General features: G+C 31.4%; 9 protein-coding genes and 2 pseudogenes across 45 annotated transcripts; 4 read left to right on the forward strand and 7 right to left on the reverse strand.

The window, feature by feature from the left end:
- Positions 1-10,384: 10,384 nt before the first annotated feature.
- On the forward strand, positions 10,385-11,797 carry LOC111285486 (putative E3 ubiquitin-protein ligase RHY1A). 2 transcript variants are annotated; one of them, XM_022874968.2, is made up of 4 exons: positions 10,385-10,627; positions 10,761-11,033; positions 11,131-11,246; positions 11,380-11,797. In XM_022874968.2, the coding sequence occupies exons 2-4, from the start codon at positions 10,866-10,868 to the stop codon at positions 11,669-11,671; spliced, it is 576 nt and encodes a 191-aa protein (XP_022730703.1). In that variant the 5' UTR covers positions 10,385-10,627; positions 10,761-10,865; the 3' UTR covers positions 11,672-11,797. The 2 variants fall into 2 exon arrangements, with proteins under 2 accessions (XP_022730703.1, XP_022730705.1); XM_022874970.2 differs by lacking the exon at positions 10,385-10,627 and having other exon boundaries at positions 10,683-11,033.
- A 1,084-nt stretch (positions 11,798-12,881) lies between these two features.
- On the forward strand, positions 12,882-15,745 carry LOC111285650 (uncharacterized). Its single transcript, XM_022875201.2, has 5 exons — positions 12,882-13,374; positions 13,656-14,474; positions 14,570-14,649; positions 14,775-14,846; positions 15,238-15,745. Exons 1-5 carry the CDS (start codon positions 13,042-13,044, stop codon positions 15,623-15,625), a joined length of 1,692 nt encoding a protein of 563 aa, XP_022730936.2. The 5' UTR covers positions 12,882-13,041; the 3' UTR covers positions 15,626-15,745.
- Positions 15,746-16,019: 274 nt separating this feature from the next.
- On the reverse strand, positions 16,020-21,020 carry LOC111284920 (uncharacterized). Of its 8 annotated transcripts, XM_089762476.1 has the most exons (8): positions 20,575-21,020; positions 19,108-19,231; positions 17,928-18,920; positions 17,395-17,568; positions 16,763-16,905; positions 16,514-16,624; positions 16,334-16,424; positions 16,020-16,192 (listed from the first exon to the last, which is right to left on the reverse strand). In XM_089762476.1, exons 3-7 carry the CDS (start codon positions 18,918-18,920, stop codon positions 16,349-16,351), a joined length of 1,497 nt encoding a protein of 498 aa, XP_089618602.1. In that variant the 5' UTR covers positions 19,108-19,231; positions 20,575-21,020; the 3' UTR covers positions 16,020-16,192; positions 16,334-16,348. The 8 variants fall into 8 exon arrangements, with proteins under 8 accessions (XP_089618602.1, XP_089618599.1, XP_022729757.2 ...); XM_089762473.1 differs by lacking the exon at positions 19,108-19,231; XM_022874022.2 differs by lacking the exon at positions 16,020-16,192 and having other exon boundaries at positions 16,224-16,424; positions 19,075-19,225.
- A 2,983-nt stretch (positions 21,021-24,003) lies between these two features.
- Positions 24,004-28,339, reverse strand: LOC111284397 (uncharacterized; annotated as a pseudogene). The gene is made up of 8 exons (XR_016342974.1): positions 28,092-28,339; positions 27,229-27,378; positions 26,225-26,401; positions 25,706-25,794; positions 25,518-25,582; positions 25,145-25,247; positions 24,350-24,460; positions 24,004-24,262 (listed from the first exon to the last, which is right to left on the reverse strand). The product of XR_016342974.1 is annotated as an uncharacterized LOC111284397 (transcript).
- A 614-nt stretch (positions 28,340-28,953) lies between these two features.
- On the reverse strand, positions 28,954-33,585 carry LOC111284966 (protein PLASTID TRANSCRIPTIONALLY ACTIVE 14). The gene is made up of 12 exons (XM_022874122.2): positions 33,214-33,585; positions 32,966-33,103; positions 32,599-32,724; positions 32,311-32,439; positions 31,866-31,955; positions 31,596-31,746; positions 31,168-31,277; positions 30,527-30,598; positions 30,222-30,327; positions 29,947-30,129; positions 29,316-29,358; positions 28,954-29,220 (listed from the first exon to the last, which is right to left on the reverse strand). Exons 1-12 carry the CDS (start codon positions 33,421-33,423, stop codon positions 29,142-29,144), a joined length of 1,437 nt encoding a protein of 478 aa, XP_022729857.1. The 5' UTR covers positions 33,424-33,585; the 3' UTR covers positions 28,954-29,141.
- A 16,713-nt stretch (positions 33,586-50,298) lies between these two features.
- LOC149518521 (protein PLASTID TRANSCRIPTIONALLY ACTIVE 14-like) lies at positions 50,299-52,254 on the reverse strand. Its single transcript, XM_089763356.1, has 5 exons — positions 51,719-52,254; positions 51,467-51,608; positions 51,095-51,217; positions 50,807-50,935; positions 50,299-50,451 (listed from the first exon to the last, which is right to left on the reverse strand). The coding sequence occupies exons 1-5, from the start codon at positions 51,784-51,786 to the stop codon at positions 50,347-50,349; spliced, it is 567 nt and encodes a 188-aa protein (XP_089619482.1). The 5' UTR covers positions 51,787-52,254; the 3' UTR covers positions 50,299-50,346.
- A 9,300-nt stretch (positions 52,255-61,554) lies between these two features.
- Positions 61,555-63,288, forward strand: LOC111285043 (small ribosomal subunit protein uS17). Its single transcript, XM_022874262.2, has 6 exons — positions 61,555-61,680; positions 61,762-61,802; positions 61,907-62,007; positions 62,492-62,636; positions 62,734-62,823; positions 62,944-63,288. The coding sequence occupies exons 1-6, from the start codon at positions 61,669-61,671 to the stop codon at positions 63,032-63,034; spliced, it is 480 nt and encodes a 159-aa protein (XP_022729997.1). The 5' UTR covers positions 61,555-61,668; the 3' UTR covers positions 63,035-63,288.
- A 2,949-nt stretch (positions 63,289-66,237) lies between these two features.
- LOC111285456 (putative protein phosphatase 2C 27) lies at positions 66,238-70,141 on the forward strand. Its single transcript, XM_022874928.2, has 4 exons — positions 66,238-66,564; positions 67,711-67,911; positions 68,758-68,954; positions 69,256-70,141. Exons 1-4 carry the CDS (start codon positions 66,397-66,399, stop codon positions 69,815-69,817), a joined length of 1,128 nt encoding a protein of 375 aa, XP_022730663.2. The 5' UTR covers positions 66,238-66,396; the 3' UTR covers positions 69,818-70,141.
- A 796-nt stretch (positions 70,142-70,937) lies between these two features.
- On the reverse strand, positions 70,938-74,154 carry LOC149518522 (putative glycerol-3-phosphate transporter 5 pseudogene; annotated as a pseudogene). Its single transcript, XR_016342585.1, has 3 exons — positions 74,079-74,154; positions 71,993-72,897; positions 70,938-71,635 (listed from the first exon to the last, which is right to left on the reverse strand). The product of XR_016342585.1 is annotated as a putative glycerol-3-phosphate transporter 5 pseudogene (transcript).
- On the reverse strand, positions 74,016-86,725 carry LOC111286494 (ubiquitin-like domain-containing protein CIP73). 27 transcript variants are annotated; one of them, XM_089762487.1, is made up of 20 exons: positions 86,490-86,725; positions 85,300-85,380; positions 85,043-85,155; positions 84,101-84,309; positions 83,402-83,546; positions 82,062-82,728; positions 81,692-81,772; positions 78,969-79,084; positions 78,796-78,867; positions 78,268-78,426; positions 78,053-78,122; positions 77,775-77,953; positions 77,408-77,572; positions 77,248-77,319; positions 77,034-77,163; positions 76,533-76,952; positions 76,155-76,190; positions 75,467-75,846; positions 75,184-75,261; positions 74,016-74,318 (listed from the first exon to the last, which is right to left on the reverse strand). In XM_089762487.1, the coding sequence occupies exons 6-20, from the start codon at positions 82,177-82,179 to the stop codon at positions 74,217-74,219; spliced, it is 2,178 nt and encodes a 725-aa protein (XP_089618613.1). In that variant the 5' UTR covers positions 82,180-82,728; positions 83,402-83,546; positions 84,101-84,309; positions 85,043-85,155; positions 85,300-85,380; positions 86,490-86,725; the 3' UTR covers positions 74,016-74,216. The 27 variants fall into 27 exon arrangements, with proteins under 27 accessions (XP_089618613.1, XP_089618623.1, XP_089618621.1 ...); XM_089762497.1 differs by lacking the exons at positions 85,043-85,155; positions 85,300-85,380 and adding an exon at positions 80,552-80,603 and having other exon boundaries at positions 82,062-82,179; XM_089762495.1 differs by lacking the exons at positions 84,101-84,309; positions 85,043-85,155 and adding an exon at positions 80,552-80,603 and having other exon boundaries at positions 82,062-82,179.
- An 18,335-nt stretch (positions 86,726-105,060) lies between these two features.
- Positions 105,061-106,572, reverse strand: LOC111286581 (uncharacterized). Its single transcript, XM_089763357.1, has 5 exons — positions 106,358-106,572; positions 106,210-106,259; positions 106,050-106,122; positions 105,536-105,591; positions 105,061-105,426 (listed from the first exon to the last, which is right to left on the reverse strand). The coding sequence occupies exons 1-5, from the start codon at positions 106,419-106,421 to the stop codon at positions 105,220-105,222; spliced, it is 450 nt and encodes a 149-aa protein (XP_089619483.1). The 5' UTR covers positions 106,422-106,572; the 3' UTR covers positions 105,061-105,219.
- Positions 106,573-116,087: the final 9,515 nt, after the last annotated feature.

Raw genomic sequence — 116,087 nt, forward strand, 5'->3', positions numbered from 1 at the left:
AGTTTTTTTTTTATCCTTTTTTTTTTTTGGCTGCTTTCATGTTTTGATTAGTTGGCATGAATGTACCGAAAGAATAATTGTTTACAGTGATAAATACTTGTCATTAAATATCACAAGGTTGAGTTAAATATTGATTAATCCAATTGTTGAAGGACCATGGAAAGTAATTGTCTTCCATGAGTTATTTCTTCGTAGTTGCTTCTCACATTCAATATTCTTCCTAGTTAATTAAATATTGACATTTGTGGCAATTGATTGAATTTATATTGCTAGCGGTTCTACGTAGGATCAAATATCAATGTTGAATTTTCCTCCCTTATGATTTCCTTTGATAATATAATTAAGTTTGCCAAAGTGATCATCACACGTAGAAGATAAAACCCAATGACAGTGTCATAATATCTTAATTTGCCATTATGATGACTTTCATAGTAAACATATGATTACTTTTCGTAATTCCAAAGCCAATCTCATCAATGGTGAATCATGAATATCTGAAACCGAAAGATCTTCTATCCTTCCAAATTTTCACCCCAAGAAAATTTGAAATCGTTTTACATTAGAAAAATATCTTCTAAATAAGCCACGGATATATGTAAAAATCATCTTACCTAATTGGGTTCCCGAGAAACGTCTTTGCAACAACCAACGACTTGACCAGTTGTTGTTAAAACCTATTTTTGTGGGACATAAAGTGTTTCCTATTCCTAGAGAATTTGCTAAAATCGGTAACGGTATGAAACACTAGACGTTCGATTTCTGTCATCTTTTCGGTTGAAACAACTAGATAAGACACTTTGTGATAGATATTGATGATGCTCATTTACTGGGTAATGGGTCAGCCTACAATATCCATTTCCTACTTGGCTACGTCACCTTGGTCCCTGGAGCAAGCTTTACTTAATTACCGTATATACATCAGTCCAGATGTTTTGTTTTTTTTTTTTTAATTTGAATCGTAATAGTTGCTGGATGGACATCAAAGCAAACTAAAAATAAAAAAGGTGATGTGATGAGACGATTAATATATAGTTGCGTGAGGTACATAGATTGGGCGAACTGATGAACTAAAACGGTGAATCCACAAGGGGTTAGTGACAAAATTACAGCACACTTTTTGAACAATATGGGGAGAATCTTCAAATGAGGCCTCATGAACTGCTTGGGCTTCATTGCTTTTAAGCTTAATTAGGCTTTTCCTAAAATCCAGATGGGCCTAAAGGCAAATGCCGCTAATCGAATTCCCTATTTTTTATATCTGGGAAAGATGAGTTCTAGGCCCTGCTGATCTCTAATTTGGCCATTGGTTTGTGTTTAATCTAACGATCAGGAGATGATCAACGTTTCTCGGTAATTAAATTAATCATTTACTATAAGCACCTCCTTTCACTCTCGTTCTTTTTTTTAAAAAACTTTCATCCATTGCTTTCTTTCCTATTTCTACTTGATATATGAATATACTTGATATATGAATATCATTCAAATATTTCGTTTCTTCATCATATCTACTAGTTCATATAATTTCTTTTTTCTTGTTTTACTTTTTTTTTTTTTAAAGTTGAGTTCACGAGTAAGAAAAGCTGGTTTAAATCAAATGTAACCCACGCTATTATTGGCTTGGATCGAATGACTTTCTGGCTCTAACAACAGTCCCATTTGCATATTCTTCCTGACAGACTAAACATGGTTCCAATTCTTGTTAGGATTCTGTTGTAGTGGACGAATATTTCTGATGCTTGATCAACTTAAGAATGATTTTATCCTTCAGTCTAGCGCTCACAAATAACATCTCCTATGCGTTCTTTTAATGCCAACAATTATTATTATTATTATCATCATCATCATTGAATATGGTTCTTACAATAAGAAAAAATTTTTGGCCAAAATGGTTCTTACAAAAATAAACCCCTATATCCCTTATTTTCTAAAATTCATTTTTCTAATGCATTAGTGCAACTTATACTATCTTTTTATTATTTTTTTGATAAATCTAATGGCAACTTCGATGAATAAATGGTGAAATCATTCTATTTATTGCTTTTATATTGGATGAAATAATAACGACTATATATGATTTGCTTCATCAATTTTCTAATCTTTTTATCAATGACAAGGAACAAGAAACTAATGTATGATTCTTGTAGCAACACAAATATGTTCATAAACTTTTTATCAAATGAAAGATACATAAACGAAAACTAAAGGAAAAAAATCTTTATTTTGTTGAAGAAAGAGATAAAGAAACAAAGAAATTTTAAAATGTGGTAAGAAATCTAAATGATAACTTTATCAACTATTAAATTAAATAAAGATTAAAAGTCAAAATAAGTATAAAACTATTTAGTTTTACATTTATATAAATAGATCCATCATATATATTTTTTGTACCAAAAAAACCATAGTCTAAGAATATGAAATTATTTTTTAAAAGTGATTATATGAACTAATTAAAAGTAAATTTCATATGTATCCATTACGTATATTTATTAACTTAATTAAACACATCTGCCTTTTTAATAAATATTTTATGCAATTACATTCCAAGTAAAAATTAAAATCAAAATAAGAATCAAACTATTTTTAACAAACATTATGAGATTCTTATTTTTTATACAAGAAAAAATTTTAATTAAATTAATAAAAACCATCGTAAAATTGAATCCAATTAACTTATAATGAAATTCGAATTTAAAACTTCAAAAGTTTCAAAAGTTTTGTACTTATTACCGGCCGAGACTTGAACTCATCTATTATTAATTTCCCTTTGTTCATATTAGATTAAACTGATAAACTAGATGAAAATCCAAAAGAAAATATTATAGAAAAAAATTATATATAATTCCAAGCAATTTTTTTAAACAAAGATTTGTCTGTATATATCCTTACTCGGCCATCATTTTCCGATGCAAATTAATTGCAAAAACACAATAAACCCATTAAAGCACCAAACTCTTTTGTTTTTAATTATTAGCCGTGATTTTCTTAGAAGAAGTAGGAGATGGTGGCAACCTAGCAGAAAAGTTTCTGAAAGGGAACCCATCAAGTTGGCTATCGTCGCTCCCTTCATCAAAATTCAACGCATAACTCGACGGATCATATCGAAAATCCGCAGAGTGCCGTCTCCCGTGGCCGTGGTTGTAGCCTTGATAACCATGACCATTGCTGTGGCTGAGGCTGCGGCTATGACGGTGACCAGGACCATGTCCAATGCGGTTAATCAAATTACGGCACTTGTCTTTAAACTCCGGGGACTTAAGCCACGTAGAGGACGATGTCCTGCTCAGCCCTGGCTTGTTATGGTTGTTACCCTGAGGGCTTGTACTAGGGGTCGGAAGAGGAGTTGTTGACGCACTTACGGCTACGCGTTGGTGGTGATGATGGCGGTGGCTGTGGTTGCGGAGCCATGGAAGGCGCAGAGAAGATTTCAGCTTTTGTTTTAGAGATGACGGAGAAGCTGGAGGGGTTGGTTCTATTTCGCTGCTCATAGTTAACCTTTTTTTTTTTTTTTACCTTTGAGGAATAATGTTTTTTTTTTTTTTTTTTTTTTTTGCAAATGAGAAAAAAAAAGGTGTGGAATATAAAGTGTGCATCAGGTGAAATTACCAAAAAGGATGCGAATGGTTCGGAAACGATGGAACGTTATTATTCGAACGAGACTTGAACCCCCGGATTGAGGGGAGGGGTGTCTCCGGTAATTTTAGAAATTAAAAATCAATGGAGATTAATGATTTTACAGTTTCTTTATTTTAGAAATTTGTTGGGGCCTGGATTTATGCTCATGTATCTTTCTTTTCTTGTTACATTTTTTATTTAGATTAAAATTTGATTTCTATAGTTAACATGATTTTTGTAGTTAAACAATCATGTGATTGATTAGAAATAGTAAACCAATTAGATTTGGTTATTACTTTTATGATTTACTTTTTATTTTAAAAATAAAACAAAGTGTTTTTATAGTCCAAGTTAATAAAAACTTTTAAATAATATGTCGCTTAAATAAAATCTAAAGAATCATTTTTTTTTATATTAAGAGAGCAAAATCTTAATATAAGTAACAGAAATGAGAGATTTGATTCGAAACCAAATCATTGATATCTCTTCAAGTGTCTTTAACTATTAAATTAAAAGCTTTAGGATAAATAATTACTGTTACAACTAGTTCTTGATGACCTTTTTTACTTATTCTTTAGTTTTCGGGTAAAAATATCGTATGCCTAACTCGAAAAATGATTTGTACAAAACAAACTTTAGTAATATGAAGACATACCCTTTCAAAGGTAGGTATATCTGACTTTATATACCATGCTAAATTTGAAGACATATAGCATTGATGAAAAAAAAAAAAGATATTAAAGCCTTAACATGTATTTTATTTTTATTTTCTCTTTCATATTTGTTTGCAAATTTCTTCAATCACTCCAACAAAAATATAGATAAAATTTCATTAAAAGTTAAAATGTTTTAAGATTTTGTTGATATATATTGATAGAAAATTGCCTTCATTAGGTTATTATATTTTGTAGTTTCTTATCACATGAAAGACAATATTAGTCCAATGGTTTAGTTCTAGAAATGGATATTTATTGTTGTTGTTGTTTTTTTTTTAATTTAGTACATTTAAACTATATAAGCTTCAATTAGGTAAAATTTTTAGTTTGCCACTAGGTCTAACATATGCATTTTGATATAAAATATAAAAGTTAATTATACTTTTGATATTTGAATTTTGAGAAAATATATAAATTAATAGCTAAAAAATAAAATATACAATTTACACCTTAAATTTTCAAATAATATATTATTTTAATTGAAATTCTAATAATATTAACTTAACTCACTTGTATTATATGCATGTTATTTGTTGAATAAAAATATTAAATATTTTATAAAAACTTTCATATTTGATATTTGTTGAATAAAAATATTAAATATTTTATAATTAACAGAATTAGAGTTTGAGTTTGAAGACGTAAATTATACTTTATTTGAAAGTTTTGGGTGCAAATTGTATATTTTATTTTTTTAGATATTAATTTATACATTTTCTCAATGTTTGAGTATCAAAAATATAATTAACTCAAAATATAAAACATATCTTGAAAATGCATGATTTTACTTTTATACATGTAAAATAAGTTAATTACACTTTTGGACTGGTAAGTGAACTTTGAGAAAATATATAAATTAGTAGTTAAAATTTTAAAATATATAATTTGTACTGGACTTTTAAATTATGTATTACTTTAACTCAAACTTTACTCTTACTAATTATATTAGTTTAATATTTGAAGTTTTATAAATATTATCAAATCATGTGATCACTACACAAAATATCAATATTTTTAATATAAATTAAAAATCTCTATTTTTTTTGCCTAAATGTTAAAATTTATCTAAAATTGGTCAATTATTATTTATCATATAAAATTCACTTGACATTGACATGAAGTTTTTTTATAATTTAATAATTTTATTTAACAAATAATATACATATAATAAAATTATATTGATTAGATACTATATAAGCAAGTTAACAATGTTATAATTTGGATTAAAATGATACATTGTTTAAAAATTTAGGATGTAAATTATACATTTTAATTATTTAGGCACCAATTTGTACAATTTTTTGAAAATTTAAATATAAAAAATATAATTAACTCATGTAAAATAAATGTAGTAAGATTTAGAATCATTTTGGAATTTAGACTTTGTCATTATATTCATTTTCACCCAAAAAAAAGTCATTATATATTCATCAATAATAAAATTAAGACAAAGTCTTTTAACCCTTTACCAAAGCAATATATGTGTGTGTGTGTGGATAGATTAATTTACACTAATGTAAAACTTTAAAATTAAAAGTTTTATACATTTTTTATCATTAATTTCAATAGATTCAAAGGTAAGAGATATAAATGAAAAAGAAAAAAAATTTTAATTTTATCATTTGATTTATTAAAATCAAGAATTAAAAAAATAGAATTTTTTATGTAAATTAATCTCTTATATTTTTATATTTTTCATACACATTTTATTAAAATTATATAAAAACTAATTATATAATAATAAAATATAATCATGGAACTTGATAGTTAATCTCAATGAACAGATCTAATTTATTATATGAAGAGAGAAGAGAATAATGAATTAATTTTTCAATAAAATGGTTATTTAAAGCATGCTTGGTTACAACTTATAATTGAAAATTTCAGCTAAAAACCCGGACTTAGTTTGATTCTATGCTTTTTTGTCAGTGCCTATGTCCAAAGTAATACAGCTGGGATCACCAGGGACAGGGATTATAATTTATTTATAACATGATTCTTTTTAGGCAGGGGAGGCTTTGTACCTGAAAAATGATATGTACAAAGAAAACTATGTAGTATTCTTTATGACCTGCTCAGCTTCTGAATAAAGTTAAAAAAAAAAAAAGAAGCCAAATTACTTTTATTAATTTTTTAAAATACCCCTAAAAATTTGAATGAAAGAGGGGAAAAAGGGAGGACGGGTCAGATCTGTGTAGACCCGACGTCGTCAGGACGAATTCGGCCTCTTAAGGCCTAATCCGGCCATGATGGCGCCCGTAATAGTATGTCGGCGTCCAGTAACCTGCTTTATCGGCGTTGAGATACTGAAAACTTTGAAGGATTGGAAGGGGAGAAGAGAAGAGGAGAAAATGGGAAAGGGAATGGGAGGTCGGAATCTGCAGATCCCACGTCAGCAATTGTCTGAATCAAATCAAAATTTTTTATCAAGTTGAAGTTCTTTTATGATGAATTATTAAAAGTGCAAGGGTGATATATATCGGACACTAGTGAATATGTGATTACTTTAAAAGAGATAGAAGAGAAAGACAGTTAACATAAAGATAGAGAATATTTTTTTATATTTGTATTTTGATGCGTTAATTAAAATAAATGAGATTAAATAAAAATAAAAAAATTAAAAATAATTTAATTAAATAATTATAAAAATATAATCAATTGATGTGATATTGAATATGTATATTAAATCGATATAAATATCAAAATTATCTTTAATTATATGTTGAAGATTTTTAATATAAAAAAATTATTATATATTTTTTTATCATTAAATACTTATAATAATATATGTTAAAATTAGTTAATTTTTAATTTTTTATTTAATAATATTCTCTTCAAATTTCGAAAAGAAATACGGATTATAAAAATTCTTTTATGAATATGATTTTATTTGTATATTTGTATTATAATTGATCATTAGTTATTAAAATTAAAAGTTTAATACTAGTTATAAATATTTTTTAATATTTTCATTAAAATTTTAAAATTTATGTATATTTGATTTTTGAATTAGTTGACCCTTCTCTAGATCTCTATCTTCAGATTAAGTTCGTGTACTAATTTGTCTTAGCATCACGGGTAAAGCCTTGAAATAGATAACATCTAAAACTTATTTCTTAATATATTCATATATAAAGATTTTATATTTAATATTTTCTTGGTTTGCTTTGATCAAGTCAATTCAACTTTGCAATCGAAATAAATATTTGAAAATGTTGCATATGTTATAATATATTAATCTTGCTTATAAAATTAACTTTTTAGACGGTATATAAAACAATACTTAGTAATAAATTAAATATTATACATTATATTGATCAGTTAAACTAAGGATCCGATTGATATTTGAAAAGATTTAAATAAAGATATGAAATGTGATAAATAGATATAAAAAAAAAAAATCCATTTAAAAAACAATCAAGCTTTGAGTCCAACATTCAAGGTTCGGACCAACACGACTCGACTCATTTTTTCAAGGCCAAAATATATTAAGAAAAAAAAGCGTTCTTGAATTATTATTATTTTTTTAGATAATTTTTTTTATATTTTTATTGTATTCAAATAACTTTTTATATTTTAATTTTTATTCAAATAAGCATTATTTTAAATAAAATAATTATTTAAGTTAAGAGTTTATTTAAATAAAAACTAAAAAGTTTAAGAATTTATTTAGATACAAATTAAAAAATAAAGATTTATTTAAGTGCAAATTAAAGATTAATAGTTTATTTAAATGCAATAAAAGTATAAAAATTTATTTAAGTAAAGTTATAAAGTTTAAGGATTTTTTTTATTATTTTAGCTTTTTTTCAATTATATAATATATATCATTATTATATTTTTATCTATTATTTAATTTATATTATATAAAAGATAAAATATATGATATTGCATTGTAAATATTAAAAATTATATAATGTTATCCATATTTTAAAACTAAATAAAAAAATTACTAAGTTTAAATAAAAAAATAACATGTATTTATTTTTTTAATTTTTTTAAGAAATAAATAATTTGAACAAGCTTAAGCTATATCATTAATAAATCATGATGGATATGAGTAAAATTAAAAATTCGAATTATCGGGTTGAGCCATATTTTGACAAAAGTGTACACTTCTAACACTCAGGGCACTATGTGGATAAAAATAGAAAAAAAAATTAATTGAAAAAATATATTTTGTTTAAAAAAAAAAGTGATTTTATGTCTAAATTTTAAAAATAAAAGATATAAATACTTTAATTTTATTTTATTATTATAATTTTAACTTAACTTTTAAGTTTTAATGATGTCTTAGTTTAATGATAAAGAGCACACTTTAAAATTCGGATACCTTAAATATAAGTTTTATTGTACATGAATTTGATTATTTAATTATATTTTAATTAATTAATTAATTGATTATTTTATTAATTAAGTGATATAATATTTAATTGACTATGATTGTAAATTTACCAAACTCATAGATTTTAATATTAATAATGCATACGAGTAAAGAAAACTACTTGTTGGCCAAAAGGGAAAAGAAGGAAAATTATTCTATATAAATAAAAGAAGATAGAGGGAATTTGGTTAGTCAGGTTGCTCACCCTTGCACGCAAGTGCGTGGTTTCTGGTGGGGGGCCGGTAAACGTGCAAGTAACCAGGGGAGAATGCTAGGGGCAATCTTTTCCTCAGGACCTAAGTCCATTAAAAAAAACTCGGCTAATTAAAAGGTCACGTCATCTCAATCGACAAATCCCAGACCTAACTGAGCTTCGGGTAAACTCTTTCCTATTGACTGTAGCCGTGAAGTTCTTGGCTTTTCTCTCACTACTGCCAAAGAAATTTCGGCATACTTTCGAAATCATATGCAGTGTTTTTTTTTTTTTTTTTCAAGACCATGTTTTTAGTACTACCATTTTAAAATATAATTAATCTGTATCATGATTAATTTTACCTCAATTAGTTTAAAATCTAAAATTTCGAGGAATCTATATAAAATTTTTTTGTTTAGATAGATAAAATATTTTTAAATAAAATTATATAAATATAATACAAATATATAGAGTTAAAATATATATTTTAAAATTTGACTTCTGATTTCTTTTATATAGCAAAAGAAAGAAAAAAATATATCGAGTTTATGTGATTATATGTCTATTATCTTTCTTCTTTGAATTAATATCCAAAATTTTATTTTTTTAGAAAATAAATTTTTGTATTTAATCAATGAGTAATAGATTGAATTGCACCAAAAAAATAATAAATTGAATGAGAGTTAGTTTTATGTTGATAGATGTATGGTAATACTATTAGATTTTTAAAACTTATGAGATGACATTTTTTAATATATTCCTAAAAAATTCACGTTTAAAAATCATCCTAATATAATTTAAATTTATATCTCTAATAAAGTTTACACTAAAAATGTGTATTTAAATAAGAAAAAAATAAAGTTGAGATTAAATATTTAAAAATTATATATTAAAATAATATTTGTTATTTGGCATTCAATTATATAAGAAAAAAGAAAAAGAAATTGCAATGAATTGTCAAATGAAAAAAAAAAAAAAAGATGAGATATATTTATTTAAACTTTCCTTATATATAAAAAAGATTTTATTAGTAAGTGGTTAGTTTAATCGATTAAAGTTATTTTTTTCGATAAAAAAATTTTAGATTTGAATATTATCGGTAATAATTTGTTGTAATTATCTTAAATATACGATTTGCAGTTATTTATTTTAAATTATCAAAATATATCTTATTTTAATTTAAGAGACTGAACAACTTACTTACTTTGAATTTTGTTCTTACAAAAAAAAAAGAAGAAGATTTCTCTTTTATTTATACCGTCCAAATCCTTTTTTTTTTTTTTCCTTTTAGTTTATGTTGACAGGATTGAGTTTAAAATATTTTGACAATTTTGACCTTACATAACCAAAGCCCATAGTTAATCAAATTTTTGTATGATAACTTGCTGTAGGAAGTTGATATCTTCAATCCGTGAGATAACGTGGCTTTTTGAGAGATTGGCGATTAAATTAAGGTGACCGTTTGTCAATCGGAATTCCAGGTTACCACGAACTTTCCTTGCCTCCTTCCTTTCCCTTCCCTTCTTAATTTACTTTCTCTCAAGTCTTGTCCTCCCAATTTTCTATTAATGTCAGTTAATATTCACAATAACATTGCATAACTTCTTCTTCTTCTATCTTCAAATTTCAATGGGTGAAAGTCGAAAATGATAGAGAAAGATACTTTCCTTAATAAATCAATAGCATGGCCCCGCTGTTGTCTCCCACTATAATCTCTATTAGGTGCCAACAGTTCTCCCTTTGTTTTTATAGATTCAATCACTTTTCAATCATTCCCCCACCCCATTTTTTTATATCCTTTATTGTATCAAATTCTTTACAGTTCACCTCCTCTTTAATTTCCTTCTTGTTTCAGGAATAGCTAGCTTCAAACAGGCAGACAAAATCAATTCAGAGGAGACCCTGAATCCTGAACATAACATTTAATAGTTACTAGATCTCAATTGTATTTATTTTATCAATGGCTGGTATGCTTCCTGGTGTTGAATGTGCTAGAAGAAGACGTTTCCATCAAAGTGGAGGGTCATCTGATTCACCAAGCGTTGCAGCAATTGGGTCGACAAGGAGGTCCTCTTTTTGTTTGTATACAAGCAACCATGACACTCATCATAGCTCTGTTTCTTCACAGGTATTTCTGCTTTAGTTTCCTGATAATTTATGTTTCCATATTTAGGAGATTGTAATTGGGACTGACTTGGGTTTCATTTGGAAAAAAAAAAATGAAGCAAAGGAGCATATTATTTCAGGCCTATCAGGATGAGAAGCTAGGAGGGGTAGCAAGAGAAGCTAAGGAAAGATTAGATGAGAGGCTGAGATCACAAAGAAAATCAGAACCCAAAAGGTCCAAAATGGCAAGAGTATTTTATTTATATTAGGCTCATGTTAGCAAAACTGTTATGCTACTTGCTAACATGAACCAGAATTAGTTTTTTAGTCTTTGCACTTATTCTTCTTATGTTTTTGGGCATTGAAAGGCAAAATAACAAAGAAAGTTTGAAGGGCGTGGATGGGAGAAGTTTGATTCAGAGGGAGTTGCATACAGAAGTGGTTGGATCAAGGAAGAGTGGTCAGAAGAGGTTCAGTTGGGCCAAGTTGAGTTGGAAGTCCTCGGATCAGGATGAGTGTGCCATTTGCTTGGAACGGTTCAAGGCTGGTGAGACCCTGGTTTATCCCCCGTGTGCACATAGGTTTCACTCAAGGTGCCTGGTCCCATGGGTAGAGAATAATGCTCACTGCCCATGTTGTAGAATGGGAATCCTACGTTGAATAAATCATTGTTCTTCCCATATTGTAGAATGAGAGAATAAGGATGTTGATCATAAGATACCAAGTTAGTAATCACCAGAATTTTCTGTTCTTTCAAGATATAAAATCTTTTGTCATTTTCACTTAGATTTAAGTCACCTCACTCAAATCACAATTCCCGTGAAAATTACAACGAAATAAAACAAAAGAAGAATTAAAATTTCTAGTTTTAATCTCATTCATTTTAGCGCATTGTTTATGTAGTAAAAAGTTAGAAAATAGCAGACTCTTGACTGGACCTTTTTCACAATTAGTAGTTCACATCTTTAGCAACATCTTTTCCCTCAAATGCTGTTAAGAAGTTTTATTATACCGTCAAGTTAATGTAAAGAAAGTATAGTGTTAAAACCAAATATAGTGTTAATTCTAGTAATCAAAGTTTAGTATTTGATATTTAAAACATAGTGATAATTTCAATGATCAGAGCTTAATATTTGATAGCTTTAAATAAAAAATTTTTATTTTTGATTCAACCATGACTTTGTTTTCACGTAGTCAGCTAGCTAACTCCCATTTTCAATTAGTGGAATGGTGTTATCTCATCTAAGTTGCAAAACCTAGAAATTTTATTTGAAGATTTTGGATTTAAAATTTAAAACAAAACCAAACAAAACAGCATGAGATTTATGAAATGAAAGAGATTTTTATACATAAAAATAAATAAATATGTGAAATGGAAGAATTTGTTACATTTAAAAATAAATAAGTTGGATTTAAAATTAATTGGTCATTACTTTTGGTGAGACTTATGGTTATATGTTGATTCTTCGAGAGAAAGAGAGGTTATTGTTAGTGATGAGCATTATTTGAAAAAGACTTGCAATTTCCCAAAAACCACACTTGCCTGATTAATTTAATTTGGACCACTCTAAACTATAAACCAAAAGAAAGAAAAAAACCATACAGCTTTCACACAATCCAACAACAATGGAAGTGATAGTTTTTTGGTTTCTATTATTCTGACAATTTCATTGCAATACTAATCATTTACGGATCAGTGTTTCCCAAAAAAAAAATTATTTATGGATCATACTTCTAATGTGACCATGATATATATTAATCGGATACAAAACTTAAGTTTGGCTTTTTAAAAATGGATGGATCCCGCTAAACAGTAAACATTGAGGAAAACGACACCGTTTCATCAACTAATAATCGGCGTCGGTCTTTCAACCCTCAGGTCTCAACGGCTAGTTTCAAGTGACCGTTTTAAGCTCTCCCCACACCTTATTCAAATAAAATACCCGAAAATTTTCCTTAAAAAAAAATCAAAGCTCTGGCAACTAAAATCTTGCTTCAACCCATTTTCAAGCTCTCATCAGCAAGCCAAAATGTCAAAAATGGTGTACAGTTATACGCCCACATACTACTCCACTCTCCATGACTCCATCACTTCTCTTTGCAAGACAATCCTCCCTTTTTCATTCAAGAAAAGGCGGTTACCGGCCACCGAACACAGGCTTTACAAGCTGCAATCCGACAACCTGAAATGGCAGCAGGATTCCTTTCACCAGATATTGAACTTGATGGGCCTACACAAAGAAGGGATTTTGGGTGAAGCTGAGGTTGCAGCTTTTAGAACTCATTTGCTTCAGACCCTTACTACTTCCCCACCTGAATTTGAGCAGCCTGTTGTTTTGAGGGATAAATTGGTCTTCTTGCAGGTAAATAGTTAACAGCCACTTTATTTATCTTTTTTTTTTCTGTTTATTTATGTGATTTTTTCAGGTTGGGTATTTGATTAGAAATAGAAAATTAAGTTGTACTTTTCATGAATAATCTCAGTCAATTGAGCTTAATTCAGCTGATTTTTACATCTTAGCGTATAAGAAAAACAAAGCAAGAGAGTGAGTGAAATCAGGTTTAAGATTTAATTAGCCTGCATTAGATTGCATAGAGTTAAAATGGATTTGCTGAGATTCTACTTTGGTTTCCTCTCTTCTAGGAACTGCTTTATGCAAAATGCATATCACAGGAGGAGTATCATTTTTCAAAGAGGCCTTTGTTGCAACGGTTAGCAGTACAAGGAGCTGAAATTGAGTCCAGAGAAGTAATTGTTGCGAGCCCCAAAGACTCGAAAGAGAATCAAGAAGAAGAATGGTCTGTCATTGACTTGAAGGATGAAAACTGCATCAGTAATAGAGACAATGTCTTGCATTCCAAGAATAAATCAAAGAACAACTCCACAATGATGCAGATAAAAGGAGCAGCCTCAGTTTTTGGCTTCGGATCGTCTCCGAAGCCAAGTAAAAGCAGATCGGAAAAGAGTATATTCGATGCAGATTCGAGAATATCAGCCTTTATGGTGGCTTCTAAAGAAAACCCTTTTTGGGATAGCCATTTGAAAGGTAAGGAAAGCGACACAAAATCAATTCTCATGCAAGAAGAAACATGGCCAACGGAATCCATGAAGGAAAGTGGTGGTGTTACTGATAAGGCAAAGAGAAAACCATTTAGAACTCTGTTTCATATAGAGCAAAGAGAGGGAGATGTTGGTGGAGGTGGTGATTATGGCCCTGGTTCAGAGGAGAAAGCATCAAAATCTGCTAAGAAGCAATGGGGTTTTGATGGTTTCAAGAAATGGAAGAGAGACGATCCAGAGGATGAGACTGCTCCTTTGCCTCTCAATGAAAGATCAGATAGTGAAGCTTTCCTGGGGTCATGCCACCTTGTTGCAAGTCCTATTGGAGACGGGTCGGACACGAAACAGATTAAGAGGAAGCTGCATGCAAATGGAGTTCAATCGGATTTCTTCATTGATAAGGTTCATTTCAATGTTGCAGAAAAGTTTTATTAATTGTATATTAGTCTTAGCTTATATTGTTGAACCTGGAGCTCATATCTTAGTTGCACTTGAAGGTTTTAGGAGACGAAATAAAGGAGGAGCTGTCACGCATTCAAACGGAGCTCTCCGGTACCAATCCGAATCTTAAATTCTCGTAAGCAAATTCATTCCATCAAATCTTTATTTGGAGTAATATTTTGAGGATAACAGATAAATGTATGCTTCACAAGAGCTATTTTATACACTTGCCTAAGTTTTTGTTTGCTGTAATTCCACTAGGAACGATCAAATTGAAGCGATTTCCACAACCCTTCCTGCAGATAAGGCAGATCTCAAAAAGTTCTTCCCCAAGTAAGGATGATAAAAATCTTGATTTCATTACCATATGGTATTCTCTTGCGTTTGTGGGCGTGGAGAACGCTATTGCATTATTGCTGCTTACAAATTCTGAGATGTTAGCTATTATGAATCACCTAATTCAGTAATATTTTGTTTGGTAAGAAGGCAAACTGATTTTCAGGGTGACATTAAAAGCCTATAATTCTGTATAATTAGGTAATTATATCATCCTTGCACGAATCAGATCACTTCAGAAGATCGTAGTACAGTATCAGCCATTAGCTTATCCAAACTACAAGGCCTTGAATCTTTTTTACATTATTTTGAATTATAAAGATTTGGTAGAGTTCAAGCCAGATCATCAGCTTTTCTACTTCTAACTGCCTCTTTGCCAATTTTTAAGATCATGGTGTGATCGAAATAGAGATGTTGTACTGGATGTGGTGAAGAAAGAATTCAAGGACCATGTAGGAGAGATGGAGAACATGAGATATGCAACCAGAGAGATGAATAACTCAATGCGATGGACAACTTTTGAAGATGATGAGAACTGTCACCCAAATCTCTTTGCTAATAACCACACTAGTGGCACTACTAAGGACTTGAGAAATAACGCCTTCTCCTGTGATCACACTGACAACAAGCTGAGACCTGAATCAGCTCTCTTCCAAGAACCAGAATCCCTTTTGGAACCCAAGGCATGGCTCTTCTTTGCTGGGTTAGGTGAAAAGCAAGTTTATACTATTTATTTGTATCATATTTTGGTATCAGACATTTGCAAGTACTTTTGAAGTATTGTCTTGGTTGTTGTGCATTTAAGATGTATCCCATGAAAGAAGAGGTCTGTTCTTCTGACTAACCTGTATTTTTGGTTCTTCAGTTAAAGCAACAGCCTATATTGGGCTTTGGGTAGATTTTTGTCCATGACCCTGAGGCTTTCTTTATGTGTCTTGACAAAAACATTATCAACATTGGGATCCTTTAAGATCAACCTTTTGTTACTATATATATATATATATATATAAATATAGAAAGAAAGACAAAAGCGGTTTTCCCCCTCTAATTGTCATACATAGCACAAAATTGCACACTTAGGCAGCATATTTTTCAAAATCTCCATTTAATAACTCTCCATAAGCGCTTGCACCTAAAAAGCTACTCCAAACAATTCCAAAACCAGCGATATCAAAGAATTCTTCTCCTAATATCCGTACAAGAATAAAACAAATAACCAGCTTCATCCTTCAGGCAAGGTGTGGGCATAAGTTTCGATGAATTAATCCGCCATGTTGAATATACTAAAGATGTAGCCATCAGAGTAAAATGCAAGGCTAGAAAGACCCCATTTCCTCCATTTGCTATACATAATAATTCCACATAGCCACATCATGAGGAAAAGATGCCACAACATAGTATATAGGAAATACGATGTGATAAAATACTGTTAATACAACATTTAACATTTGTATAGGAATCCATTACTATTTAGTAGTACTTACATATGTACAGTTTTATCAAAGAGAGGGAATCTCAGAATTTGAGACGGGCTCCACACCCTGACGAACATCACCTCTACAAAGTGGGCACACCCTGTAAACCACAGAGAGAGGGAGGTCAGTTCCCTAAAGAGAGAAAAAGAGAGAGTGTGCAGGGGAAGTATAGGGTGGTAGTAATGATACCCGTGTATCTCTTTAAGCCATTTATCCACGCAACACATATGAAACTCATGCTGGCAAGGTAGAACTCTTATTTCGTCCCCTTCCTCATATTCAGCCAGGCATATATAACACCTACATATAAGATTAGTAGTAGGATATTCTTTATACAATAAGTAAAGAAACACAAAATATTAAGGCATGGGGAAACTAAAAAAAATTGACTCCTTTCCCTATGAAAGAGTAATCTACAAGTATTAAGAAAGAACTTACTGTTCAACAGCATCTCCAACCTTAGCTGCATCCACTTTTTTGTGACTTCTGAGAGGGAATGAATCAACTACAGACTCGGGGGCTGGGAGTGACACCATAGATAGGGAAAGTGATACTGGTTGACGATGAATTTCATCCAAAACCTACAAATTTCATTTTGACAGAACGAAGAAATGAGGTGAACTTGTGGAGCTCCATAGGTGTTTTATCAATATCTAATGCACCCAGAGCAGAAAAGTTAATCATCACAACATTCCATTTTACTAGCACAAAGTTAATCACATACACACTCACCCCATTATACTAGAAATGCTACCTAAAATCTTCTTCAATAAGAGAAAGATCAACATCTCAAATGCAAAGGTATTGCAAAGGTATACTAGAAATGCGGAAGACAAAGCATTTTTAACACCCAAAATCCAACTACAACATCATCAGAGTCCTTATATTTATTCATTCTTCAGTAGGACAAAATGTACCATGACCATTATTAACAAGTAACTTTATAATTTGGTCAAATATGCAATACAAGATCTTCTCATAAAACAAGGGACAGTAAAAGAAACAATGACATAAACAAGATGAGTTGACATTATACAGGTAGAACATGCAAGTTGATAAACGAAAACTACCTCAAAGAGAGCCTCAGCAAGCATAACTATTCGTGATATGCTTGCACGAGCACTAGACTCATCGGTCATCAAGAGAGAATCACATGAGCATGTGCCATCAGGGTGGAGTCCAGATGGACAAAATGTAGTTCGCCGACTATTTTCATCATGGCCACCACGCAGCCTCTCCCAGATCTGAAAACAGTCAAATGGGATAGTTCATTAAAGTTACCTAATTGCACAGAAAGACAAATTGAACATATATATCTATCGCCTTCAACACCAAAATGGTAAAGAGAACTTGATAAATGCTGTCACATGATTAGAATGATTAAATTCTTCATGCATGCATAATCAGATACAAAAGATGTACTAACAAAAATTGGACATTGCTCAAAGATACCTAAGACCATAACCCCCAACACCCAGATATAATGGAGTCAAAATAATTTTCAAAATAAATCAAGTTACTTAAAGAAAGTTTTTACACATCTCTATCTACTAAAAGCAAGTTGGATAAACTTCTAAATTCAAAGTGCTTCGCAATTAAATACCTCTGATCTTGAGTGTCGTCTTCGTTCATTCAAGCTTTGAATTCTACTGCCGAGGTAACCAGAATCACCTTCAGCTCCGTCATAAAAGAAATCACCACTGAAATCAAGGAGCCACCTGTCATGAAATCCTGTATCATCAGTATCACCCGTTGAGAGAAAGATGGACGGGGAATCATTAAGTCTTCTAGAACTGCGTCTCGAAAATGCATCCCAAAACAATCTTCTACTATTCCTCCTGGCTTCACGATTACTTGAATCACCACTACCACCAGATAAAATATTGGAAGAGATACTCACAACATCAACGTGAAGCACGCTTCCATCTCCCCGGCTCATTTCCCTATTGGATACAAGAAATCCTAAACCTGAAGGTATCGCCTCTCGAATGGATTCGACTCCTGGTGAGTCAAAAGTCACCGGTTCCGAGGTATGAGGAGCAGAACCAGAACCCGAACCCGAGTTATGGACTGTTGTAACTTCGCCCAACTGATTCTCAAGAGATATTCCATGCAAATGTGAATCTTCAAGCCCTTGAGGAGACAAAACACTTGGCTCAGGACAGATCTGAGAGGCACCCTTGTTTGCATTTTCAAAGCCACTGACTGCATCCTCATTAGTCGAAAGATTTACTGAGACAGGGTCTGAAGATTGTTGTCCTTTAAAGGAAGTGCTAGCTGAAGTACTATTATCCCTATGAGATTCACCATGACTATAATCAGCACTTACCTGAGGAGCAACTAACTCTGTACTTTCAGTCAAACATTTCCTACAATTACTAGTTTCTACATCTCTTGAACCACCTTCGATAGATGGATCCCCACTGGCTGAAGTACTGCTTTCAGCTGGAATTCCAGTTTCAGTACCTGTGCTGCTGAACCTTGTTTCCATACTGCAGATCGAAGTAGATTCCTCCAGGGGACTTTGGAGCATGCTGGCAACTGGGTCACAATTTTCTGCAGACTTCACCAGAATTTCAGCAGGATAATCTTCCATCTACATCAAAAGAATGTATTGCATCATTCCCTGTGGCATATTCTAGAGCTTCCACGTGAGATGATTAGGTTACAATCTAAATAGAAAGAAAGAAAAAAAAGATAACTTCCAAGACATAAACTTGTTCATGAACATGCAATCACAAGACATTTACTGGCGCTAACAGAATTCAGAATTCAGAATTCACTTGACTCTTGCATCCTCAATGAAGACTTCATGGACTTCGCTTGGTGGACCAGGTTTGGAGCAACAATTATGAGATGCTCAACCCAATGCCAGAGAGAAGATTCTGTACTGCCTCCTGTCTACATCTTGGAACCGAGAGGAAAGCTAAAAAGTTAAGCTACTTCATGGAATTTTAACTAAAAATGAACTTATTCAAGTACAAAAGTTGTATTGTTAAAAGAAAAGGTAAAAAATCAACTGAAAAACAATCTAACCAAGTAAACTTGCTAAACTAATGCCTATCTCCAAGACTTGGTGTTGCTAATTTAAGCCAAGAGTGGTCTTGATTTACAAACGTACCAACTAATCAACATAACATACTGCAAAAGAACATTGCACTTCTTTTTCAATTCTTCCCTCCAAATAAAAATACACTGACAACTGAGCAAGCATCGATAAGTGAAACTGAAATTTCTCTTTTGAAAGAGTAAAATTCAGAGAAAAACATACTTCAGAAATTTAAACACAGTCCACCAGTAATTTTAAAATTTGCAAGCAAAAGGGACAGTTTGTCTTTTAGGCCAAAAGCGAAGGGGGCAGCTGAATGTGCACATTTCGTTCAACAAGACAAGTTTTTTATTTGGTACAAGGGGGCTGCAAGAATTAGTAAATATTCTTTAGTCGAAACTAAAGTCTGACACAGCATGAGAACCAAATCCCGTAAGGAACCAGATTCCTCATTTTTCGTTGATAGCATTTCCCATGATGAAGCTGTGGGTGCATACATGATTGAAAAAACTGGTGGGGCAGTAAACAGGTTCAAAATGCCAAAAAAGAAAGGCAGACACTCTCAAACTTCTATGTATAAAACCTTCTTCCAGACCAGTATTATAGAAACATAATTTCTTGTCTTTCAGAAGGATCGCTACATCATCAAGTAAAGCACTATTTAAAAAGATGCAACCATTAAAGTTTGGAATTCTTAAAAGGAAAAAAACGAGAAATTTCAGCCAGTAAAATGATAAAAATGATCAAGGGGAAAAAGTCAATAGAGGAACCCCTAACGTGGTCAATTGAAAAACATAAAAATCAATAATTTGCAAATAATATATAAGCAAAGACCTTAAAAGCTTTTCCCTATCCAGACTTTAATTGAACCAAAGAACTTGAGAGGAAAAATAAAATCAAATAATATGTAACTTCAAACCTGTTTTGGAGCAAACAAAAAAATGGAGAAATAATTTTTTTTTATAAACAAAAATACCCAAATTTACCTGAAAGAAGTGATTTTGGTTTGAATTAAGCAAAAACCAGATCGCCAAAAAGTTTATTGAGCATAAAAAATTAAGAAAAAGCACGAAATGGGGTATTGATTTTATTATCAAAAAGTCCAAAATTAATAATATTTGTATATAATTCAGCAACGGAATAACCAAACTCAAATCATCCAATAAAAAAAAAAGGGCTAAACTTTTTTATAGTCAATTACCTCAAGAGGAGCATGAGAGGAAGAGCTACCGCAGAAGAAAAGAGAAGAGAGTCTGGAAAACCGTTTGGATCGGCGGTTAAGTCTCCCACCTGATGGGTCCGACCCCAGTCGACTGCTACTCGACCCCATTTCAACCCCCTCTTTTTTAAGCCTTCTTCTTTTCAAAAGCTTTTGAGAGAAAATAAGAGTTTTCTACTGACTGGTAGGTTTTTTCTCTTTTTCAAACTCTTATGAAATTGATAATTGAAGATGGAAGGAGAAGAGACCCAATTCAAAACTTTTTTTTTTAATAAAAAAATAGTTTTTGAAAATGAATTATTTCTGTGGGCTTACGTATGATTGGGGTTGGAGGAAGAAAAAGCGAAACTTGGTTCAGACAAAAAGACAGAAAAGACAGAAAAGAGCGTTGTGCGTTGGACTCTGTTTTATACCCTGAATTTGCACCCATTTGAATTGCTATGAGCTCTGTTTATATAACAGAGTGAGAAGCATGAAGGATCAAGTTACCCTAAAATTAATAATTATATATATATATTTGTAAAAGTAATTTTCAATAAATCAACCGTTAAATTTAATTAAATTTTCAAATCAATAATATGCATATTATATTATATTGATAATAAACAATATAATACAATATATATTTCATTGTTAAAATTTTTATATCGATAAAATATAATATTATTTTTAATTAATTGAAATTTTATTATATACTATTTGTATAAATAAAAAAATTAATAATTAAATTAAAGATATAAAATAATATTAAAATATATTAAAATGTATAAATTACACTAATATAAATAAAATTTTTTATTTAAATCAATAAATAATTTCATATGATTATCTAAGTTTAAATCATGTCCGAATAATTTCATCTGATATTTTGAAGGTTTCGCTGAGTTGTCATCTTATGGTTAGTACAAAAATCCAAGTAGAAACGACTTCCATTAATTTTAGTTTCACTTTATTGGTTAAATCATGTATTGATTTTGATTAATACAAAAATAAATGTGATAATTAAATATATTTTCATTGATAATAATTCAAATTTTTAGTTTTATTTTATTATAGGTATAACCAATATTTTCACCATTTTTAGTAGAATACTAGGGTTAATGATATGAATAACTTTTAAATTATAATAAAATATTTAATATAATATTTTAATTTTAAAAATTTTAATTTAATACTTAAATTATAAATTTATTAATTAATATGATATTTATTTTTAATATGATTAACTTTAAATAATAACACATGATGTAAAAATAATTTTTAAAATATTATATTATTTAATAAATTTAAAATTTAAATATTATATTAAAAATTTTTAAAATTTAAATATTATATTAAATATTTTATTATAATTCAAAAATTATTCATAAAATTAATTCTTTTTTAATATTGTTTTATTATAAATGAAAACAACACCATTTATTCATAAATACTGCCACTAAATTTACTAAAAAGAAAAAAAAAGTACTTCTTAATGTTTGCATCATAATTATCATTTTTTTATTTTCGTTTTATTTTTTAAACTTTCTATCCTTATAATTTATTTAATTGAAAAAAAATATTATGTGTAAACTTAATAATAAAAAATATGATATGAGGATATAACATGAATATCATATAAAAAAAATATAAAAATGATATAATTTAAAAATTTAATAATAATTAATATATATTTAATAAAATAAAAAAATATTTTATATTTTTATGTGAATATGAATTATTTTTTATATAAAATATGATATAAATATATAAATTTTAATATTTTAAAAAATATAAATATAAAATTTATCAAATCTAATTACATATATAAATTTCTTTAAATTTATTATTTCTAAACGCTGACTCTAGTATAATATCACCAGATAATCCTTATCTTGTTTTGAAAATAACAATGAGAGAATTTAAGTGTTTTATATATATATATATATTCACTTTTTGTGCAGGACGTGCATCACTTAAAAGCACTTTGGGGCAATCCATGTGAGTGATGGAGTCGGCTTGAAAGTGGTGGACACAAATCAAAAGGCCAAAAAACAAAACCATTAATTTTGCAGTTGTGCACAAATTTGTCGTCACTTCATTTTGATTTGACAATGGATTAACATTTTCAAGATCTATTGAGATTAGCGAAGGAGGCCAGCCAGGGGAGACTTGGTTAATCCGTCAACTAGTAAATTTTGGGTAGGTTGATTGGGTTTTTCCGACTTTAGTTTGGTTTGGTGATGATGTTACTACTTCAACTTTTTATTATTACAAACTTGATTTCAATGTCATTTCTTTTCTTGGTTTCACTTCAAACAAGTTAGCCAATTGTTTTCTCATGATTTTTTTTTTATATAAAAAAATTATAATTAAAATATATAAAAAATTATAAATGTTAAAATTTTTTAATACAAAAAAATTATGATTCGAGTATAGAAAAAGAGTTGATAATTATTTAATACTATCTTTTAAAATAATGAGGTAAATAAAATAAATTAAAATTTTAATTGTGTTGAAATTTAAAATTAAAATATAAGGTTTTTCCAATGGGAAGTTTTAGTAGTTAATGCCTAGCCTGACTTAATCGTGTATAAATGTTGAGACCCCACTATAAATAATCAAAGCTAAGCTTAAAGTTAATGTTTCATTATTCTTGGATTAATGGAAATTTGTAGCTTATCAGCCTTGCCTAGGTAACTCCCCAACAAGTTCCTACGAAACTCCTTGTTGGATAGAGAGAAACTAGTGAAAACCCCTTTGCCTTCCTCCACCGTTGTTTTTTTTTATATAATATTTTTTTCTTTATACAAAATGCTAAAAAGAGACAGCCACGAGTATATATATAAACCAAGTCCGTTTTTGAAGACCAAACCACATGAAAATGATGGGTTTGTATCACTCGACCAAACCTTTCGGTTGCCCATTTATTCCCCTGATGTTGTTCCTGCTGCTGATGGCTGCTCTTTTGGTTATTCACTCACTACACAATAGTGTGATATCATCTAGCAAGGTTGTTTCTTTTTCATGGGCTTAGTTGAAGATTTATTGAAATGCATGAACAGGCCTGATTTTGGCACAGGAATAAATAAATAAATAAAAAGCCTGATTTGAGAATTACGTTCATTCACATTTAACCAAGCTAATAATATGTGAAATTATTTGGAATTAATTATACTTGGTAGAAATATGGAGTAATAAGATTTGTACAACAAGTAACTTAAAATTTCAGTTATTATTTAATTGATAAATATAAAAAATAGATTATTTGTATTTATTATCTTTAAAATTTCAAATATAAATGTTTGGTTTTATTAAGATGCATCTTAAGATCCAATTTGAAGATACTTGACCATATTAAAAAAAAAAATACAAAAACCATATGTATTAAAGAGCCGCTTCAACTGGTTATTAAAATATTTGAGCTTAACTCGAATTATTACCAACATTAAAGTCATATAAATTATTTCGTTTTAGTAGAAAAAAAAAAAACATATTAATAATAACACGTAGATCATGAGACTGAAGGGTTGTAGAGGAGAAAGTCAAAGATAATGTTCAGCATTCAAGCTGCTGCTTCTGCAGCAGAGGAGACTTTCTGGAGGACAAAAATGGGATCTCCCACTTTAACCATTTTTCCCTTTCCTTGAGTAAGATTTTCCTTGCAAACCAAGTTTTGCCCAAAGTAGATCTGCCATACCATCCAATCTTATTAGGTATCATTTGCATGGACAGCACACAGAATGATACAGCTGAAAACTCTGAATTTTCATCTTACCTTCCCCTGCTGTTTCTGGTCGGGTAGCAAAACCTTACCCTACCTGACTTTCATGAGAGTTTCATTTGGCTCCGGGCCAGCAATCGCGGTATCTTGCTTGATTGTAGGTACCTATTAAATGCACAATTGTCTTTTTTAACTGTTTGAGAATAGAATATGCTTAAGCATATGGAATGCACAGCTCCAATTCATGACTTTATAATTATAGCACACTGCAAAAGCTAAATAGTGAAAACAGTGGAAGCGTTCTTGTAATCACCCATCTGTAAGTTTGTATACCTCTAAATAAGATATCAGAATCAACGTATTAATGAACCCAGCTAAGATATCAATATGGAAACAAGTCCTCACCCAAAAAGAAAAAAAAAACCTCAGAGATGCTCAAATATCTGGCCAGTTTATTTTCTCATATATGTAAGTGGAAATTTTGAAAGGAAATATGAATGATTTTTACAGAATTGCAAGTTTGATGACAAATGTCAACAGCAATCCTCGAGCAGGACATTCTAATGGATTTTTCAACAGTAAACCTATTGTAACCTATTGTAACCTATTGAAAGCACCCCTATTTTGCCTTCAACTCAAACCACAAGATATAGCCCTTACTGTTAGTCTTCAACATATGGTCCCCTAAGGGGGCTTAATAAATTGCACAGAAAGGGTGACCTCAAATAGCAATCTTGTACTTGCAGTTGCATTTGACAAGTTGACATGACCAACTTATACACTCAACTGACTCAAGATAAATTTATTCTCGTAAGAGAGTCTGAAAATGCAGAAAGGATATCTTCTTACCTTGCAGCGGGAGCATAGTTTCACACCTCGAAATGAAAATTGGGTTATTTTAATCTCTGTCCACAAGTCTTCAGAAAAAGGCTCACAACCATCAACAAGGATGCGGTCACAAGCAAGTAACCATGTAATAAAGTAATACATAATGGCCAAAAAAGTCATAAATAATACAGAAAATATAAAAACATGGGTAATCAAACTTAGAGTCAGACTCGTGCTTTCCGTTTGAAAAATCATGAGAGGAATTTACAAAGATTTGAATTTGAAGCAGTAAGTGGATCCCAGAGGAAATTTGTTTATGGCAGCAGTATACAGATGAAGCACATGCTAAATAAAACCCATGATACATGGCATAAGCCTGAAAAAGAAAAAACACTTGGGTCTGAAACGATTAACTGGTACAGGCTCCTTCAGAAGCTTGTTCAGTGCATCCAATGATTCCTGCAAAAGTTTCTACTTATAACATCAGGTTTGGGCTTTGTTAATAATAATACTATTATTATTATTATTATTATCATTATTATTTAGAAAAGAAACTAAACATCATTTCCAAAGCATACTAACCTGAGATAATAACATGAATGGGTACTGGTCAGAAAACATTATAATATGCCCATGAGCATACACAGGATCCACAGGCCTAGTTTCCGATGCTGCATTTATTAAATAATAATGTAACCGAATTATTGGCCATATAATTTGAGACTAAATGTAAATGTATCTTAATATGCTCACTATGCCAACTTGTTAGCAGTATCTATATTTTTTCTGCTCTTCAAGGCTAATAATTTTATTTTAGTAATGCCTACCAAGAATATCGTTCGTTTTCCTTTTTCTTATTTCTGATCTATTAATTGGAATAACTGTGATAGGGGATCTTTAGATCTTTGAGGAGAGGTTTGGCTACCATGAGCTACCCTCCACCCAAATTCTTTGCTTCCCCTCAATATCCTTATTTCTGCGCTTAATGTCCAAGAGCTACAAAGTAATCAACTCTCCACCCACATCGTTTGCTTTCCCTTGATAAACCAAAGAAATGCACTTAATGTCCTATTCATTGAAATGTAACAGAATCAAACCAACCTGCATTAAAACGAACTAGCCTACTGGGCTTCCCAAGATAATTTGTAAACCATTTTGAAGCCTCATCACCCTCATCCAATGCAGAGCCAGACCACTCCCTAACTGAAACACCATCTGCTATTTCTGGTGGTTTACTAAGTGGAACCTTGAGCAAATCCATTCCAGGTGCTTTTATTACTGCAAATGAAAGTGAATAATGGTCATGACAGAAAATCTCATGCAAAGTCAAAGGAAATCATGATTTGCCTGTATGAGACAAACAATGGTAAAATAAAGATAAAACTTCTGAGCATCCCCACACTGCTAAGGAGAAGAGACTTAGTATTTCAAGATAGAACCAAACTACTAAAAAGAATCAGCATATGACATTAAGAATATCAAATAATTAATCACACCTAATATAGTGAAACTGAGTTTCCATGAAAGTGTCATCACTGCAAAATCCTCAATACAAACACGGTGACCACAACTTGACAATCCAATGGGAAAATCAAAAGAAAATGGTGGTTTTTATTCTTTTGTAAAATTTGCCAAAGTTAAGAAATTATTGCATTGATTTTTTTAAATGGTGAACTTTGAAACATAATGATGATACCAACTTGATCATACCAAAATTTCTACAATTAGGGATCAGATTGTTTGGCCTTGTGCAACATATGGTCTGAGATGTTTCGGCACAGAAAAGCGATGTAGTTCAAGTATGGGAAAGGATTGGGCATCTTTAAATCTTTCATTGACTATAACATCGTACTTAGCAAAAGGGAGAGAAAAGTGCATGTAAGAAACCCGAGATAGTTAAGGATTAGGGGTAAGTTTAACTTGTAATTAAAAAAAGGGGTAAGTTTGTTTGAGTTGGTTTGCCAGGAAAAATAGATGAAGCCAGTATTTGAAACATCTAATCACAACACAATTCTGCTTAAAATGAGCATCATATGATACAATATCTGCAATAACTAAGCTGTGTTATAGATTAATGGGGCATAGACCATAATAAGTTGACTTACCCATATATGAGGTCTTGGTTGGTTCCCAACCCTCAGAAAAGGCCTCATTTGGCAGGTCTACCTCGACTAGAGCAAGCTTTGGTTCAACCCTTTGAGTATATGCCCTCCCTTTCTGATTCACAACAAGCCATTGCCGATCCCATTGAAATCCTGTACATCCATCATCAAATGAATATAAGAAAATTTCCTTGCTTGCAGGTCGGCCACAAAGAATAAATTGAACAGATTGACAGCTTGCAGGTCAGTCACAAAGATTCTACTGTTTTTTTTTTATAATTTGTTCAAGAGTTTTGCTTCCACTCTGAGTTTTTGGAAAAGAGACATATTCGGCATGTGTAAAAAGTTGAAAGAAATCAAAGCGATAGTGAGAAAAATGGCAAATAATCCCCAAAATCACAGAAAAGGTGATTCTTAATAATCACCACTATAGTTGTCCAATATTTCTTAGTTCAACGTCATTTGGATTAGCTCAAAAAATCATCCAGAAAACTCTGAGTCAGAATGGTATAAAGATTGGGTTTAGCACCACAAACAAAAAGCAAAACGAAAGCTGAAACTAATCATAGGAGTTGCAGAGTGATACATTAGTTTGTGTTAGAAAATGAAGGCAAGTGTCTCACCGTAATCTAAGAACAAAGTGGCTAATTATTGATAGTATAAAGAATTGAAATCAAAGGGAGAATCTAAAAATAGCATAGAGTCTTCTTTTTTTTGGTATTTGAAGGGGGGGTGAGGAAGAAAAGGCAAGCAAACAGAATAAACCCAGCATCGGACGCAGGGGAGAAACATACAGACAAGAAGAAAGAGAAACAAACGCACACTTGAAGTTGAAGAAATAGAGAAGCCAAGTGGTGAAAAAGTACCAGTAGGAGTGAGGGGTACATGAAGAACAGAAATTCCACGGCATGATTTTATAGGATAGATAAAGATTGATGATATCTTAGCATCAGCAGCAGCAGCAGTAGTCTTGTCCATATCTTCTTCTAATTCTTCTATCCACAATTCAGACAACGATAATCTTCAGTTCCCAAACATAGACACACGGTCTGTCAGTTTGCTTCTTTCTTTCTTTTGTTTTAGAGCAGGCGCCGAGTGAGTCTGCTTCCCCACCAAAGACAAAAGTGAGCCGAAATGCATGAATTCCGCTTCTTGTAATGCCAAGCTGATTCGGATTTTTACACATTGGAGTAGAAAAGTAGGCCACAGAGTGGCCCCAACACCTTTCCGCCTTTCGTAACCAAATATCAACAATAAAATGTACAAGTTGCAGTTTCAGTCTTTTGCTTCTTTCTAGCCTACTTTGTGTAATGAGAATTGCGAAGATACCAAGTACAAATGTCAAAATACAACCATTTGTATATCAGTTTCATTTGGCAATTAATACAAATAATTTGGGATTCTTTTTTTGTCATTGGAGGTTAAAGAATGTATGCTCCTAGTTCAATGATGTCAAGCACCGGAACTAACATGAACGCTAAACAGGTAGGGGTGGTGGAAAGATGATTAATACTTCTTCGCTAGAGGCTAATTGCCTTTTTCATCATCCCACTTTTTGAAAATCCTGTTGGAAGTCAATATTCTATACCAACTATTCACTGCAACAAACTCAATTAAGAAGTCCAGATGAAACTATAAATATCCAGTTATGCTTCCATCTACTGCTTCATTCAGCTATCCTAGTATGAGAAGAGAGAGACAGAACGTAAGATGCAGTGAACATGAACAAACCGAAAAATGGAGACATGATATTTTCTGCATTCATAAAATTTTCCACATACTGATGGTTCTTTTTTTCCTTCTTTTCTTCTTCTTCTTCTTTTCTTTTTTTTTTTTTTTAATAAGCATCCTTAATGGCTTTTTGACATCAGCTATTGAACAAAACTATCTGCGATCCTAGCAAGTTGAAAACTAATTTAAAACAATATACGCTCTCGATAGATTTCCAATGCCTGGATGACCTTCTCTATGAATAATTTCCGGTGCAATCTGTACCTGCATATGTAAAGATTAGAGTGACTTCAAGTCTCTATAATTACATATTAAAACCAGATGCATGAGAAAAAGTATGTTATGTCAGAATCACATACTTGATTGCAGTTTCAAGTGTCTTCCTTGGTTCAGGAATGGAATCTGTTGGCAGAAAATTAACGGGTCAAGAAGACAGCATTATATATCCAAACAAATAAAATTAGACGTGTTCATTATGATCAACATCATTTGTAGTGTTAAAAAACTTTGTAAGTTAGAGAGGCCAGTTTCAAGCCCCACCCTCTCCAACAAGTTTTCACTTAGTTCAACAACCCATATAAAATCCTCAGAGCCAGTGAAAAATGGCATGAAAATAATATATAGAAAGTGAAAAGGGAAAAGAATTAGAGCTTCTTTGGAGTAATAATTCAGATTTCCAATCCAAAGTACTGTGTGGAGGGTTCTTTTTATAGGGGTAATTAAATTTAACAGAAGTTACATAGCAGATCTTAAAATTCTTATGGTAATAAACTATTAACAGAAGTTTTTCATAGTGCCAGCTTAAACCATGCTTCAACCATGAAAACTTTAACACATTATGTTCAAAGAATTAGGACTCTGCAAACTTTCTGAGAAAAAGCCAAGTGGTCCAAATCAGTCAGAGCCCTTTATTATGATTGTGAGCATTCTAATATGGATCAAGTAGAAAAGGATGTTAATTCCATACATCTAAGATAGAAATATGTTCACCTAGTAATTTCTGGTCTTGCTCAGAAGTTGTAGGAAATTGTGCAAGCATCTGCTGACATTCTTCCCGTAACTCCTTCACAGCTTTCCTTTCCATGCTAGGGATTGCAGGGACATCACCATCTGACCATGTGGGCAATGTTCTTGCAGCTGCTATGACTGCCCCATTAACAAAATTATCTCCACCTGATAAAAATTTGTAAAGTTAAGGTACTGAATGATAAGTAAATAAATACCATTCACATTCAAAAGTTATGGAAAGTTAAAATAAGTCATACTGTTATAATGATACTCATCAGGAAGACCAGCTATATTGAAGACTGACAAGAAAGAGTCCAAGTGAATATGTGCGTTGCCAGAAAATGCTATTAAATCCCAAGGATTCTGCAATGTTCAAGCCCCATGAGTTAATTTTTAGGACAAATAACTTAAAAATATGATTACAAGATCAACATGGTTTTATTTTAAAATTTTATTTGCAAGGACATCAGATATTACCCTGATTCCATTATATCAGGCTAACATAAAACATATTTAAATATTCAGATTGAGGAATTGAGGATTAAATATTGTAGCTAATTACCACAGATGAAGAGAAGCCATATCGTTGCATGAACATATGATTCTGCTGTCCACTCAAATAATTGATAGTCATCTGTCAAAATTTATGGATTTGTGGAAACAAACCCCGTAATGTAAAAAAATAGCATCTTTAGTATCTAATTTGGCTGATTGCTTTAAATGTTGAATAGAAATAACAACACAAAGACAGCTAACATTTTTTGGCCCAAAAAAGAAGGGTAATAAATCTAAGTCAAATTTTCAAGCCAAACTTTATCACATACTAAGAGCTACAATCTATGCAAAGAAACATTTCAAGATATTTGATTAAATTTTACACGGTGCCCACATAATCAGGTTTTAAATTCAAATCTGTAGAGAAGAAAGCCCAGGATATTTGAGACAGACTGCTATTGACAAAGACCACTTTCAATAGAGAAGAAAGGAATGTGAATAATCCCGAAAAGATAGAAACAAATTATTCATTTCATTGAGCACAAACTCGGATTAATTGAGCAGGTACTGATAAAAGACTCCACTAGGATCTGCACAGGTGTGTTCTACTTGGACCTCCCTTGTTGAAGAATTCCACTTGGACCAAGAACATTCATTCCAATAATTGAACAAAATTGGAATATAAAAGAGAACATGAAATAACAATACCTCATCTCCTTTTTTAATCCTCTGTCCAGCATTTATCATCACCTCAACCATGCGATCCTTAAAACGCCAGTGGAGAAAACAATTTGGCTGAAATGAATGATTTAGCATGTCTGCGATGACAAATAAATACATCATAAGCATATTAAAGAATAATATAGTTAAGAGAAACACAATTTAAAGGAAATATGATGGCAGTCAAATTTTAGAAAAGGCAGGGCAGTATTCTGATGTTAAAACAGGCCAAAGACAGTGTACAAAGGAGAGGACAATAAATGAAGGAATAACAGATCATGGAATGGTCTGTAAGGGAAAAAAAAAAGGATAAATAAATTTTTATCAAGCCCTGCATTAATTTAACTTTATGATAGACTATTACAGACAAGAAAATATTGACAATAAAATAGAAGAGCATCGTGCAGCAAGATTACCAGCATAAGGAATTAGCATATTTGCATCTTGAACTAGAGCACCAATTCTAATTTGCATGTTAATGCAGCGTGACTGTGCCATGCTAACAGCCCAAATGAATCTCTCTGGATCACGAGCAAGGCGCTTTATTTTCAGGGGAACACCTGAATGCTGAGCAAGGTTAAGCACACAAACAATTAATCATAGTGAGAAAGAACTTCTTGAGACAAATGAGAGGATGGTGGAAGGTAAAAATTTAGTGCCATATATGATAGGCAGGTTGCATTTACCCAATTCTTTTCCCAAAATTCTAAGGCTCTTAGTTGTTGTTTTCTCATAGTTGAAGCAAGATCAAGATCCTGCAGCTGTGAGAGGTCATCCTGCATGGATTGAGCAAGTTGTGAGTACAGCGAGTTGCTTCCTAAAAATTGAATCTCATAATTATGCAAAGCAAGACTAAGGAAAACGTTGTCCAAAATTAAAGTTCTCCTCAACATTATGGAATAAGGAGTGCATGTGTGTATAAGTGTATTTGGCATCCAAAAATGCAAATCCCTGCCAATCAACAACCAAATCCAATGTATCAATGCCATCATTAAGTTATATAACTCTCTCTCCCATCAATTCATTGAAGGCCAAAAGTGTAATTTAGCAAAAAATAAAAGGGAACTCAAAATAAAGTAAAAGCAAGAAAATTAACATTGAAAATGCTTCAAAATTTCAAATTTTACACACCTCTGTAGCAAAAAGCAAGCTAGTGCACTCATCTGTATTAGGTAAGAAGTCTCCATATAGTTGCCAAAAGTTATCATCCCTATCAAACGCATACAGAAGAAGGCATGCCAATCTCAGATCCCAATCCGTCTGCCAAGAAAGATACCCATAAATTACAGCAAAGAACAGAAGGATGAGTGTTGTTGTACAAGTTAAGTAGCGTACTAGTGCATTCACCAAATTGAATAATAAATGAATAAATACTTATATGATAATTAAGTGTTTGATATAAAGGAAAATTTCAATTACCTCAGGATTGGTTGAGTTTATGATATCAAATATGGGATGACCTATTGGAACTATATCAGGGAAGAACATCCATGGCAGCTTCTGCCTTACTGTCAACATCAATTCTAAAGGTATTTCCATGATAATCTGTTCAGTCAAGTGCAGAAGCATAGTCACCAACACACACATATGTATATGTATATATTCATAGCAAGTATAACTAGTACAACATTTGTTAGGATGCAAATACATAATAATAATAATAATAATGCAGGAAAGTGGCGAAGCAGGCAGGAAGGGAGAAGCATGAGAATGGAAAAAGTTACTTTGACTTATCTAAATTGGGAAAATAAGTGAGAAATAATAAGGTAGAAAGGTAGAAACAGACTCTGGCACGACGAAGAGGCTCAACATCTTTGGAGGCATAGACTCCAAAACCGTCTGGTCCTTCCTTAAACTCAATTCCATAAGCTCTCATACTTCGAACATAACCTATCTTGTAGAAATCAGGGTCTGCAGGCTCCAACTGTGAGGAAAAGGGTAAAAGTAGCAAAGGGAGGGGAAGGTGTTAAACACCCAAAAAACAAAAGTAATAAAAGCATAGGGGTAGGGGATTGAAAACCCATAAGCATTTACCTGAGAGGGAGATTCTTGAAGTGGGGGAGGCTGAAAGAGTGGAAAAGGAGGAGTTTCCACGGAAGCATTAATGGGTTTCAAACGATACGTGGATCTTGGTGTCGGTGACCACTCATGACCACGACTATAACCATGATGATATTCCCTTTCCCGGCGAGAATAGCTGAAGTGCCCAATGATATGATGAAGGGGAACAGTTGAGATCGCCATTGGTCATTGAAGACAACGGGAGAGCGAGTCTATTGGAGTTCAAAACGGAACCATGGTGGCAAGACTGGCGGTGGACTACTCCGGTGTTGCCGTTCTCTTTAGTTAGGATAAGAAGCTCGACTCAAGTCTAAACTCAAAACTCGAAAAACATTATCCGATCGCAATCAGGGACCAGACTGCATAGCAGGGTGCAAAACGTGTGAGGCAACCGGCAGTCCCGCCCAGCCCATGTTAGCTAGCCTTTCTCACCGATGGCCCAACTATCTGTTAACTTCGACCTCCAAGGCCTGATTTTCTTTTTTTGTTTTTTACAAGCTTTTTCAATTTAAAAAATTGAGATTGTTTATATTTGTCACCACCACAAAATTCTTACAAATTATTTATACCAGAAATTATTTATGAGAGAGAAAGAAAAGAAGCTATATGAACATGATAAAAAAAATAAAAAATAATATGATTTAAAATTTTAATAAAAATTTAAAATTATATTTTATATTTTATATTAATATAAATTATAATAAGTATTTTTTTATAAAATATGAATTAATAAAATCCTTAATATTATATAAATACACAAATTACGGTTTAGCTGAAATAAAAACTTGTAATTTGGGCTAAAAGGGGAGAAATTATTTATGGGAGCTGCGCCATTACTAAGATGCTAATGGGCTGATGATGAGCTTTGGTCACAGTCCAAGGCGATCGCACTCATTTGCTACCAACTAACTGTGATTTTCCCATCCCTCCACTTCAAGAGCTGCACTAGATGAAGATAATGCTGACGATAAATGTAACACAGACATATGTCATCAGAGTATTGCATCTTACATAAAAGTATAACACTATAGAATTTAAATCATTTCAAATGTTTCCATATTCTAATTAAGAAAAAATTAATGATCTAATTTGTATTTTTTTAATAATAAATTTCGACTCTTACGAATTTAGATTGGGTTGATATCAAATTGAAGCTTATAACGTTATAGTTAATTCGAATTTAGTCGAAATTGAGTTAAAATTTCTTTTAATGGTCTTCGAATTCAATAAATTTTTTTGTTTTATTTTTTTTGTCTATATATATATTTTTTGAAATATTTTAAAATTATATTATTTTTTAATATTTTAAATTATTTTTATATTTTTTTAATTTTTTTACATTAAAAATTATAAAATTTTAATTTCCAAAAATTGATTTTAATATATAAAAATATATTAAATCAAAATTTTAAAAATTAATAAATAACAAATATTTTAAGATAAAAAGAATATTATTTTATCATCTCTAATCGTACAACATCAAATATATTGGTGTAACTGATAACCAAGTGGCTTAGGAATTCTTCTTTAATTTTTTTTTCCTTAGCACAGTCATCCATAAGAAATTTCTGCATAGCACTTTATCATCCAGAGAACTCCATGAAATTTTAGGTAGAAACCTACCAGCAAACGAACGCGGTTCTGACTTGTAGTTGTATAAGATAAAACAAAAATAATCATTTTTGCTTTAAGTAAAATGAGTGATGATAATGGGGCACCGACAGTGTAAATTGGCAGGCTTTCTACGCCAGACCACACAATGTAATAATTGATTGCTTCATAAAATTAGTCTATTCCTATAATTAAAAATACTCCTACTTTTTAAATTTTACACTAAGCAATCGACTGCCTTGGGACAGATGTTCATTGGAACCTTCGATTGAAGGGACACTAAGGGTTTTGATGATTGGATCCCCTACTGAGCTGCAGGATGTTATCTTTCGGTGCATTTGACCCGGTAGAATCCAAGTTAAACCTAAAACATAGGAGAAAACTGAAAAGGAAAAGATGCATAACCCTCCACCACCAGACCCCCATCATCCACACCACCCACCACCCTGTGCACCACCTCCTAGTTCCCAAGCGCCACCACTAGACCGTCCTGAGCCACGCAAATCGCATCCATATATAATTCCCACTGCTAATCATATATATGGCTTGGAGGCATTGCATATTATGTAGCAATGATTCATAGTTTGTGGTTCTTTACTGATGTACTCTTCTAACCATTAGTTGGACACAGGTTCATATTTTCGTAGCTTGTTTTTTACTTAATTTGCAAGCAGAGATGGATTTACACTGGGGGCAGTGGGGGCAACCGCCTCCATTGAAATCCTAAAATCCTTTTTAAGCATATTAAAATACTTGACAAATATATTTACATTTCTCTCTTTCTATTTGCAGACTTTATTTTTTAGCTTATGTGAAATATTATTGTAAAAATGTCCAAATCAAACATAAAATGATAAAATATTTGTAAAAAAAAAAAATACAATTAAAGCTAAAATAATCTTGTATAGTAAAATATAGATAATGGCTAAAATAAAACTACAACAAAACACTCATAATATAAAAAATTATTTTTAACATATCAAAGTACTTTCTTCTCTTGTTGTTTTTCTTTTATATTGATAATGTGGTAAGGTATTTATTTAATATTATTTAAAATTTTTAATAATATATATTTGATGTAAAATAATGTTGTATAGATGTATTCTAACAAAGTTGTAGAGATGTAATCTAACAATCTAAAATTTAGAAAAAAAAAAAAAAACTAGCATCAATTTTAAAATTATTCAAAAAGTTAAAATATCTATAAAACTATATATCATGTTGTTGGTCTTATTTTGTATTTTCATATCTTATCTTATGTCTTATAAACTATAGAGAAATTAAATTAGTATTTGATTTAAATTAGTTAAGGACAAACATCATTAGCAAGAGAAAGTAAATTTTAAAGAAAATATTGAAATCGAATAAATATATATATATATACATTAATATTGATAATGAAAAAAAGAATCTTACATTTTTTATCTATGAAAACTATTTAACTCAATCATATAGTGCTATTTTCATTTGAAAAATAATAATATTACGTGTTTATGTTTATTTGATATTTAAATATTCGATGCATTTAATATTATAAAATTTTGTTATATTTATGTTAATTTTTATTAAACTTTTTATATATTTGATATTGTAAGAAATATTTTAAATTTTTTTTATTAAAAGTTCATTTTACATTTAAAAAATATTATCTTTACATTAAAAAAATTTAAGTAAATATATTACATAATAAATTTACTCCCACCGAAAAAATATCTTGAATCCGTCCCTGTTTTCAAGTGACAAAGTATGATGTAACACAAAGTAGCACATTTCCTTCTATCTATTGCTGTCTGGTCTGTACATCATGGGCATATATATATATATATATATATATATACATATATATATCTTTTTTGTTTCTTTGATGTTGTTCATTATCTGCTTGCAATTATTAATTTTGGTTTCTTTTACTATCCTTTTATGGCTAAATAATTGAATATATATTATTTTAATTTTGGTCTCTGGAATTGGGAATGCTTAATTATTTGAGCAAAGGCATGGGAGATGTGTAATATGCCTCACTAACCATTTATACTATTTACTTGATTTGATATCATATATAACTCGAGCATTTACTTCAAATGTATTTTATATAATTGGTTATGATTGGACAAAAACAAAAACGGTAGATAAACATTGGACTGGGATTGAAGACACGGATTCAGCTTATATATATGATACCAATTGATTAGTTTTTAAATAAATCAAAGTTGAGGGTAAACGTTTTGTTAATAAACTTTTAGATAAGAAAATATATATTTCATACAGAAAAGAAAGAGAATCTAATTTTTATTCATGATCTTTATATGAATTAAAAAATTTCTTGACCTCATCGTGTGAATGGAGAATAATAACCACAAAAAAGCTCGTAGCACTAGAAATAAAATATCTCAAACAAAAGAACATGCCGACAACGTGCAACTATGCATTAACGGGCCTCCGAGTAAAGTTCTTATCGTAACCTTATCTTGAAATCTAGTACTCAAGCGCTATAAATTCAATACTATTGTTAAAGAGTTTCACCACACCAAGAAGCTAAGAAGAATACCAGCAACAAAAGTAGAGAAGAGAAGATGCATCAACCTCACGGACCTCCTCAGCATCAGGGTCCGCCTCCTCCCGGTTCCGAAGGACCTCCACCGGGAGGTCCGGGTCATCATGGACCTCCACCAGGTGGTCCGGGTCACCATGGACCTCCAACAGGAGGTCCGGGTCACCAAGGACCTCCACCGGGTGGTCCAGGTCACCAAGGACCTGCACCAGGACACCATGGACCTCCATCGGGTGGGCCAGGTCACCATGGTGGCCCCGGCGGCCATGGCGGGCACTGCTAAACAGGTGCATGGTTTGCTCGGGTTATATAAAATGTTAGTTTGCTGTAACAAAAGGTCTTAGAGAGGAATAAGGATCATTAAGTGATTGATCAGATAAGAACTATGCCCTTACATTACTTGTATCATGTGTGTTTTGAGGTATGCCGTGAAAAGTGGGAAGCCTGACTTGATCTTTGTACTGATGTTTTTGTAAGTTCTATCTTGTATGTGTGTTAATCAAATAAATTATATATGGGAGTAGTTTCATATCTATGGCAAGGAATCAAATAGCGGTTCGATACAACGATAGTAAAATTAGGGTAGCATCGATATCCGCTATCGTTATTGAATAAAACACGATTGATATTTTATTCATAGTAAAAACAAAAAATAACGATTGTAAAATAATAACGTAATTATGAATAACGATAATAACGGATCATTATTGCTGTTATTTTATTTTTTTTTTTACGAATTTAATAATTCAAAAAAATAAAATTTTAAATCTGAAGGTAGCACGAAGAAGATGAACAGAAGAGAGTAAGTGCATTTTTAGAAGGGTATGCTAGAAAGAATTAAACAATTTGGGGATATTGGGCACGTGGGGAGAGATTGGATGGGGTGAGGAGGGATTGAGTGTGGTGGGGCGTTAGGGGGAAGGTGGGGAGAGATTGGGTGTGGTGGGGTGTTAGGAGGGTATGATTGAATTTTTTATTTAATTTTGTAATTAATTTTTAAAAGTTTTTTACATAAAATTTAATTAGTGGTTTTGAAATTTTATAATTAAAAAAAAGAGATTAATAATTTAATATAATATAAATAGAGATTTTAGATGAAAATTTTTGATAAATTTTTTTGTATAAATTAGATGAAAAATAATTAAAATTAAATATTATATTTTGATTGCGTTATATATTAATTTATAATTTTGTATCTGAATTTTAATTTTTTTTTTGTTGTTTTGATATTTATATTATTGTCAATTCTTTTGATATTAGATTAATTCTTGTTATTTTTGTGTAATTATTGAAGATTGTGTTTATTATATAATTATTGAAAGTTATTTGTGATAAAAAAATTTATATCAATTAGTGTATCAAAAAGATTAAATTACTTAATAAATTTAGCATTTTATGATCTATTACTCTTATTAAGATTAAAAACTAAAAAATAAAAAATATAGGTTTGAAAATTTTATTAAAATATAAGTTTAAAATTTTTTAATTTTTGAATTTTTTTTAAGATAAAATCTAATTAGAGGGATTGAAGATTTATAATTAAAAAAATTAAGAGATTAATAATTTAATATGATATATATAGAGATTTTAGATAAATTTTTTTGTATAAGTTAGACGAAAATTAATTAAAATTAAATATTATATTTTGATTGTATTAGATATTAATTTATAATTTTGTATATAAAATTTAATAATTTTTTTATTGTTTTGATATTTATATTGTTGTCAATTCTTTTGATATTAGATTAATTCTTGTTATTTTTGTGTAATTATTGAAGATTGTATTTATTATATAATTATTGAAAGTTATTTGTGATAAAAATTTTATATCAATTAGTATATAAAAAAGATTAAGTTATTTAATAATATTCTTAAGATTAAAAACTAAAAATTAAAAAATTTAGTGTAAAATCGGTTTTTAATGATGTAATAAGTAATATTAATATTTTTAAATATAAGTTTATTTTGTTTTTATACAAAATAGCAAGTATGCCACCATGTGAAGAGTTTTCGAGTACATGAGTAGAGGGCGTGCCAAGTGATGATATAGGTTGGTATTTTGGAACACCTGTGCCAAATACAAGAATGAATGTTTCATGTAAATTTTGTGGTAAAATTGTAAAATGAGGAATAACATGTTTCAAAGAATACATTGCTCATAAAACTGACAATGTTGCACCATGCCCTAACGTTACTGGTATATTATGTTTTTTTAATTCCTTTGAAAATATTATTGTTAATTTCTTAATAAAAATTATAAAATTACATAAGCATGTGTAACTAATTTTTTCTCTTTTTTTAAACTATATTATTAATAGATATAGTAAGAGAAAGTATGATGAAATTTCTTCAAGAAAGTAAATAAAAAAAAGCTGACAACAAAAGGAGAAAAAATGAATTTTTATCACAGTTAAGAGGGGAAGATGATTATGAAAGATTTATTGATGAAGACATCGCTATTAGACAAGCCATGCGAGATAGCATCCAATCACAACATGAGTGGCATAGAAGATAAAAATTCAGACAAAGGACTAGTGGTTGGAGTAACATATATGAAGAGGGACGAAGCTCTCATGGCTCAGTTACTGAATATTTTGAAGAAAAAACAAAGAAATCAACTATAAATGAGTCTGAATTTTCATTAAGGGGAGCTATACCTGAATTGGTTAGAAGTAAGAGTTCAAGGTAACCAATAGTAAGTGATTCATTTTTAAAGACATTAAAAAGAAAGATGGGTGAATCAGTATCAAAATTTTTTATATATGATTGATTTTCTTTTCGGTTAGCAAATTTTTCATGGTTGCATAAATTGATTTCTGTGACAGCAGAAGTTGGCCAACATATAAAACTTCAAATACTTTATGAGGTCTCAGATGTGTATTTAGAGTCTGAGTACACCTTATGAGATCTCAGATATGTATTTAGAGTCTGAGTATCAACAAGTTTATAAATGAGTTAATGGATTAAAAGCTTATTGGAATGAATTGGATGTCACTTTGATGTGTGATGGTTGGACCAATAGTTTGAATCAAATGCATATCATTAATTTCCTTGTTTATTGTAGTAAAGTGACCATTTTTTGAAAATCTGTATATGTCTTAAGTGTTCGTAGTAGAGATACAAACTTTTACTACAGATTATTAGATGAAGTTGTAGAAGAAATTAAAGAAAAATACATTGTTCAAATAGTCGCTGATAACGAGGCAACACTTAAGGCTGCAGGAAAAAGACTAATGAAGAAGAGAAAACATTTATATTGGACAGCATGTTCAACTTATTGTTTGGACTTGTGCCTTGAAGATATTGAAAGGAAAAAAATGTGGCAAAGGTTTTGGATGATGCAAAGAAAGTGACTTGTTTTATATATAATCACATTTAGACTGTTAATTTAATGAAAAAATATGCATAAGAGAAGCAATACTTCATCTTGCTCTTACCCGATTTACCATTCATTTCATATAGTTAGAAGAAATAATGAAGTAAAAGCAAAGTTTGAGAGAGATGTTCAATTCAAAAGCTAGTACTTAGTAATTAGTACAACTATTTAAATCTAACATCTTTTTATGATATGATTGTTTAAAATATTTGTAGACACCCAATTGGGTCCAGGCCCAGACCAATTGGGCCTGGCCCAAAGGGGGTAAGCCCGATGCAATTTTTTCTTGTATTATTATTATTTTCTTTTTTCTTTTTCTTTTCTTCTTTTGTGTTTTATTTATTTTATTATTATCATTATTATGTACTAACATATGTATATATTGATTTATTTAGTTATTTATTTTTTTTGTTAATATTTATATGTAATTTATTTATATAGTTATATATGTATTATTATTATATTATTATTATTATTATTTTATAATATATTTTTAGGTTTATCTTATTTTATTTTTTAAATTATCTGTTAATTTTATCTGATCCTTTTTGATTATCTGATTTTTTTTCCTATCTTTTCTAATTATCTATCTTTTTATTTTATTTGATTTTGGAGGGCTGGGATTGAAAGTTGAAGAATCCCACTGAGAGTGGGAATTCAATCAGAAGAATCCAGACTGGATTCAAAGATTGAATTCCCGTCCAAAGGAGAATTGAGATTGATCAGAAACTCCTGATCAATCCCTATATAAAGCACCTCCTGGAACAGAATGAAACACACAGAAAAGAGTAAGCAAAGCTACTGATTTGAGAGAAAAGGAGGCGTATAGGAAGCTAAGAAAAGTTTATGAGTGTTCTGGGAGTGAGAAAAATTTTTTAGAAATTTTTGGCGAAAATTTTTTTTGAAAATTTCTGGGAAATTTCCAGATTCCGACGAAAATTCTGGCGAAATTTGAATTTTTCGGCAACAATTCCGGTGAACATTGAAGTTTCCGGTGACCTGCCCAGTTTTCGACGAAGAATCCCAGAAACCGGTGGTATTCCGGCCAACTTCTGGCGATATTTCCAGATTCTGACGTAATTTTCCAGAATCCGGCACCGTTGTTCTTCAGATTTTAGAGAGAAGGGAGAGGAAAAGGGAAGAAGAGAGAGAGAGGGGAGGAGCGTTCTGCCGAAAAACGAAGGGGATTGCCTTTTATACCCTCCCAAAACGACGTCGTTTTGGCCTTAAGTAACCAGAGGATCCGCGCGTTTTGCCGAACCCGACCCGACCCGAGCGTCCACCCGCTTTCCTGACCCGCGCGTGCTGCCCCTTCTCCAAGTCGAGTCGAGCCGAGCCGAGCTTCCAAGCCGCTCCCCCGAGCCGTTTCTCTTCCTTGAGCCGAGCCGAGCCGAGCCACTCCAGGTTTTTTTTTTTTTGAATTTTTTATTTATTTGTTTTATCTTTATTTATTTTTATTTATTAGATTAGATTTATTTAATATTTTTTTTCTTTCTCTTATTTTTATTTTTGTTTTACTTTTCTTTAATTTTTTTATTTTTATTTATTTTCACTTTTTTTTTATTATTCTATTTTCTTTAAATAAAAATCAAAAAATTCCAAAAAAAAATATTTTTAGGGAAAAGTTGAAAGTATCAATTTTTCTTAAAAATAAATTTCCAAAAAATATTTTTGGGGAAAAGTTGAAAGTATCAATTTTCCTTGAAAATCAAATTTTCAAAAAAAATATTTTTGGCGAAAAGTTGAAAGTATCATTTTTCCTTAGAAATAAATTTTCAAAAAAAGGGTTTTTTTGAAGGTATCAATTTTCCTTGAAAATCGAAATTTCCAAAAAATATTTTTGGAAAAAAGTTGAAAGTATCAATTTTTCCTACAAAAAAAAATCATTATTTCCTTCCTTTCTATCTTAATTTTGATTTTATTTTTTTTTTTTTTAAATAATCCGACGACGGAGCCTCTGCAAGTGAAACAGTAGTTTTTCTTGCATACTCTTGAGGTGAGGGAATTTTCTCAATTTTTTGCTAAAAGTATTAGAGTCAATTGAGAAAATTTTCCAATAATTAATTACTTGGTAAAATTTTAAGGCTCTTGGATAACACAAATTTAAGCTGGTACCATCTTTTGATGGGCGTTGTGAGGTTGCTATAACCTTCCTCACACGTAATCGAACTCCCGAACCCTATTCTGGTTTGTAGACCTGAACCTATTCTTCTAGGGACCCTTAAACTTAGGTGTTCCCTAAAAGGACAGATTCCATAGGTGGCCAATCGCACCTAGATAAAAAAGATTGGTGGCGACTCCCTAAAAGTCAATGTCTAGCGATAGATCCCCGGATCTAGACGTTATGACAATATTAATTTAAAATATATTACTCTAAAAATTTATTGATGAATATATAAGAATTTAAAGATTCAAAATGGGGACAACAAAAATCAAGACCTGCTTATGAAGTCAAAAAAATTATTTTGGGAAAAGATTTTTTGAAAAAAAAAATAGGCGATATAATAAAAGTTTATGAGCTTTTGGTAAAAGTGTTGTGCATTGTGGATGGTTATGAAAAACCAACAATAAGCTTTATTTACGAGGCTGTGGATAGAGCTAAACATGTAATTCAATAAAATTATTGTTATTCTGTTGAATATGAAAAGATTATTGACAATATATGGAGTTTTATGCATTCTGACTTGCATTTAGCTGGTAAGTAAACTAAGAATATAGATGGTATTTAAAAAATATGTTTATTTTTTATACTTAAATTGCTTATATATTTATTTTTTATTACTTTAATATAATATTGTTATGAATTATGTTTAGGTTACTATCTAAATCCACAATTTCAATTTGGAATAGAACATTCTGCAAATGTATTTTAAGAAACATTAGAAGGTATAAAAATAGTTATTGAAATATTAGAACCTTTAATAGATACTCAAATAAGAATGATTAATCAGGTTAGTATTTAATATTATTTTATAACTTTAACATTTATTTTATGTATTAAAAATTAAATTATTTTTTATTTATTCATTTGTTATTGTATTTTCAATCGATGTAGTTGTTATTATTTCAAGACAAGCATGAAACATTTGGTACTCCACAAACACAAAGAGCTTAGAAGCAAATAAATTCAGGTAAATAGTAAATTAAATAATTATAATTTATTTATGTTATTTAATTATATAGCACATTGAAATTTAATTTAAATAATTTTATATAGCTGAATGGTAGATGATATACGGTACTTGTGTTCTTGAATTACAAAAACTAGCAATCAAAGCGCTTAGTCAAACAACATCTGCATCAAATTGTGAATGTAATTGAAGCACATTTAGCTATATTCACACCAAAGCAAGAAACAGATTGAAGTTTGAAAGACTTCAGAAGCTTATATATACCTATTATAACATGAAGTTGAGGATGAGACATCAGAAAAGAATAAGCATTGATCTGATAAATAATAAGTTTAATCCTATTAGCTTTGACCATATTTTTGAAGATGATGATCCACTAACAAAATGGTTGTAAAGAGAAAGAAAATCCTCTATTAGATGGTCAAAACTCTGATTGGCTGCCTGCAGATAATTCTGATAATGAAATAAATATTGAACAATCACGTCAATCTCAATAAAAGAATGTGTCTCATTCAAGTTTAAGTCCAACACCAAGTCAAAGTGATGATAGTGGTGGTTTAAATCCAGATTGTCATAACGTCTAGATCCGAAGATCTATCGCTAGACATTGACTTTAGGGAGTCGCCACCAATCTTTTTTATCTAGGTGCGATTGGCCACCTTAAGAATATGTCATTTCAGGGAACACCTAAGCTTAAGGGTCCCTAAAAGAATAGGTTCGGGTCTGCTAACCAGAACAGGGTTCGGGAGTTCGGTTACGTGTGAGGAAGGTTATAGCACCCTCACAACGCCCATCAAAAGATGGTACCAGCATAATTTTGTGTTATCTAATAAGCCTTAAAATTTTACCAAGTAATTAATTATTGGAAATTATTGTCAATTGACTCTAATACTTTTAGTAGAAAATTGAGAAAATTCCCTCACCTCAAGAGTATGCAAAAAAAACTACTGTTTCACTTGCAGAGGCTCCGTCGTCGGATTAATTAAGGAAAAATGAAAATCAAAATCAAAATAGAAAGGAAGGAAATGATGATTGTTCTTATGTAGGGAAAATTGATACTTTCAACTTTTCCCCAAAAATTATTTTTTTGAAATTTATTTTTTAAGGAAAATTGATACTTTCAACTTTTCCTCAAAAATATTTTTTTTTGAAACTTTGATTTCCAAGAAAAATTGATACTTTCAACTTTTCCTCAAAAATCTTTTTTTTGAAAATTTATTTTTAAGGAAAATTAATACTTTCAACTTTTTTCCAAAAATATTTTTTAGAAATTTATTTCTAAGGAAAATTGATACTTTCAACTTTTCCTCAAAAATATTTTTTTGATTTTTATTTAAAGAATATAAAACAAAATAAAAGTAAAAGTAAATAAAGAAGAAAAAAAATAAAAAGAAAAGTAAAACAAAAATAAAAATAAGATAAAGATAAAAAATATTAAATAAATCTAATCTAATAAATAAAAAAATAGAAAAACAAATAAACAAATAAATGAAAATAAAAAAAATTCAAAAAAAAAAACCTGGAGCGGCTCGAATCGCGGCTCGGCTCGGCTCAACTCAAGGAAAAGAAAACGACTCGAGGGGCGGCTTGGGAAGCTCAGCTTGGCTTGGAGGGGGGCAGGCACGCGCCGGTCAGAAAGCGGGTCGACGCTCGAGTCGGGTCGGGTTTCGACAAAACGCGCGGATCCTCTGGTTACTTAATGCCAAAACGATGACGTTTTGAGAAGGTATAAAAAGCACTTCCCTCTATTTTTCGACAGAACGCTCCTCCCCTCTCTCTCTCTTCTTCCTTTTTCCTCTCTCCTCTCTCTAAAGGGCCTGAAGAACACCGATAAAATTTTCGTCGGATTCTGGAAAAAGTCAACGGAATCTGGAAAATTCACCGGATGTTCGTCGAAAGTTTGCCGGAAGATCATCGGTTTCTGAGATTGTTGGCCGGGAACTGGACAGGTCACCGAAAACTTCAAGGTTCACCTAAATTGTTACCGAAAAATTCAAATGTCACTGGAATTTTCGTCGAAATCTAAAAATTTCTCAGAAATTTCCAGAAAAAATTTTCGCCAAAAATTTCTAAAAAATTATTTCTGATCCCTACAGCTATCCTAACTCTTCTCAACCTTCTTTAGCCTTCGAAAACTCTTCTATACACCTCTTTTCTCTCAAATTCAGTAGCTTTACTCACTGTTTTCTCTGTGTCCGGCATCTGTTCTAGGAGGTCCCTTTTATTGGGATTGATCAGGAGTTTCTGATCAATCCCAATTCCTCCTTGGACGGGGATTTAATCTTTGAATCCAATTGGACTCTTTTGATTGAATCCTCATTCCCAGTAGGATTCTTCACCCTTCAATCTCAGCCCTCCAAAAATCAAATAAAAAAAACTAGATAATTAGAAAAGATAAATAAAAAATTATTATAGGATAAATAAAAAATAATAATATCAGATATATAATTAGATAAATAAAAATACAAAAATAAATAAAATAAAAGATAAAAAATAATAAACATATATATATATATTAGTAGTAATACATAAATAATAAAATACATAGGATATACATAAAATATAAAATAAAATAAAAATAAAAATAAAAATGACAAAGATAAAATTGAACCTACCTATTTGGACCAAGCCCAATTGATCCGAGCCTGGATCAAATTGGGTATCTACACCTACCTATTTGGGCCAGGCCCAATTGATCCGGGCCTGGACCAAATTGGGTGTCTACACAGATGATGATGATGATGGTAATGGTGATGGTGATGGAGATGGTGATGGTGCGAATTTTGATGATAATATGGATGCAAATCGACCTTACAACCCACATGGAGGAGAATTTAGGTTTACTGCTACTAGTGGACTTTTCATTAATATAGCAGAATATGAAGTAAATTCATTTACTGAATCTAGTGAGGGTCAAAGTACACGTACAACTCGATCAAAAGGAAAAGCCAAAAAGTACCACTATGATATTTTTAGAGGTTCTTCATCTTCAGGTGAGAGACCAAATTTTAGTAACTTTTAGTATAGTAAATTATCTGCTAGTGCTTAAGGACATTGCTATCCACTGAAACAACTTGATTTTCGATCTTCTCATGGTTATCCACCTCCATATGGTTATTATCCACCTCAAATGTATCCTCCACCTCAAATTTATCATTTACCACAAATGTATCATCCTTAAATATATCATCCACCTCAAATATATCAAGAACAAAGACCTTAGGGATGGAGATGAAGTTAACTTGGCTCTCAAAGTGAAGATAGAGAATCTGATCTTCCTCGTCATTCTACCATGTGGTAAAATTTAAAATATATATTAATAATTGTAGTTGATGGAATTTGAAATTATTATATTTTTAAGTTTGTAATTTTATTAAATATAAATGCTTGGTATTTAACATATTATGTTTTGTTAATATTTGATTTGTCTAGAATTAATATTGAATATGAACTTGGCCAAGAAAAATTTTGTGGATAAACCAAATATGAATGCTTTTTATAATCTAAATAAAATTGTGAATAATTTTTTTAGAAAATAAAAAACATAGAGTGTCATAAATTATTTTTAAAATCATTGAATAATAGTTTTTATTATTATAATTATAATTATTATATTTTATAATAAATTATGCAAAAAAAAAAAATTCACGACCTTGATGACCACAATGAGCGCAATAATTTTTGTTATATCCGAAAATGAGATAAACAAGACACGAACGAAAATATGATCACGATCGTTATTTAAATCCCTAATCTACACTACATGATGTCCTCTGCTTTTCACTGCACATCATTCTTTCCGTGGGGTTCTTTTTCCTTCTTTTCCTGTAACACATATCCCCATGGTATAACATTATCAAAATGCTTACTACAAATTAATTTGAGCTTCTTTAACCTGATCCTAAAGACTTCATAGAATGTTTTTCCTGAGTGAAACTATCGGTTGCAGTGCTACTGCTCATGCCTAGTGAAATTAAATGCAAAGGTGCTTGAATTATGCCTCGTTGGAGTTAAAAAGTAGAAAGTGTTTGACAAATTAAGTATGTGATATGATCATTTACTTATAAGTGTTGAGACAAATTTCAAATATAAGTTTAGCGATAAGACATTGATTAAACGACCTAAAGGTTCTCACTTCTGTTAACTACAAGAGAGATAAGGAATTTACAAATTTGATGGTTGAAACTAAAAAACTAAGAACTAAGCTAAACTAAATTTAAGAAAAGTTTGAAAAGATTAAAAGAATTTAACTCTTCTTCTTCTTCAAAATTTATTTTTTATATTAGGTTGAAGGCTTTTTATAGTCTTCTCATGTGTAATTTGCAGTTGGACATTATTCTACAATCCTGAAAGTGCTAAATGTCGGTTGATAACCATTCATGATTTCTTGAAACTTCAAACTTGAAAAAAAAAAAAACACACACACACACGCATAAAAGAAGAGAAAATTAAGGTGTTGAATTTGGCATCCTAACATCCAATTAAGGACATAATTATTAACACTTGAAATTCTCAAGTTTGGCTTTTCTAATTTGTTTTAGTTGGCTAGAGTTGTCGGAATTTGTCTTGATAACATTGTTTTTTTCTAATGGACAATATCAGAGGCACTCATCTGGTAGCTTTTTCTAATTTGTCACATGCTTTTATTTTCAGCTTGGACATCTAAGTCCAAATTTTTAAAGGTTAAAGTCTATTAATTAAGCTTACTAATTAACTAAGTAAAATTTAATGACAATAAGACATTAGTTCAACGACAAGAAGAAAGTTCTAGAATTTGAAGATCTTAGGATCAAATTCCACTATATGTGGATTTGATTGTCCAATTATGTTCTAACTTATTTGTTGATTATTCAATGACTGAAACTTAATTATATTACAATAGTTAATTATATAATTATAATATTTGATTATGATTGTAACAATTAAGAAAATAATAAAAACTTAATCAAAGCTGTAAACTTTTTAAATAATATAATATATTGTTTAATTCAAAATGCTTATTAAATAATTAAATAATCATTAAATAATTTGTTAATTACAAAATTATATATTTGTATAATATATATATATGTATAAGTGTTCAGCTTTGGGAAGTAAATCTCTATATTCAAGTAAATTTATTTTTTTATCAAGATTAAATTTTAAATAATTTATTCTTTTATATATCTGAATATTAATTTACTCAAATAATGTTAAAAATAAGTCATTCATTATTTTTTCACATCATGTTCATTGGAAACACTTTATTCTCTCACAACAATTTTTCATAGCAATGCCAAATATTCTAAAATTTTAAACCATAATTTCTCAGTATTTTTGCACAATACTTGTCATATACACTTTTTTTAAATAAAATTTGTTTTCCAAGATTGAGAATCAACATACTCGGATATGTATGCTTAGCAAAAAATTTTTACTTTTAAGCTTCCCTTGGTGAGCAAGCAGCTTACATAACTCGACAAAAAAGCGGTAACGCCGGCCCATGTTAGCAAAAGGATTGGGGGCAAGCAGCAGTTCCGCTAGCCCATGTTAGGCAGCCTTTCTCGCCCATGGCCCTTCCTATCTGTTAACTTCCACTTCCAAAGGGCCGAAGTCTTTTCTTGCGAGCTTCAACAATTGAAAATTTCCGAAGTCTTTTCTTGCAAGCTTCAACAATTGAAAATTTTAAGTTCCTTTTTTCTATTTGTCACCTACTCAAAATTCTTACAATCTTCAGCAAATTTCGTTTTTGTTAGTAAAAATTAATTAATAAAAGCATTAAACTCCACTTATTTGCTAAAGATTTATCACCGGCGTTTATGTTGATTAAGGAAACACTTATTTCAGATTTTTTTTTTGGTTCGAATATTTCAGATCGTAGTCCTTTTAATTTCAGTGTTTTCTAATAATAAATTTAACAGTAATCATAATCTAATATTGAGAGTACCACAAAGTATAAATGTTTGTTTGTATTGCATTCATTAATCAATCGAGCAAAGCCAAAAGCTCCAGGCTGTTCGTGATCACGTGTAAAGTTGAGCAACGCGGACGGAATTGAATATTTATGAGGGAGAAGGCGACTGGAGAATTGACAAAAGAGATGGAATTGGGTTACCCCTTTTCTTTCACAAATTTACAAAATTCTCGTTCGTCATAAATCTCCGTCGATTTATGACCATGAAACATAATAGAAAACAACAAATGAAGTTATAAACATCTTGAATAATAATTAAAAAAAAAAAACAGAACGTGAGAAACTTTTGTTTTTTTATTTAAAAGATAAAAATATTTTTAATTATAATATAATAATTATGTAAATTTTTAATATTTTATTACAATCAATTAAATTTTTTATTTTTTATTTTAATTTAATTGAATCCTTAATCGGACAAATTTTAATCATGTAAAAATTAAATCAAATAATATCGAATTACAATAAATAAATTCTTAAAAAGATTTTAGAGATCACAAAAGAGAAAATAGTAAAAGAAAAAGAAAAAGATTATTTGTTGTTTTCTCATAGTTGAAGCAAGATCAAGATCCTGCAGCTGTGAGAGGTCATCCTGCATGGATCGAGCAAGTTGTGAGTACAGCGAGTTGCATCCTAAAAATTGAATCTCATAATTATGCAAAGCAAGACTAAGGAAAACTTTGTCCAAAATTAAAGTTCTCCTCAACATTATGGAATAAGGAGTGCATGTGTGTATACGTGTATTTGGCATCCAAAAATGCAAATCCTTGCCAATCAACAACCAAATCCAATGTATCAATGCCATCATTAAGTTATATAACTCTCTCTCCCATCAATTCATTGAAGGCCAAAAGTGTAATTTAGCAAAAAATAAAAGGGAACTCAAAATAAAGTAAAAGCAAGAAAATAAACATTGAAAATGCTTCAAAATTTCGAATTTTACACACCTCTGTAGCAAAAAGCAAGCTAGTGCACTCATCTGTATTAGGTAAGAAGTCTCCATATAGTTGCCAAAAGTTATCATCCCTATCAAATGCATACAGAAGAAGGCATGCCAATCTCAGATCCCAATCCGTCTGCCAAGAAAGATACCCATAAATTACAGCAAAGAACAGAAGGATCAGTGTTGTTATACAAGTTAAGTAGCGTGCTAGTGCATTCACCAAATTGAATAATAAATGCATAAATACTTATATGATAATTAAGTGCTTGATATAAAGGAAAATTTCAATTACCTCAGGATTGGTTGCGTTTATGATATCAAATATGGGATGACCTATTGGAACTATATCAGGGAAGAACATCCATGGCAGCTTCTGCCTTACTGTCAACATCAATTCTAAAGGTTCCATGATAATCTGCTCAGTCAAGTGCAGAAGCATAGTAACCAACACGCACATATATATATGTATATATTCATAGAAGTATAACTAGTACAACATTTGTTAGGATGCAAATACATAATAATAATAATAAAAATGATAACAATGCAGGAAAGTGGCGAAGCAGGCAGGAAGGGAGAAGCATGAGAATGGAAAAAGTTACTTTGACTTATCTAAATTGGGACAATAAGTGAGAAATAATAAGGTAGAAAGGTAGAAACAGACTCTGGCACGACGAAGAGGCTCAACATCTTTGGAGGCATAGACTCCAAAACCGTCTGGTCCTTCCTTAAACTCAATTCCATAAGCTCTCATACTTCGAACATAACCTATCTTGTAGAAATCAGGGTGGGTCTGCAGGCTCCAACTGTGAGGAAAAGGGTAAAAGTAGCAAAGGGAGGGGAAGGTGTTAAACACCCAAAAAACAAAAGTAATAAAAGCATAGGGGTAGGGGATTGAAAACCCATAAGCATTTACCTGAGAGGGAGATTCTTGAAGTGGGGGAGGCTGAAAGAGTGGAAAAGGAGGAGTTTCCACGGAAGCATTAATGGGTTTCAAACGATACGTGGATCTTGGTGTCGGTGACCACTCATGACCACGACTATAACCATGATGATATTCCCTTTCCCGGCGAGAATAGCTGAAGTGCCCAATGATATGATGAAGGGGAACAGTTGAGATCGCCATTGGTCATTGAAGACAACGGGAGAGCGAGTCTATTGGAGTTCAAAACGGAACCATGGTGGCAAGACTGGCAGTGGACTACTCCGGTGTTGCCGTTCTCTTTAGTTAGGATAAGAAGCTCGACTCAAGTCTAAACTCAAAACTCGAAAAACATTATCCGATCGCAATCAGGGACCAGACTGCATAGCAGGGTGCAAAACGTGTGAGGCAACCGGCAGTCCGGCCCAGCCCATGATAGCTAGCCTTTCTCACCGATGGCCCAACTATCTGTTAACTTCCACCTCCAAGGCCTGATTTTCTTTTTTTTTTTTTACGAGCTTTATCAATTTAAAAAATTGAGATTATTTATATTTGTCACCACCACAAAATTCTTACAAATTATTTATACCAGAAATTATTTATGAGAGAGAAAGAAAAGAAGCTATATGGACATGATAAAAAATTGAGATTATTTATATTTGTCACCACCACAAAATTCTTACAAATTATTTATACCAGAAATTATTTATGAGAGAGAAAGAAAAGAAGCTATATGGACATGATAAAAAAATAAAAAATAATATGATTTAAAATTTTAATAAAAATTTAAAATTATATTTTATATTTTATATTAATATAAATTATAATAAGTATTTTTTTATAAAATATGAATTAATAAAATCCTTAATATTATATAAATACACAAATTACGGTTTAGCTGAAATAAAAACTTGTAATTTGGGCTAAAAGGGGAGAAATTATTTATGGGAGCTGCGCCATTACTAACATGCTAATGGGCTGATGATGAGCTTTGGTCACAGTCCAAGGCGATCGCACTCATTTGCTACCAACTAACTGTGATTTTCCCATCCCTCCACTTCAAGAGCTGCACTAGATGAAGATAATGCTGACGATAAATGTAACACAGACATATGTCATCAGAGTATTGCATCTTACATAAAAGTATAACACTATAGAATTTAAATCATTTCAAATGTTTCCATATTCTAATTAAGAAAAAATTAATGATCTAATTTGTATTTTTTTAATAATAAATTTCGACTCTTACGAATTTAGATTGGGTTGATATCAAATTGAAGCTTATAACGTTATAGTTAATTCGAATTTAGTCGAAATTGAGTTAAAATTTCTTTTAATGGTCTTCGAATTCAATAAATTTTTTTGTTCTATTTTTTTGTCTATATATATATATTGAAGTATTTTAAAATTATATCATTTTTTAATATTTTAAATTATTTTTATATTTTTATAATTTTTTTACATTAAAAATTATAAAATTTTAATTTCCAAAAATTGATTTTAATATATAAAAATATATTAAATCAAAATTTTAAAAATTAATAAATAACAAATATTTTAAGATAAAAAGAATATTATTTTATCATCTCTAATCGTACAACATCAAATATATTGGTGTAACTGATAACCAAGTGGCTTAGGAATTCTTCTTTAATTTTTTTTTCCTTAGCACTGTCATCCATAAGAAATTTCTGCATAGCACTTTATCATCCAGAGAACTCCATGAAATTTTAGGTAGAAACCTACCAGCAAACGAACGCGGTTCTGACTTGTAGTTGTATAAGATAAAACAAAAATAATCATTTTTGCTTTAAGTAAAATGAGTGATGATAATGGGGCACCGACAGTGTAAATTGGCAGGCTTTCTACGCCAGACCACACAATGTAATAATTGATTGCTTCATAAAATTAGTCTATTCCTATAATTGAAAATACTCCTACTTTTTGAATTTTACACTAAGCAATCGACTGCCTTGGGACAGATGTTCGTTGGAACCTTCGATTGAAGGGACACTAAGGGTTTTGATGATTGGATCCCCTACTGAGCTGCGGGATGTTATCTTTCGGTGCATTTGACCCGGTAGAATCCAAATTAAACCTAAAACATAGGAGAAAACTGAAAAGGAAAAGATGCATAACCCTCCACCACCAGACCCCCATCATCCACACCACCCACCACCCTGTGCACCACCTCCTAGTTCCCAAGCGCCACCACTAGACCGTCCTGAGCCACGCAAATCGAGTCCATATATAATTCCCACTGCTAATCATATATATGGCTTGGAGGCATTGCATATTATGTAGCAATGATTCATAGTTTGTGGTTCTTTACTGATGTACTCTTCTAACCATTAGTTGGACACAGGTTCATATTTTCGTAGCTTGTTTTTTACTTAATTTGCAAGCAGAGATGGATTTACACTGGGGGCAGTGGGGGCAACCGCCCCCATTGAAATCCTAAAATCCTTTTTAAGTATATTAAAATACTTGACAAATATATTTACATTTCTCTCTTTCTATTTGCAAACTTTATTTTTTAGCTTATGTGAAATATTATTGTAAAAATGTCGAAATCAAACATAAAATGATAAAATATTTGTAAAAAAAAAATACAATTAAAGCTAAAATAATCTTGTATAGTAAAATATAGATAATGGCTAAAATAAAACTACAACAAAACACTCATAATATACAAATTTATTTTTAAAATATCAAATTACTTTTTTCTCTTGTTGTTTTTCTTTTATATTGATAATGTGGTAAGGTATTTATTTAATATTAGTTAAAATTTTTAATAATATATATTTGACGTAAAACAATGTTGTATAGATGTATTTTAACAAAGTTGTAGAGATGTAATCTAACAATCTAAAATTTAGAAAAAAAAAAAAAAAACTAGCATCAATTTTAAAATTATTCAAAAAGTTAAAATATCTATAAAACTATATATCATGTTGTTGGTCTTATTTTGTATTTTCATATCTTATCTTATGTCTTATAAACTATAGAGAAACTAAATTAATATTTGATTTAAATTAGTTAAGGACAAACATCATTAGCAAGAGAAAGTAAATTTTAAAGAAAATATTGAAATCGAATAAATATATATATTAATATTGATAATGAAAAAAACAATCTTACATTTTTTATCTATGAAAACTATTTAACTCAATCATATAGTGCTATTTTCATTTGAAAAATAATAATATTACGTGTTTATGTTTATTTGATATTTAAATATTCGATGTATTTAATATTATAAAATTTTGTTATATTTATGTTAATTTTTATTTAAATTTTGTATATATTTGATATTGTAAGAAATATTTTAAATTTTTTTATTAAAAGTTCATTTTACATTTAAAAAATATTATCTTTACATTAAAAAAATTTAAGTAAATATATTATATAATAAATTTACTCCCACCGAAAAAATATGTTGAATCCGTCCCTGTTTTCAAGTGACAAAGTATGATGTAATACAAAGTAGCACATTTCCTTCTATCTATTGCTGTCTGGTCTGTACATCATGGGCATATATATATATATATAATTTTTTTTTCTTTCTTTGATGTTGTTCATTATTTGCTTGTAATTATTAATTTTGGTTTCTTTTACTATCCTTTTATGTCTAAATAATTGAATATATATTATTTTAATTTTGGTCTCTGGAATTGGGAATGCTTAATTATTTGAGCAAAGGCATGGGAGATGTGTAATATGCCTCACTAACCATTTATACTATTTACTTGATTTGATATCATATATAACTCAAGCATTTACTTCAAATGTATTTTATATAATTGGTTATGATTGGACAAAAAAACAAAAACGGTAGATAAACATTGGACTGGGATTGAAGACACGGATTCAGCTTATATATATGATACCAATTGATTATTTTTTAAATAAATCAAAGTTGAGGGTAAACGTTTTGTTAATAAAATTTTAGATAAGAAAATATATATTTCATACAGAAAAGAAAGAGAATCTAATTTTTATTCATGATCTTTAAATGAATTAAAAAATTTCTTGACCTCATCGTGTGAATGGAGAATAATAACCACAAAAAAGCTCGTAGCACTAGAAATAAAATATCTCAAACAAAAGAACATGCCGACAACGTGCAACTATGCATTAACGGGCCTCCGAGTAAAGTTCTTATCATAACCTTATCTTCAAATCTAGGACTCAAGCACTAGTAAATTCAATAGTCTTGTTAAAGAGTTTCACCACACCAAGAAGCTAAGAAGAATACCAGCAACAAAAGTAGAGAAGAGAAGATGCATCATCCTCACGGACCTCCTCAGCATCAGGGTCCTCCTCCTCCCGGTTCCAAAAAAGCTAAGAAGAATACCAGCTACAAAAGTAGAGAAGAGAAGATGCATCATCCTCACGGACCTCCTCAGCATCAGGGTCCTCCTCCTCCCGGTTCCAAAAAGGACCTCCACCGGGAGGTCCGGGTCACCAAGGAGCTCCACCAGGTGGTCCGGGTCACCAAGGAGCTCCACCGGGAGGTCCGGGTCACCAAGGACAAACACCGGGAGGTCCGGGTCACCAAGGACAAACACCGGGAGGTCCGGGTCACCAAGGACCTCCACCGGGTGGTCCAGGTCACCAAGGACCTGCACCGGGACAACATGGACCTCCATCGGGTGGGCCAGGTCACCATGGTGGCCACGGCGGCCATGGCGGGCACTGCTAAGCAGGTGCATGGTTTGGTAGGGTTATATAAATGTTAGTTTGCTGTAATAAAAGGTATTAGAGAGGAATAAGGATCATCAAGTGCTTGATCAGATAAGAACTATGCCCTTACATTACTTGTATCATGTGTTTTTTGAGGTATGCCGTGAAAAGTGGGAAGCCTGACTTGATCTTTGTACTGATGTTTTTCTAAGTTCTATCTTCTATGTATGTTAATCAAATAAATTATATATGGGAGTAGTTCCATATCTACACTACACGATGTCCTCTGCTTTTCACTGCACATCATTCTTTTCGTGGGGTTCGTTTTCCTTTTTTTCCTGTAACACATATCCCCATGGTATAAAATTATCAAAATGCTTACTACAAATTAATTTGAGCTTCTTTAACCTGATCATAAGGCCTTCATAAAATGTTTTTCGTGAGTGAAACCATCGGTTGCAGTGCTACTGCTCATGCCTAGTGAAATTAAATGCAAAGGTGCTTGAATTATGCCTCTTTGGAGTTAAAAAGCAGAAAGTGTTTGACAAATTAAGTATGTGATATGATCATTTACTAATATATAAGTGTTGAGACAATTTTCAAATGTAAGTTTAGCAATCTGACATTGATTAAACGATGTAAAGGTTCTCACTTCTGTTAACTACAAGAGAGGTAAGGAATTTACAAATTTGATGGTTGAAACTAAAAAACTAAGAACTAAGCTAAACTAAATTAAAGAAAAGTTTGAAAAGCTTAAAAGAATTTAACGCTTCTTGTTCTTGTTGTTCTTTAAAAATTATTTTTTATATTAGGTTGAAGGCTTTTTCTAGTCTTCTCATGTGTAATTTGCAGTTGGACATTATTCTACTATCCTGAAAATGCTAGATGTTGGTTGATAACCACTCATGATTTCTTGAAACTTCAAACTTGCAAAAAAAAAAAAAAAACACACACACACACACACATAAGAAAAAAGAAAATTAAGGTGTTAAATTTGGCATCCTAACATCCAATTAAGAACATGATTATTAACACTTGAAATTCTCAAGTTTGGCTTTTCTAATTTGTTTTAGTTGGCTAGAGTTGGCGGAATTTGGCTTGATAACTTTTTTTTTTCTAATGGACAATATTACATGCACTCATCTGGTAGCTTTTTCTATTTTGTCACATGCTTTTATTTTCAGCTTTGAGTAAGTCTAAATTTTTAAAGGTGAAAGTCTTTTAATTAAGCTTACTAAGTAACTAAGTAAAATTTAATGACAAGAAGAAAGTTCTAGAATTTGAAGATCTTGGGATCAAATTCCACTATATGTGGATTTGATTGTCCAATTATGTTCTAACTTATTTGTTGATTATTCAATGACTGAAACTTAATTATATTACAATAGTTAATTATATAATTATAATATTTGATTATAATTGTAACAATTAAGAAAATAATAAAAACTTAATCAAAGCTGTAAACTCTTTTAAATAATATAATATATTGTTAATTCAAAATGCTTATTAAATAATTAAATAATCATTAAATAATTTATTAATTGCAAAACTATATATTTGTATAATATATATATATATATAACTATTCAGCTTTGGGAAGTAAATCTCTATATTCAAGTAAATATATTTTTTTATCAAGATTAAATTTTAAATAATTTATTCTTTTATATATCTTAATATTAATTTACTCAAATAATGTTAAAAATAAGTCATTCATTATTTTTTCACATCATGTTCATTGGAAACACTTTATTCTCTCACAACAATTTTTCATAGCAATGCCAAATATTCTAAAATTTTAAACCATAATTTCTCAGTATTTTTTCACAATACTTGTCATATACACTTTTTTTAAATAAAATTTGTTTTCCAAGATTGAGAATCAACATACTCGGATATGTATGCTTAGCAAAAAATTTTTACTTTTAAGCTTCCCTTGGTGAACAAGCAGCTTACATAACTCGACAAAAAAGCGGTAACGCCAGCCCATGTTAGCAAAAGGATTGGGGGCAACCAGCAGTTCCGCTAGCCCATGTTAGGCAACCTTTCTCGCCCATGGCCCTTCCCCCCCCCACACACACACACACACATATATATCACAAGTGAACAAGAGGCGGTAACGCCAGCCCATGTTATCAAAAGGATTGGGGCAACCTGCCCATGTTAGGCAGCCTTTCTCGCCCATGGCCCTTCCCCGACACACACACACACACACATATATATCACAAGTGAACAAGAAGCGGTAACGCCAGCCCATGTTAGCAAAAGGATTGGGCGCAACCAGCAGTTCCGCTAGCCCATGTTAGGCAGCCTTTCTCGCCCATGGCCCTTCCTACACACACACACACACACACACACACATATATCACAAGTGAACAAGCAGCTTACATAACTAGACAAAAAAGCGGTAACGCCAGCCCATCTTAGCAAAAGGATTGGGGGCAACCAGCAGTTCCGCTAGCCCATGTTAGGCAGCCTTTCTCGCCCATGGCCCTTCCTATCTGTTAACTTCCACTTCCAAAGGGCCGAAGTCTTTTCTTGCGAGCTTCAACAATTGAAAATTTCCGAAGTCTTTTCTTGCAAGCTTCAACAATTGAAAATTTTAAGTTCCTTTTTTCTATTTGTCACCTACCCAAAATTCTTACAATCTTCAGCAAATTTCGTTTTTGTAAGTAAAAATTAATTAATAAAAGCATTAAACTCAACTTATTTGCTACAGATATATCAGCGGCGTTTATGTTGATTAAGGAAACACTTATTTCAGATTTTTTTTTGTTCGAATATTTCAGATCTTAGTCCTTTAATTTCAGTGTTTTCTAATAATAAATTTAACACTAATCATAATCTAATATTGAGAGTACCACAAAGTATAAATGTTTGTTTGTATTGCATTCATTAATCAATCGAGCAAAGCCAAAAGCTCCAGGCTGTTCGTGATCACGTGCAAAGTTGAGCAACGCGGACAGAATTGAATATTTATGATGGAGAAGGCGACTGGAGAACTGACCAAAGAGATGGAATTGGGTTACCCTTTTCTTTCACAAATTTACAAAATTCTCGTTGGTCATAAATCTCCGTCGATTTATGACCATAAAGCATAATAGAAAACAACAAATGAAGTTACAAACATCTTGAATAATAATTAAAGAAAAAAAAAAAACAGAACGTGAGTAACTTTTGTTTTTTTATTTAAAAGATAAAAATATTTTTAATTATAATATAATAATTATGTAAATTTTTAATATTTTATTACAATCAATTAAATTTTTTATTTCTTATTTTAATTTAATTGAATCCTTAATCGGACAAATTTTAATCATGTAAACATTAAATCAAATAATATCGAATTACAATAAATAAATTCTTAAAAAGATTTTAGAGATCACAAAAGAAAAAATAGTAAAAGAAAAAGAAAAAAATATTTTATTTTATTTATATATATATTAATTATTATATGTAATAAATTTTGTTTATTTTATTGATATTATTTAAATTTTTATCCAAATAAATACTTAATTTGATATAAATAAATATTAGAGATTGATTAATTACAAAAAAATAAAAATTTAAATAATTTTTTAATTATAATTCAAGAAATTTTTATATCCTTTAATTTTTTTCCATATATGATTCGTAATTGATAGTTGGTACGCATATGCCGGTGTGAACACCATATATGTTGGTTGGTTATCTCGAAAATTTTGCTCAACGTCAAAGTAAAAGAAAGGAAAGAGAAAGGGCCAAGTAGCTGCAACAAGAAGATGGACCATACTCCAGTCCATCATACACCAGTCCATCATACACCAGTTCATCATCCCCCGGTTCATCATACAACAGTCCATCATACACCAGTTCATCATCATACACCAGTTCATCATCCCCCGGTTCATCATACACCAGTCCATCATACACCAGTCCATCATCCACCAGTTCATCATCCAACAGTCCATCATCCACCAGTTCATCATCCACACCATGTGCCGCCGCATGGACCACATCATCCACACCCTGGACCGCTGTCACCTCCAGATGCACCTTCGGATCCTCCAGATGCACCTTGGGATCCTCCAGATACTTCGGATCCTCCAGATGCACCTTGGGATCCTCCTCATCACGGCCACGATCGCCGTCGCCATGGCACTCGCCCACCTCGCAAGGGAGGCTGCTGTGTGATATTGTAATTAAGACATAAGCCTTGCATTTCATGTTGATGGTTTAGTTATTTTAATTTGCTGATCTAGGAGGTTTGACTTTGGAGATTTGCTATGTTATTGACTTTGCAAAGAGTGTTGAGCTCAACGATTGTATCATATATAAATAAAACTTTTTTTGAATAATTGGTATTTCATCATTTTAAAGAAATATCTGCTATCAGTCGGCAATTTAAAACAACGAAATTAATCAACTTTCTATACAATCTTCTAATTTTTACGTACAGTGATACAGAGCCACAAAAGGATCTTCAATATATTTTACGTCAGATCTAATATTTTTTAAACTATTGTCAATAATTGAAGAAAGAAAACCAAATTTTAATAAATTTCTCATACGCCATATGTGATAAATTTTAATAAATTTCTCATACAATCAGCTGGACTTAGTTCAAGTAAGAAGAAGGTGAGATCACTTTCTTGTAATAGTGTTCTCTCGTAAAAAAAAAAAAGGTTAAATAGTCATTTGAGTTTCAAATTATATCACTTTTATTGTTTTAATAATTAGAAAATAAAAATTGAGAAACTACGTGAAAATTTGCAAAGTCACGTATCCATGATTAAATCTAAAAATTTATATATTTGTATGTATTTATATTGTGTTTTAATTTTATATGTAATATTATATTTTATATAAAAATTATATATTATAATTCGTATCGATAAAAAAATATATATATATTTAAATTTATTAAATTTTTTTATAATTTTTTTATAAATTTTAAATCATAATATTTTTAAATTTATTATTTTTATTATTTTTAATCATTTTATTGTTTCATATTTAAAAATATCTGTCTATCCATGAACCATAAACTATGCATTAAAAACACAACAAAGTGGGCTGTACTCTCCGGTTGTTCGTTTCTTATCGTGGGTTGAGTTTTGGACTAGTATGTCACTGTTGAAGTAGCCCAAATAACTGATCCCTTATGAAAGCTTAGCTATTAGTTAAGATTAGGGTTTCTTATAGCTTCCTCTCTCATTTTTAACTTCCTTTTGCCCGCAGCAGCAGCCGCGCCACACTCTCGACAGTGCTCATCAACCATGGCCGAACAGGTTCACACTCAGATCCCTTCTCTCTCTCTCTTTATATCTGTTTGCTTTGGTTCTTATTTCTGGTTCGTTATTTGTTTGCAGACCGAGAAGGCATTTCTGAAGCAACCCAAAGTGTTTTTAAGGTAATTTTAACATTCATTACCACAAAAAAATCTCTGATCTTTTTACTTTTTCCTACTTGGAACTTTGCATTTAGGCGGACTTATTGATTTTGTATCGTTTTCAGCTCGAAGAAATCTGGGAAAGGGAAGAGACCGGGAAAGGGAGGGAACCGCTTCTGGAAGAGCATTGGTTTGGGCTTCAAAACTCCTCGTGAAGCTATTGAAGGTTTGTTTTCTTTTAGCTTTTCCTTTTCTTTAATATTATGTCTATTGATGTATGTGTTTTAGGTGATATGGATGATCGGTTTATGTAAAATTTATTTAAGTTTTGAGTGTTACTTGCATTTAGTAGCTTAACCTGAGTAAAGGTTTCTTTAGGTAGCTGGAATGCGGTCATCATGCTAATTAATGATTGCACTGTGGTCATCATGCTAATTAATGATTGCTTTATTTCTATGTTACCGTTCCTCCGAAATTTCAGAAAATGAACTCTTTATAATGCTAACATACCAAAAAAAAAAAATGTTTTGCTGCATAAGAAAATGAACTCTATATAAGAAAGAAAGGATGGTTTACTTGATTAACACCAAGAGTCTGATGTTTGGAAGGAATATGTGTAATATGTTTCTGAGCTTTTAGAATTCAGTTGATATCCAGATTATGATTGTTGGTTATTATTTAATAATGTTTTGCATATTTGTTTCCTAAAGGAACCTACATCGACAAGAAATGCCCATTCACCGGCACAGTTTCCATCAGGGGTCGCATCTTAGCTGGTACTTGCCATAGTGCCAAGATGATGAGGACAATCATTGTTCGACGGAATTACCTTCATTATATCAAGAAATACCAAAGGCATGATCCAGCGTCATTTTTGCTTTACTTTTATTAAGAGGATGGTAATTTTGTCAAGGTTTTTTTTTTTTTTTGAAGAAATATTTCTCTTTTTCAGGTATGAGAAGAGGCATTCAAACATTCCTGCACATATTTCTCCATGCTTCCGTGTGAAGGAAGGGGATCATGTCATTATTGGGCAATGCAGGTAAAACTTCTAAAGAGAAGGGTTTTATTTACATTTTTCTATGAATCTACTCATTTTTACAGTTAGGTATAGGCAATTTTGGTTGTTTGTAAATTTGTGTCGATTATTTTCTAATTTCAGGCCATTGTCAAAGACTGTGAGGTTCAATGTTCTGAAAGTGATTCCTGCTGGATCTTCCGGTGGTGGGAAGAAAGCTTTCACTGGAATGTAAGGTTTGAAAGTTTTCTGTTTCAGTCCGGTGTTATAGGAACTTACGGAGAAGACATTAAGAAGCTCTTGAACTGTCTCTAGATTTGAAGAATCTTTGGCTGCTAGTTGTTTTTTGTTTTTGTTTTCTTTTACATTTTTTGTTTGGTTTCTATCAAATTACGGACATCTGAAATTTTGAAGATACCCCCTATTGTATCGTTCTTAAATAGGCTTGAATTGTTGCTTAATTAGTATGATCCAGCTTTCCAAGAATAACTTTACTGCTTACTTCAGATTATGGATGAAATTTCTGGAATTTAAGACAGATGCCTTGTCTGGAAATTATACTGTGGGCATCTGTTGTGCAATTGATATTAATTTACATTGGACATAAAGACAATTAATTCAGCAAAGTAATGCTACTCTGCTGGAAATTCGACTTCTAATGTTGTGGTGGTTGTTAAACTGGTTCTATGTGAACTTAGTATTAAGTTATTGAATCTGAGGTTGTTTGATTCAAATTCAGTTAGCTTAGTCATCGGGGCTTGGGGTTTCCTGCTGCAGTCACTTTCTTTTCATTTTCTCTTTGTTTGAAAAGGTTTTTGACATTGTTTAGGCTTACAGAATTTCATTCACTGCAGCAACTGTCATAATATTTTTACTTTATTGCCAATGGAGAGAACAGCGTCCTGCAGTTGGTATTGTTGATGAGTTTCTATTTCTAGTTGTTTATGCCGTTCTAGTTACGTTATCATGACCTCCATTATCCAAATAAATAATAATAAAAGTAGAAGACATAAGGCTGAGGTTCGACCCAGCCTCCCCCCTCTCTCCTTGTTGTAAGGCTCTGTCTGTCTCCCTGGAAACCAAGAAAAAATAATAATAACAAAGTAGATGTGGTGAAGTCAACCTGGCTGCAAAATAGATGGAGAATGCTGAACAATATAAGAAAACTGAAATATTCACCACTACGGCATCGATAATCTTGCTTTGAACGCCACTTTAGCCTTTTTTTCTTTTTTACAATGAAATAAGGTTAAGGACAAGGACAATCCAAATGAAGAAATAATTAGTGATGCAACCGTAACACGCAACATATCCTCTGTAGGATCACATCATGCCACGTAGTCAAAGCGACAATCTGATTCCTTGGCATTTTCAACCGTGCGTAATTTATCTCCCTGCCCAATTTTTTTTTTTCCTAAGCTCTGACTTTTTTAAAAAGAAAATAGAAGAATATTAAGACTAGCTATATTTTACCATTCGATTACAAGGTGAAACAATTATACTCTGTTTCATTTTTTTTTTAATTTTTTCTTTTCTAATCTATAAAATTATGTTATTTTAGCATTTAAAATTTTTTACTTTTTTGTATTATAAAATTATTTTTCATGACTTTTTATTTTTTTGATATTAAAAATTATAAAATATCAAATTTATTAAAAAAATTAAAAATGTAATATTATATATACTAAAATCAAAATTTGGGAGAAGGAAAAAAGTATTCAAGAACAAAATGAATATTTGTTCGTGATGGTTAATTAAAATTACGATGGCTAATTAAAATTATATTACCCAAACTTTTTGTAAACAGTTATATGAATAAATTTAAACGAATTTATCTTATTTTCATTTTACCCAATAAAATTAATATTTTTTTCCATCTTCCATACAAAAGTAACAAAGTTTTTCATCATTGGAACTAAGATTCTTCACATTTACATTACTAATAAAAGGCAAGTATGATTGGCTAAGAAAAGAAGCAACTTTTTGGTTAGTGACCATTAGTGCAAAGGCAACAATGTACAACCCCAATGTTGAATCTTTGAACATATATATATATATACAAGGAAGATATTTTATTTTTCAAAGATTTTTTTTTTTTGTTTTGGATGTCAATGGCTTTATGGAAAGCAAAAGAGAAATCTCTGTTGTATTTTTCTTTGCATCATCTTCCCCCATTCCTTGTCTTCTAGTTCACGCTTGGATACGATTGCCCAAAACTTCACTGTCAAATCTTTTTGAATCAATTATTAACACTAAAATAAAACAAACCCCCATGATTTATGGAAAAACAAATTAGATTTGTCCCTAATATTATTGCAATTACATTAGCCCTTTCAGACACCGTCTTTTCTTGAAATTCCATTTCTGGCAAGGAAAAAAAAATATTATATTCAAAATTTGAGGAAATTATGTTTTCCCAAAGTTCCTAGCTTTTAGTTAAGTGTTATAATAAAAAAATATGTGTACTCAGAAAAAGAAAATAAAGCAGAGACCCATTAAATTTTTAATAAAGTGCAAAAAGTCTTAAGCAGCATGAATTTCACATTGTTATAAAACAAGTCAATAAACAATAATATGTGGAACTTTAGTTTTTTGTCTGACATTTAGGTACCTAACATTTAGGGGTTAGAAAATTACAAATTTAGGTTCAAACAAACCACTTTTTTTTAAAAAAAAAAAATTCAATAATATTATATCAGTTTGAAGAAAATGAAAGGTATAACAAAATTTGGATAAATTTTTTTGGATCAAAATGTCAATAAAAAAAAGAGAAATTTATATGAAAATTTAAAGGGTAATGGGTTTAAGATATTTGGAGATAACATCTTGTTGATTGTAAATGAAAATTTACACCAATATTTGATATGAAAGATGAAAAATATAATTGAAAATAAAATTATGATTAAAATGATTAATTGTTAATTAGAATAATGTTTTCTTTTTAATAGTCAAAAGATTGGATTTGGAAAGAATAGAAATATGGAAATAAATCTATGTCTTGGCTCTTCAAATTTCATTTCTATATCAATGAGACAAAATTGTTTTTTTCCTCCAACTTTTCCTTCTATTTCTTCCTATTTTTATTAACAAACATAATGAACTCTACAAATTTTATTATGTACTTATTATATTTAAGAAAAAAAGATAGGGTCAGGCAGGTAATTTTAGAGGGAAGACATTTTTGAGCCACGATGCCAGCATTTGAAAAAGAAGGAAAAAGTTATAGGAAAAGAAGACAAAAATAATTAAGGAAAACCCAACCTTGCCAACACAACTGATTTTCAGCCACACTTTCATAAGAAAAATCTGGAATTGTTATTTTCATTGACATCATAATTATAATAATATATAAGCACAAATAGTAATAAGCAAGGCATTTTTATCTCACAAAAAGTCCCAACCAATGCTATATATTGTCAAGAATCTTCTCTCCAGTCCATTATTTTCCTTTTGATTCTTTCTCTCTTATCTCTCTCTTTGTTTTTCTTTTTTTTTTTGGCTCCTGTTACCTGGATACGCTTAACAACTGGCTGAGAAGCAAGCTGAAATATACATTTACCATTTTCCCCTTCTTGTCTTATCAACAGTGTCACCATCATGTATGTTAAAGATGCAGAGCAGGTCAGCCAAGAAATGGAGGAACTTGATGAAAGCAACAACAAAAAGCCTTGGCCTTTGCTTTGTAGGGGTGGTTTCTTCTGTTCCCAGATGGAGAATTGGGCTGATAAAGACTCTCCCCCGGCTGTGGTCAGTGGCAGCAATGAAGTTAGTATCCAACTTCATTTCCTGAAATAATTTTTGTTTTTTTTTTTTTTTTTTAAAGGAAAGTTGCTTTTGGTGAGACAATTTCTTATAATTCTGTTTTGGGTGCTTGTCTTTTTGGTTAGTCTTTTGCTTCAAGTTGAGAAATTTGTTGCTGTAAATGTGTTCTTGGCTGCATTAAGCTTTTGATACCTTCTTCCCTGTGTAGGCACTTTGATCACTACTCATAATTGCATGTTTGATGGATTATCCCAGTTCCATCAGCTACTTATATTCAGTTTTATGTCAGATTCATCTGTCATGTATTCATAATAGCATATTCACTTATATTCAGTTTTTGAATAAGTTGGAAGTGTGTTCTGATAATGTTAGGACAGAAAGGAAGTGACTTCTTTGACATTGTAACCTATGAAATCAAATAAAGAGTGATCTTTGTGTTTGGCTCTGGAACCAATTCAACACAAATGTAAATTAGACTTCTTATTCTTGACTTTTTAAGGAATAGATAAATTGATGTCAGGGGTACAAGGTGTTCCTTGCCAACACTCTTTTTAAGGGGAAAAATTCCTGACAGATTGTAGATACAAGGATTTAGCCAAATGTTGTGCAAAGGATATGCCAGCTTATGATCTACCTTTCTTCCAAAAATGTTCAAATATATTGAACATCACTCAAGTGGTGTTGAACTCAGTAGTATACACTCTGATATTTAGGGTCTAACTAGGAGTATAGTTGAAGTATGTTCATAATTTAGAGTTATATTCTGTAGTGTTTTCAATCAACCCATGACCGTGGGTAATTAGAGAGTGATATCTCGATGGAATTGGTAGTCATGCTATTACACTATTATTCTTTGTTTAAGGCTTTATCTCTTCTTAACTTCACCTGTGCTGCCTGCCACCTCCCAATGCAATCAATTTTAGAAGTGTGCATCCTGCATTTATAATTTCTAGTTTGCCATTGTTTTTGTGAAGTTTTACCTCTTAGGGGAACTATTAATTAGTGAAATCAACACATTCATATCCTATGCAGTTGTATCTGGATAGGATTAAGTTCATTTATTACCCTCACTTCCTTGACAATGCCTTTCTGCAGGTTTCTTTTATGGTATTTTTCTGATAGGCTCGTTCTCGTTTGTGTTTCATTCAGCTGGAATGCATTTCTGAAGATGCAGTTGCCACAGACAGAAAACATGACTTGTTGACAAATTTTGTTCCCACTCTTCGGTCAGGAGAGTGGTCTGATATTGGGGGTCGTCCCTATATGGAGGATACTCATATATGCATTGCGGACTTGGCTAAGAATTTTGGTTGTAATTTAATGAGCGAAGAAGCTGTTTCCTTCTATGGTGTAAGTTTATAAACCATCCTTTTTTCTATATATTGTCCTGTTTGATTTTCCAACATCTCTGCCTTTATGCTATTTTATTCTTATGCATTTGTGATTTATTTTATAATATGGAGATAATTTAAATACTCTTGTTCAAATTTTGATCTAGGAATAGAACCTTTATACAGTTGTTATCTTGCAATAATTCAGATAAGCTACTTTCATGTAGCTGACTTAATTGGAAAGACAAATAAACTCTGTCATCTCTGAAGTCATCTCATCTACTTATTTTTAAACGTTATTCTCTGGATGCACAAAAAACGCTGGAAACTATAGCTTCTAACAAATGATTGGAAGTTACTGCTGCTGCTTCTTAACATAAGCCATCTTAAAATTCGCAGTAATAATTTTGGATGAACCTGAAAGCAACAAATTCCTGAACAAAAGCATAAAATTTTTCTTAGCATATAAACCTAACATGAATTGAGTCAGCCATCAGTTTAATCTTTCAACTTTGGAGCCATCAGATGCTAGTGGTATTGTCTTCTTTTTGTGTTATGTTCTTAGTTTAGCACTATAATCTATGCAAAGCAAGGATGATAAAACAGAAATGAGACAAGATGAATTTGATGAAGAGTTGTTAAAAAAGAAAATATACAAAGGGTATTTGACGCTCTTGATGGAGATCTTGTCTACTTATGTTCTATTTAAATATGACCTTTAACCTAATAGCTAACTGTTAGATTAGAAACTCGTTTTGTCCCAAAACTAATGCTCTCAAATCACTTTATGATAAATAAAGTATCAGAGAAAAATAAACTCACAAGCATACATAAGCATCCTCTTTTTTGACATAAAAAACAACAGGTTTTTGATGGGCATGGAGGACAGGATGCATCTCAATTTGTCCGTGATCATTTGCCTAGAGTTATTGTTGAGGATGCTGAGTTTCCCTTAGAACTTGTGAAAGTTGTCACCAGGTCGTTCATGGAGACTGATGCTGCATTTGCAAAGTCTACCCTGGCTTCTGGCACTACTGCTATCACTGCAATGATATCTGGGAGGTAAGCACTTCTGAAGTTTTCTGGTTGGCCTTACTGTGCTTTTTTCTGCCCCTTCTTTCTTCTTCTTCATCTTTTTTTTTTTTTTTTTTTTTTCATTTTTCTGGTTGGCAACTAACAAAATGAAGAGAGACATTGAGAAAGGTGACATTACACAATTCAGTGTATGTTTGGAGAAGTGAATCAATCCAAGAGATTTATTAGTGTGCATAATCTGGACATTTTGTAATTTGTTTTTAATATATGTTTGAATCAACATATATGGTTTTTGCTTTGCCTGAAAGGATGATCTTATCTTTGACAGGTCTTTACTTGTGGCAAATGCTGGGGATTCTAGGGCAGTACTATCAAGGCGTGGAATAGCTACAGAGATGTCGAAGGATCATAGGCCTTGTTGCATGGAAGAGAGGAGACGAGTTGAATCTCTGGGTGGATCCATTGATGATGGTTATCTGAATGGTCAACTGGGTGTCACCCGGGCGATAGGCGATTGGCACCTTGAAGGTATGAAGGAAACGGGCGAGAGAATTGGCCCCCTAAGTGCTGAACCAGAAATCAAAATGATAATATTGACCAAGGAAGATGAGTTTTTGATCATCGGTAGTGATGGAATATGGGATGTTTTTTCCAGCCAAAATGCCATAGATTTTACAAGGAGGCGACTCCAGGAGCACAATGATGTGAAGTTGTGCTGCAAATTAATAGTTGAAGAAGCAAAAAAAAGAGGTGCAACAGACAATTTGACAGTTGTTCTGGTGAGTTTTCACTTGGAGCCGCCTCCCCCTTCTATCATACAACGGGCAAGTGTCAGGAGAAGTATTTCTGCCGAGGGGCTTCATAGTCTCAAGTGCCTGTTAGAAGGATAAAATTCTATATATTCTTTCCATTCAATACTTGGTAGACGAGGGAGAGAACTAGTTAATGATTATGCTTGGCTGTCCAGGTAGGATTGTCCTATGTATATATATTCATCAATAAAAGCAAATAAATTTTGAAATAATCAAATTATGATTATGATTCATAATTTGATAGATTTTAGATTCTCTTTCTGAATCATTCTTATTGGCTTCTAATGGAGCTTGAGGGTAATTTGAGGAACAGAATTGATTGTATTTATGGGGCATGGATGGATGATTGTAAATAGAAATAATTCTGTTATTGTTCTATTTTTTAAATGTATTATTGCAGACAAATGTCATCCTCCTGAAAGTACTAACATTGAACTTTTGACAGTTTAATAGCCATCATTTTGGTTATCCTCTTGACTCTCACGGTTGTTTCTTAACCAGAGAAGCAGCTATTGTCTCACCTGTTTAAGCTAAATATGGTTCTTGAATGGATCTTCCCATATGGATAGGGGATATCGGGGTTGCAAGTGAATTGCACAGGATAGGACCACAAAGTGGGCAGTATAATCTGTGCTACTTAGGGAATCCAACTTGAGACTACCATCATGGAAATGAAGAGTTGATATACAATGCGTGCTATGCCACTAAATGCATCCAAATCTAGCATTGCATACCAGCACGGAAATGACTGATTGCATGCACATGTTTGCATGATCACACATAGTGACATATCATGACAGTAAAAAGAAATCCTCCAAAGTTTCATGAACTTTAGACATGTAGGATCAATTTCTGATCTGGTTACATATTTATCTAGGTAATCATCTCCTAGCCGACAGGCGCCAAACACCATCTTTCTTAAAAAAAAATCATCTTTAACACCATTTTTTATTGTACAAAACAAGAGATGAATGTTTCCATTGTTAATCTTCGTCTTTACCAAGACAAAAGATGCCAAAAGCACCTGGCTCCGAACCCAGTTCGCTTACTTATAAAAGATGAGCAGATGAGAGCTAAGATTTTAGAACACAGATAAAGAGCATTTTTAAGAGTACAAACTTAGTTCTAGTATATATATACATAAAAACCGGAATGAAGTTCATTCTAAAAAAAAAATAAAAATCTTTGTAGCTATAAGTGAATTTTAAGATTTTCCGTTTATTAAAAGAATGGGATACAATATAAGCCATAGGTATAGTGAACAAAAAACTTTTACATCACAGGTTGTATCCTATTGAGGTCATCTTCTATGGGTACAAAAGACAATAACAGTTAATGCCCTGAAAAACTGCATCAACTTGCGGTCAACTACTCCAGAGCGCTTTCCCCTCATTTACCATCCCTTCAATCTCGGTTTTTGCAACACGAATCAAGAACAAACTAGCAAAGAATGTAGCAACAATAAGCATAAGGAATACACTATTCCAACCCCTAGTGGATATATACCCAGCCAAAAGGGGCCCAAGAGCCACCCCAACAGAGCCAGTACCATCTATGATTGCAGTCACTGTAGCTAATGCACGAGAGTTACCTTTAATCAAGTCCTGGGCACCAAGATCAGCAGCAACAGCTGTAATGATTAGTGAATAAGGGCCATTCACTAGCAACCCAGAGAGAAACTTCAATGCAATATTGTAACCACAGAGACAATCCCATAAACCCGGTACAAAATGAGTGCTGGAATTGATAGTAATAATAAAGTAACTGAAGTAACTGCTCGATCTTCAATGATATCTGAAATGAAACCTGCCATCACCCCACCAAAGACTCCTCCAATATCGAATACTGTAGAAAGGATCCCAGCAGTTTTATGTGACAAAAGCACTCCCGCAACAGCTGCAAGTCTAACACGAATTTGTGATAAATATAAGCTATTTTAGCTATTTAAAGAGCAATAATAGATTCAAACATCTAAAGCATGCTCAGGCTCCACAGCATATCACCCTATAAAAAATAATCTGTGATAAGGCTATTAAATGCATTTCAGGCTATTGGCAAAAATAATGCTAGGATGAGTTTTATTAGTATATGAAATTCTTAACTTAAAATTAATAGTGACAATTATAAATTATGCCCCCCTTTCACAAAGGCTCATTCATTGAGATTGCTTACTGTAGGAATTTTCTAGTGTATATCCTAAAAATACCGAAATTTAATCTTGTAATAATAATCACATCAAATAATAACAAGTACCTGTGTGCCTTATGTAGAAGGGTAATCAATACAGAAATGTATATGCCACCTACTTCGGAAAGAACGGGCAGAAAGCAAATGGTGCCACACCTGGCAACCTCCAGCCTCCAAGAATCCAATGGCAGCCAAAGAATCAAAATCCTCGTTCTCAAGCAGCCCTGCTGCCTCTGAAGCCTGTTTTTCTAAATTCCCAACACTTTCTCCCTCCATATTCAGCTCAATCTCCTTCCCAGGCGCCTACATCTCAAACCCCAAATTATCAGGTCTTGCAACTAAAAAACAAAGAACCAAAAGCTCAACTATAATAACTAAAAGACCAACCCCAGCCAAACTCCAAAACCCCAGAAGCCACAACAGAACCAATAATGTTCCCAACAAAAGTATGTGAATTCCAAATCCCCATAATCAACCCTCTCTTCTCTTTCCCAAACCAATTCCCACAACAGCGACCACAAAAGGCCAACCTATAGATTGAAAAACCCCACAAACAACTTGAACTCCCATAAAATAACCCAATAAATGAACATCAAACCAATAACCAAACCCGAAAATTATCGTAAAAAGGCCACTACCTATCATTCCAAATACAAGAAACAACCTTAAATCAATCCTATCACCTACATGTCCTGCAAAATACACTCTGTGGCATATGATGATAAAAATGCAAGATCAAGTTCACCGAGCCGGTGGGTTCTTTCCGGTCCGTTAAACAGAGCCCATCCAGAATCGGTTGAGCTTGAATTTGATTGAATTGTGGGTTGAGGATGCTTTTTACAACGCTGGGGGTTTGCGGGAAGCGTGGAAAGAGGCGTAGGCTAAGAAAGTGAGGATTAAGATGTAGATTTGATGGAAGAATAGGGGTTTCTGTGGGGGTTTTAGGGTTGGGAAAAGGGTGAACACTGGAGCTTATGCTCAGGGTTTTAAATTGCATTGTGAAAAAAAAAATGATCTTCCAAATCTGAAACTCTTTCAACACTAAACTTTTTGGATGTGATTCAAAAGGAAGAAGAAAATGTGATCTGGGAACAAATTATGGGAAGTATAAACGATAGTACTAAATAAAAATGTACAAATATTTATTAAAAAAAAAAGAGTTTGATTAGAGATGAAGAAAATTTGGATTTTAGGACAAGACACCAGACAAAGTAGTTTTTTGAAGCACCTGTCTGGTACCTGAATCTGAGAAGGCCGTTTACGTACAACGTCAAACAAAAATCTGAGTCTATTTATGAATTATTTGTGAAACATTTTGTTTGTTAATTTTTTTATATAAATAAATTAAACATAATCAAATTTCGTTATGTTCATTATTCATTTATTTAATTAAGAAAATTTAAAATATTATTCATAATTATTTATTAAATTTAATAACTAAATAAACAATAATTAAACTTATTCATGAATTATTTATCTTTTTTTAGTTTACAATCCTAATTTCTACTAACCTAATAATATAATAGTAATTTCTTAAAAGATTTTTCTTTTTCCTTTTGACAATTTTTACTTGAAAAGGGTATAAAAACTTTAGCAATTGGTTAGATTTTAAGTTAGATTTTTATACATAGGTTGAAGCAAAAGATGATAGTGAATGAATTAGACTTTCTCTAAACTTTTGAGCCATTGGGGTTTTAATTTTAAAATATAAAGGACTGTTTAAATTGTAGATTCCTCTCCCCCCCCCCCCCCCCCCCCCAAGATGTTCTTTATTACTTGCATTAGAGTAGAAATTTTAGCAGTATTTCGGACAGAGCCAAAGCCATGTCATAAACGATGCTGGACTTTTCATTACAAAGGTCAAGAAAAGCAAGATGGTAGAGAGGCTTTCTTCATGGTTGCATGGTTGATATTTGACACTCAAAACATATATGGTTAAAAGCAAGATCTCCCCATAACATTACAGTTCTACCTTTAACGAGCTTAGAGATTAAAATGAAATAGAGATACTGCTTTTGACGCAATTTTGTATGTACAAAAATAAAGTAGGGAATGGAAAGCCATAGATGCTCCAGATGATTGATGCGGATAGAAAGAAAGGTAAAGTCCATTTCAAAGCCATAAAAGAAATATAATTACTACAACGTTATACAATTCAAAAACCCAAAAAGCTGTACCAACACATTCCCTATATCATTTCTCATTTGCAATAAAAAGAAAAACACCATGGTATATCACATTTAACATTAAAAGTCATGCCGCTGTTCATACCACGAAGCAATCACGAATTTCATAACCATGGCAAGATGTTTAATCCTCCATCTCTTGAAATGTTACTCCGTCTGCAACAAAAAGCCATTTCCTCGGTATGTGATTGACAAATAGTTAACATCTGATATTCCAAAAAAAAATGTTTCCAGACTCGTCATTACATCTAACACCCAATCCAACTCACCTTTCATATTCTTCCATGGAATAAAATTTTACAATGTATTGCTTAGACTATGCTTGCATTCTATGTACATGTTTTCAGTACCTACATTGACTCGAAAGAAAGAACTCCTGGAATTCATCTAAAGAATAAACCCGGTTGCAACAAATTTTAGACAAATACACTTTTAAATATCAAAGTGAATATATCTCACCATGCTAATTTTTGCTGACTCCACTAACCTTAAATATTCCTCTTTTACATGCTGTTTCAAATAGTATATTTAGACTTTCATATAAATTGTGCAGCATTTTCAGTTGTTAGCTTGTCTAGAAATACACCGATCTCTGTCTTTAATTGTTCTATACTCAAAACAATAATAATTACATGCTTAAAATCTTTTAGCTATTCAAGAGCTTAAAAGATAAGGTAGTGATAATAATCAGAAATTCATACTAAATTTGTCAAACTAACAATCTTGCTGTTGACAAGTTATTTATGAAATGTTTTTTGTACCATTCAAGCAAACACATCTAAACTGCCTTAACCAAGCTTCTTATGTTCTAATATGCAATACCATATAGACGTAATTCATGGCCCACAACCTCCATATATTATAAATAAAAAACAGGACAGAGATCAGGCAGATGTGACGCACTATAGAAAGAAATAATCAAGAGAACATTGTTAATTGAATTACCAGATGGACTAATCTACAAGGTCTTTTCAATAATTTCTAAGTGAGACACAAGAAAAAGTTAATGGGGAATATGATAAAAGGCAAAAGAAGAAGACAGATGAGACAATATAAATTCAGAACCAGTACCTTCTGACGTTTTGAGTTTGGTGGGTTTGGTTCAGAGTCACTTGTTCTGCGTGAATTCCCAGTACTAGAGTTCTCAGCCTGCAAATACTGCAGCATTTAGCATCCTTATTGTTGACTTTAACATTATATTTTATTTTATCCCAATTGCTATACTTTCATCAACTCTTCATCCATATTAGATCATGGAAAGGATTAGCAAGACTCAAACAAACAAGCAGCCCGCGGGTCAGACCTTACAAATGTGGCCACTACAAAAATAACCAAGGACAAGAAGCATGCTTACCTGGGTGGAAGTATTTGCTTCTTCTGTAGGCACAGTACTTTGTTGTGAACCCGCATGCTGAGATACATATGGCATGATCTGATGAAGCAAATTTGATAAAAACACCCCTTGATCGGTACTTCTTGGCTCAGCGGCTGGAGCATCACTGGATGTTCCCGCTTGCTCCTGGACAGAATCTGTAGCTGTTCCTTGTAAACTCGCTTCCTCTACCTGGATTTCACCACCAGGGAAAATTCCCCTAAGAAACTGAAGAATACTACTAGGAATTTGTCTCTCAGAGTCTTGGTTGTTTGGAGTCCTGCCAGCTGCTAGAATGCTGATATTGACACTGCGTGTATTGGATCGCTCCTGTTGTCTAGAATTAGCACTTGGTAATAAACCTACAACAAGAAGAAATTTAGTGGTCAGTTCCTGAAAGGTATCCCTCTTGGTCAACTTAACCTTTTCTTTTCCATCTTTTTTCTCTTTTGGCTTATCTTTTGGTCAATTGACACAGAATCTTTCAAACTGCAGAAACTAACAAGAAGAGATGTGGCAAAATGAAGCAACATGGAAATGTGTATGGTAATATTAATGATGTAGCATTCGAGCTACTTGGTAATATCCTTAAAATGTGAAGAAGAAAGAAAGTTGTCCTCAGATAAAAGGACTAGAAGTTATGTATTTTCCAAACAGCTTTTTTGCATACCTTGTGAGGAAATTTGGGAAGCACATAAACAGTTTCCTAAATAAGAAATTTAAAAACAATGAATAAAACAGTTTTCTCAATAAGAAATTTAAAAACTATGAATAAAATAAAAAGGAAAAAGGAACAACAAACAACCTGCGGACATCATTGAGGAAAGTACAGCACTATGAATAAAGGAAGCCCATTTTCCACATGGGGACGCAGAAGGCTCCCACCACGGTAGGAGTGGCATTGAACAATAATTTCCAATAGCACAATATCAACAAAAAATGGTTCTAAGTTTTGTCACAAAAAATACAAGTGCATAACACCAAGTTTTATTCATATGAGAACATCCAACCTCACTAGTATGTTGAGGTGCAGGATTTATCATATTACCATCTCTTGCAGACTCTTCCAAACTTTGATTTTGCATTGCAGATTCAGGAATAGGATGCTGCTCAGATTGAGCACCAGGGGACAGATGCTCACCAGATGCTTGAGATCCCCGTTCACCACTCACATGTCCAGGAGCGATGTGCTGGAACCTTCCAAGCAATGGGTAGTATAATCCCACAGAATTACCAGAAGAATCTGAAGGTAAGCGACCCAAGGGGGCAGGTACAGCTGCAACCATTGTTCTAATAGGCACTACCCTCACTCCTGATTCTCCAGCAAAAGATGGAGCATCTGAGACCCTTGAAGTTGTTTGAGTGCTACGATTCTCACTGCCAGAACCCATCGATGGGTTCCTTTGGCCTTGTTGTGTGGTATGGGGAGATTCCTCTTGAATTATATTGGGTGTTGCCATTGATGAACCTTATGGTACGTACACTATCAGTCTTTGGCCAGAAAGAAAGTAATTCATATCAAACAACAGAAAGTAGCCATATAACACACCTCTTCGTATTTGTATATCAATACGCCTAGGAAGAATCCCTGTCCCAAGTCCATTAACCAAACCAGATCCAGGCTGCACAGTTCCCATAGGGATGGTACCAAAGCTAGTTCCTGGTTGAAATGGAAAAGCCTAAACAAATACAGATAAATCAGCACAAATTAAAAATCCTTTACATCAAATAAGAAGGTTTTGGATAAGCTGTTAGAGCATTGCCTGAACCATGAGAGGGTTTGGACCAGAAGGGGATATGAAAACTGCAGGTCCAGCATTAACAACGGCTTCAGACTGCAAAAGAAATAAGATATAGCAACATAGAGCATAAATGATGTCAAAAAGAGTTAAATCTCATGGATTTAGACTGAAATTATCTTACTGGTGTTTGACCTAAGCGTAGTGTCATGGTTGTACGACCAAGCTCAAGCAAAAGTGAGCCTAGGCTCTGTAGTAGAATGCCAGTTCTCCATGCATTCGACTGTGCACTCAGCCGTGCCGAGGGGTCAGTCACATTTCCTTGATCCTCCAGTTGCCTTGCAAGTTGCTGCCCATAGGCATAATAAAACAAAATATTGAGAACTCAAAAAGGAAAAAAAATCTACAAGGCCATGACAAACAACACCCTCCCCCACCCATACACTCTTTTCCTCCACAAGCCAATTCTTCACACCTCAATCAACAAGGAATGCTGTCACATATACAGGTAAACTTTAAGAAAGTGAGAAAAAAAGTATTTAAGGACACACTTGTAGATATTCTCCAGCTTGTTCAATGAGCATTTGCCTGGTAGAGTGTAACACTGCTGCCAAAGATGCAGGTGTTGGAAGACCTTCCCGTATAGTCCCTGAATTTGATGCAGGGTTAGAATCTCTATCTCCAGTCCTGCTCATGGAAGCTGTCTGAGGATCATTTCCCCCAGCTCTACCTGGCAGTCAAATGAGTTGCATATCATCAATGAAACAGTATTCTTTAGAGTAACTAACATAGATAATATAATCACATTTTTTGACAAAGGAAAACTAACCCATGCCATCAAATTCATGCCTCATATGACTCAGATACTGAGACAAAGTAGCCAAAGAATCAGGAATTACCTACAAATATGAACAACATGAAGAATATAATAACTTAAGCACAAAAATAGGCATGCCATAAGATTTATTTCATACAGAATAGCATATCCACTGGGCCCATAAAAAGAGAGACAAATTAGTAAGAAGTAAGGTATTCCAAACTCACAGGAGGCTGCAGAGACCCCAAGGAAACTGCTGCTGGAAGTCCAAAAGCACTATGTGCTCTATCAGATTGACTCATGCTAGCTTGTTCAGTTTGAGCCTGAGATGAATCTGGCATGCCAATACCACCAGATGTTCTTTCCAGTCTTTGTGAACCATGTTCCTTTGGTATCCAACAACACCCAAGAAGTAAGTTCATATGAATATAGGCAAGCATAAAGATGAATACAGCTATTACAACATCTTAAAACCTTTCAATTTTGGAAAAACATAAACCAAACTTTTCCAAGATCTCTAAGATATTGTCAAAATTTGATCCTGTTAATCCATGGCCTCAAATGGACCTCTGAAAACTAGAATTTTGAATTTTGACTCTCGTGGATCCCTTTTTTAAGCTATTTGTTATATGCCAATGCAGTCGAAAGCTTACACAAATATTTTCATTATATATCAGAGCAACAATAAACTAAGAAAAGTTCAACTATTAAAATAACTGTCATTACGTTTTGAAAATTGAAAAATTAAGACTTACCCTGACATCACCCCCAATATTGCCACTTGTCATATTTGCAAATCCAAAAGAGCCAAGAACGGCAGAGACAATCTGCTCAGAAGGATAAAAGAAAATTAAAATTAAGAAATCATAGTAAAAAAGTATATTTCCCCTGTAAAAATATTCTCCATCACATCCAGTTGCAAACTTACCCGACTGATTTCAGGAGGAACTCCATCTCCTTGATCAGGCACATTAAAAGTTTCTATCACAACACTTGGGACATGATTACTATGACCACGGCTTGTACCTGATCCAGGATCATTTGCTGCAAATAATAATGCTAAATGTTAATAACTAAATCTGAACGGGCTCTGTTCCCCCTTTCTAGAAACATATGCAATGCACAACAAATTAGTATTACATATTATCAAAAAATATATATATTAAGAACACTTCTTGGATAACTCAAATAATAAGATGATGTCAGTCAACATCAGCGAGCAAAACAGTTAGAAGTCCTCAAGCCCTCAAAAGGATACACATAAAAAAGGCTTCATCTTATCCCAACAAACCTCATTGCTTCTGGAAAACCTCATTTTCTTCCACTCATGATACTACCAGTGTCTCTACCGCAAAGGCAACATTTTCAACAAAGTTGATGGAAACGTTGTCCAATAATTTTTTGATTATAGATATTGCCCCAGTCTTAACCAGAATGCCATAACTTCAAATATGAAAGATGTTGCATGATTAGAAAATGTACAAGACATAAAGAGCATAACTAAGCATGTTACAGAGTTATTCAGTCATGATTCTGATAGCATTTCCGTAGTGAAAAAATATATTAACCACATTTCTATGACTTTGCCCCAGTCTTAACCAGAATGCTATAACTTCGAAAATGAGAGATATTGCATGGTTAGAAAATATGCAGGACATAGAGAGCATAACTAAGCAAGTTACACAGTTATTCAGTCACAATTCTGATAGCATTCTTGTGGTGAGTGTATTGACACTATGTCCCAATATATTCTACAGCCACTTCAAGATGCTAAGATAGCACTTTCATATTGCATGTGTACATCATACAAAAAAGGATAATAGACTCAGACTATCATTAACAAATAAAGACTTAAGTTCTTTTCAGGTTAAACCAATAGCTGAACTGAAAGTAAAATAGGAGCTGATTGAGGCCCCAAAAAAATAAGCTGAAAAAGTTAGTAGCTTGCACATGATTAGCTCTTAAATGAATTTCTATTTCTTTTCTGGTCAAGAAAGAATGGTGGCTTAGTGAAAATAATTAGTCCCTCTACATGCTTATGATCTCACTGATTCACCCATCACCGGTATGTGAGCTCCTCGCTAATTGTCAGAGGACTACAAAGGGGCTAAAGAGAGCAAAGTGAGCATTATGACAGCAACTGAAACTGAAGAACATGTAAGCTGATTTTGTATAATCTTGTTGGGGACAACCAACTTGTATAATGAGCAAAGTGAGCATTATAATCTTGTTATAAACTAAAAATCCGATCATCTATATAACTTTTCCTCTGAGTATTTGATGATGTACACTTTAATAAGCAAGAAGGAAGAATTAGAATGTATAATTTGTTAAATTTCTTACTAATAGTGGGAGAAATATACAAACTATAAGGCTTTCAAGGCAAAACTTAATACCTGTCCCTATTGATATAAGCTATTACAAGACTACCAAAGCTAAAAAGTAACCATTTAATTTACATGTTAAAAGTTTAACTGAACATAATAAAAACAGTGCACAAGTTTCCCACACCATGGCCCTTGGGAGAGTCAAATGTAGGCAGCATTAACCCCCGCTTCACAGGCTGTTGCAATAATTTGTAACCATGACCTCCAAGTCACAATACACGTAAGAGTGCTGAGGATGGAATGATTATTTCCTCAAGAAAAAAAAAATCTGAGCAATAAAAGGTACTTAAAAGGTGTAATCCTGTCTAGTACCGAACAACAAGAAGTCAACAAGTCCATTTAGATGATATTTGGTTGGACAAATAGTCTTCATTGTTTAATATTATTATAAAAAGTCTTTGTGTAATATTCAAAAGCTATTAATTGTTGAACATAGGTATTATTAATTATTCAACATTTGATGCTCTACCATATAGAACAAAAATAGTAGCATAGAATTCTTTGTTTTTAGGTGCAAACCACAAAGGTTGCTATAGTGTTTCTGTCCTGTAAGGTTTCAAAAACAGCAAAGAAAATGAAGAAATTATTATGATTCTACTTGCTTGGCATTCTTTCATAAATTTCAATTTTATAATTCAATAAGGAAATAAGTATAAGTATCCTTACAGAAGCTAGATTAGTGGGCAGGTACTTTTACACATGTTTCTTCTAACATTTGCAGAAACACCAATCAAAGGACTTTCTTATAAAGCCTATGATGTTTCTTATGAGGTCATGCACTTGCCAGACCAAGGTTAAATGATCAAATGGAAGCTTTCGTAACCACTAACATGAAAGTAAGCATATGAAAAAGGAAAATTGTGTACGCGTGTGTGGGTGGGTGGGGAGGGGATGTGGAGGAGGAGGCATGCCCTATATTGCAAAACCACATATTATGCCCAACAGATAATAATACAGAACATAGAACTCTTTACTGGCCAACACTTTGTTTCAAAAATGTATGTGGCAAACGGTAAAGAAAACTAGCTTTTGTAAGGAATTGCATATTGAGTTGAACACTTCAAACATGTCAAGCATTAATTAGGTCCAATACCAGTAATCCATCAAATTTAAAGCTACTAGCAAAGGACAAAAAGTCTTTTGCTTTAATAAAACTGGAGCATACAGCCCATGTAATTTTTTTTGCTTTTCTGAAAGGAATGAGTTCATGCAATTTTTGTACCAAAATAAAAATAAGGATAATGGATCCTAAAAGTAGCAAAACCTGAATGATTAGGTGAGCCATCAGATGATGGTGGAACCGGTTGCCTGACCACCAGGTGCAAGGTGTGACCATCCTCGACATCTACCTCAAGTTAAGAAACGCAGCTCAAATTCTAAATGAGAACAGATAATTATAAAGCAAAAATCCAGAATGCAATCCCAGTTTCTATTCAGCAACCAATAATTAGCAGGCAAAAAAAAGTATGTCTAAAACCGATTAACATTTAGTTACATTGTAAACAATAATACATGGCTACCCGAAAACAGTAGCGACAATAAATAAAAAAGGAACAACTTCTTACCTAAGAAATTCAATAAAATCTGATAGTTACTTTACAAATGAATACGAATATTAAAAAGAAAATGGATACGGTATGCAGAAAGTAGTTGGTCATCTTTTAGAACTTTTCCACGACAGATTAATCGTTGTTGCTCTGATAACACACCAGTTACAGAAGCAATCTGTTCTTTTAGAGCAGGAACTGGCATCTGTATGATATTCAGAGACAAGAAACAACAAATTGAAGCACAAATGTTAAACAATTCCTCATGTAAAATCTAGAACAAATAGACTAGTATTAGTGGCAAGCCAATCAGAAGGAAATTAAAACATACAAGATTAGAAAACCTCAACTACCCACATAAAATACCAGATTCCATTAAGTAAAATGCATGGTAACCTATGAAGCACCAACACGGCTACAACCTCAACGTATTCGTGTTGGATACATATCCAACACGGACATGTGTACGACACACCCGGATACATATCTGACTGGACACCTTAGAAAATTAGAAAAACAAAATTTTTATTTTGGATATGGTGTGGACATGGCAATGAAAGGTTAAAACATTTTTGGCTACCAGCAGTGAAGGCACAAATGGTTATTCTCATTGTTTACTCAGCAGAGAAATAAAAGAAATAAAAGAGGAGAGGGAAACATGAGAATAAAGCAATCTTCCTTTTCTTTTAGCCCCAGATGGAGCTGATCAAATGGGAAGAAGATAAATGGCTCTCTGTTCAACCACGACCAGCCGCTGGTTTAAAAAGAAAGAGAATATGGGTCAAATAGGAGTTTGATTAAAGAAAGAGAACAGGGTATTATAACGGATCAAATAACATATTGAGTTGGGTTGGATTGCTAATATTTTGAGCTAATTGGGCCAGATTTATTTATAATAATCCAATATAATTATAAATTATCATAAAATTTAGCAACTGCAAAATATTTTTTTAAAAGAAGATTTTAGTGAACTGTTGGTTATTTTTCATTCAAAATTAACAAACTAATATAATATATACATATTAATGTATATTTATGATTTTTTAATTGGCGTGTCCTGCTGTGTCATGTCCTAATTTTTTAAAAATTGCCGTATTGCTGTGTCTCTTGTGTCATATCTGTATCCTGTGTCGGTATCCGTGCTTCCTAGATGGTAACTTTAGGAAGCTATCATATCAACGTTGTTGTTAACTGCTAATAGCAAAACTAGAGTACATGCTTACAGTACCAATTCAAGCTGTTCAAGAAATGAAGAAAAGATTTTATGCAAAGTCCAAGATTTGCCAAAAGAAAGCTGGACAGAAGAACTTCCAAGTACCATAGGCATTAACAAATTGTAATTGGTTAACTGAGCCACATCTCAATCGAACACAAATACACTATCAGAACTGGGGTTCGATCATGACAAAAAAGAGTGAGTAATTTACCTGTTTATCCACTCTCAAAGTATAAGTCTGAGAGTCCAATGTTTTTATTTTTATTTCTATTGTGGTCTCAGCACCATCAGTTTCAGTTACTCTTGGAACGTTATCAGCACCAGTGCTTCCCATGTTCCTCTGACCACACAGATGCCTGTAATGAAGAAACAAAATGAAACTCTTATAGGAGGCAGAAATAATCTTTTATATTTAATGGAACAGCAAAAATAAGTTTCGTCATTACTATGTAAGAATTCACTAGAAATAACAGAAACAAAACAGCACATGGAAAAGTGAAATCAGCAAATATTTGCATTCTCTTCTCCATGAAAAACAGCCATACAACAACCTACTTAAGAAATTAAGTAAAGGACGCTTTCACCAAAATTGAAGTAGGTTGCCATCAATGAAAATTTCTATCTCTATTTTATTTTCTTCTACACCCCCATCTATAACAAACAAAAAGGTTTGTTTAGATTTTGGAGCAGGAAAAGAAAGGGTAGGGGAATGGTACCCTCTCCCTTGTTTGAGAAACATTTTAATGGCACAGAATGGATTCTTCATCAAAAGTTTTGTTTTGCACAGACAAAATTGCCATTTTTTTGGTGCAACAAATTGCCATTTAATATAAAATACAATTAAGAAGAAAATGTAAGTTATCATTTCCATGCTTTTCCACTCATCAGCCAAACTAGGTTAGTAAAATACCAAACTCCTTTCCCTCTTCTTTTTTAAGCAAATAAAACATGGGGAGCCTTATCTTCTGCTTTCCCCTTTTCTCCTCTTCCTCTGCTCTCTGTCCTTCCCCTTTGTACTTCCAAAGAGGCTGCAGCAGAGCTGTTACACATATGAAGTGTACAAACAAGAGAAGTACTAATGGCATTTGTGATGGAATTCAATCTCAAACTCAACACCATCTGCCCAGACACATGAAAAAGGCATTCTAATTAATTTTATGATCAATTTGTCTGTCATTACCATAAATTAAAGAGAGATAAATAACACATAATCTGAAAATGAGAAATCTTTAAAGCCCCAAATAGAGGATAAATAAAATCATGAATGGGAGAATTGACAAATGTTTCAAAGAGGCAGTTTTAATCAGATTTCACCAGAATTAATTTTGATTGTGACAAAAACAATTTACCTTTTTCACCAAAGGATAGAAATACCCCACATTCCAGTGGAGTGACACCGGATTAATGAAACTGACAGTGTCAATGATTTTAGTTTCATATGATGCTTAAATGCAAATCTCCTAGAATATTCCACATGCCAATGGCCATTATGTCAATTGTGCAATGCATGAATATTCTGGAATTCTTGTATGTAAAAAAAAAAATAAAAATAAACAAGATGGTAATCTCATTTATCTGAAAAAAAGGCGGTTTCCTTTTGAAAAATATCCTTTTTATATAAGATAGCTAGCTTATTTATTCTCAACAGATTTGCCGAAATTGATGATGAAGGGTCCTAAAATCAAATACAATTATGATGACAAGTACAAGCCAGCTCTTGTCTGTGATTTTCTAACATGTTTGAGGGAAATGAAAAAAGATGCAGAGGAAAAGATACAATAAGAAGCATAAAGAAAATATCATCATCAATTACCAAAAAAAAAACTATTTTCATCAACCAAAAATTCCTTACAGTTTAGGCAAAAACTTAGTTGGACCCAGAATCAAGGATTAATCACGTTGGTGGCAGAAACTAGACTATATCCTATTTGGTAAGTCAGGAAACTTTCCATGGCACATAATGATCTGCCAGAAATATTTGAAAAAAGAAAAAAAGCAGTGCAAAGAAATTGAGTTATAACCCACAATAAGAAAAACAAAATGAAACGCCATAGCTGATGTCATTAGTGCTAAAACCAAAACAAACAAATTTATTAAAAAAATTCTGACCAAGTGAAATGCTTAGGGATACTTGGCAATATTCTTTACGTTCTGTTCCAACTCTAATTGCTCTCACCACTTGACGAGTATCTAAGATTCAGTATCAGGAAATCAATTAGACACCATTTCAATAGCCAGTAAAGAAGTTGGCATTAACAATTGCATGGGATCATGAGAAGAGTTTTGAAATCCTTTTAGGCAATATCCATGAATGATTAGTGCTAGTCTCATCTCATCATAACAACAATGAACATGTTCATGTTCCACTATAATGTTCCTACCAAAAAACTTAAAAGCACATCCAACAGTATTTATAAACATCTGGAGGTTGTAATAAGTTCAAACAAAATGATATAAACAGCCTCAAGTAATAAATTCATAATTTCTTATACAAAAGCTCCAGTAAGCATATTGCTCATATAACTAAAATCCATTTGCAACTGCAAGAACTCAAATTCCATTTTTAACCTAAAAAAAATATCTTTCTAGGTCAGACATGCAGAAATACAAGCTAATTTCCATTCTCCAGATATGCTGAGCACAAACATTGATACAAAACATCAACCTATGCATTGTATTTTCGCAACCAAATGACAACAAAAATATATTTATGTTGATAAGAAAACAGTCTGGACCAATTAGAACACATGTGGCAACACAAAAATTGTTTAAACCTAGAGAAAGCAGCAGTAATCCATCATCACTCAACCCCATCCAACTAGACACCTTCTGATCACTTCCTAAGATCAACAAACTTCAAAGTCTGGTTTCTAATTACTTACATTCTTCCATAAACACCAAAGTTTTCAGCTTTAAGGGGCCGAAAATCATATAACAGAACTGTGACTAAAACCTTGAACAACAAAGCCAAAGAGCCAGTTCCAAAATTTTTATTCCTAGGCTTATACGCAAGCAACCAAAAAAATATTCAAACCCCCCAAAGTTACCCATATCCCCATTGATCAGTCCACAAGCAAGTTTAGGGTTTTATAAAATTCAAAAAAATGAAAACGAAAGGCACGACTTTTTTCGATTCTAATCCTCCAAGACAGACTAAAAACCAAAACTTTAAAGAACCCAAATTAAGACCCAAAATATATAAAAAAAAAAAAAAAAAACCAAATTACCTGATCAAAAAGGTAATTTTCATCAAACACAGACCAAATAACATAATTTGAAGTTACAAAGGAGAGATATACCTTGTTGAAGATTGAGGAAGGGAAGAGAGAGAGGTCTCTCAACTCTCAAACAAAGAGAAGGAGAAAACTGATAAAGAGAGAAAGAGATATAGCCAAAGGCAAATTAAATGGAAGTAATACCCTCTCTCTCGTCTCCCTTTGCCTCTTTTCTTTTCTCTCCTGATTTTTCACCCTTCTCTTTTGTGTTTTCTTAAGCTGCCGATGTATTATCTCTGTCTCTCCTTTTGTTACTGCTCAAGGCACGCATAAAGTTAGAGAGATTTTATTCACAATTTTTTTTAATTATTTAATTACTTTTTTTAATATCTTTTCAATTAAAAATTTTTAAATTTACGAATCGACAAACATTTAAAAATTTTTGAATTTATATATTTAAAAATTTAAAATTGTTATAAAATATTTTTTAATTAATTTTTTAACTTAAATGTAATTTTCTTAAAGCCTTCAGAATGCAAATATGAAAATTTTACAATTAAAATAAAAAATAATTAAATAATTTTTTTAAAAATAAAATGTATTGAGAAAAAATAAGGTAGGACCGTGGACTTACATTCACCCAAGTTTTAGACGTGCGGCCATCTTTGCCCTTGGGCTTTTCAACTTCGGCTTTTTTTTTTTTTTAATTGGTTTAACCACTTACTATGAAGATGGGATAAAAAAAAAAACAGCCAGAAATTTCTCAAGGTTTTTGTCTTTTGGGGCATCTTTGCTTTTCGTTGTTGTTTCCTTTTAGTTTCTGTCTTTTTCCGTTGGTTTCCTTAACCTCGTTGACTTTAGTTTCATGTCTAACTTGTAAGGAAAGATTACTTAATTGTTGTCCAAACTTTGGGAGATCAACCCTAACCAATAAAAAATTTTGCATTTTGATTTAGTATTAATTTTTGTAATCACTTACGTTTCACGTTAGTATTTATTAATATTAAATAAATAGTTGTATGTTGTACAAATATTTAAAATTAATATGATGGTAAAATTTTTGAAATTAATAAAATGCATATTAATGAGAAATTTTGTTTTAAGTGCAACATATAATAAATTAACATAAAATTTATTACTTTTAAATATTATATATCTAGTATATGGTTATATATTGTATTAATAAATGAAATTAATAAAATGTATGTTCATATGAAAGTTTGTTTTATGTACATAATACATCACATTAACATAAAATTTGTTACTTTTAATGTTAATGTATAATTAAAACTTTGAAAAAATAATTTAATATAAATTTTAGCTCACTTTTATTTTTCAAATAAATTTATTTAAAGAAAATATTTTAATGAAAGTAGAGTTCCTATTTATAAATTGGATAATTCTTATTAATATTTATAACAATAAAATTTTAAAATGATAATTTACAAATATTATGAACAACATTTTTTATTTTCGTCAATTTAAAAGATTTTTTTTTTATATTGGCACTTCAATATATATCCTTTTCTTTGGGCTCCCTTTTTCTCTTCTTTTTATTGGTCTATCAATGTATTTACTCATATTTCCAATTCCAGGAATTCAAACAAGAGATTTCTGCTTGGGTATTGCTTTGTTAGCAAACTTGAAATCTTGGGAATTGGAAATCTAAAGCTTAAATTATGTCATTTTCATTTAGTTTTTCATTTTAATATGTTGAAATTCAACCGAATTGGCAACTTTAAGCTACTTTTGAGGAATCAGAAAAAAAATAACAAAAGACAAATTGATATGATGTGCATATGTGAAGAAATTAAATAATGTTTCTTGATGATTACGTGTAGCCATAAGTATTTTCTTATGTTTATTCAAGCCAATTTCACTTGAAGTTGTCGTCCAAGTTAATTACATAGAAGGGTAAGTGTTAAACTACTATACTGACATCCCATTAAATTAACTTGCGATGAAAAGTGAGAAATTGCATCAATCAGGACGAGTAGTTGGGACATAGAGCATCCATTTTTCACTGACTAGATCATTCCAATGGTTGCATGTTATTTAGGAACCATGTTTTATTCATGGGGACTTCATCCACACAAAACTACCATCAACAGGAAACTAAAACGTTAGCTCCTTGGTGGATGCTATCAGTGTTTGTGAACTTGAATTTTTACTTATAGAAGTGGGAATCTTGTAGTTGATGAAACTTTAGCAGGGTAAAAACAATGGGATCAAAAACTACTGTTACGCTGTCCAAATGTGTGTGGTGTGGCCTTGGTGAAAAACACTGATGTAGAATACATTGTGAGTGGCACATATCCTACTCATGTAGTCTTATTGCCACTTATTCATAAAGCGGGAAAATTAACAGTCGATCTTTACGATTTTCTGTAGTCTGTACTCTGTGCATTAACCTGTCTGAATATGTGCTACCATTCACTGATTGATGAGGATTAATCACACTTTAAAATCATGGGGATGGATGTTGTTGCTTAGGATGGGGTGGCAAAAGACGCATCCGCATTGAGATTAAAAATAAAATTTCTGATTAAACTTTGTTCCTTTGCATGCTGATTAGAATTAAAAACAACCCACTTCTGGTTTTAAGAGTCATACTATGCTTGGTACCCTAAAGGTTATGCAGGTTACATTATGGAGATAATGTCTAGGGCATATTTTCAAGTCTAACTATTACATTTTTCTCGTTAGTTTATTAGTACTATTATTCCAAAATTATAATTGATATTTGAGGGTTAAATATCATTTTGGACTCTCAATCCTCAACAAGGCAATATCCACATGACTAGTTGCATAGCAATTGATCTACTGTCTTGCTATTGAGAATGGAAGTATGCTACATATAAAGCTTTTACAAATCATAACTAGCTGATTTTTGCAAAATATCAGAAAAGAAAAAAAACCCAACTTCACAGCAAATTAAGCATTTTCCCACTGTGGTATGGCTAAATTTGTTTGTAATGTTAAGTAATATACCCCATCATCTAGGTGGTATTTAAAAATAAGTCATTTCATGTAAGATTTTCACACATATCCAAGTTTCAAAAAAGATTTAGGGTATAGGTTTATGTTGAGATTTCAAAGCTTATATAATTTTTAGGTAATGATTAGGGATTGTGTGCTAAATTTAAGGTTTTTTAGAAATTTAAATTTTAAGATTTTGGATTTTAGGGCTTGGGATTTGGATTTTAGGGTTAGAATTTCAAGTTTAAGATTTAGGTTTTTGAATTTAGAGTTTGAAACTTGGTGTTTTGGTTTTAGAATTTAATTTCGAGGTTTATGGGGTTTTAAGGTTTAGTTTTAGGGTTAGGGTTTCAATTTCGAGGTCTATTTTATTATTATTTAAAAAGAACATGAACCTTTTTAAAAATCTTTAATATCTAAGTAAACTTTTGGAGTAAGTTCAATTTTTATAATTTTTTTGAAAATTAATTTAAAGACATATTTTCCTTTTTTATTTTTATATGAAAAAACTGTTTAAAAAATTTTTTTTTATGAAAACTTATTATTAAAATATCATTAACTTATTTAAAATTTTTTATAATAACAATTCCCTAACATCTAGGTGAAATTATTATTATTTAGAACACGATTAAGTTACCTTCAACATTTAGGTAGGGAAAAACTTGTTTTATTGTTTTTATAATCAATTTATATATTTATTATTATTATTTATTTGTATTTAATATTTGTGTTAAAATATATGTTAAAAGGAATTAAAAGTTTTTTTTTTTTAAGAAAATCTCCTTTTTTTTTATTAGTATTATCATCATTATTATTAATTATAAACAACATATACTTAGTCTAATAAAATCTAATAGTATTAAAAACATGCATAAATAACAATAATGATAAAGTTAAAATGATATAAAAAAATAATTAAAAAAATTAGAAAAATTGTAAAAAAAAAAATTACCTAAACCAAACTGTTCAACGGTTCAATCAATGCCGATTCGATTCGGTCTAGTTAAATCGATTCAGAGCTGTGTTTGTTAATGATATGATAGCTAAGTCTCAATAAGGTGAAGATCATGTTGTTAATCTCATAAAGCTCTTTGAAATATTATGGAGATACCAGCTCAAGTTGACTCCAGCCAAATGCACATTTGATGTTAAATCTAAAAAATTGTTAGGGTTTATAGTTAGTGAAAGATGTATAGAAGTAGACTCTGATAAAATTTGAGCCATTCAAGAGCTGTCAACACCAAACAAGTAAAAGGAAATAAGAGGCTTTTTAGGGCAATTGAATTATATTTTTCGCTTCATATCTTAACTTACCTCAAAATACGATCCAATTTTTAGATTGCTTCGTAAAAATAATCCTGGTGAATGGGATGAAGAATGCCAAAATGCATTTGAAAAAATTAAAGAGTATTTGATAAGCCCACCAGTGTTAGTACCACCAGTTGCAGGAAGGCCATTGATTTTATATCTAACGATTTAAGAAAAATCAATGGGATGTGTATTAGGGTAAAGAGACAAAATTGACAAGAAAGATCATGCTATCTACTATTTGAGTAAAAAATTTACGGAGTATGAGGCCAAGTATTACCAAATAAAAAATATATGATGTGTCATAGCTTGGCTACTCGTAGACTCAGACAGTACATGCTCTATCATATGACTTGGCTGATATCAAAATTGGATCCCCTCATTTTTAAAAAATCATATCTATCAGGCAGGATAGCAAAATGGCAGGTCATACTCTCGGAATATGATATTGTGTATATGACACAAAAGTCTATAAAAAGAAGTGCAATAACTGATTTTCCTACTGATCAAGCTATAGAAGATTACAAACCTATAAAGTTTGAGTTTCTAGATGAATACTTGATAGCGATCTTGCAAGATAAAGACAAATAGCCTGTAAGAAAAATATGGAAGATGTTTTTTGATGGGGCATCCAATATAATGGGGCATGGGATTAGGGCAATGTTAATATCTCTAGAAGGAAATTATTACCCATGTACTGCGATGTTGATTTCAATTGCACAAACAATGTTGCTGAATATGAAGCATGTGTCATGGGATTATAGATAGCCATTGAAAATAATATTAAAACATTGAAAGTATATGGGGATTTAACCTTGGTAATTTATCAACTAAAAGGCGAATGAGAGACCAGGGACCCGAAACTAATGTTATATCAAAAGCATATAATCGGCTTGATGAAACATTTTAGAGAGATCCAATTTCACATATTCCCTGAGAAGAAAAGTAGATTGATGATGCCTTGGCTACTTTGGCAGAAATGTTCAAGTTAAATGATAGTACAAGAATCTAGCCCATCAGAGTATAAATAAAAGATTCACCAACCCACTATTCGAACATATAAGAAGAGGTAGATCGACAACCATGGTACTATGACATTATGTAGTATATCAAGTGTCAAAACTACCTGGAGCAAGCCTAAAAAAAAGATAAAAGGATTATTCAAAGATTAGTAACGGGGTTTATGCTTGATGGTGAAATCTTGTATAAGAAAAGTCAAGACCAGAATTTGTTAAGGTGTGTTGATGCTGTGGAAGCAAGAAAGATACTTGAAGAAGTACACGGAAAAATTTGTGAAGCACATGCTAATGGGCATATGATAGCCAAATAGATTATGAGAGCTGGTTACTATTGGTCTACAATGAAAAATGATTGCATCAGTTATGCTAAAAAGTGCCATAAATGCCAAAATGAATGACCCTCATTTGGTATGCTAGCATTTTTCTTTCAAAACGAAGATGATGGCTTTGAAAACGATATGTTACCTCTAGCACGATTCTTAAAATCAAAACTATCAATTTATGGAGCACTCAATCCTCTACTTCTTCAACTCGCAGCCTAGTCGTCATTCCTCTTGACTTGAGGTCTAATCCCGATCATTTCTACATTTTTAACTTGTAGTTTAATCCCAGTCGCTTTTATTTCTCTGACTTGCGATTCAATCTCAGTTATCGTTAATTTTTGACTTGTGGTTTAATCTCGATCATTCCTATGTTCCTGACTTATGGTTTAATCCAAGTCACTTTTATTTCTCTGACTTATTGTTCAATCCCAATTGTCGTTAATCTTTGACTCATGGTTTAATCTCAGTCATTGCTATGTTCTTGACTTGCAGTTTAATTTCAGTCGTTTTTATTTTTTTGACTTGTAGTTCAATCTCAGTTATCATTAATCTCTGATTCGTGGTTTAATCCTAGTCATTCCTATGTTCCTGACTCACGATTTAATCCTAGTCACTTTTATTTTTTTGACTTGCGGTTCAGTCCTAGTTGTTGTTAATCTTTGACTCGTGATTTAATCTCGATCATTCTTTTTCTTAACGTGTGGTTTAATCCCGATCATTTTTTTTTTACTTGCGGTTCAGTCTTAGTCATCGTAAATCTTTGACTCGTGGTTTAATCCCAATCATTTCTATAACTTATTAACTTGCAATTTAATCCCAATCACTTTTATTTTTGTGACTTACGATTCAATCCCAATTGTCGTTAATCTCTAACTCGTGGTTTAATCCTGGTCACTTTTATTTTTTTAACTTACAGTACAATCCCAGTTGTCGTTAATCTCTGGCTCATGGTTTAATCTTGATCATTCTTATATTCCTGACTTACGATTTTAATCTCAATCGCTTTTATTTATTTAGCTTCGAAAAAAATCATTGTCTTTATCTTTACCCTATTATTGATTTTCAGTAATGTGCAAAAAAAGATAGCTATAGACATCAGATTTTATCCGGGTCTACCATTTTCATTTTTTTTTTTACAATAGTAATAGTAATAATTTTAATGTTAGTAATAATAATATTGATTTAATTAATTAAAAAGACTTATTATAAAATTTATTAATTTTTTTTTATTTTTTATAAAAAAAAATTAATTAAAAAAATGGAAGGGAAAAGTTGAGACAGGGACATGCATGGTGCCGTGCATGGCATCGGCCTGTTCACATGCCCTGTCACCACTATCCCTAATCCCATCGGAGCCCCTGCGTCTCACTTGCCTTAACTACTCAAAACCATCAACCTTACCCTACCATCACACCCATACCTCGTTAGACGTATGCTTTACTGGCTACCACCATTCCTAGCCCTATAAAGCCCCCAACCTTTCGCCTTTCAGCCTCTCTTGGACACATCTACATTCCCAAAAGCACAAAACTCCCACACCCAGAAGTTTAATACTATTCCCAAAAACCCAAACACTCACCTTATCCCCACTTATCAGAAAATAAAAAAAAACTAAAATAGATCCACAAAATAGAACAATAACACAGTCCTCTCCGTATGGAAGAACCTCAGCGCCAAAGCTCTCCTGTAATAAAAAAAAAAGAGTGTCAATTTGTTTTAAAAGAAAAAAAAGAAACATAAAGGGAGAATAGAATCTTCAAAGCCCGATTTATTCACATCAAGGTTGTTTCCGGTAAAAAGGACATCGAATTTGAAAAAACAAACCGATGAGAGTTTTTAAGAGTTTTTTTTTATTTTTCGATCACTGATGACTATCGGCAACCGTCGCCAACTGCGAACCTCAGTCACGGCCGACGTGACGGCATGGCATCAGATTTTGGCAAAGGCTAAAGGATTTTTTTGAAGGCTGAATGATTTTTTTTTTTAGAAGAAGGAAAAATAAGCTAAAAAAATGGCTTTTATATATAAAAAAACAAAGGACGAAAATGAGGCCGTTTAGAGAGAGAAAGATCTGCACGTGCCAGTGACCCGATCCGAGATCTACGTAACTGACTCGCTGACCCATCTCCCCAACAGCTCGAATCGGTTCAACCAGATCGGATCAAATTGCTAGCGAATCGGTTTAAATCGGTTTGAACGGCCTTTGCTCTAAACCGCCAGATCGAATCGAACCGATGTTGATCGGATCATTGACCGGTCCAATTCAAGTAAATTTTTTTTTATAATTTTTTAAATTATTTTTTTATATCATTTTAACTTTATTATTATTGTTATTTATGCATGTTTTAATACTATTAGATTTTATTAGAATAAGTATATGCTGTTTATAATTAATAATAATGATGATAATATTAATAAAAAAAGAGATTTTCTTAAAAAAAAACTTTTAATTCCTTTTAACATATTTTTTTAACACAAATATTAAATACAAATAAATAATAATAAATAATATATAAATTGATTATAAAAATAATAAAACAAGTTTTTCCCTGCCTAGATGTAGGAGGGAACTTAATCATGTTCTAAATAATAATAATTTTACCTAAATGTTGGAGAATTATTATTATAAAAAATGTTAAATAAGTTAATGATATTTTAATAATAAGTTTTCACAAAAAGAATTTTTTTAATAGTTTTTTTTATATGAAAATAAAATAAGAAAATATATGTCTTTAACTTAATTTTCAAAAAAATCATAAAAATTGAACTTACTCCGAAAGTTCATCTAGATGTTGAAGATTTTTAGAGATGTTCGTATTTTTTTTAAATAATAATAATAAAATAGACCCCGAAATTGAAACCTTAAACCCTCCAAATCCTAAAACTAAACCTTAAAACCCCCATAAAGCCTGAAATTAATTCCTAAAACCAAAACACCAAGCCTCAAATCTTAAATTCAAAAACCTAAACCCTAAAATCGAAAACTTGAAATTCTAACCCTAAAATCCAAATCCCAAGCCCTAAAATCCAAAATCTTAAAATTTAAATTTCTAAAAAACCTTAAATTTAGCACATAATCCCTAATCATTATCTAAAAATTGTATAGGCCTTGAAACCTCAACATAAACCTATACCATAAATCTTTTTCGAAACTTTAAGGATATGTGTGAAAATCTCACATGAAATAATTTGTTCCCGAATGCTATCTAGATGATGGGGTATTTGAGAAACTTTATTTCATTAAGTCTTTTTCACATGAATTCTTAATTTGCATTAATAATGGGATTATTAAATAAAAAGTATAGTAATAAAATGGGATATTAAATATAAACAGTCGCACCTAAGTGCTGCCTAAATGTTGAAGAGTCGGGGTGGTCTCATTACTCTTAAGAGCCAAAATTTTAAATTGCATTTCATCTTAATGACATTCATTAGCATACACACGTTAGTGTGTTATCATCGATAATTATTATATTTTTCTGTCTTTAATTTTTATTTACTATTTGATGATAAAATATTTTATAATGAAAAAAGGACAATAAATTTCATTTGTGGTATTATAAAATAAAATAAAAATAACATTTCGAAAGAAATAATTCTTAGTACTCTGCTTAGATGTTGGAGAGTTACCAACAATTATATTCTATAAAGAGTGTTATTTCATTTTAAAGATTATTGTGTTAGATCTTAAGTGAAAAAAGTTATTTTAAATTCTGCCTAGATGTTGAAGAATTTGAAGATAATTCTTTAACTTAAAGATTTTCTCAATATTCCTAAATAAAGAGCTTTAGCAAAAAAAAAATTATTTTTTCAAATGAAAGGAATTATTATTAAATTCAAATTGAAATCATTTTATCCAACACTGAAAATAGCACATAATTAAATGCTACCAATTTATGGACGTTGTGGGAGTGCTAATATTTTTTCATACGTAATCGACTCCAGAGCTTAACCTAATTTTTTGTAGATCGAAATTTATCTTTTTGATAAACTTTAAACTCGCTTTTATAGTTTTATTAAAAAAATAAGCTTTTAGGTGATCAATCACACCCTAAAACAGATTGGTGACGACTTCCCTTTTATTTTCTTGATTTTAAATTTTTTTTTGTCTGACGGTCTCAAAATCATTACGAAAACTTAAAATATTTATTGTGAAATAAGATGATGGAAAATTAAGGTGCTTAATGCCAGTTCTTCTCCCATATGTATATAAATGGACATATTCTTCTCACCCACTTGTCACAGCTTCCTAATTGTCCGTATGAGAGTTGCTGGGCTTGGAGATTTGACGTTATGAATTCAATCACTCAAGTACTTTACTTGAGACGATAACCATTTGATCAATTCTGCTGGTTAAGATGCATATGTTAAACCTTGTAAGAAATTTAGATGTTCAAGATGATTTAAGATTTATGAAGTCGCTTAATTTGCTGCTTGAAATTGTATGTTATTGACCTGTTTGTTGAATTAGTTGCCATTCTTCAGCCATTTCTTTTGTTTGCAGATCATATAATAAAATCTTTCAGTAGATCAGATCAAGTTTATGCCATTGGAGATCTCAAAACTTGGTAGCTTTTTTATCAGCCTGAGATTTTCTGAGGAGAGGAGTGGGGGAAGAGGGTAAGGAAAATAAATAATGTATGGTGGTATTTTTAGGTCAGGAGGGCAGTAGAGCTCTCGAATGATTTATGTTTTTATTTTTCAGCTTTAACCTTAGTAGAAACAACTGCTGATTGCTCTTGCATCCTGTCAAATTCAACAAGAACTTGTAATAAATAATATAGTCAAACACCAAATATGCTTTCATGAAACCATTAAGCCTGTTAGATTTAGTTTTTCCTTGACCGTTAAACCAAATGTTACTCAATCGCCATCATTCTTGAGCAACACATGGGTTTTCAAATCTGTGCTTTGATTTATTTGCCCCTGCCAAGTGGAGATCTGTCCTCTTGAGCTCAATTTGTCAAACTGTCTTCTGAAAAAACACAAAAAGAAAGGAAATGAATGTCTTCAAAAAGTAAATTTTCTTGCTCACGTTCTTCATTTCAACTCGCATTTTGGAAAAAAAAAATTCTTCTTTTAATGAGCAAAGTTTGAGTATTCTTTGCCCCAAAAGAAAGATGAACCTAACAGTGTTCAATTAAGTATTCTTGTGTAGCCTTTTGGAGATACATGATTTTTATTACTAATATTTTATTTTAAATTTTTTTTTTAATGTTGTTAAAATTGAAAATAAGTCAAAATAGATATTAAGATTGCTTCAATAAAAATTATTTTAGGAAACAGATAAATAAAATTGTTTCAATGAAAGTTATTTTATGAAATAATCATTTATGAAATAACTCTTTCATAGAATAACTATTTTTGGAATAACTTCTTCAAAAGACAAAGATAACACCTTTTATCAAAAATTCTTGAAACACAAGTTATTTCACTAAGTGTTATTCCACAAAAGACGTTTTATTGAACGTTACTTCATTGAAAAAAAATGAAAATTACCCAAGAATATGACAAGGTTCTTGGATTAATTTCACTATTAAAATATTTCGAAAAATTTGACTTGATGGATCAAATATGAAAATAGTTAAGAGATTTTCACTTAATATTTTCCTGAAATATGGGTGTTTTTCATTTTTTTTTAGAATAGATAATGAACTTTTATGTTTACTATAAGCTAATTACACTTTCATTAAGTAATACATTAATACATTTTATAACAATCAATTCTCTAATTGTTCATTATTATTTCTATTCAATATTCATAATATAACTTTTATTCTTGAAACTTATAAATAAGAGTTTTCACAATTTATGAGAACTTTTGGAGACTTTGACAAATTTTTTATAACTTTTCTTAAATTTTTTCTACAATCTCCTTTTTCTAAATCTTTTTCTTAGTTTTATTCTTTTTTTCGACTCAATCTTATTTTATCACCTACTTCTATCTATCACTACACTAAATACTTCAGAGTTTGTTATAATCCTTTTTTTTGTCTGTCTTTCAACATATATTATTTTATTTATTTATAACGCATCCTCATCTCTATAAAAAATCCGTTACTCCATTAAAATAGATACTGATAATTCAGTCTTTCCATGTTTGGATTGGTGATTTGTCTTTCTTTGAAAATATTCTCCTTGTGCTTTTATTGCTGCGAACAGCAAGGCCTTTCTTATACATTTGACACCTAGAAATTTGTTGCTAGGGAATAGGAATTCATCAGACATTTGGGAAGTTATATTTCGTACTATCTTCATATTACAGTACATATTATGAATTTTAAGTTGATCAGAGAATGCTATTTTACAGTACTATGAATTTCAGCATAGCGATTTGTGATTTTTTTTTTCCCAATGCTGCATTTGCTTGATCTCTTAGTTTGAATGTTAATGATTGTAGTAAACTCTTTTATTATTATTATTATTATTTTTATTTTATCTTCTCATTAAGCAAAGCCTTAACATATAAGATTTGAAGAGGCATATCGTAAGATCTTAATTTTGCGGAGGGCTCACACTGTTTATTGGCAAGGAGCATTGTAGCTTCGCCCAGAGATTTGCTAGCTGCTACCAAGCTGGAACCATATCTACTTAGTCTCCCTCTTCTCATGTCTTGTCCGAGTGCCAATTAGGGGCTTAATTGCCAAAGCGGCAAAGCACTGAACTAGGAAATCGGTGCTCTGTACTCGTTTTGAGAATCATTGACCGTTTGACAGTAGAGCCAAAAAGGTTTGTAGCCTTGGTAGGTAAGTACCGGCCTGTTCATATGCGTTGATTTTAGGTCGGATGCTAGAGATCTGTATCTGTACTACTCTTCAGCCTACCATGACCTTTACTCCATTCCATTTAAAGGGCCATTTGTACGAGTCCTTTAAACAGACTTTCTTGTTATTGTCACTTGGGAGTTGTGCCTTCAGAACTTTTGGTAAAAAAAAAAGATACCTAAACAATTTGACAGGGACCAAACATGTAGGGCGGACAACGTGAAAAACACGTTGTCTAGGCTTTTCCTTCCCATCATGGCGTGCTAATACTGGATAGATAATTTTTATATTATTTTCTCTGTTTCATTTATATATTTATTTTTTTGAAATATTTTAAAATTATATTTTTTAACATATAAAAATCTTTTTTAATTTTAAAATAATATTTTTTGATTTTTTTTACTTTTTAATATTAAAAATCATAAAATTTTAATTTTATAATAAAAATTTAATTTTAAAATTAAATACATTAAAGTCAAACTTTTTTCTTAAATTTCATAAAAATCAATACAAGACAAATAAATTAAAATGGATGGAATAATAAAAAATTAAAAAAAATTAGAATAAACAAAAAAATATATGTACATTTTGTTTGAATAGTTAGAATTAATAAAAAAATAATATTAATAATCATTGTTTGATTAAACAGTGTAAAAAATGATTTATTATAATATTGTTTTTCATTATACCAAAAATATTTCATTTACCATAAAAATAATTTAAAATTTAATTGTTTTATGTAAAAAAAAGAAAAAATTTCACTAAAAAAGTTGTTATTTTATTTATTTTATTAATCTCTAAAATAATGTAAGTTTGAAATTATTTCTATATAATTATAATTTTTTCAAAATTAATTCCAATGAAAAATTCAATGATTTAAATATATCATAATAAATAAAATTAATTACAAACTTATATTAATATTTTCTTACTAGTGATCAAGCTTTATTAATTTAGGCATAATTTTTAGAATTGTACATATTTCTCATTTACATTTTTTTTCTCAAGTTTATAAAAGAATAATAAAATATAAAAATGATATAAGACCCAACATAAATTAAAAAAATAAAGGATATGATTTTTTTTATGAACAATTGGAAGTTACCTAAACCAATAATAATTTAAAATTTTATTTTCATATAAAATAAAAAAATGGTAAAAGAAATAATACATGAATCAGAAATATACGTAAAAAAAATTCATCAAAATAAATTTGAAAACCATAATATAATAAGTTAATGAAAGTTACAAAAAAATAAAATAAGGATACCAAATTGGATTTGATAAAAAAATATTAATATCACTTAACAATCTTATAATAGATTTTAAAATTTGAAAAAATTAAGAGTAAAACTGATAATTTATATTTAAAAAATTTAAAATTAAGAGTAAAACTGTTAATTTATATTTGGAAAATTTTTACTTTTTTCTTTTTCTTACCTTTTCTTCACATTTAAGGTAATTAAAAAATTAAATTTTTAAGGAAAAGGAACAAGATGTTCAACCACAGTTGTTAATTTTATTTTGGTATCGAATGCATTGATTAGTACGCTTTGGTTATTTTAAAATATGGTATACTAAAAATAATTTTTCGTATCGGACTTGATATCAAATAATACTAATTGTTTTTCATTGATTTCAACTGATTTCGATGAATTATAATGGATTAACTTGTTTCAATCACTACATTAATATAAAACATATTTTATAATTTTTAACTTATATTTTGTTGTTTGACAATTTTTAGTTTAATAAAAATAAAATAAAATAATAAAATAACCTTTTTAAAGTTGAATTTTTTTATTTTTTTATTATAACTTATTTTTTATATTTTATTTTTTTCAAATCAAAATTTATAAATATTTCAATCTCTTTTAAAAAAACAATTATACTTTTCTTCTAAAGTTTAACAATAATGAAGTGAAAGTTAACTTTTCCTATCTTTTTGTTTTTATATTAATATATACATAAAAAAAATACTTATTTAAATATTATATGATCAGATTATATATTTAAAAATATTATAAAAAAATTATAATATTATTTTTTATACTTTTAAATTTATTTATTTAATTTTTTAAGATATTGTATATTTATTTTATAGAATATTAATAATATTATAAGTACAAATTTACATATATTTATAAATATATTTATACCAAATCGAAATATATAAAATAATGTAACGAAATAATTGACACTAATATATATCACATTTAAAAAAAAAATCAAAATATTAACAATTTTATGTTTAATCCCTTACTTTAATTTTAATTTAAAGTGAAAGCCAAACATAATTTTTTTATATTTTTTATTTTTTTAACTCTCTTCAATTCAAACATAAATAAGTGTATAAAAATTGGATACTCTTTTTTCTATCAGTTCTAAGTTATAAAAATGGATTTGTCATCTGATTATTTAATATAAAACTCCTGAAGGTAATTATCAAAAAAGCTTTTCCCATGCTTGGGAAGGAAATAATTTTTGGGGTCAACGGACAAAATAACAAAGAAACGCGAAAATTGTCTTACACTTTTTTTTTTAAAGACAATTTCCGCGTGAACCTCACGACATTTTACTTCCATCTCCCTCTACAAACTCACAAGTCACAAACTTCAACTTTACTTTTTCTCCATCATCAGCCAAATGCCAAGAGCCAGCGGTGGATGTTAATAGATTCGGATGTCCATGTACACCTTCAAATTAATTTTTTTTTTAATTTCTTTGGTCATTTTTTAAAATTTCTTCTAAATATTTTTAAAATATTTTTTTTATTAATAAAATTAATAAAAGTGTAAGTAAACGCCCAAAATGTTGAAAATATTAACTCAAATCTTATAAGAGATTTGTTTGAAATTTATTAGAGATTTTATTTGAGATTTATCAGATATTACTTAATAGACAAGAAGACTTGCAAAATAAAAATTCTAAGAGAAAGAAAATTTTTAATAGGTAAGTTTGACTTACAAGAGAATAATTCTAAAAAGAAAGAGATTCTTAATAGGTAAATTTGACTTACAGGAGAAGAATTCTAAGAGGAGAGTAATTCTTAATGGGCAAGTTTATATGGTTATAAATAGGTGAAGTCTCTACAAGATTAAGTATGAGAAAAAGATGTAAGAAAGTTGTAAGGTATTGTGAGATAGACATCCCATAGGAGTATTGAGGCTCTATGTCTTATGGGTGTGTATATTTGTTTGTGAGTGGACTACAGGAGATTGAGAGGGTCCACATAGGTATGATGTATGGGAACATATGGGTATGTGTTTAGTTGTGTTGAAAGGGTGCACAAGAGTTTGTGTTTGTGTTTGTTTGGGTTGAGAATACTCCACAGGACTAGAGGAGATTGAGAGTGTCTTATAAGTATTGATTGTTGAATGAGGTTGATGATTTGATGTAAGTTTGTAATTCCCTACAACTAGTGGATCTTTTTTCTCATCCGTGGATGTAGGTCAGTTGGACTGAACCACGTTAAATTATTGTCTCTTATGTGTTTGATTTATTGTTTGATTTTACTTTCGCTGTGTGTGATTGGATTGGAGGCTTTTAGCCTAACAAATGGTATCAGAGTTGTGGTGTTCCCCAACAAATGGTATCAGAGCTGAAGGTTTGAAACGTGAGAAGAGTTAAAGATTCAAGATGTGAAAAGAGCCGATGATTCGAGACATAGGAATAGTTGACAGTTCGAGATATGTGAAGAGCTTGGTTTGAGATGGAATAAGTAAGCTTAGAGGAGCTCGATTCAAGAGAAGAGTTCGAGTTTAAGATTGAGGATTGGTTTGTATGAAGCATGAAGACACAAGAGAAGATGATTATGAGACTTTCATTGCAGGTGGAGCCAAGCATGTCTAGCATGAAGATAGATGATTAATAGAATTTGAGTCAAGGTAGAGATTATTGGGAATATCGACTCAAATCCCATAAGAGATTTGTTTGGGATTTGTTAGAGATTTGTTTGAGATTTGTCAGATATTGCTTGATGGACAAGAAGACTTGCAAAAGAAGAATTCTAAGAGAAAGAGGATTCTTAATAGGTAAGTTTGACTTGCAAGAGAAAAATTCTAAAAGGAAAGGGATTCTTAATAGGTAAGTTTGACTTACAGGAGAAGAATTCTAAGAGGAGAAAGATTTTTAATGGGCAAGTTTATATGGTTATAAATAGGTGAAGTCTCTACAGGGTTAGGTATGAGAAAAAGATGTAAGAGAGTTGTAAGGTATTGTGGGATAGACACCCCATAAGAGTATTGGGGCTTTACGTCTTATAGGTGTGTATGTTTGTTTGTGAGTGGACTACAGGAGATTGAGAGGGTTCACATAGATATGATGTATGAGAACATATGGGTATGTGTTTAGTTGTGTTGAAATGGTGCACAAGAGTTTGGGTTTGTGTTTGTTTGGGTTGAGAATACTCCATAGGACTAGAGGAGATTGAGAGTGTCTTATGAGTATTGATTGTTGAGTGAGGTTGATGATTTGATGTAAGTTTGTAATTCCCTACAACTAGTAGATCTTTTTTCTCATCCGTTGGATTGAACCACGTTAAATTATTATCTTTTGTGTGTTTGATTTATTATTTGATTTTATTTCCGTTGTGTGTGATTGAATTGAAGGTTTTTAGCCAAACAAATAATATCAGAACTGTGGTTTCCCAACACAAAAAACATCTAAATCAGCCATCACCATAAACCCACAAAATTTCCATGATTCTTCACTCCCTTTTCTGGTTCTTCTACTTTCCTTTGATTTTCCAGTTAATTTTTGTTTCTTAAAAGAATTAACAGACTTGTTTGTCTGCTACAACGAAACCCATGGTAGAGATTTTTGAAGATTTGCCATAATGGAAAATATTTTTACCATGATCCAAACAAGAAAAAAATATTTTATTCTGCGGCAATATATCCAAACATAAGAAAAATGTTGAATTCTCCTTTACAAAATTAATTTTAGGTTACCTAACGGAACCATAGTACGAGAGTAGAGGTTTTGTCATTTTTTATTCAAATGTTCAGAGTAACAAAAATAGAAATTTCAATGTCTGGCAGTTTAGGTACAAGATTGTCATGTAAGAGTACTGTTTTCAGATTTACAGGAATATTCACAAAATAAATAAATAAAAAAAATGAAATTTGACTAAGTGGTAAAGGATTAATTAAACAACAATAATTGGGGGTTCAAATCTTGCTAATTGCAACATTATTGCTCACAGTCATATGATTAAAATAAGGAACTCTTTATTTCAATAACTAAAATTTAATCTCTACCAATTTCAAATAAAAAAAATTGAGACACTCTTAAATTTTAATTAAGCATGTAACTAACCCAGTTGTGTTTAGACCTAACGTCTTGCACGAAATTAGATGTCCAATAGCTGTTTCCATTCCAACCCTCATTTACTTGGAAGTGGAAGCAGTCAGGTTTATATGGATTTTAATAACAGTTAGCAGCAAATAACAGCATTTTTTTTTTTTTTTTGTAATCTGCTGAACAATTTTCCTTTTGGGGCCAGTAACTGCTATGCAATTATATTGGAAACAACTAACTTGATATGTCCGGCCATCAGGGGTTGCAGTGAACCAAAAACATTGTCCCGATACACTTCGAAGAGATCATACCTAGCTATAAGCATTTCTTCATTTGCGTGGTCCACCCAAATCCTGGCTCCTTACGCCACAGCATAGTTGACCCAACAGATGACATGTGAGCCCACCTGTAAGAGTGACCACTGACCACTCGAACACTATAATCAATAAGAGAAACATGGTGGGTCTAGTCCAAAATCCTTGGTGGGCCACTGAGTAAAGAAAACACACAAGGGTCAATATCAGATAAGGCTCCATACCTACTTCATTTAATACAGGCCACTTTTCATTTTTTTTCTCTTTTAGCAACCCATTTTCTTTAAAAATCTTAGGTCCCCCCATTCCAGTCCTTTTATGCTTATTTGTACAATTTTATTAAATTCTGTCACATCCCATTTCTTTTTTCGATGAATGACATCCCATGTATAAATCTGAGCTAAGAATCTCCCGTTAAGATCTAGATCATTATCCAACCAATGCATGTGTTAAAGAATGAATCTTTAGTTTCTAAAATCAGAGAGTTGTATTATCAATTAGGTTATATCTTCATCACTGTCTGCCAACAATTAAATCCATAATTTATTTTTTGTTATTTGTAAGTTTTTCATTCTAAAATATGTAAAGTTACAAAACCTAAAGAGCCCTCCAAAAAGGGTGCATCATTACTCAATCATCAAAAGTGGTGGTTTAACAAGTATGATAATAAAATACTATATTATGTACAAAGTTCATTCCTAACCCTAAAAAAAGTGCAGCATTCCTGGAATGCTGTCCAATTTTCCTTTTATTATCCTGGAAAACTTTTGCTTCTGCTTATATTGTCTCTTTTTTTTTCCCTACTCTTAGTTGTGTATTGGAGGTTTTCTACTGGCTGGAGAATAGTCCATTTCAGCTATGTCCATAATGTCGGCATACTGGTCATGGACCTCCTGGTGTTCGGAAGTTGTCGGTGAACCAACAGGGAGTTTCCCTTGCTTCTCACCGTTTTCTTGGTTGCCTGATTTGACTATTGAAGTAGGGTTAGCTTTGTTTTCTCCATTCTCTTCACTCTGTATACATGGAGAGCATGCATATAGTGTCATGTTATAAAGGGAATATCTAAACCCATCTTAGGAAATTAATTAGATATTAACCAGTAGTAACTACATATTAACCAACCTTTGAACTGGTGGTAGATGTAGGAGTAATAGCAATAGAAAGTTTCCTGCCCTTTCCTGCAAAAATGAATGTGAAAAAAAATCTGCTTTAGATATGTCTGTTGGAATTGGTGCAAGACAAGACAACGTGGACTTTTTCTAAAGTTTTGATTGACAAACCTTTGGTGTCTATACAACACAATTCTTTCACAAAATGCCCCATAAATAAACATAGAATTAATCCAACTCAAAGGGAATTAATCATAGTTAGATAAGCTTTTTTTGTGGACAAAACTGCTTTGTCAGATTACATGGCCTTGGGTTCGAATGTTCAGAGACCCGGTTCTATGAGACTTTAATGAATAATACTAGCTAGCCCTGGTAGGTCAAAATTTGGAAGAAAACTATTCCTAGGGGAGGGTAAACTTAATGGTGCTTTGGTCTGTGCTTCCTAGGTCCATAGGAATCTTCATGAATGCTTGGTAGCCAGTGGTGTGATTTGTTCTACACTCTAGAGACTTTTTTCTTCTTGGTACCTGTACAATGCCCTTCTTTGCAGAGAATGACATCTCCCATAACTCCATTACTGGTTTTCATCAAAGCACCCTCCTGCATTGAGCAACAGGTTTCCTATCTTAAAACCATTCAAACAGTATTGAACAGAATGCATAAATAATGAAAGAATTAGATACTGACGTGCACTTTGGGATACCCTGCTGATTTGAAACTTTTCTCCAATCGAATCCCTTCAAAAGAGAAGATAAGATGTCAGAATTTAATGATATGTAATTGAATTGCAGAAACAGGAGCCTCTGTAGTTACTAAGAAAGAATTCTTGGCATACCTTCAACACTAGAAAGGAAAATGAACAGCACCAGAAGAGAGACTGCTAAGCAGGAAGGCCTCATTTGCAGAAAAGTTTGTGAAGAGCAGAGAAATTGTTGACGATATGGAATTCTAAGGTCAGTAAAAGAAGGTGTGTTTCAGTTTTCAGTTTCTCTTTCTTTCTTGGTCTAGGAACTTGAATGTTAGTCTTAGTCCTTCTGAATTGTCGATAGCATGGGAAGTGCCTGCCTTTATATATACTGCTACTTGGCTGTTAGGACCCACATCAAGTTTCCCAATTTTAACTTGGAAAAAATGAGATTTTTCTTCCACTTTCTTTGCCTTCTTCCCTTTTTTCTCTCCCCTATAAAGTGATGAAGCTATAATTTGTCATAAAAAATGACTAATCATTTGGGCACTTCAATACCTCAATGTTCAATTATGGAATGAGTGTTGGTCCTGTTTTAGGGTACTTAACCATGGACTCTATAGGCCTTTAGGGGGACAAAGTTTGTATTTTTAATTGATTTAATACTCTCCACTATGTTCAATTTTAAATTGTCAAAATGAAACCCAAGCCTAGAAAGACATCAAATTTTAGAAATGACCTCAAAGAAAGAGAAACGAGAACATTTTTGCCTTCTGCATTCCCTGAACTTGCACTCCCCTTTTGGAGATAGCTTGAGGGTTTTCTGAAATCCTGTTTTAGACTCTGCTCCATTTTCCAACGACCACCATACCTTCACTAATTGATAATGAAAAACAGAAAGGAGCAATTCAAATTTATTTTAAAAGTCATGCAATCAAAAGTAAAATTGCATTTAGGGTAAGACAACTAATACTATTCTATTGATTGTACATATTGTACCATCATATCGTTAAGCCCTTGATGTCACTTCTTTTGGGTAGTCAACAGCTTTTTTTTTTTCACCTTTTGACAAAAGCTAAAACAACAGGGGTTTTTCCATTTTAGATGATTAATCATATCATATATCTATGGATGTCTTGAATGGTGGCTTTTGATGCAATAGTCATAGTTTACAACTTTGCCATATTAATGTAACTGTTTCAGAGATGGGACTCCTTGATAGATCTAATCCATAACTTTTTTTCCCCTCTTTTTTACTATGATCTTTATGAGTTTCTCAGTGCCATGAGCATTTACAAGAACGAGGGGAAAAAAAAAAGACTTTGGTTTTGAGATCTTCATTGGTATGTATTTCAGATAACTTGTCTTGTCATTTTATGTACTGAGCTAGATCTCTTCCCATTTTGAATGCTGAATACAGAAATTTAAGGGGTGAAAAAAAATCTGCTTCCTAAAAGGTTTTGAAAAAAGGAAAATTTAATCTACTTCCTATTTTGCGATCAGAAACTTGTTATAAGTAAACCCAAAGTAATAATTAGTATAATAAATATTTATCATTTCATAAATAAAATCATAAAATTATAAAAATAAAGATTAATGTCACAAATGGTTCATGAATTATAATAAAATTTTTAATATATTATTTGAACTCTAAAAATCTCTAATGTGATATATATGTTATGAATATTAATTTGGTATTCATCTTTAATATTGTTAGTTTAAAATGATGACACGTTACGAATAAATAATTTTTTAAATATCATATTAATTAATATATTTACAATACATATATCATATTAAAGATTTTTAAAATTTAAATATTATATTAAATATTTTATTATAATTTAAGAATCATTCATGATATTATATCTAAAAATAAAAATAGCAACAAAACATGGACATTTAATTGCTTATGCCTTCTAAATGATAGACATTGTATTTTTTGTGTAGACTCCATTTGGGAAATAAAACACACAAATCCAGTGTGAGAAGATGTAAGAGATTTTCTTAAGCAAAAACTTTATAATACTTAATATAACATAAATAATAGAAAAGAAAATTATTTCAATAAAGTTTTTAAATTCTTTCAACGTGACTAAAAAATTGACATATAAATTTTTTATATTTAAAAATAAAAAATCAATATATTATTAAAGAACACAATAATTTTTAATCTCATTATAAATTTAAAAACTTTATCGATGATATATGAAAAAAGAATCTTAATAGTATCTTTCAAAAAAAAAAACTTAATAGTAAATAGGATAAATTGGAATGTTTGGTTGAATTTATGAAAAAAAGTAGAAAGGGTATTTATGAAAAAAAAAAAAGTTACGAGAATGATAAAGTGGGGAGTGAAAAAAAAAAAAAGCGGTTGAGGTATGAATGAAGGCAACCAATTAAATCTTACCACGTAGCGTCTCATAAAGAAAAGGCCGGCCAAAATCCACGTGTCACGAGAAACAATGGGATTTAATGTGACGGTGACAGATGATGCTGGAAGTCACCCCCATTGTCACCCAAATTGCTGCCAAACTCCACGTGTCACGAGAAACAATGGGATTTAATGTGACTGTGACAGATAATAGTCACCCCACGTGTCACCCAAATTGCCTTATGCTGACATGGTGGTTTTGTCCTTAGTTGCCAATGTGGCGCCACTCCACGTGCAAGTCATAATCGTAGTAATAAAGGTGACGTGGCAGGTATTTGACCACGTGGGCACCGCCAGTTCACGTTGCTTGTTCTGACTTTGGCCAACAGCAAAACATGTGGGCCAACTTTCATCAATTAAAATTTGCCGCATGTAACGGGGGAATATTTTTCCTAATTTTTTGGGGTGAAGACATTGCTCTTAATAAACCCATAGTACTGGTTTTTTTTTTTTTAAAAAAAAAAAATTAAGGAATTCGAAATATGAACAATTTTTAAATTTTAACTTTACACAAAAAATAAAATATCAATGAATTTTTATTTATTTTTATTTCATTTTGAGTTTAATCAGAATATTGGGCAAAATAACATCTCTCTATAATAATTTACCTTTATTTAAAAAAATCCCTTCTCCTTATTGTTCAAATAATATTAAAAAGAAAATTTTAATTTTCAAAGTTTTATCACAATACTTAGTGCTTCAGTTCGTGCGAATATCATTCATTTATTTATTTATCATCTGCTTTGCCAATGCGGTTTATATTGTAAATCATAGCAAAGTTCATTGAATTATATAAAATTTATGGTTACAAGTAGATATAGATATATATATATATATATTTTATATATAAAGAAGGTTAGGTCAAAGGAAAATATAAAAAATTATAAATACTGAGATTGAACCTCAACCTTGTTGAAATTTAACTTTTAAAAGAGGTGAGTGAACCATTTGATTAAAATCTGAAATTTAAAGTAGATATAACTTTAATTATAATCTAGGTAATAAAAATAAGTGTTTTGATTTTTTTTTTTTTAAGTTGAAGGCTTCATACTTTGAAGCTAATGCTTGTTTTTGGTCTTTTCGTGTTAAACAATTGTTATAATTCAAAGTCCTAAGTGGCTCATTCATGCAATTTACTTCTTGAATCTTATTCTTTTGAGGCTTTCAAATTAATTATATTAGTCTTTTATTAATAGGGTATATCACACGACCAAACGCAGTACTTTTGCATTTTTTCAGCCGAAATTTGTAGTTTAGCTTTTCCCGAACGGGTTCTGTTGCTTTTGTTTTTTCTCATGTTTGACGTACGACAAGAACAAAAGTAATCTTAGAATAATAGGAATGAGATTGACTTTGTCAGAATAAAAGTAATCTTAGAATAATAGGAATGAGATGACTTCGTTAGAATAAAAGTAATCTTAGAATAATAGGAATAAGATCACTTCGTCAAGATCCTGTTTGTGATAAATTACCTACTTAATTTATCAATGAATATACTAATTATACCGATAAATATCCAAAAATAAGGAGGGAAGGATCATATTGTGGCTCAAAATTTAATTTCTTCTTTTTATATATGTTTCAATCCCTGGGTCGAAAGTTTGGAAACATTTGTATGAGTTCCAAGGTTGTTGCTAATTGTTATCCTTGTTCAGGAGAAATACTCTACTTTCCAACGTTAAATCTTCAACTAATACTAAACAAGAAAAAAAATACTGCGGTAATATGTACCTTATTGTATACAAATTACACAAGCTTGGATAGGTTTGTTCTTTTTCTTTTCAATCATGAAGAAAATGCTCAATCCATAATATCAACTGCCTTTTCAACCTGGTCGAATAATTCCTCTTGTTTTTAAGTGGTGCCCAAACAAGAAAAACAACCAGCATGATCTGTCTTATCCTAGTCTTGATCTTGTTTTTAAGTGTTAGAAAAATTTTTTTCCTTTTAAGTGGTCGGAAAATTTTGCTCTACTTTTTGGACCAAAGGGGTGCCGGGGAAAAGTCATTGAAGAAACTATAAATTTTTTTGGCATAGAAAATTATAGTCATAGTATTCTTTTTTATACACGAAATTAAAGTTGTTAAAAAGGGTACTGGATCTCAAATTAAATTCTTTACTAACAAACTAGATACAGTAAGGCCTACAGCCAGTGGCAATATCAAAACATTTGTGATCATCAAAAAAGCATATTTGTATATATAACAGAAAGCAGTTCACATGTAAAATCAGTAATCTGATTGAAATCATGGGGAGTTCAAACATATGGTGTAGAAATGAATCCAAATGTAACTAAAACAAGTGCAAGAGAATTTGGCCGACAAAGCGACATCACATGTTTTCGGGATTCGTTGGAAGGATATTGGACCACACGTACATACACTTATGTTCTGGTTCCTTGTTCTTCTGGATGTTTTCTTTGCGATAAATACTGTGTCTGGTTGCCACCGAACAATCAATCTGGTTAATTGGTTATCCTTAATTACTTGAAGTAGTCCTCCAGCTCAACTACACTCATTTTATACATTGTATCTAGCCTCCTTTTTTTTTTCTTTCTGTATAAAGGAAAACTTTGGATGTGGGAAGAGATTATAAGTGTTAGAATTTGAATTTCAATTTTGTCAGATACAATCCGGATGGTTGTTTTTTTTAATTACTAATTTATCCTTAAATCCTCTATTAACATACTTATTTTGATTGTAGAAGTTATTACTTGCATAAATTCTTTTTAAACTTATAACTTTCAAGTGTCAGTTCCGATGAAATAATAACTAATCTAAAAACGGTTGATCACCTTGATAGTTGCTTAAATAAAATGAACTAAGCCCTAGCTTCTCTAGCCTATCTTTAGCTACTAATTAAAGACAACGTTAAAAGGAATACTTAATCTTGATTATAATGAAAAAAATTTCTTGTTGGGTTTGTATTTCTTAAGAATAATGATAATATTGCATAACTGTTTTAGCCTTAATTTCAGCTTCAATTATCATTCCTGCGTGCGATTTATTATTCTTTTCTTACATCACCAATGACTTCAAGGGAGGAAATTTTCGGGTAGAAAACAAAAAATACGGCTAATAACTTGTAGCAAGGAGGATATGAGTACGAGCCACATCCATTGATTGTTACATTTGCGCAAACATTGATAACCGGAAAGCATCTAGTACGCAGGATTAATGTGTGCGTGTTATTATTATTTTTTCTTTTTGGGAGTGTTGTCAGGTTCTTTCGTTTGTCGAGCAATGCTTGGAATTTTGTCTTATGGTCCTGGAAAAATATGATGAGGTTTTTGCAGCACTGTGCCAAGAGGACAATCTCAGTAAATGCTATCAACTTGCAAGAGTATAATTCGCAAATAGACAGCCCTAGTTTCCTTCATTGATGTTTGATATGTATCTTTATCATTAGGACGTTGTTTCTGTTTTTTCTTTTGGCCTACATTTTAATACATATGCAATGTCTAAAATGGAATCATTGGTTTTCTTCAGAAATTAGTACCGTCCATTATATTCCTGAACCAAGTCATGAATGCGTACCCCAGAAATGCATGATATCTTGGTTACAACTTATTAGAAAGAAAAATGATTTGTAGCAAGAACATTTTATTTTTGCAGATTGTTGCTTCAATAATCTATAAATTAAATATCTGGCTGTCTAATAGCACATTTTCGTCCTTTTTCAATTGATAGATAAAAAGATTGAACTGTTCTACATTAAAATGTGTTTGATAGGAAGAAAAAAGAAATGAAAAGGAAGGAGAAATAACTAACGGTATTTTGAGGTTTAAAATGATGAGAAATCATCCAAGTTTTGATATTGGATTTGAGATCTATATTTTTAGCTAGTTTGAGTGTTGTTAATTAACAAATTATAAGTAATTAACAAATATCATATCTGAAAAATCATTCAAATTTATCATAAAAAAAATAGAGTTCAAATCCCTACTTTTCTAAATTGAAAAAAAACTTCGACAACATTTCGTTTATACTTGGCAATACTTTGTTTCTATACTGTTAAAAGGGTAATTTTATTCAATTTCATAATTGACTTTGGGATTAATCAATGCAAACTATTGAAGCACAAGTCGGGATTTCTTGAGATAACGATGAAAACTAATTTATATATAAATAAATATATATATATATATATATATATAAAGGGTGAGAGAGAGAGAAGAGAGAGAGAGAGAGAGAGAGAGAGAGGTGCATGGAGGTCCCACAGGCGTTAATGGCTCGTCAACTTGCTATAGTTGCAACTCAACTTTTCTTCATCCAAAAGAGAACAAAATTTGAACGAGTCCTTGATGCAAAACCATGAAGTATTTGGCGACATTGTCTCACCATTCTAAAGCACTGCAACAAAGGCATATATTACATTCATGTTCAAATTCATGAATCTATCATTCATGTACGTCTTTTTCTTGTTCCTTTCTACCCGTTCCCATCCCTACTTGTTCCCCATTCTCACATGTTTTATGGTACGTTCTCACATGGGGCGTCAGCCCCTCCCTAGCTAGCCTTTATATGTGAGCCCATCCTCTCGACCTTCTTAGCCTTAAGAGTTGGCGTGAATGCTCCGAGCAAGGTTGCCTATGAATACACTGACTATCGACATGACTCAATTGTTTATGATTCATTTGGATAATTTGGATAAATAGTAAGATTGATTTTGATGAAATTAAAAATAATAATAGAGGTAAAATTAATCATTGTAATTATAAAATTAAATATTGAAACGGTAAAAATAAAATCAATGGTATAAATATGCATTTGGATACAATAATAGTTGTGTTGGTAAAGTGAATTGTAGTGATAAAATAAATAAATATTAAGGACATTAAATTAAAATTGACATAAAATAAATATTTTAAATTATTTATCAAATTAATAAATAATTAAAAAATTATTTTTATATTAATACATGATCCTTGTATTCTCACCCATTGGCCTTGCCTCTTGCTCATGGAATTGATCGTTGGGCACAAGAGAAAGAAAAAAAGAGCTAGGTATGATTGGAGGAAAGAGATGTGATGGGAGGCAGGGATTTTCACTGGACCTAAAATGTCCAGTTGCTGAACGGAGGTATAGCGCGGGGAAATTGCTTAATCGTGCCGGACCACGACATCTAAATGGATGTCTGATGGAATTTTAGGTGTCAATCGCACTTCCTCGTAGGTGCAATTGCATTCAAACGAAACCTTAGACATGGCCTTGTTGGGACACAAATTTTACAACTTGTTTGTTGGTCGTTCTTAAACAAGGGTAGTAAAGAGAATTGAACTTCAAAATTTGCCTTTTTATACCATATATAATCACTCAACCAATTTGTTAGGCGATTGCATTTTAAATTGCTAAAATGATTTATATCTTACTAATTGTCGGAATAATTGTGCACATATACTTTTTAATTTTGGAAATGATTATTGAATGTTATCAAGCAATTGATGACTACTGCATGAGAGTTCCAATCATGTCACAGAAAAATGAAAACGACATTAAGTTGAAAGCACCCGACCATTTGCGACAATAAGCATCTTTTTGAATGATCTGGCCGATACAAGAATTACTACCTAGTTGCCTAAATTTTAGCCCAAGTTATATTTCAATCTTTATTGATGTGAAAGTTTCAATCAAATTAATGTGGAAATAAAGCTCCATTTAATTTGGAAAATCAGTCATAATATCATCTCCTGCAATATTGCAGTAAATGGAAAAAAAAAAAAAAAGAAATATTTTCGCACTACAAGAAAACTATTATATATTGATGCTTTAAAAAAATCATAAGTAAAACTTAAAAATTCATCGGTACAGAACTTAAAAATTCATCGGTACAGCATAATAAATCTTTTATTGATGATCAAAATATCTATTCCGATAAAATTATAACCGCTAGTATCTCTTGTCAGTATATATCTATACTGACGATTTTTAAGTTATCAGAATATATAACAGTGATATACTAATGGTTTTAATCCGTCATTATATGTATAGCTATTGGTATAACAATTATTATGTGTTCCGTATTATACCTTTTAACGACGATTATTCTTGTTAATATAGACTTATTTGTTTTAATTTTTTTAACTTATACTGGTGATGTCTCCGTCGGTATATCTTTTACTAATAGTCAATGTCTATCAGTGTAGTTTTATGCGTTTTAACTTTTACCAACAGTCCATGATGACTGTCAGTATAGCTTGAAATATTTTAATAATAAAACATATCGGTATAAATTTTAAGATATTGGTAAAAACTTTTTTTAAATTATATTTTTATTTATTAATATTAATATTAATTTATTTATGATTATAATATGATATGGTTTCATATAAAGTAAAAATATTTAATAACATTTGTAATAAAACAACAACCAAATTATTTTATAATCCATAAATTTAAAATAAGTTAAGAACTAATATCATTGTACCAAAATTAAAAAAAAAAAAGAACATTAATATCTATGATTAATTGTCTATAAACATGATACTCAAAGTAAATAAACAATTCCCCAAAGTAAAATGATGCCATCCCAAGTGGTCCGAATACCTGATTAATTAGTAAAACCTAATAAAGAATTCCATGTCAAGTTAAACTTTTACTAGTCAATTAACATAGGAAATGTTCCCAAGGTCAAGTCAAGCGTATCAAAAACTATAAACAAATGAATTGTTGACACTATTTTATCCACTATTATAGGCTCCCTTTGCTTCACCAACCCAAGCAACTACTAAAATTATTGAATTCTTCATAATTGTTTGAAGGTCTTTAAAGGGCTACTGCCCATCATCTAGATAAAATAGATCTATGATTTTATTCATAAGCCGGTTATCATTACTTACATACAGAAAAATATGTAATTTAATAATTGAATTTCAGGAAATATTTTTTAAACAATGTAATTTACTATTTTATTATACCTGCACCAATTTGTAAATGTGTTGAGTCACTACTTGCAAAGATTTATGTGTTTTTTGTATAAATTGTGTGAACTAGTTAGCATAAAAAAATCCACTTGGTGCTATTATTAATGGTTGAACTTGAAATCATCTATATATATATATATATATATATATATATATTCTAAGCCTAGATTCATCTAATATAGTCAAAATACAAAAAAAAAAAAAAAAGAAGCCATGCTTGATGACACAAAATTGAAATGTAAAAAATGAAAAATACCTTTAAAAAATGACAATATTCTTGATGCTTCAACTTTAATTCAACTCTAAAACAAAATGTGTTCCTCCTCAAGAGAACTGTGTTGTGTTTTTTTTTTTTAAACTCAGTAGCCATAAAAAAAAATACCCTCAGTTTTTTTTTTTTGCAATGTTCTCTGCTTTTTCTCTTTTGTGTTTGTTATAAGTTCCCCCATTTTTTTCTCTAAGTTTCTCCTCTTTTTTGCTTGTAGGAATTAGCTCCATTTATAGAGCTTTTTAAGTCTTCAAAT

Source organism: Durio zibethinus, chromosome 6 (genome assembly GCF_047325235.1).
Source record: "Durio zibethinus cultivar Kanyao isolate XHJ-2024 chromosome 6, ASM4732523v1, whole genome shotgun sequence".
Lineage (NCBI taxonomy): Eukaryota > Viridiplantae > Streptophyta > Magnoliopsida > Malvales > Malvaceae > Durio > Durio zibethinus.

What these genes read in the sequence shown, in the direction of transcription:
- LOC111285486 (XM_022874968.2), top strand. Translation starts at nt 10,866, where the DNA reads ATGGCTGGTATGCTTCCTGGTGTTGAATGTGCTAGAAGAAGACGTTTC. An exon ending in ATAGCTCTGTTTCTTCACAG is followed by an intron (nt 11,034 to 11,130) that starts GTATTTCTGCTT and finishes AAAAAAATGAAG; the next exon opens with CAAAGGAGCATATTATTTCA. An exon ending in AGAAAATCAGAACCCAAAAG is followed by an intron (nt 11,247 to 11,379) that starts GTCCAAAATGGC and finishes GGGCATTGAAAG; the next exon opens with GCAAAATAACAAAGAAAGTT.
- LOC111285650 (XM_022875201.2), top strand. Translation starts at nt 13,042, where the DNA reads ATGTCAAAAATGGTGTACAGTTATACGCCCACATACTACTCCACTCTC. An exon ending in ATAAATTGGTCTTCTTGCAG is followed by an intron (nt 13,375 to 13,655) that starts GTAAATAGTTAA and finishes CCTCTCTTCTAG; the next exon opens with GAACTGCTTTATGCAAAATG. An exon ending in AATCCGAATCTTAAATTCTC is followed by an intron (nt 14,650 to 14,774) that starts GTAAGCAAATTC and finishes TAATTCCACTAG; the next exon opens with GAACGATCAAATTGAAGCGA.
- LOC111284920 (XM_089762473.1), bottom strand. Translation starts at nt 20,703, where the DNA reads ATGGGGTCGAGTAGCAGTCGACTGGGGTCGGACCCATCAGGTGGGAGA. An exon ending in CCTCTCATGCTCCTCTTGAG is followed by an intron (nt 18,921 to 20,574) that starts GTAATTGACTAT and finishes CTTTTGATGTAG; the next exon opens with ATGGAAGATTATCCTGCTGA. An exon ending in TTGCTGAGGCTCTCTTTGAG is followed by an intron (nt 16,906 to 17,394) that starts GTAGTTTTCGTT and finishes TGAAATTTGTAG; the next exon opens with GTTTTGGATGAAATTCATCG.
- LOC111284966 (XM_022874122.2), bottom strand. Translation starts at nt 33,423, where the DNA reads ATGGCGATCTCAACTGTTCCCCTTCATCATATCATTGGGCACTTCAGC. An exon ending in AGCCTCTTCGTCGTGCCAGA is followed by an intron (nt 32,725 to 32,965) that starts GTCTGTTTCTAC and finishes TTGACTGAACAG; the next exon opens with ATTATCATGGAAATACCTTT. An exon ending in ACACTTGAAACTGCAATCAA is followed by an intron (nt 29,221 to 29,315) that starts GTATGTGATTCT and finishes TTACATATGCAG; the next exon opens with GTACAGATTGCACCGGAAAT.
- LOC149518521 (XM_089763356.1), bottom strand. Translation starts at nt 51,786, where the DNA reads ATGCTTCCGTGGAAACTCCTCCTTTTCCACTCTTTCAGCCTCCCCCAC. An exon ending in AGCCTCTTCGTCGTGCCAGA is followed by an intron (nt 51,218 to 51,466) that starts GTCTGTTTCTAC and finishes TTGACTGAGCAG; the next exon opens with ATTATCATGGAACCTTTAGA. An exon ending in GCTTGCTTTTTGCTACAGAG is followed by an intron (nt 50,452 to 50,806) that starts GTGTGTAAAATT and finishes CGATCCATGCAG; the next exon opens with GATGACCTCTCACAGCTGCA.
- LOC111285043 (XM_022874262.2), top strand. An exon ending in TCCTCGTGAAGCTATTGAAG is followed by an intron (nt 62,008 to 62,491) that starts GTTTGTTTTCTT and finishes TGTTTCCTAAAG; the next exon opens with GAACCTACATCGACAAGAAA. An exon ending in TATATCAAGAAATACCAAAG is followed by an intron (nt 62,637 to 62,733) that starts GCATGATCCAGC and finishes TCTCTTTTTCAG; the next exon opens with GTATGAGAAGAGGCATTCAA.
- LOC111285456 (XM_022874928.2), top strand. Translation starts at nt 66,397, where the DNA reads ATGTATGTTAAAGATGCAGAGCAGGTCAGCCAAGAAATGGAGGAACTT. An exon ending in AAGCTGTTTCCTTCTATGGT is followed by an intron (nt 67,912 to 68,757) that starts GTAAGTTTATAA and finishes AAAAAACAACAG; the next exon opens with GTTTTTGATGGGCATGGAGG. An exon ending in ACTGCAATGATATCTGGGAG is followed by an intron (nt 68,955 to 69,255) that starts GTAAGCACTTCT and finishes TATCTTTGACAG; the next exon opens with GTCTTTACTTGTGGCAAATG.
- LOC111286494 (XM_022876495.2), bottom strand. Translation starts at nt 83,524, where the DNA reads ATGGGAAGCACTGGTGCTGATAACGTTCCAAGAGTAACTGAAACTGAT. An exon ending in TGGCTCACCTAATCATTCAG is followed by an intron (nt 79,085 to 81,691) that starts GTTTTGCTACTT and finishes TATTATTTGCAG; the next exon opens with CAAATGATCCTGGATCAGGT. An exon ending in GGAAGAGTCTGCAAGAGATG is followed by an intron (nt 76,191 to 76,532) that starts GTAATATGATAA and finishes TTTCTTATTTAG; the next exon opens with GAAACTGTTTATGTGCTTCC.
- LOC111286581 (XM_089763357.1), bottom strand. Translation starts at nt 106,421, where the DNA reads ATGAGGCCTTCCTGCTTAGCAGTCTCTCTTCTGGTGCTGTTCATTTTC. An exon ending in TTTCCTTTCTAGTGTTGAAG is followed by an intron (nt 106,260 to 106,357) that starts GTATGCCAAGAA and finishes TCTCTTTTGAAG; the next exon opens with GGATTCGATTGGAGAAAAGT. An exon ending in CATCTACCACCAGTTCAAAG is followed by an intron (nt 105,427 to 105,535) that starts GTTGGTTAATAT and finishes CCATGTATACAG; the next exon opens with AGTGAAGAGAATGGAGAAAA.